General features: G+C 38.2%; 3 protein-coding genes and 1 long non-coding RNA gene across 7 annotated transcripts; 2 read left to right on the top strand and 2 right to left on the bottom strand.

Annotated features, from left to right (window-relative positions):
• Positions 1-10,870: 10,870 nt before the first annotated feature.
• Positions 10,871-13,879, bottom strand: LOC116996547. 2 transcript variants are annotated; one of them, XR_004417959.1, is made up of 2 exons: positions 13,407-13,879; positions 10,871-13,101 (listed from the first exon to the last, which is right to left on the bottom strand). It is a non-coding gene; the product is annotated as an uncharacterized LOC116996547 (long non-coding RNA). The 2 variants fall into 2 exon arrangements; XR_004417958.2 differs by having other exon boundaries at positions 10,871-13,127; positions 13,407-13,878.
• Positions 13,880-13,903: 24 nt separating this feature from the next.
• Positions 13,904-23,235, top strand: TMEM33 (transmembrane protein 33). Of its 2 annotated transcripts, XM_033060327.1 has the most exons (8): positions 13,904-13,981; positions 14,073-14,137; positions 15,437-15,531; positions 15,966-16,153; positions 17,126-17,193; positions 17,958-18,091; positions 20,000-20,083; positions 21,394-23,235. In XM_033060327.1, exons 2-8 carry the CDS (start codon positions 14,081-14,083, stop codon positions 21,521-21,523), a joined length of 756 nt encoding a protein of 251 aa, XP_032916218.1. In that variant the 5' UTR covers positions 13,904-13,981; positions 14,073-14,080; the 3' UTR covers positions 21,524-23,235. The 2 variants fall into 2 exon arrangements, with proteins under 2 accessions (XP_032916218.1, XP_032916217.1); XM_033060326.1 differs by lacking the exon at positions 13,904-13,981 and having other exon boundaries at positions 13,988-14,137.
• A 9,698-nt stretch (positions 23,236-32,933) lies between these two features.
• SLC30A9 (solute carrier family 30 member 9) lies at positions 32,934-66,557 on the top strand. The gene is made up of 18 exons (XM_033060672.2): positions 32,934-33,045; positions 34,771-34,947; positions 37,462-37,524; positions 40,244-40,343; positions 41,132-41,224; positions 41,443-41,525; positions 42,570-42,628; positions 43,167-43,234; positions 44,535-44,637; positions 46,443-46,498; positions 47,882-48,017; positions 48,437-48,476; positions 49,785-49,856; positions 50,313-50,420; positions 51,348-51,513; positions 57,138-57,267; positions 58,666-58,779; positions 60,201-66,557. The coding sequence occupies exons 1-18, from the start codon at positions 32,949-32,951 to the stop codon at positions 60,243-60,245; spliced, it is 1,710 nt and encodes a 569-aa protein (XP_032916563.1). The 5' UTR covers positions 32,934-32,948; the 3' UTR covers positions 60,246-66,557.
• Positions 66,267-102,240, bottom strand: BEND4 (BEN domain containing 4). 2 transcript variants are annotated; one of them, XM_033060673.2, is made up of 5 exons: positions 101,822-102,240; positions 93,139-93,705; positions 81,375-81,466; positions 77,921-78,161; positions 66,267-74,705 (listed from the first exon to the last, which is right to left on the bottom strand). In XM_033060673.2, exons 1-5 carry the CDS (start codon positions 102,183-102,185, stop codon positions 74,488-74,490), a joined length of 1,482 nt encoding a protein of 493 aa, XP_032916564.1. In that variant the 5' UTR covers positions 102,186-102,240; the 3' UTR covers positions 66,267-74,487. The 2 variants fall into 2 exon arrangements, with proteins under 2 accessions (XP_032916564.1, XP_032916565.1); XM_033060674.2 differs by having other exon boundaries at positions 74,619-74,705; positions 77,992-78,161.
• Between the last annotated feature and the right edge of the window lie 491 nt (positions 102,241-102,731).

Raw genomic sequence — 102,731 nt, 5'->3', positions numbered from 1 at the left:
AGCACAGAACATGCTGGATCAGCACCTCCACCACATTCCCCTAATTTCACCTCAGGATCTTTTCAGGGGTTCCACCAGAAGCAGTTAAAGACAGTAATCTAGTCACTGGTCTTCTGTAGCAGCTTTCTGGACAGAGACAGACTATACTTACTAGACTGTATACTCCCTTATTTCCAGACTAATATTCACTTAAACATCCAGGAAACAAACTTTAGTATTCAATCATTATCAATATACCAAAATAAATGGAAAAGGTGAACCATGCATATTTTTTATTAAAACACGCATGTCTCCTACCTTCCCCATCAACAGCCTTTGTCTCAGCCACCTTCAGCAATATGTTACAGACAGATTTTGGCTGGAACTACGCAAATATTTGGAATATACAACTGAAATATCCTACATTTCTTTCCAAATTTGCCATATTACATTAAGTCTGTTTCTGCTGGAACAGACTACGAATGTATTGAGCTTAATAAAATTCTTTTTGGACCCTAAATCTTGCTATACAATGCAGAAGGTTTTTTATTGAAAACAAACAACTGAAATGGCCTATTAGGACAGTTAGCCTAGAACCTTCCCTTTCCAGGTTCATTGCTTACAGTCAGGACCAGAGGTATAATGCAATTATGTGGCTGTGTATTGTGCAGCATCTCAGGAAAATATATCTGATCATAAGCCTGTTATTCTCTGGTAAAAAGAGCTTGTGGACAGCTTGATGGCAGGAGATGGCTGGTCTTTGTGTGTGGCGATAGCCAGACTGATTGCAAGAATTAAAGACAAAACACTGCAGTTGCCTGTGATTTTATTTAGTTTTGAGTAATGTTTTGAGTAATTTTTATACCTAAGGGCCTGTATATTTGCTCAGACCTATTCAATTTTTACACTGCTCATTGGCAGGTTTTTGGCCCATTCCAAGGGATGGAGGTTATTTTGGGGGGAAATATGTACATGGGACTGCTCCTAATAAGTAGTCCTGGCAAGGTATATAGGCAAGGTTTGTATATTTTATCCACAAGCCCAGAAAAAAGACCCAGGCCAATTTTATTTACTTATGCTGACAGCTATTTTCTCATAGTATATTTTATAAATAGCTGAAAAATGAAGTAATTTCTTTTTATCTGATTGTTTACTTTTGAAGGTATCTTGAAAGGCTGTTAGGTAAGTAACCCAAGACAAAGTGTTGGACCAAGTAATTCCCTACCATGCAGTTAAATTCAGGAGGAACTAATTCCATTCTGACAGAATCAGAGTTTAGAGTGTGAATAAGTTTTCATTTGGTTATAGCTTTTGTTAAAAAAAGAAAAAAATTGCAACAGAAATATCTTTAATTAGTACAGTAATTATTAACTTATCAAGAGCAATTTTGATCTTGAATAAGAATTTCCTTCGTACTGGGACATTTCTTTCGAAACATAGAGGAACTACATAGAATTGATAGTGTTCATCTTCCCAGTTAAAATGTTCCATCAATAAAGCCACTTTAGCCTCCTGCATGGTATGGACATGGAAAAAAATTATCAGAATACAGCATTTCTATTATCTCTGCAGCTTCTTAGTGTAAGTAATGGGTAAGAGCCATGGTTGCTCAGGATAAGTCAGAAGGTGCCTGTGTACCAGCATCTCAGTGACAGTTCTCACAGGAGAGGTAATCTGTACTGCTAAATTCAAAAGGGCTAGGTAGTATAAATGATTCCAAATGACCAAACAACATTTGTCCACATTGGTTGTTGTCTCCTTTACAAATTCTATTTGAAGAGAATTTATGGAAGTAATCCAAAGAAGAACGAGGACCGAAGGAGGAACTGGTAGTGTGGCAAGTCTATCACAAGCATTTAAATTCATCTTCTGAACCTTTTTTATTAAACATCTTAAATGCCCTCTGCATCATCCTGACTGCCCTGGATTGTTGGTACAATAAGAAATGATGCTATGGATTAATCACATGAATCTTTAAAAATTTGCATTTATACTTTCTAAGCTGTCCAAGGTGCCCACATTACCTTCAGCATCTTCTCATCTAGGGACTTCCAGCTGACTCTGTGGGATGGACTGCAGAGAGATGCCAGGAGTCCAAACTTTCTGAAATAAAGAGGAAAAGTATCTTTGCAGATAGGCTTGAATTAAGTCTGGCATCACATTTTGTAAGGATATCCTTCAGTAGCCTTTATATAGTTATTAGAGTAAGGCTCAGGGTTTCTGCTATTTCTCACTTAATGATTTACGATTGAACCTCCTCATACATGGGTTCTTGTGGTAGTTTAAACTGTAACCCAAATTCTATTTCATCTAGAAAAATATTTGTCTTTTCTAGTTGTTTTTGCTTTTAGATTGATAAACACACTGAATTATGTGGAGACTTATGTGGACAAAAATCTACAAGGAACAAATAAGAAACCACTAAGTTGATTTTCATTCCTGGTTTTAAAACCAGTAGATAGTCTAATCAAAGATTAAACCCAAGTAAACTGTTTGGTATTAGCCTTAGGAATTTTATTCTTCATTAAATAAAGCTCTACTTTGATACCAGGTGTTAATGCCTTTACTCAAATTGATCTCAGTTGATAGCATTACTGAAAAACCTTTCAGTAACTGATAGAAATTGAAACACTGTCTCTATTCATGTATAACTAATACATATGGTAGACATAATTTAACGTATTTCCCAGACTAGTTGGCTTGACACTCAGTATTCAAATAGGAAAGAAAAACTATTCACACTGATCTCCAGAGCAGAGCAAAATCAGATGTCTAGTGGCTGAGCAAGCTAGGTTCATGAAAACAATCTTTGAATATTATGGGTTGAATATAAAGAATGCACAGAACAGATCAAATCCAGAATGTAATACTGTATTTCTATTCACTGGATATCAATGTGCCCCTTTTATTGGTCTTGCAGAATCTGAGGAAGTCGTGATTAGATGGCATGAGTATTCCATTTTCAAAAGAATAGATAAATGGAATGAAAGTTCTCTTATGACTTTAAGAAGAAATTCCCCCCACACTATTTCTGGTTCCTAGTAAACTTTGCTGTTCTTTGAGAAATACCATTCCTACAAGATATCATGCAATTCTACATCTGCAGATGCCAGAAATACTGGGATGCCAACACCACTGAAAAAGTACTTCAATATATAAAATATGTCTCCTAACTATCTTTCTTGTAATAAATATTATTCACTATTCATTTCTAGTGACCTTTCTAGCAATGTTAGATTGTTTTATACTTTAAACAAGAAGAATCTTAGTGTGAGGATCTCCAGTGAAATTTTATGAGATAATCATACAACAAATGATGAACATACTATTTGCAGTCTTCATTGTTCTGTGTTTTATTGCTTTTGTAATCACTACCTCTAAAGACCCCAAACAAAGCTATTGAGAATTTGCTGAATGCTGAACTTGCTCAGATTAAAAGAAATCTTGGTGTTTTCTTTTTGTTCCTGGACTTTTGCAGTCTGAGGCCCTGACTGTAGTAGGTGGGGTAATATCAACCAAGGTAAGTGTACCTCTTAGTGCTTACTGAAAAAGTGCAAATGTACTGTCTACTTACTTTTCAAAAACAATGAGTAGACATAATCCAGTTTCTGGATAATTAGACTTCTGGGTTATCATAAATAACCGTACTTGAAAGTCATGGTAAGAGTTTAAGTTCACATAGAATACAAACTGTCAGATCGTAATGCTTTAAATCTCCATTAAACTGAACCCCAAGAAAACTGCAGAAACAGGAAATTCACCCATGTTCATCACTCATTTACTATGAAAGAGTTCTTACTAACTCCAGAACAACACAATGTATTTCAAAACCAAGGTTTTGAAATATCACCAATTTGCTATGTTACTAAGGTTCATTCACTGAAGTTTAGTGAAGAAGACTTGAATTGCATCTGATATGATGTTGTTATCACAACAGAATCAATTGTGAGGTTTTCCAGCACTGACAGGGACATAATGAAAACAGATCTGTCTTCTGGCCCTGCTATCTCTTGAGCAAGATGTGGCATCTTCAGAAGAGATGCGAAAACCACCTTATTCTTTTGGCATAAAATAATATATTTTACCACCGACCATGCCTTTCCCTTTAACTGCTATTTGGTTCTCCATTCTTATTTTTATTAGTTTTGCATTTCATCTTTTCTCTAAGCCATGCACTAGTACACAGGATATCACCCTGACAGGAGGATATAAAAGACATTTGTGTCCTCATGAAAGTCATGTATTTAACCAAGTAAAGAGGATAACAACCCATTTATTTTCTTACACTGATTTTTTTCATGTATCACAAGGCTATTTTAAATTATATTCTAATTGAAGGTAAAAGCAATTTTCGAATAGAAATGTAATGTACTAACCTGATGATTCACTCATGATTTTAACATTAATCAAAAGTCACAGTTAGGTCTCTAAATACTTATCTATATTATTTTTTGACTCATCCATATTTTACTTCTGAATTGCTATTTTCCAGTTCTATTGCTACATGATAAATCCTCTGGTAAGCATAAGTAAAGCCAAGACAAATATATATTTGATTGACACAAGTTTTATTTTGTTGCATGAGCTGATGCTCACAGGTGAAAATAATTGAATTTTATGGTTTATGCCCGAGGCACCTCTGGTATAAAACTGCTGTAAAATACAGATCATATTTAAAAGTTAGAAGCGTTCACTGCCACTATGGCAAAGTAAGGTCATCAGCTAGAAAATGTTATCAATATTCATATTTTTTTCTAGAAAAACATCTTTTGATGTTTCTTTTGAGCCGAGGTCCTCATAAAAACAGACACACTAGAAAACATTATTGAGGAATCAGTCAGACCTTTTGTGGTTACCATGTTTTGAACTCCAGAGTTCTGACAGTATCCTTACCTGAGTTGTGGGCAACTCCACCACGTTAATCAAATGTTTGGTGTCCTGGCCAAAAGTGTCACATCTTTGTTGTGAATTTCAAGAGGACAAGCTCTGTCACCTGTTCTCCGTCCATATTTCAGGTTGTTAGCTCATCAGGTAACTTCAGGTTAGTTCTTCAGGCCCAAAGCATCCATGTGGTACTGGGGAGAAGCTGATTTCAGGATTATAGCCGATGAATGAGGTTCTGACTTTCTTGGTGTTCAAAAGAGATCCAAAAGGAAGCCAACAACTGGAAACTCATTGAAGTTTGAGAGACTGATGTTTGGAAACTCAGATGAAAGTCAAGATTTTACCTTGTGCTTGGAGACAGCATTGACAGACTGTTCTCATGCCTTGTGACTTGGTTTTTAGACACTTCTAAGTCTAATTTTGTCTTCAGCTTGAAAGTAGGGGGCAAATTTTTAGGGACATTTTAATTGTTTGACTGTGGAATCCACCATGGCATCTCACTTTAGTCACAGAACCTCAGAGATGCTTTTTTACAGACACCTTGAAAAATTGTTTTCTCTCAGAAACTGCAGAATTGCAACATGTTTGAGATTATTAAAATACAGTCACAAAAGAATAAATATGCATGATGGAGAAACACTTGCTATGAAAAATTAAAAATTATTTTGAATTTTAGTGTGGCAGAACTAGCAGCAGCAGTTCTCAAAGGAAGCACTAACCACTGAAATCCTCTTAATTTTGTGGGTTTGTCCATAGTAACAAACTTTAAAACAAAACAGTTAAAACAATAATGTCTGATGCTGTTTCATGCCTCCCAATGAATGGGTACAACTAATTCAAAGCCTTTATGAACGATTCAGAGACTTTCTTCTTAGCTTCCCAGAAGGAATCAACTGGGTTTCCAAGATGTATAAACTTACTAAACTCCATTTTAAAAGTATTTAGATGTTATAATTCCACTGTTTTCACTGTAAGGATCTTAGAGATCCTACTTGTTTCTACTCTAAATACATGATTAGCAATTTATAGTCCTTTATTTTTATCTCAACTTCAACCTAAGTAATTGCATGCCTGTCCTGTCATTACCTAATACAGAGCAATTCTCTTCTACTGTCCTCTCATAAAATCTGCTATGCCTCTGTTTCAGTGCCTCATTTTTAAATTTATGTCACCAGCCTACACTCTCTGATACTGATATTTATTTTTTTCCTCCTGGCCATTTTAAGAGACTGAGGAAAGGATTACAGACATTCTGCTGTAGCATATATAATTTTTTCTTATCTTATTTTACTTTTACTTGAACTTCTCTGAATGGATGACCTCACTAGTAACTTAATTTATTGATGGATATTCTTGTAAAATATAAAAAGCTTAGAGAAATACCTTTTGTTTATTCAATTTATTTTCGACCATGTCCACTTGCAATTGTTTAGTCCAGTGTTATTTTCAACAAATAGTTATAATATAATTTTTTTTAATTTCCAAACCCAAGATTGGTGTAGCAACTCAGCTTTTTGATACAGTATTGATGAGGAAGTTTGTGAGCTGTAGCACTTCAGAATAGCTGCACTGTATGGATACAAATAACCTGTATTGTTGTGCCTGTATCTTAGAAATCCACACTTCTCATAATTAAACATTCATTCTATTTTTAACGTTCAGTGTTACTCATCCCTCTAATTCATATGAATCTTTAAGACTCCTTATCCTTCAGTATCTCTTAACAACATGCCTGCAACTCCACGAGGTATTTGTTATTCTGACAATAGTGGGTGTCACACCCATCACTAGTTGTTCCAGTTTCTTCATTTTTGCTGTTTAAGAGTCTCACTTTGCACAAAACCAAATGAATATTGATTGGAAGGGATCCCAGGGACTAGGTGGTCCAACTCCCCCCTTGAAGTAGGACTATAGTTGAATCTTGAAAATCTTCAAGGATACAGATTCATATCCTGCTGCATGTAAACCATTCTCTCATTTCTTATTTTTCATTTCTCATTTGTCAAGCACATTCCTGTAACTAAGCCTGCTACAGCTTTCTTCTTACAATTCAACCTTCTCCAGACTGATGTTTCTTTGGCTATTTTCATACCTCTATTTCTCTGTTTTTGGAGGATTTTTAAAAATGGTGCTAAAATTAGTGCAGAAATTAAACTTTTCCCTTTTCATCTTCTTTTCCCATTTTCCTTTTTTTTCCACACTGTCCAGTCTTAATCCTAGAATGTTGCTCAAAATCCTTATCCTGAATAACTCCTAGTGGCCAAACATCTTCCCCTCTTTCCTACCTCACTCATCATGTATTTACCTGCTGAGGATATTTTCTCAGAGCTTCTGCCTCCCCAGTGGGCTGACAGAGAGTTATACTGAGAACTGTCTGGGTTTCTTTTGCTTTGAGCATCTTTCCTGGGATATTATCCATGCAGTCATTGAATTTTGCCACATTGGGTGAATTTCCAGAACTTTTTTTCCAGCTTCTCTTAGAATTGTTTTAAATGTTACATCTGCACATTGTTTCTTGTTGCAGATAAAAGACTCTGAAGGAAACATATGATGAGCTTGCCAGAGTTTTTAATATTTCAAGATTTTTAATAAAGACCTTCTTCCTAATGTCATCCATGAAGATTAACACAAAGGTGCCGTGTGAGAATTATTTGTAGTGGTCTTGGTCCAACTGTAATGTGAAGCAAACTTAAATTTTTTTTTTTTTTAATCTCACTTTTATCTTTCGATTAGGAGAATTTGCTTACTTTTCAGAACTGTACAACAGACTGAGATTCCTATCAGGAAGAATAGATAGTATAACTCGCCAAAAGTCCCATTAAACTTCAGTGAAGAAACTAAGAGTGAGTGTACTCAATTTTTTATAGCCATACTCTGAATTCCTTGTGTTTCTCTTCCCAAGTCACTGACTGATAATACATTAACTATTAAATTTCAGAAGCTGTCATACATGTCAATAATCTTGCTCTGTGTTTAACTCTTCATTTTACTTGTGACCCTCTTTAGACTGCTTACAATTTCCCTTGTGTAAATGCCAAATATCTCCCTTGAACCCAAACCTCCCTGTATTTTACCTTCCCAATGAAGTAATTACACTGGCTCTATATAAACAAGCAAAAATTGCTAAAGAAGAAGTGTTAGACAGGTGATTTCTGCAAAAGTCACAGCACAGAATTTAATAAAAAGTTATGAGCCTTAAAGAATATCCTCCCATTACCAGTCACTGCAGTCAATATATAAATCAGAAGCTTTGTGACTGAGCAAGAAAGTTATCCTTGACTTATCAAGTAGGCTGACTAATAGGTATCCTTGAGGATTTTTATATCTCAGTAAGAACATTTTCTGGGCTATGGACAGCTTGATTTCATTCAATTTCATGCCACTTCAGCACATGATTAAATCAGATTTAAATGGATGGACTTTACCTACGAGTGTTTGGAAGGACAAATCTAATTAACCTGATTGTCTTTCCATGTATTCTTTATTTTTTCTAAGTTTTAAGCTGTTACTGATAATCAGCGGCTATAAAAAACAGTTGGATAAAAAATGTATATAACTTTTTTTGGCAATGATTATAAACTTAAATTAATCTAACTAAATTATATAGAATAAAATAAAAACTAGAGGGAATAATTTTACAAACTGGAACACTTGCCTGCTATATCTGGAATTGGATATGCTGTGAATGAATAAACACCAATGAATAAAAACGTTCCCACCTCCAAAATAAGCAATAAAATATCTGTGGAACATGTCAGTGGACATGTCAGTTGACTGTGCTTAAAATTTAATATCCAATATCCAATGTTAAAAATACTTCTACATATTCCTATCATGCAATCACCCAGCCAGTTTTCTGAGACTGAATTTCTGAATGGGATCTCACAAAGAATGCAGAAAGTTACTGATTTCTGAGTTTGTCTGTACTGCAAAGTGAATTTTTGAAAATTCGGTACTTGGAGTATGTATTAAAAGATCAAGAACAATTTATACAATATAATAAATAAGACCACTCAAACCTCCCCTGGTTAGGAAAGCATACGAGATTGTGTAAAAAAGTGACCAAAATCTAAAGCTTTTCTCTGTATGCTCCTCTAATTTTAATAAGTTCTACTATAAACACCTGTATAACTTTACTGCCTAGGACATAATGATGGTAAGAGCGCAGATGATGCAGACATGATCCAAGGTCTAAAGATGCTTGTAAACAAACCAGAGGCAGCTTTGTGGGTGCAGAGAACAAAAAATGTGCAGCCCCTGCATTTGTTGAGGTTGTGAGAAAAGTTTTATATGTGAATGGGATGGACAAACTAGCTGGCACACTTACATCAAAAGAAGTCTTTGTCTTGTGTCACCTTCAGATAAAGGCAAAAAATTTCTCCGTGGTTCATTTTTATTCAGTTTATACAGCTTGCAACTCTAATTATTTATCTGCAAACTTCTGCTTTCATTGAATGAGTGGCAGAACGTAATAATAATATCTCTGCTGAAGAAAACAGGATCACAGATCATCATGTTATTAGTTTTTAGTTATTAGTGCAGAACCATGTCAACTGTTACTGCCATCAATCTTTATGGTTTTTGAGGTTTTGCTCAGATCATGTAACAGACAGTATTTTTAAAAGCAAATATTTCCTTTCACATTTTTCTGCATACCTAGAGCTAACATTCTTGCATGGTAACATAACTTCTCCTTGGGAAAGCTCACAGGTTTGGATTTTGTCCTTTGTCCTCTTTTGATTCCCTCATTGCAGCCTGTGATCAGTATGAGATAAGGAAGCCATTTACCAGCAACCCAGTACTGAGTCCAGCATTGATCAACACACTTTCAGGTACTTCTCTGAGCTTGCAAGGCAATGCTTATCAATCTCTCCTGCTTTGGTCTTTATAATCAAGCACTACAGGTAGTCGAAAGTTTACATCTATAATTCACTATGTTCCTCCATTTGTTGATATGGTCTCTTGCTGCAGATTTCTAAACTCTTCCTAATCTTTAATTAATTAATTTTTAAAAGAACACTTGCCCGTCTTTCTTTCCATCCTTAAATTTTCAATATTTTTTCATGTCCTTAATGGGTAGGACATTGCAAATAAAATACACTGGTAAGGCTGCACTCTGATTCAATCACATGACAATCCTTGTTCCATACCTTGAATCCTACAAAAGATGTATATAAAGTTATCGTATTTCTCTATACCATCTTAAGCTTACACTTGTTCTCCTGTGTCATTTATTTTAATAACATAGGATTATAAAAAAATGCCAAGAGTCATGAAAATGCTGGCACAGAAAGCAACTAGAAAAATTTTGCACATCTATTTCACACATCTTCAAAAATTTTGTGGTTCCTCTTTTTCACTGCTTTGGCACACACCCAGTGATTAAAAGGCTAATTCTTCCAGGAAGGGTGAATAAATGGAAACTCCAGCTGCGAAGGAAGACAAAGAAGAACACATTTGATATTGTTACAGACCATCCAGCAAAAATCACAACGCAATCTGGTAGAGACAGAAGACTTCTGTTTCTTTTTCTGAAAAATGTAACAGGCATTTACCCAATGTCCTTTATTGTTTCTTGAGATTTGGATAGCCAGCTTGAGACAACCACAAACAAGAACCAAATTGTTCATTAGAACTTTGCATAAAAACTTATTTTATCTTTGCATTATACACTACTGATACAGATAATGGAGCTAGTTTGGCTATGAGGAACTGCAATCCTATCAATCTTGGAGGAATGTTCTCTCTTTTATTTGAAATAAACAAAAACTGCACACAGATGTTAGCAACAGTACCTTCTTTCAAATCAAGAAGGACAAAAGAGATAAATCATTATCTGAACCTCAAATGCCCCTTGCTGCAAGGTGGTGAACACCACCTAAACAATGCTACACCATTGTCTGTTAAAATGATTGAGAACTGATGCCACTGGAGACCACAAAATATTGCATGCTTGTGATGGTGATGTTAGTAAAAATCAAATTTAAAACAACCTTTAAATGCAAAATACTGATTCTATAGAGTATTTATTATGGTTGTCAAAATCATTGACAAAGAATTTCTGTTTATAAATTCTCTCCATAGTGTCTGTAATGAGGTTCTCAGCGATTTGAAACATCATCACAGCCTTCTTTGGATATTCAAACTGGCTTCAAATTGTCTATGGAGTTTAGCATATGTTTTCATCTGAAAACACAAAGTGACTAACAAGAAAACTGGAAATGCTGGCTTTGGAGTTACATATTCCATTTCTACCCATATGCTGCTGCTTGTGTGCCTACAAGTAAATTACTAATCTTTTTGACCTAAAGTCTTCACTGAACTTCATCTAATTAATGGTGATGTTGTGAGCCTTAGTAAACTTTCACTGCCTCTGGAGAGTCTCAGCCATTCTAAACAAAGTCTCAGTCTTGCTAAACAAATGTAAAGCATTGCATTAATATTTTCTTCCATATAATTTTAAAATGTGTGACTTATTTTGCAGACATACTAAGGTGCCTTGTTTTTTTCCCAGGAGACATCAAATGGATTAGTGGAAGTAAGTGTATACATCTGAGCATAAAAGGTCAAAATATAACCCTTTGCATCCATAACTTTTTAAATTAAGAGCAAGCTGATCCCAGGTATATTACTGTCACTAATTCTCTGACAGGTGTATAAATTTTTGCAAGGAAAACATGAAAGCGTTAGTTACAATTTCAGCAGTGTCTGAGCTGATGGTGTTGGACTGCCACAGTGGAGAAATGGGACTGTACTAACGAGGTAGGTGAGTCCTCATCAACTACAATGATACTCCTCTAAATATCTGAACAATCACCAATGAAAGCAAATGGGAGCCTTGATGGTATGGAAGAATCCTCTTACAACTGTTGGAAACAAAATCATCAGTAACAGACAGATCCATTTCTGCTTCTCCTCTCAGCTCAGTAATGTCCCAGCAGAGACAACTGTGAAAAGGTAAAGCCAATACCTGACACTTGATTTCTAAAAATATAATTTAATGTCTTCTTTCAGGTTAAACTAAACAGTAGCATGGTCTGAAGTGCTCAACAGAAGAGACTACATTAAACAAGAAGCAACAACAAGTGCAGTGGAAAGTCAGGAAAACAAGGATTGGTGTGAAGAAAAAGGCGACTAGTTGCAAAGGGTGAAGAGGGACATTTCTTACTAAATCTTCCAAAGTACGACTTTTTTATTCCATTACCTTTGCAAATAAATAATGGTTTAACATTCTATTTAAATTAAATTAAGGCAAAATTGTGAAAGATAACTCTTGCTGTTATGACCAAGAGACCAGAATCTAGAAATGAATACTTTACATAAAAATGCATTGAGTACTTCCTAAGTTATAAGTGCTAAGAAATGAAAAAGCACTCTTGTTAAAGACATGGAGTTGTCATCCTAGGTTCATTTAAGAAATACATGTAATCTTGAACACTGGGCAGGTTTTTTTCCCTTGTGACATTTCAGTTAAACATTCAGTGGTTTTCATGCTTCGGTTGCATTTAAACAAATCTCCTGGTTATATCAATATTTAATTTTGAAATATAGTGTTCTGGTAATGGTTCAACTTGAGTTTACTGGGCTATATTTGAAGTCTTTATTTTGGTTTAGCATAAATGTTTGTCAGTTTTATTACACACCTGAGAATGCCCAGTAGACACACTGAGAGTCCTAATTCTCTTACTGTTGTTTAGTAGTCTCCTCCCCCTGCAGAAAAATAATCTCAGAGAAGAAGGTAGTTCTTGTTCCCAGGTTCTGCATCTTCAATTTAAAAATGTTAACTAGCCTAAGATTGCTTAAATTATTTGTAATTGTTATGCTATTAGAATCCCTATCATCTGACACTTTTGCTACTTTCTTGTCAACATACTTCATTACACATTCTTCGGGAATGTCTTCCAATCAATCTTCTTCTTTTTTAATCACCATAAGCCAGAAATGGGGGTGATTGCGGATGTTGATTCCAATATCCTTGGTCACAGGAATAGGTCTTTCTTGCTGTTAGTAAGTAATTGAATCGAAAGCCTCTGGGAACGATTAGAACCTGGAGCAGACGGCTCGATGTCCTGGAAGCCGTGCTGCCAGGAGGGGGAACCTGCTGCACGTCGTTCGGAGAAAGCCAGAAGCACAGCTACATGGAGCCATAGCAGCCAAAAGTCACAGGTGTCTGTCACCAGGCCCGTGTTCTGTTCTCTTTTGCTTTGATGCTACTTCAGACGCGTTACAGACTTCCAGCTGAGAACAGAAACATGTTCACATAGCTATGCGGCAAAAAAAAAAAAAAAAAAAAAAAAAAAAAGGCAAGGGGAAGATTAATGAAGGGAGGATTAAACCTTCCCGAGACTGCAAATTACATATATTTCATGTCGGAGAGTGAGCAGAAGGCTGCTTCTGCTCTGTGCCGCCCTCCTGTCAGAGGCTGCTGATACACCTATACTTGAGCAAAGCTCCCTAACTTTCTGGTTTGGTGATTATTGACCAACGATTTCAGAAACTTGTTTCAAAAATCCAGCAATATCTCTGACAGTCTTTAGGCCCACCTGGTTTTGAGGAGATGCGTTTTTGTGTTTTTTCCCCTCCTCTTTTGACATTATAGGGAACCAAAGACACTAGAACACAGCCTCGCACCGTTTGTGTGACACCACCGGGCCACCGCAGCACCGGGAGCTGCGGAGCGTCCTGTGCCCCTACGATTCCCTTTACATTGCTGGTGCCCAGCACTGAGCCTCGCCAGCCTGCTGCGGAAACCCGGAGCCCCGGAAATCCAGTTAGCCACCAGTAAGCAAACACTCCCCAAACCGGGCCGAACCGAGGATTCACACTGTCGCTGCTGCTGTCACCAGACGCGAGTGCCCCTGAGCAGCCCCTGCAGACGGAGCTGAGCACCTGTGTCCGGGCTACTGCGGACAGCGGGCAAGGCAGCAGGGGCTCGGCCGGCAGCCGCCACCCCGCCGCTCATCCCCGCGCATCCCGTGAGGCCGCCAGGCGCCGCCGGGAGCATCCCAGTCACCGCCTACATTGCCCGGCAGCCCCGCGGCCCGCGGGAAGTGGCGTCCCGCCGCATCCGGGAGTGCGATCCGCCGGAGCGTGTTCCGTGCGCGGTGTGGCGCTTGCGGTGGGTCGCGGCCGGGCCGGGAGCGGGGGCTCGGGGGGCGGCGATTGCTGTCGCCCGTGTCCCACAAGCTGAGGCGCGTCTCTCCCCGCAGGTGCGGCCATGGCGGACTCCACGCAGAACGGGCCCATGGCAGGCGGGGCCGGCGGCGGGGCCGTGGTAAGGAGCTGCGGGCCTGGGGCCGGGCCGGGCGCGGTGCTGCTCCGGCGGGTCCTGCCGGAAGGGCAGCGGGCACTGCTCGCCCGGGTGCGGGCGGGGACGAGCAGCTTTCGCTTTCCAATTGAGAGCGGGCTCCTGGGGTGCCGCCGCTCTTGAAAATGGCTGAATTGGAAGTAATTCAGGGTGGTAGGATCTCTATTTCACAGAATCGTAGAATATGCTGAGTTGAAAGGCGCCCACAAGAATCCTCGAGTCCATCTCGTGGCCCTGCACAGGACACCCCAGAAGTCACACCGTGTGCCTCAGAGCACTGTCCATACGCTTGAACTCCGTCAGGCCCGGGCTGTGACTGCTTCCCTGGGGAGCCAGTGCCAGTGCCCAACCACCCTCTGGGTGAAAAACCTTTTCCTGACAATCTGACCTAGCCTTGACACAGCTTCGTGCTATGCTGTAGTTATACTGTGCAAGTGAGGTACAAAGTCATATCATGAAGATGCTTGTAGGTTTCTGGTAATTTCCATGGCGATGCACTAGGAATATAGAGGAAAATAGTAATTTTTGAAAGCTGGTCCAAATTTGGAAAAAAATGTTAACTCTTTCAGATGGAAGGAAGCTGTTGTTTTGATTCTGATGCACATATACCAAAAGCATTCTGAGTTTCATTAGCGCCTTCTGGCACTTTGGCTGTATCAAGACTGAGCAGGGCTGTGGTTAGGAAGAGCCCAACAAGAGGAGAGGTCAGGATTACTGTGAAAAGTTTTCTGCTTTTTCAAGGCCATACATATGTGAGCCAAAACGATGCCACTTTCCTTGTAATGTAGTTACGCCAGCTTAACCTCACCCTGTGTTTTTCCTCCCTCGCTAAGAATTGTGGAGATTTAGCCCCAGGTGTGTGCAGTGTATTCTAAAAGAAACCTTGAAGCAAAAGTCAGTCAGGTCCAGTGACCCTACATGATAACATTTGTGAAGCTGACTGTGTAGTGAGGCGTGTTTGGATAGAAAAAAACTATTTTTCTAGAAGGTCTTACCAGTGTATTTGATTGTAATGTACAAAGGAGCTTCTTAGTTCTGAGGAAGCCAAGCTGTTTTTGATCTGGCTAGTATCATCATATGAGCCAAGTATCACAGAACAAAAAAAACCAACTTTCTGCTTCAAGGTGTAATTTGCTTACACTGAGGTTGAGGAAAGACTTGCAATTTAACAGAATTGGGAAGAATGTTCATTGTACGCAAGTATTAAGATACCAGCTTCTGTTGGGGCTGGTCTTTTTTAAATTTTTTTTTTCTTTTCCAATGTAGCAATTTCTGATGGCTAACAAGTTGGATACAGCAATGTGGATTTCCCGTTTGTTCACGGTTTACTGCTCAGCTTTATTTGTCCTGCCTCTTCTGGGGTATGTACCATAATATTGTAAAATAGCATAAAAATTTACAAACAAACTAGATTCCCTTTGCATATAATTGTTTTTTACAAGTAAGGTAAATTGCTGTTATTCACCTTACTTGGATGCTTTTTGTCAGAATAGCTTACAGATTTTAGATTGGTTTAAAACACTTGCAGATGTGTTTGGAAAATGTATTGAACAAATGTAGAATAGTGGTAAATGCATGTTTTTGTGTGTAAATGGAGTGTTATATTGAGTTATCTTAGGCACCTGCACTAAAGTCAGTGTTAAGTTTCTGAGTTATTTTTTGAGAGTAGTGCTTATGTACAATAATAGAAATAAATATAAATACTTCAGGTATTGTTCAGTTGTGATGCAATTCTCGAGAGTAGAAGACTTCTGAGCTTGGTTCACATGGTAACATCTCCTCTGATGATTTGCAGGTTGCATGAAGCAGCAAGCTTTTATCAGCGTGCCTTGCTGGCAAATGCTCTTACCAGTGCCCTCCGACTACACCAAAGGCTACCGCACTTCCAGCTTAGCAGGGCATTTCTGGCCCAGGCTTTGCTGGAGGACAGCTGCCATTACCTGCTGTACTCCCTTATCTTTGTGAATTCCTACCCTGTTACAAGTATCCTTTTCTTGTGTCATCTTGCTAATGTTTTTAAATATATTAAAAACATGATTCTTTTCATCACCTTTGCTATGATTTGAAAAACTAGTTTGAACTAGTTTGATATGTTTGCTATTTATAGAACATACTCTATGTAAAATATGAGAGGCTTATTTTGATTGATTCATATTCAGTTTAATCAGCTCTATAATTAGTGCACTGCATTCTCTGGCTACCTAGATTTTTTTTTTTAGGCTTAAGTTTGATGGATTTTATGACCACCCTTCAGTGATATTTGGAGAAGTTGGTAATTTTCATTTTTTGCCAGTACAGGATTTATATAGTTTTTACTGTAGTAGACATTCATCATGTAGAGAGAATTATTCAGTAGTAGCTTTCTCAGGTAAATTATTGAACTGATAAAGTCTGCAAAATTTGCTCCTGTGGATTGCCAAAGGTGACATGTCAGAGCTGACATTTCTTTATGTCACACTATGTACACTTAAAGTCCTACTCTTAAAATCATTCTGAAACAGAAATGTCTACATTCTTGCTCAGAAAAATCAGAATGGCTGGCAACTGCATGTTCTTCTTGACTGCATGTTAAAAAAATTAGTTTTGCAGCATCTTTTAATAAAACATACAACAACATGTATTTAAGAGGTTTTGAGTAGTAAGCTCACATGTGCTTTCTGTATAGAGAGAAGCATTTCAGTAGAAGCACACTGGTGTCTAATGGTGTGTGTTATAATTTTGCATATTTGCAAACACTCATATTTTGAAGTTAATAAAAATGCATCGCAAAGAGGTGTAAGAAGCAAAAGAAAGAGCTATAAATCTAGGTCTTAGGCTTATACATATCTTCATCCAGTATAGGTCATTCCAGCCAAACTTTTGCAAAGAGCCATCAAGCTATGACTGGTGTAGTTTAACGTCATGGAGAAATGAGGCACTTGCACAGCCTGTAATTTTCCTTATGACTTGCTTCAGTGAGTATTTTTCCAGTTCTGCTGTTCTCTTTGCTTCATGCTGCCACATACACGAAGAAGGTTCTTGATGTAAGTGTGATATTTATATGTTACAATTAATACAATTGGTATTATTGGGGTTTATAAACAGGCTTAAGTTGCAGCTCTGGTTTGGTTTTCTTTGGCTGCACTAGAGGAATTAGAGTGAAACAGTAGTATGGAATCTCAGCACAGAGAATTTGATAAGACTTTTTTTGATTGGTTTGGTTTGGTGGTTTGTTTCTTTATTTTTTCCCCTTCTGTGGGATGATATGTTGGAGTTGACACTAGTTATTTTTTTCCAAATGCTTTTCTTTGAAGGAAACAAAATCTGTGGAATGGTTAAGTTGACGCTTAAGATGTGTATTTTTCAAACTAAATTTTATTGTTCTATTTCAGTAGTAAAGTATCAAACTACAGGGTGAGACTAGCAAGCAAAATACTTGCCAGTTGCTCTTGCTGCTCAATGCACTGCCTTGTGCATCTTAATGTAACTCCAGGCTTTGGTGTTTCTAACTGGGCTGTCTTGCTACCGTGGGCACTTCCTCTTAGTGGACTGAACAAGGCTCTGGGCAGTTGAACCTAAAATTGGTGGATGAGGGAATTGCAACATCTGATGCCTTTAATTGAACTCTGTAAATTAAGGAGTTCCAAGCCTGCAGTAGTTTTCCTTACGATGTTAATTTCAAAACTGATAAAGTCTTAAAATGTTGAAATGAGTGGTAAATAGCAATTGCTGCATTTTGTTTTCTTTGTTCTAATGAAGATAGGTGCAACTTTTATGTTTTCTGTAAATAATTTCTTCTTCTTTAAAGGCGCGAAGTTCAAACAGTGTGCCCTTTTTGAGAAACCTCTTAGAGAAACTGAATGCTAATCAACAGAATATTCTAAAATTCATTGCTTGCAATGAAATTTTCCTGATGCCAGCTACAGTTTTTATGCTCTTCAGGTAAGAATTATGGTAAATATTTAAATAATTAGAAACCGCTACACAAGACTGCTTTTTGCAAATGAGTTCTCTGTGGATCATAGTACTCCATTTGTATGGTTCTGGCTGACCAAGGCTGGAACTTCAAATAAAATTTAAGTGACTCTTAGGCTTCTTAATTTGGTGCATCCTGACATCAAAAGGCATTCACTATATATAATAGTGATATATATATAGTGAACTGAGCATCAAAAAAACCTTCCCTTTCATAGTGTGGGTGATGAGTCACATGGGAGTTTTTCAGGCTTGAAACTTGAATTCACCCACATTACTGTCAGTACATTGATCAGTAAGTTTAATTTTGGTTAGTTTAGTAGAATATTAAGATCTTCAGCTTCACTGAAAGTGAACTGTTATTTTTGGAAATTAGATTCCTGAAATTTAAATGGCAAAGTCTCATTATGCAAAAAGTGTGCAAGCAGGAGTAGTTGCATTCTCTCCTGTGCTGCTTGTGAGCTGTGACCCTTTTGAGTTTTTTTATTCCATTTGATTTTGCCTGCTGTGCAGCCTGTTGAAGTCATTTTAGGGATCTTGAACATGTTGGAATCCTACTGAAGTTGTGCAGGCGTAATGACCTTCCAGTAACAGAAGTTTGGGTCGTTGCAACCTTTGTTCTACACACGTTATAGCATGGTAGGAACATTTGTCTTGAGTGGTCTCATAAGCAGTAGAAGGGAGGCTTTACCTTCTTGGACTGGATGGATAATTTGTCTTTATCTTTTGATGTATCAGCTGAACATTTCAGTGCTTCAGCCCTCAAGGATTGCATTCCATCTGAGACCACTTACCAGCTGGCAGATACACTCTATCCAGTATCTGAAACTTTCAAGTGCTTTGAACTTAGTATAGCTTTTTGTTTTCTTATGTCTCTCTGTGGAGAATGTAGTACGTGAAATGTTGCTACTTGGTATGTCATCTGCTAGATACTGATGCTTCTAAAAGGTCATATGCCAAACTTTAAAATAATTTAATTGCTAAAACCAGCTATTGCGAAATTTTGTTCTTTAAATGTTGTAGCATATTAAATTGTTTGTCAATACTGTACCGGTTTCAAGAGTTCATCTTTCTTCCCTCCTGTAGTTCACTTCCACTTTATGTTTTTCTTCTGGGTAAAGATGCTGCTGTTACTTGATGGAGTTCTACTTGCTGGAACTACATACCATCATGTTTAAATTCAAACAGAATTTTTAAATAATGTGCTATTTAAAGTGGCTTCAGTCACTAAAACTTAGGGCATTTCTGTGCTTTGCTGTGTATGGTTTGTGTGCAGTGTTTCCACTATTTCACAGATCAAACAGCAGTTTTGTGAAATACCGAAGCTTAATTTCACTGTAACTGAAAGAAATATGTATTAGCTTGGCATTAAAGTCTCATTGTACATCTGTAATTGTCTGCAGTGTGTTCTGAGAAGTTTTGCAAAAGATAATAGAAATATGGTCCAGATATTCAAAATGCTACAATTAGATTGAAGAGGGTCAATGTAACTGGACTACTTATGTCAGCCAGTTTCTGGGCTTGACAACAAATGTTTTCTTGCTATTGAATATGTGTCCAACATCATTCCTGTGATTCTTTGCAATGAGAAATGAAGCATATAAAAACACTTCATAAATATAAAATCTATACAAGAACAGCACTTCTTTAAGTACTTCATTGAGCAGTTTTATTCTATAATGTTTATGCATTTGTAAATGTACTTTTTCTTGTCAGATCTAGATTTTCTGAACCAGTGTGACCCAAATCTAGCCTTCTTTTGTGTAGCTTTTTTGAGCAAGTAGTTTGCTTGTTTTTCTTAGAAATATTCCTGGTTTTGGTGTTTCGGTTTGGTTTTTTGTCACTAGTAAGCTCTACTGAACTGTTCTCTTTCAGTGGACAAGGGAGCCTGCTCCAGCCATTCATTTACTATAGGTTTCTTACATTACGCTACTCTTCTCGGCGAAATCCCTACTGTCGGTAAGTACTGCATTGATTTGGGAAGTTAGTGTTTAACTGCATAGTGCTTAGGCGTTCAGAAACTTTTAATTCTAAAATGAATGTAGAACTCATAATACTGCATCTGTAGAATGTGGAATACACCTGGATGCTAAATAAAACCCTGGCTGGTTAAAGGTTGGATTTGTTGTGTAAGTGATCAGAAATGTACCGCCATTCTTGAATGGGAGCTTTCAGAACATGCTTGTGTCATTAAAACTACACTTTGGGAGAGGCACATCTGAGGTTAAGCCAAAATATGAATAGGCACTTAAAAACTTGTATAATATTGAGAGAAAAGAAATCCTCTGGATGATTTTAAACATGTTCATTATCTTCTTTAGGAAAATTAATAAATAAGGCTAATTGTATTTGAAATAGAATCTTACTGATTTTGAAAGCTGGTCAAGCCAATATTATTGCTTTAGACTTTGAAATCATAAATATTCCTATGAGTGTTTTCTCAGGTGAGTGCTTTTTAGAAGTTTTTTTACAATCATTGCATAGCGTAAGATTTTGTGAACAGACTTTTCAGTATACTCAATCAAAAAATAGCTTGCTTGAGTGCCAGGAAAGTAGCTTTGGCTGCCATGATATGCAAAGACAGGTGTGAGAATCATAAGGTTAATTGTTTTCTGTTCCCTATTTGTGTAAGAAAGCAATTGTTCCATCCTGCTGCATATATTTATTTTTAACAACACCAACATCATCTATAAGTTGCTTTACTACTTCGGTATCTAAAAATAATTTAAGCTGTGTAATACTAGAATTGACATTCAGTAGAACTAGTTTATACAAAATATTCTGCTGGCATTTTTGTAGTTTTAAGGGAAATTGGTGATGAGAGTTTTATTTCTCATGTCTGTCTTCTAATAGTTGCTTCTGCAGTGCAGGATTCTTGCATATTGCTAAGAAGTAGCACAAACACAATAGCCTCCCAGCTCCTTACACTGTTTGTGATAAAGCATTATTCTTAATTCTCTTTTTTTGAAGTGTTTCTGTAGCCTCTATAGTATTTTTTAATTTTTTTTTTCCCTTGGAGTTTTTCTGCTCTCTCTAGTTCAGTAACTTCCAGCTGAGGATGGATAAAGAGTTAGTTAAAATGTTAATGTTTAAAAGTCAAGAATTCTGAAACTCTTGGAAGCAGCACTGAGTTGGTCTAAAGAATTTAACTGAAAATGTGTATGTGAGTGTGATATTGAGAAAAGAAGTGGATAAAAAAGATATGTGTAGATAATATTTCTGATAAATGCTGTAGGATTTTAAAAGTGTGTTTAAATCTGATTTTTCAGGACTCTCTTCACCGAGCTCAGGATTGTTGTTGAACACTTAATAACGAAGCCCTCGTGCCCTGTTTTTGTAAGAAGACTATGCCTCAGCGGCATTTCCTTTATAAGCAGATTGGCACCAACTGTTGCATAGCCAAATTCAGGCACTCGTGTTTTGTGAACATTATGAGCAGCTGGCACTTCTGCTGATGATTGGAAATTCCTGGTTTTACACTGATCTCACTCCAGGCTGTATAAAAATACATATATGCTTTTCTTGGAGATAATATGAAATTTAGCATATCAAAAACAAATGATAGAAACTTAAATTAACCGTGCTGTATTGTTAATTGATGAAAAAAGTAGATGCATCCTACCTAAAATATGCCCTATCATACAGGTTTGTTGTTTTGTTTTGTTTTTTAAAATCAAGAATTGTTTGAGATTGATTGAAACTTATAATAAGAGATCTGTGCTCACTAGGTTTATGTTAGTTGGAACTATAGCTACTTTTGGATGTCTCCAGTGGATAGCAGTTGATACACATACCTATGCAGTACACTTTGGACAGTATTCTTCTGCTTACTAAATGTATCTGTAGAACTGTTTTGTCCAATTTATTATACTTAGTGTATAAATATGGCCCATTTGGAAGTTAACACAAGATAGTTAAAATCTATCAAGCTGACAGAGATAACACTCCTTTCTGAAGGAGAGGCTATTTTTATTAATAATACTTAAAAAGAACTCTCTCATGCGTCTGCCTTGTGACATAATCTTGTTATGCTGTTGGAAGAAATACCAAGACTGATCACAGAAAACTCTATGCAGTTTTCTTGTCATAACAAGTTGTTTTACCAAGCCAAACTGCTGACCTGTAGGATTTTCAGACTAAGATGCAATGCTTAAACTTTTAACTATGTCGGAAATGAACTAATCAATGTTAACGACGTAACTTTTGCAGAGTCATTGCAGATTTGTTCTTGTGTCCACACAAATGTGAGACTGCAGTAATTCAAGCATGTTAGCTTTTTAAAAAATTAAACTGTAGGTAGCTCTATATAAATTGTTATTTCAGTTTCTGAGACCCTCATGATGGGAAATTTACATAAAGAATTGCACCTGTTTAGGCAGCTTCTGAAACAAATGGTGCAGGATTTCTTGGCATAAATCCATCTGATGACTGATCTGAAGCCAGTGTCATGACTACAGAATTGAATATTAAATTAAGTATATAAATTAATTACACTGATTGTGCATTCACCCAGCAGCTGAAGGGTAGGTCATGGTAAAATAATACTATCTGTCTGATCACAACTTCTTTTCAGAAATTCAAGGCAAAATATTTGTTGAATTTTCTGTAGTTGGTGTTAGTATTCTAATTGCATAAATTTAAAGGACTTTCATTGGCCTTTTGTAAACTTCTGTAGCACTGAACTTAACTATTCTTCCATGGTCAGAGAAACCTTATGAGAAAATCTTTCAAAAATAGTCTTGAAGCAAAGTATTTTCCTGTAACTATTGAGTTATCTTGTTCGTGGTATGGATATCATTCTGACTTTACAGTTGTATTAGTTTTTAGATCAGAGCCATGTATTTATAAACTTACTTCATTTTTTTGCTCAACCTCTTGGTACTGATGAACCAGTTGGTAATTGAATATGATATTCTTTGACTACTTGTCTTGCTCTCTGAACATGATTAGCTATTTATAGAATACTCGCACACTGCAGAAGCAACTGCATGCAGTTAATGCTCTACAGCTGCTAAAGACTTGGAATGAGATTGATTATGTGTGTATCCTATAATTTGAGGATTTTATAAAAACTAAAATTTCTACTGCAATAAAAGGAGTATTAAATGTAACTTGCTAGGCTCTTCAGGCTCATTTTCTCTCTAACCCAACTTACCGATGCTTGAACCTGGAAGTTGAGCAGAATGCTGTCCTGTGTGTGTGTGCATGTTCTTATATTCCCACTGCTGCTTCTGAATTGGGATATAATATCTTGTGCATTTCAAATTATTTTATAGGGAATTTTTGCCTTCTAAAGTGCAAAAATTTATGACCCTTTCCTTCAAAATCTAATCCAAAAATAAGCACTGCAACAATGGTATCTAATCAGAGAAAAGAATCCAGACATATTACTGTTTCAGTTCCTCAGCACAGTTCTAGACTGTCTGTCATGTTGCATGATGTGCTTTTGAATGGTGACATCAGATTTTCTTCAGCTCTTTGCACCACTGCAATTTAAAAATACATTTGGTCTTCTAAGTTGATCCCCCATACTGGGAGTGGAAGGCAAATAAAACTGTAATTACTGTAAGCAAAATAACATGTTACATCTGAGCAAATTTTTGCGGTCTGACTGCTGTTACGGGTGCATTCTACTGTTCCTTAATTGTATGATTAGAGACTAAATTAGTTACTAAATTAGAGACTAGCCCATCACTGAAGGATGCTAAGTAAAGATCTAACTCAATGAATGCAGGAGAAGGAGTGAATGACAATGCTGTAAGTAAAGAGCTGGAAGACTATGTGTTGGAAGTGCTATGAGGTGGAGCTTAAATGTGGATACTGAATTTATCTCTTTCTATTAAGACTTAAAAATGGACCAAGAGGAGGAAATTTCATAAAATGGATTAGATTTGGTTTAGCCAATAGCATATTCTTGGCTTTGCTTGACAAAGGAGCAGCTTGTGGCCTGGTAAAACTTACTTCTCTGATGTGTCGAGAAAACATGGAACAATGTTGTTATGATAATGTTCAAGCCAAATAAATAGGGCACCTGACCTGTGCTCTGCATCATCTTTGATTTTTTACTGTAGCCTTTCAGCTGCCTAACATCGAGTTTCTTCAATGGAAAAACATTCTATCCTTGAGCCTGCTTCCTCACTACAGTTTGTGACTGTTTCTCTTCTAATGATTAAATGTAAAATGCTGGTTGTAGCCTGATAGCTTGAGGCGTTTTTGTTTTTTTTTTTTTTTGTGAAGAGAGCTGTATATTCATGCTGCTATGCTGTCAACAGCTAGCTGTGATGCAGAGGCTGTGGCAGAAGCCTGTGATTGTAGAGAAATTTTGCAACTGACCATAAAGTGCCTGCCAATCCCAAAATGAAGCAGAAGAGTTTTTGTATTAACTGAAAGGTTTCCTACCTAATATGATAACTGTTTCCACTGGTATAAATCATACTGCTCATTGTTTTGTGTTGTCTTAGCTTTTGTAAGTCAAGTGCTGTTGCATAGATTCTGTGGGTGGACAAACCCCTTGCTCTCTACAAGCTTTCTGTAGAAGTGATGCTCCAGTTTAATACTTGTCTGTTTTCATCTGTGGATGAAGTACCAGGAGCCATTGGGTCTGTTGGAGTAGCTAATGCCAGTTAGGATTTCTTACACACAAAGTAACGCACCAATACATCCATCCTCTCCTTCCTTGCCTTTTATTTAATTTTATACATATATTGTCATTTCTGTGCTGTCAGTTTTATGTTTTGCTCCTTTCTTTGATGGGTTTAAGTGGAGCAATATCTGTTAATGTTAATGTTTAAAGGATTTAAATAAACAATATTATAATTATGAGCCTCTATTTCTTCCAATAGTTTTGGAGCTGCTAACTATGTATGTGATAGTAGTGTCCAAACAAATAACATAACCAATGATTTTATTGTTAGACACCTGTATTGCAACATTTGCTGTACGGATGCTGTGTTTATTCAGGAAGTTCTTACCCATTTTATAGACAGGAATGGAGACATGGAAGGAAAGAGCACTTGCCTGAGAGGAGTTCTGGCAGAGCAGGAAATAGAAAAAAGAGTTGGACAAGTGCCCAGATGGAACTGATTTATTTCTACTGTACATAGACTTGTTAGTCCTGCTCCTAAAATTATTGTAACTGTGGCCCTAAGTACTTTAAAAAGGACTCAGATAAAAAGTGCTGTACCTTACAGTGCTCAGTTAAGACACTGCTAGGACATGTTCTTTTAAAGTGGTGTCAAAAATCGATTTTCACTTGCAGCGCTAGGTGTGGCCCTTGTATCATCATCTCTGACAAAAAATAATGCAACAGAGTAAGATCCCAAGATGGTAGTAAGGTATACTAATTTGTTTTAATTGTCTACAATTTTTCATTGCTGTGGTACACCTATTTGTGGTTAAATTATATATATGCTGAAATCGGTTAGTGTGTCTTTGTATTGTAACTTCTATTGTGCTGTAATTTTCCTAAAGTCACAGCAACAGTCAGGACTTGCTGTTTCAAATCATGTTTTAAGTACAGAACCTTAAATAATTCTTTATTTCAAAGATGGAAAGATATCAGTATGAATAATGTAACGGAATTAATCTTGAATGTGGAGTCAGAAATCTTTTTCATAAAATCTTAGCATTACTTTTTAACTTCTCTACAGAAGCTTGCTCTGTGATAATGGCAGATGTTGTGCAGGTAAGGGAGTTTCATTGCTTAGTTCTGTGCCATCCAGATGGTACAAACTTCTAAAATTAATTGAAAAATATATCTTTTACTCGTATTCAAGGACTGAGGCACAAAATGCTAATGTAAGGGCTCAGAGGGGAAATATAGTTCTCCTGCATATTTGAGAAAATGTGAAGCCCTTTCAAGAAAATCTAATAAACATAATAATCGCAGGCTGCTGACACTAAGGAAAAAGCACCTCATTCGCTCTTTCTTTTATGCAGCGATTTACTGGTCCCTACTGATTTTCAAATTGGATCACTGCAGTAAATTATCCATACCAGTACCTGTGAAAGAAAGCACTGGGATCCATATTTGTTCAGTGCTGTGCTTAAATCAGCAAGAATGATAAATTTGATGGTATGAAATTGGAAATACCAAGGGCTTCTGTCAGTGAATGAGCAAGTATCTCCATTTGTAATTTATTGTGATCCTTTTTCACTGTATGTGCTTTGTATGTCAAGTATTTATTTTGAAACAAATTAAATAGTTTTCTCTATTGATACCTATTGTTTTGTTGATGTTCTTGAAATCAAATTGTGTGTATTTTCTGGATTTTAAATATTACCAGTGTGTGTTGCAAAACAGCACTTATTTAAGTTCAAATCTCTGAGTGAGTTTGAGTTACTGACCAACAGCTTTGTGTTAAGTGTTCCAGGCGCATGTTGGGTGTTGGTTTTTTGTGTTTGTGTTTAGAATAGTGCAGAATGCAGTGAGCTACTGCAGCACCTCATTTACATTCTCTGGAGAAAAAGGAAGATTAAGGTGTCTATCAAAAAAAAAAAAAAGCTTTAATTCATTGGAACTATTCTGCTTTGTATCTGGCATAGGTAATATCAAGTCCTGTGGAAAAAATCTATGCCTAGTTTACTGCCATGTTTTCAGTGCAGATGTTGGTAGAGAAGGTTGTCCTAAAAGTCCTGTCCTTTTAATTTTAAAATAGGTTACTTTGTGGCTGTGATTACATCCTACTGTCTAAGTAGGTGCCACTCCTGAACTGAGAATGAGTCGTGGTTACTGCTGAATTACTTGGAATTTTTATCAGGATGATAATAATTTGTTTTGCAACTACTAAGCAAAATTGTGAACCAGTGTTTTTAATAATGTGACCCTATGTGACCCCCTTCTTGTGGGCTAGCCTTAACTCATTCGTGAAGGCACAGTTAGTAGCTGCCTTGTGTTCAACCCAAGTGCCAACCAAATGGGCTTTATTCTACCACACCAGGCTACTACCATAAAACTGGGGTTTTGTAAAAGCAGTAGTGTGGATTGTATTTTAAGAAGCCACAAAAAACTTTGTTCTTACTTTGAGTTCATCTCTATCACAGCTTCCATGTGTCTGACCATGAAAACTTGCTTGTGACTTGAGTGTTGTAACAGTCCAGACTCCTGCCTGGTGTGAGGAAACTGCTTTCCTGGAACAGTGCAAATCATGGTATTTTCATTTGCTGTATGTGTGCCTATGAATATTCACTCATGTTCTTTTGCCAGTGTTAAAATCAGTGTTAAAAGTATGCTAGATGAACATGATGTATCAGTTCAGATATTTCACAGGAAAATGAAGCTGAAAATCAGAAATTGTAGAAGGTGCTGGCCTAGATTATCTGTAGGAGTTAAAGCAGTATCAACTATAGTTTTCATCAAGGTAGAAATGCAATAGAAAAAGAAGGTAGAAGAACAGGGAGAAAAATTGGGAGAATGCAGAAAATCACAGAACCACAGAATATACTGAATTGGAAGGGACCAATCAGGATCAGGAAGTCCAGCTCCTGGCCCTATGCAGGACACTCCAAGAGTCACACCAGTTCTGTGATACAAAGATGTCTGTAAATCCTGCTGGATGCTCTGTTGCTTTCACAATTCCCATTTCACCACTCATGGTTTCATGCCATCAGTATCTTCTGGATAGTACTTACATTTTCAAGCTGTAAATTATGTATAATTTATTGTCCATTAAAATACTATTAAAATAGCCACACTGTACAGGAGCTGACAGTCTAATGTTGGTTTACTTAAAATGGAAAATAGCTGCAGTGGAATTATGTTCTTCTCTATTATGTTTGAAAGTTCTGCAGTTAAAAAGTAAAGGAAGAAATAATCCGGGCTTCTTGGCTTGCTCTTTTTTCTTTTTTTTTTTTTTTTTTTTCTCTTTCTGTGTTGCTTTGTAATGTTTTTTTCTTGGCCATCTTGGGGACGACCTTGTATGTGGAACTCATGAGGTTTTGTCCTGATGCATGTTTGCATAGAACATTATAACTTAGTGTTTTAATATTTTTGGATTTATTTTTTTAATCTGGAAAATCTGACCAAGCAGATGTCTCCATACTACAATCCCTACAACTTCAGTTAGGTTCTGAGTAAAGCACAACAAAATAATTGTGAATCCTTTCAGTGATAAACTTTAAATCAAAGACATGAATGAACATTTTTTTGTAATGGTAGATGGAAATCTGAGGTTGACTTCATAAATTTTCACGTGTCTAGTGGCATTTTCAGCTATGTAACTGTACAATATAGATAAATAATTGAAGCCTTAGAAAACTACAGGTACAGCAGCAAGCATCAAGTTCACATGCATGTGTTTGAGCATTCAATGGCTCTATTCACATTTCTAATTATCTCAGATTTTTTAACATCACTCTGGGGCAGAGGCAAGATGTTCAGTTGCATTATTATGTATGTACTGTGAATGGAGGATGTGTATATATACTCATAGCAGTAGATAAATGAAATGTAATAATTTGAGGGTTTTTTCTCCTTTTTGGAAATCGTAATACACTTTGCATGTCATGATGAAACAGCCTCTTCCTGTCCTCTGGGCAGCCTTTTCTCTTTGCAGAGTGTTACACATTTGTAAGGGAAATAGTTGTTAAAGAAGATTCTTGCACTGCACAGGTCTTTCTAATGTACTGCTTTTATGCACTTCAAAAGTACTAATTGAGCTTATTTCACATTTTGTAATTTTTTTTTTCCGAGCAAAAGAATCAAGTTGCTTGTAACCTGGTCCGTGCTTGGTTCATGTAAGAAAGTTTAGGACAAGTGGAGTAGCAAGAGACTGGAGCTGGTGATGCAAGAAGCTTCCTCCAGTCCCACGTCTTAAGCAGGTCTGCATATTACTGTAGAGAATGAGTAGTTGTTTCAGTGTGTTATGTATTATGTACCTAGTGTAGTTTTTAAGAATTTTAAGCTAGCTTTCTTGCTTTGGAGGAAGGTAAGTGCTGCTAACCTTAAGAGTTCTTTTTCCTTACTCAGAGGCTGGAAATTTTATTTGACTATATGATTTTTCCATTTGAAGTGAAATTGAATTCTTCCTCCATGTGCTAATTTTGTTCCAAACCACTGACCTCTGGTGGCTGGTTTGCAACTATGAAACTAAAAATTTTAGTAATGTAATGTGCTCCTCCTGAGTCTATTGGCTACAGGAAAGTAATTTTCTATTTAAATTTCTCAGGAGAAATAAATCTCTACATGATTTATTGTCCTTTGGCAGTCACTGACTGCTGCTGGGGTTGAACCGGCTTGTTCAGGACTGCTGCCCCCAGTTTAAGAAACTGCAGATGACTGCTGATGTTCAGGTGAATGAACTGCATGTGAATAACTGAAAACACTTATCCATGTGCTGGAAATGAAAATATTTACTTTTAGTTTATGTAGATCTTTGACCCAATGACCATGAAATAGTTTTACAGAACTGCATGACTCAGAGTGGTGTTATGCAAGCTTCTGAAGATTTACCATTCTGTGATTGGGAAGAGTCATTCCCCTCATGCACCTGCCTGCCACAAAATATTGTCTCATTTTCTGTGAATTTAAATGGTTTGCCTGAAAAACTTAAAGGCTGTTTGGGATCACTGGGCACTTTATGTATTCACACTCCTTTTGTACTATTAGTATGTATAGGTATGTATTTTGTACTATTAGTATTGGCATGTAGCTGCTTTGTGTTAACTGTAGGATCATAAAAGGTACAAAATCAAAAGTCTTTTCCCTTTTCCCTTTTTTCCTCTTGCTATGCTGTATGAGAGACCCACAAGACAGGATATGATGGGAATCCTGAAGAGTAATTTAAACTATATTAAGACAATTCCATCAGCTTTTCTGGTGGATCTGGGGACATTGCAAGTCTCTCTCTACTGTTTGAAATTGAAATATTTAATGAATTTCAGATTTAAAAATATTCAAATTGGTTTTATATTACTTCATTTTTCATACAAGGAACACTAAAATCCTTCATTTCTTATTAGCCTTTGCATATCACATATTTCTTGCTAGACAGTAATACTGGAGAATTTCATCATGATGAACTGTTGTAGCTTGAGTAATACAGTCAGTTACTGAGTTATTTTAAATAAACAGGAATGCCAAAAGTTTTCAAAGGCCTATATTTCAATCCAGTCACCTGTTTTTCTTGGTCTGCAAGCAGTTCTGTGTAAATTTTCAAGTGTTTCCATAAAACAGGTTCTAAGTCTTATAAGGTCCCTGTTCTTCCTGAAGACCTGGTAAGGCAACTTAACCTTATAATTTTTTGTAGGTAAGGTAATATGCTGTATAAAAGGTTCTTGAGTTTTTGCAAAAAAAAAGGCCTGAGGAAATGAGTGATATGGTAGCAAGTTCCCCTCTCTTACGAGCAACCTACCATGATCTTCACACAATTGGTCCCTTAGACAGAGGTTCAGATGGCACAAAAACCCATGTACAAGCATGGTATATAGAAATAATATTTTTTATCAGTTTAGCATTTAGCAACTTGAATGTGAATAAGCTTTCACTTTTTTTTTTCTTTTTTTTTAACTAGCTTGATTTTATTAAATACAGGGTTGAAGTAGCCAGTTTGGATATCCTGAAACACCACATAATTTAGGATCTTTCTCTGTTCATTGCTAGTGGTTGATAACTAATGGCTGAGATGCTCATAAATAAGGTTAATAGTTTTTTCTTAGGATGCTGCAGCTACATGCCAGGAGTCTTGGTAATTCATTATCAGTATTTTTATGTACTTGGCTATCTCACACAGAATAGGCTGTTATTGATGCTCTTTTACTTGCTTTTTGTCTCCATCAGTTTTCAGTGTTTGGCAATATAAAGGGTCATGCACAGCAGCTGATTGTGTAAATCCTGCTTGACCATCGCACTGTATCTATTAATCTGTGATATTCCAGTTTTATTATTTTCCTTCCTGTTTCATATTTACAATGCCAAAACCAGACAAAACAAATTCAGTAATTCAGATGGATAAAAGATTATGAAATAGTTAGTAGTTGCATTTGGGTTTAGAGAGGAAACAATAAACTTAAACGTAGCATCTCTTCTTCAATGACTCTTCAGGCACAAATGTTTCAAGAATTTCTATATGCTTTCAAACATCTTTATGTTCCCTGAAAATAGGGAACTCTTTACATCTTCTTCCTTTTTGTTTTTGAATGTTAGGCTCTTGCCAAAATAAGCAGCCAGCAAAACATATATCAGTTGCATATTAGACTCCAACTGGAATTGGTGAATTGACCTCACCTCTGCTACTTTACAACTTGCAGTCAATTTAGTATTTAACTCCAGTGCTGTACATCTGGTACTTAATGATACAGCATCTGTTGCAATACTCCTGATTCATTTGGTATGGCTGCAGTTGTACTACTGGGAAGATGAGTGTTAATTATTCTGTGGAAGTATTTTACTTCAATTTGCATCCCCTGGGCTTCTAGGAAAACTTGTTTTGGCAATGCTGCTCGCTAGGCAGCTGGTGAAGATGTGCCAGCAAACTTTGTTTTAAAATCTAATTGTGTATGTTAAAGACAGGCACCATAACTCTCCCCAGTGATCAAGTACTTTGTGGATTATCAGGTACATTAATTATCCAAATTCCCTGTCAAGCTAACTTCTGGTGAGCTCCCATGTTCCTCCCAGTGTGCAAATGAAGACAAGGAAGCCTGAGACATTTTCTCAGTCATGCAAACCAACATCAAAGCTGTACTGAAAAAAACTCCTTTTATAAAAAAAGAGTTTAATACAGTGCCAGTGGGACTGATTACAGACATGGTCCTCAGCAGGCCAGGAGGTGTCACAGCTGGGCACAGGCAGCTCTTACAACTGCAGCACAGGATCAGCCACATGGCACTCTCCCTGGGGGAAAACATAATTTAAAATCTTATTTTATCAGCACTCATCTGTGAAGTACATTTTAGGGGATGGCTTAGGCTAGGGGAGCACATTTTCATACAGAAACTATGCAAACAGATTTAGTGTATGTGTTTCAATGTTACCTATGTCCACAGAAAAACAGTGAAACTGGTGACCCCAAGTCTTACGGGGAGTTTTTAAGGGAGCTGGGGTATTTATCCTGGAGGAAAGGACACTCAGGGGAGGCCTCATCATTCTCTACAAGAACCTGAAAGGAGGTTGTAGCCAGGTGGGGATCGGCCTCTTCTCCAGGTAACCAGTGACAGGCCGAGAAGAGAGTCTGAAGATCACCAGGGGAAGCTTGTATTGGACATCAGGAAGAATTTCTTCATATAAAGGGTCATTAGACATCGTAATGGGCTGTCCGGAGAGGCGTGCCTGGTAGTGTTCTAGAAAAAACTGGCTGTGGCTTTTCGACAAGGTGGTGTTCGCTCATAGGTGGAACTCAATGATCTCGCAGGTCTTGTCAAGTGACCCTTCTCTAATATGTTTTCACCTGTGCTAAGAAATTTAACGCGTTTGTTACACGTATCCGCACGGACTACCCCTCCACCAGGCCGAGTTACAGAGTGGGGGCTGCTCCTGGGGCGCTGCAGGCGCGGCAGCAGCTCCCGGGGCCGGGCCGCTTCCCGGGGCCGGGCCGCTTCCCGGGGCCGGGCCGCTTCCCGGGGCCGGGCCGCTTCCCGGGGCCGGGCCGCTTCCCGGGGCCGGGCCGCTTCCCGGGGCCGGGCCGGCGCAGGCGCGGCGGGCGGGGCGGGTGAGTCAGCGGCGGCCCCGCGGTGCTCCCGCACATCCGGGTGCCGCGGCGCCGCCCACCGCCGGCCTCCGGCCACCGCCGCCTGCCGCCCGGGGCCAGGGGGCTCCGCCGCAGCCGCGCCGGCCTCCGCCGATGCGAATCGCCGCCCGGCTGCCGGCCGCTGCCCAGCGGCCGCCGCCATGATGCCGGCCCTGGCCGCCCAGCGGCGGGGCTGCCGCGGCCTCTACCGCCTGTACCTGCGGTGCCAGGCGGCGCCGCGGCCCCGCGCCTGCCACGGTGAGTCCTGCGGGGCCCGGGCCGCTGCACCGCGCCGGCCGGGGCTCGTACGGAGCCGTGAGGGAGCTCCGCGTTTGCGTGGGGCGCAGCGAGTGGCGGCGCTCGCAGGCGGTGGCGGCAGCCGGCGTCCCTCCCGAGGCTGCGGCACCTGCGGGCGGGCAGCGCCGGCTTTGCTGAGGGGCGGCTGGGAAAGGAAGGAGAACGTGCAAGTGTGCGCGGTGCGGGGCCGGGGAGTCCTCGGGCGGGCTGGGCCAGCCCCGTCTGACGCAAAGCAGGCGCGTCATGCCCGTGCCGCGGCCGAAGTTTGCAGGAATTACATAAAACGTAACGCGGTCATACAGGGTTTGTGTTGGTCCGAGGAGCGAGCCCTGGCTTTTCCTTTGGGCCATAGATCTCATGGAATTTGAATTCTGAGCGGTTTTACCCCTTTTCGTGTAGTCACGGCTAAATTGCAGCAAGTGCTTTTTTGTTTCCTGTAAGGGTTTCTTGGGTGTGCATGAATCACTAGGAAAATTGCCCTCTAAATGTGCTGATTAAGTTTTCCCTTTTGAACTGCTCCAGTATCACCAAAGCTTAGGAAACAGCACTGCTCATCTTGTGCCACGTATTTATTCTAGTGTTTTATTAATTTGTTATCGGTAAGTTCAGTGAACTGAGTTGAGTGTATTATTAAGGGCTTTTGTCACATTGCGACAAAATTACTATCAGTAAGAGCTGTCCTTTTTTTTGGGAAATTTTTCCTTCAGTGAGGTTCAGGTCGGTACATATACACATGCAGGTGTGCAGAAGACTAATAAAAAAGAAAGGAATGGACAGTTCTGTAAAATTTCCTTTTTTTTGTGAGAACTGTGTTATTAATAGTTAAGTGGTCATGCTTTGTATGACTTTATTTACTGGCACCTCTTAACTATTTTTAAAAATGTATTTATCTTTTAGTGAGTGCTTTCCAAAGCAGCCGGTTTCCCTGCTGCATTTCTGGTTGGAGGTGTTATTTACCCTCTCTGCAAAAGTGCTCTCTAAAAGAAACTGATTGCTAATGCAGGTTGGTCTGTACTGCAACTCTGCTTTTGGCTAATCATTTGGAATGGAAGATTGCCTACCCAGGGTGGTTTCTCAGAGGATTTTTTTGCATTGATCTTGTAATTTGTTGTGAATGCTGCAAAATTTAAGACACTTCTCTATAAAATGTTTTGTACAATGTTGTGTGCTTCTCTACATGATTTCTGTAGCAACTGTGTATTTTGTGCACAATTCAATTTTTCTTCTTGGTAAACTGTGATTTGTACAGAGTGTGCACAGAGTGAAATGAAATGGCAACACTGGCTAATAGTGGTGGTCTGTACTTGTTCTTTTATCAATATATAGTTTTTAAAGACTTTGAGGCAGTATAACTAGAATGAGATTTAGTGTATCAGAAAGCCAGTCTTGTCAAATAGCTTTGGTTTTGTTTTTTCTTTTAACCCCTAAGATCATCCAGAGGTCTGGGAAAAATGCATACTGGAGTGTGGGAAGAACCCCCTAATGTTAGAATGAAATTTAAAAGTGAACGATTGAAGAGAGGTAGTGAGAGCATGCTATGTACTCTCATTATGTAGTTCATAAGCACAGGTCAGTACTTGCAAGCTCACTTTCCATAACTTATGCTGCCAGATCAGGACCACTTTCCCCCCGTTTTTCCTTCCAAAATGGCTGTGTGAAACAGCTTTTTTTTCTTCCCGTTGTTAGGATGGCAAGTTTCAATGAAAAGTGGGAGTCTGTCTTATATCCTGCCATGTAATCGCCTGCCTGTGCAGTTGATGAGTCAAGTGAGAGTGTATACCTCCAATGGTCAGAAGAAAGATCTTGGATCAGAAGATACAAATGGATCAACCCGTGGAGAAACCCTGCATAAAGTTGAAACAGGTAGTACTAAGCTACAATAAAGAGTATTTATGAAAATGTAGAAGCTTAATATATTTACTGATAATGGTCTTTTTTTTTCTATTGTATGATATTACAGAGTTCTTAGTATTTTTCATTGGGAGCATCTATATAGGAAATTCAAATGCATAAGCAGGGAGGAAGGAATGCTGAAATTTATTTCTTTCACTCATTCTGATACTTTAAGGGTTGAAATTTAGAGTAATCAAATTTAAAGTGGTGATGGAAAAATGTGAAAAAGGGAAAAAGTGTGGGAAAAATGTTGAAAGGGATTAAGTAAATTAAAGGCTAAGAAAGTGAATGTATTACTCATCTTTCACCACTTTGCTTGTCTATTTGAATTTTTTGGTAATATTTCTGGTGTATGTCAAAAGATTGAATGAGTCCCACGATTGGGCATTGTGGCATCTCAAGGCCAGGCTATAAATGACTGGTAAAGAAGGCTGAGCTGTTTCATCTTCTGGAGCTTTCTAATCTGACAGTTGTTAGAAGTGCAGCATTCACATTAAGCATTTGATACAGTGTGCATAACCTGACTCTCCCTGCTGTTCAGTTGTCGATCTTGTGCTCGTTAGGGGCTTGTGAAATTCCGAACTGTCTTGCTCCATTGTAACGTCCTCTATTTTTGATGCTTAGTAATTATGGGACTGCACAGATACAGGTTTGGAGGACTGTGCTTAAGAGATAACAGACACTTCTCAAAATGAAAGCTCTCTTTCTTTGTGCTTTTGTCTACAGTGGAGTGGTTTTCTGAAGGAAATTTCTTTTTCCTCCTCAGGATAGCAGATATTTGTTCCTTCTTTAGTAACTTGTAAATTCCTGGAGCTTGCAACAGTCTTTAAAAGCTAGTAACTGTAGCCAGCTAAGAGGATTACATTCTGATGTTTGGAAGTACAAAAGTGACTCTTAAACACTGTTCAGTCTTGAAAGTTACCATATCAGCCTCTACTTAGTCTGAAAAACAGTGATTGTAAATGGAAGTATTCTGTATCCTTTTTCCACAATGATGAACTGTGATTTTGTTCTGGCTCTAAGCTGAAGTAGTAAACTTTGTAAGGGTACTTGATGTACTTAGATCTCTGTACATGCATATAATTTTAGTATTTTTGTGTCTCCTCCCCACCCCCAAGTCTTGTGATGCAATCTTTTGTTCAATAGTGTTTGTGCTGTTTATTTTGATGATACAAATGGTTGTACAGGTTTTTTTGAAAAGTTTTTGCAAAGCACTCTTAGTGGGAATTTTTTATCATGAATATAATAGATCAGCTGCATGGTATTTTAAACCAGGTAAGAGGAACAACAAAGGGATTTTGTTTCTTTTACTTTCAAGTGAAAGGGATTACTGTTTAAGGAATATTTATTAGTTATGGTGGAACCTTGTTTACTGTGTAGTAAGATCAAAATAAATTTATAAGGGTTATGTTCCCAAGAAAGTATCCTTGAGTTGTTATTAGCTGTAGTTCTCAGTTGCTATTAGGGCATTAACTAATTTCCTGATTGAAACGTAGTTATGTAGTTCAAGCTTCAAGAGAATCTGATCTTTAAGTAATTTAAGTACCATGTTAGGCTAGGAGTACCTCATTACTTAACACTAACTTGCTAAAAAATTCTCCATTTCTTTAATATATCATTTTCAAGAAGGTAACTTTTGATTTTGTGAATGAATGTGAATGTGTGGCAAACCTCCAACATTATAGAGTGGTGGGGTAAAAAGAGTGGTTATGTTGGTTTGGCATGCTAGAACTATAAGATTTTTGTTCTGAAAGCTATGTTGAGATGTATGAGACAGTGCAAGGATGCAATATTTGTTTGAATTTCTAAGCAGTACTTCTGGTTTCTAAGTAGAAATCTCAGTAAAATTACTGGAATTTATAGTTTCCCAAATATTAAGATTCATTTCACTTTTGTAAATTATATTTTGTTAGTTTTTTTAACAGAATCATATCCTCAAGTTTCAAAACCAGCTGAAAGACTTTGTTTTCATTCCAACTTCAGCTTGTTGTGTATGAGCTGTGGATTTTAGTTTACATATTCTGTTTTTTAAGGAACTAACTTTTTATAAATGAAAAAGCTTCCATAGCTTAAGATTGAATCTCAATCTGGAAGCTTTGAAAGACTCTGATATATAGCAGCCATAAGCCATACAGAATTAAATATATTTACTAACCTAAAATTTTGCATCAAACTTGTTCCAAACATAAGTGCTCTGTTAAAATATATTTTTTTGAAATTTGGGGTACTTTCTGAAATATGTTGAAAATTGGTGTTCTTCTGCAAGCTACTAGTTTATTGATCAATGCTATATTAAATATTTACTTTTTGTTTGTTTGTTTCAGTCTTTTGAGAGTTTTAAATGTTGGAAATCTGGTGAATACATTTTCTAGTTGTCAGGGGTGCAATGCAATATTAAGATATATTCTAGTGTTATCTTAGTCAAACTCTTTACTAAAAAGTAGATGCTTCCATATTTACAGTGACCTTAATTTTATTTTACAGGACAAGATACAACTAATGCAGGCCAAAAGCAGTCTTCACCTAAACAACCAATCCAAGTAAAAGGTAAAGAAATACTTAGTGTATTGGAACTTTAAGGCTGTTGGCTAGTAGTTGAAAGAAAAAAAAAAGTAAGGAAACTGTGGCTTCAATTGTGCAAGCAAGTTGTGTGAATAGCATTTTAAAACACAGTTGTGTGCCAGCTTTGTTTGGTACTGTTTGTTTGAAAAACAAACATAGCAGCATTCCTTCTAATTACTCGCTGTTCTGTGTTGTTTATAATTTTCATTTAAGCTGTAGAGTTCATCAGGAAAAGACTGATATGTTTTCCCATGTCTTGTTGCAGTCTGTCCTCCTTGCATGTTTTTAGGCATGTCTATTCTGCCTCTCAGACTTACTGTGGCTAAGCTCTATACTTGATCTTCCCCATGCCTTGTTCTAAGTCTTCCTCTGTTCTTTCTTATTACTGAGTTAATCTAATCAGTCTAAATCAATCTAATTTGCTTCTAAATATATTTTGACCACATGAACTGCCTAATCTGAGTTCTGTAAAATTCCCATTTGTGTATGGTAATGTGGTGGACTTGACACTGACTGGACACCAGGTGCCCACTCAAGCTGTCTATCACTCCCCTCTTTAGTTGGATAGGGTAGAGAAAATATTGTGAAAGGCTTCTGAGTTGAGATAAGGACGGGGAGAGATCACTCACTGGTTACTGTCACGGGCAAAGCAGATTGGACTTGGGGAAAATCGGTTATTTTATTGCCAGTCAAATCAGACTACAGTACTGAGAAATAAAAACTGAATCTTAAAACACCTTCCTCTAACCCTTCACTTCTTCCAGGCTTAATCTTCTGCTTTTCTCTACCTTCTCATCCCTGATGGTGCAGGGGGATGTACATTTCTCTTAGTGTATGCATGTGGGGAGAAAATGCAAGGTAGATAGGATAAATTTCTGAGAAATAATTGTGAAAATAGATAGATGTTTCAGCAAGAGTTTTCCCCCTCAATTGAAGAAGTACAAGGAGAAACGTTTATGTTAAGGGTTTTGTTGATGTCTGGGAGGTGGAATTGTAATCTTAAATGCTGCTCTGATTTAGAAACTTACCCATGCAAGTATTACTAAGTATTACAAAGACAGTAACATTTTTAAAGGCTCACTAATATTAAAAAAATGTGCTTTTTAAAGTGTTTTATTTACGTTATCTTTTGTTGACATTGTCTTTCTCTTGGAAAAACCAAATAAGTTTTTTTTCTCCACGTTTACTATCATTTTATACAGTTACTTGAACTAGGAGTAGGATTGAGATACTGCGCTATATACAATTACAGTACAATATATACTGAATATGTACATGTATACCATGTACAATGATATGTACAATATGATCTATTTTAGTGAAATTTACCTGTATTTCTGAAAGATGAATTAGTACATGTTTGATAAATCCATAAGTTGTTTTTTAGTAAGGTTAATATGATTTGGGTGTACATTTGTTTTAAATAAAAGATGAGGAAGTTCTTGGTTGAAGATTTTTCAGCCTGTTCTAACCTTAGTAAATGGTGTACTGTTTTTAGGGAATGTCTAAAGTTTTTTTCATCGCCTTCACTCAGGAGCTTTGTGGGATGAATGTGATTATTCAGAGACTTAAAAAATTGTTGAAGTTCAAAGTGGATGAGAGAAATCAGATTCTTATGATAAATATTGATACCTGTACTGTTAGTATTTCATGGACAGTCAAGCAATATATTTTGCTATTAAGCTTCAAAACACAGAAATAAGTCAATGTAGAACTCTGAGAAAAATTGTCTCAAAGTCTTTAAAAGCATTATCTTTCTCTAAGTATTCTATGACTTGTGGAGTAGTTCTGGACCAGCTATGGAAATTATATCAGTCCTGTGATTTGCAAGAAGTTGATGTGTACTCTAAAGTCTTCTCACCAATAAAATATGAGCTTTTAATTTTGTTGCATTCTGTAATATTAGTTACATTACAGTTTTAGTTGTGTTATATCCTTCTGAATGTAGCTAGTCTTCCAATAAGTTTTTAATGCTTGTTAGTGTACAGTGATGTACATTTGAGAGTACAATAAAGTTATGTACATACAGACAAGCAGGAAATAGCATAAATTTAAAATTCTGTTTATAATTTTTTCGAATATGTGTGATAATTTTTCCTTGTGCATGAAAATCTGATGTGATAGGAGTACATCTTCCAGATATAAAAAACATAATAAATAAAAAAAGTATGGTTTTAATTGTTATAAATGCCCCATGTGAAGAGTACTAATTTTGAATGTAATAGTTGAGAAAAAGGATGTATACAGTCTGTCTCATTTCTCTGTATGCTCTGCAAAGGTTAAAAGTCTTATCTGCCGAAAGTGGACTTGATTATTGGAAAAAATAGAAATGAAGCAGTCTGTTGCTATTTCAGTTGTTAGTCCAAGAGTTTCCAAATGGCCATATTTGAATGCTATTTATGTAGCCAAGCACCATCTGACATCAAAGTTGGAGAAGTAACTGCCGCAGTTAGGTTTGAGAATCCTGAACTTAGTAAACCTTAGTAAGTAGCATTTTTGGAGGTAAATAATTCTACCCTTACTCATTTTCACAATGAAGAAGATACCTTTCTCTTTATTGTCAATTTTCTGTATCATTGACATTTGTTTTTCAGATTTCCACGAAGAGATATCACAGCATGACACTAGATTGAACTACTTTTTGAAGTTTCTGCTGTAGTCTCTATGAGTAACTTAACTTGTGTATCTGGTTTTTTTTTTTAAGTGAAAGCAGTCCTCAAAAAAAGAGAGTATGGACCAAAATACACACAGAATAACTTCATCACTGGAGTCAGAGCAATAAATGAGTTTTGTCTTAAATCCAGGTATGATGGATTTGAGTTGAGATTTAAATTCTGGATATTTGTTCGTATGTGTATGAGAAGTAATTGTGAATGTAGAGTGATTTTGCACAACAACTTTTTCTAAATGCTTTTGTGGTGTACATAATTGTAAGTGGCTGAGGTTAGTTCTTGCTTAGTTATACAGTGGACTAGGAGCTTGCACTTAATTTTTCAGTACTTGCTTCTAAAAGTAGTTTATTTGTATTTATGAGACCATAAATCTATTTGGGGGGAGACACCTCTGTTCCTCCTGTGTTTACATAATGGTGTAGATGCCCTAATGCTCAGCACAGGAAATTTTATCTGTTTCCCCAAGTAACTTTGTTATCTTCAGCCTTTTGCGGCTTGTGCTGGGAGTCTAAATTTTGGGATTAAATTTCTTAAATTTTCTTGTCACATGAGTTCTGATTTCCATTTAGGGAGGCTAATTCATGAAGCCTCTTGTTTAGCATCTGTACACATTATCAGTTACATAAAGACCATTCATTGGATGTTTTGTTATTTAGTGTTTTAATACTTTTAATACTTTGTCTTCAGTATTTCATAGTATGAAGACATGATTTGGACTTCTGGATGTGGAAAACAGTCATTTTCAATAGCCTACTAGAGATCACTTGCTTCATGTTGTCTGTCTGATCTGTTTGAAGTAGAAAACTTCACTTTTTTGTACAACAAATATCAAAATTGTGGAGCATCACCCAGACGTATAAGTCAAATGAGAACATTATGATCCTTTTGTTACAACTAAACTCTTTGTCCATTTTTCTTAGTGATTTAGACCAGCTGAGAAAAATTAAACGACGAAGTCCCCATGATGACACTGAGACTTTCACGGTGTACCTGAGGTCGGATGTAGAGGCAAAGTAAGAACATTTTAAAAGGATTGTTTGAGAGAGAGAAGGATTTTAAAAGTCAGATTTGCAATGTGAAAGGGCAATGGGGTTTCCCATTTTCTGTCTGAACACATTTTATGTCCTGATTATTATAATTACATTGTGTATATAAAATTGAGTGGTATGGTTTTATGCTTGAAAGAAAAGTTGCATGAGTAGAAACATTAAGTTACTTTTACTTCATGCAGGTCTCTTGAAGTTTGGGGTAGTCCAGAGGCTCTTGCCAGAGAAAGAAAGCGACGTAAAGAGGCAGAGATCAAGTACAGAGAAAGTGAGTATAGGATATTCAAATACCTTGAAATGTAGCAAGAAAGTAAGATTGTTAGAAATCTACACGATAGTGTTACTTTATTGAAAATATGTAAATTTGGAACTAGCAATTGCTGACTAGGTTTTATGGCATAATCTTAGGGTAAAATGTTGCTGTTTATGCAGATACAGTCTGTTATCATCTTGCAATTTATCATCTTTGTGATACGACAAGAACACACATTCAGTGGAGGTCTATAGTCATGCTCTTGGGGGTGGCTTTCAATTTTTAGATTATAATTTCCATTTTCAATGCTATTGCATTTTTTTTAATGTAGAATTTTAAAAAGAGTTAAAACTGATCCAAATCATTATATCATGCCCCTACACATTAATTTTTTCTCTGAAAAGAATTCAGCTTGCCTTTGTGTTTCAGAACGGGAAAAGTAACCCAAATAATTTTTATGGTGTAATATTATTTTTGTTATCCTTGCTGGTATTACCAATAACACGTACAACCAAATCAGTAGTTTGTAATGTATTTGGATCTATTTAGTCAGTTAAAATCACATGAGACAATGCTACTTCAAGGTACTGAGTCTAGTTGTGTACCTTAAAATGAGAGGTTATTTTTTTTTAAACACTTGTGCCACTAGAAAACCCTTCTGTCAATAATTGCTAGAACTGCAGATATCTGTTGAGGTATCTGTAAGTGTACTGAAAGTGCAGTCAGGAACCTCAAAACTTTTATTGACCTGAAGAATAATTTTTGGGTATAAATAAAATGCCTGAATTTGTAAAAGTGTATTTTGAATTTTTCCCTCTATGTATTATCATTTGTTGGTAGAAATGGTAACAATTTATAGGACAGTAACAGATTGTATTTGGCATTTTGCATAAGTGTACAACAACATGTGTTTCTGATTAACAACACCAAGAGAAGAATTCTTTCACAGATAGATCATCTAGCTCTTCTTAGGAGTTGGCTGCTGCATTAAAAAAAGACTTCAATTCCTGAAACTACTGGTTACTAGTACATATTCATTATGTGAATCTTGTACTGCAGATCTGTTTAGAAACCAAAGGCTGTTGTGGGAATACAAGGAGTTCTTTGGAAATACTAAGGTAAGGACATTTTCAAGTGTTTGGTTAGGAAAGTGTAGTGAAATGTGTTAGGATGCCTTTTTGAAGGAAAATTTGTGTAACTGGAGTTTTTTGCAGTGTAATATACCAGATCTCGATCTGATTTTTATGCAGTAGAAAATGTTATAGTGATAACTTGAATGGGTTCCTACAGTGACAGTGTAATGCAGAGGGTTTTTTTTCAGTTGCCTTCTTATCAAAATTGCAGCTGTATAACCTATTACTATGTATTGTGAATATTCAGCAGACACACATCCTAGATCCAGGTGCTTGGGTGTGTGGAATGATTCCTTAGCAGGCTCTGGGCCTTATGGCTGCAGTGGCCTCTGCTGGAGAACTTCATTGGATGTTAATCTTGGTAATAGCCAGCCATTTGTAGAAATGCATAAGACTGAACTGCAGTTTGGCTGAATATTCAGAATACAGGGCAGTGCAAAGTTTTTTATTTAATAATTTGTATGGTAGGTGTCTCATGAGATCAAGATTTAGTTAATTAAATAATTGTTATTTCTTTATGTAGCCACGCTCCAGTACAGCATCTATGTTTTTCAAGGGACCAGGGAAGGTGGTAATGGTAGCTATTTGCATGTAAGTAAAAAAAAAAAAAACAAAACTGTTTTGTTTATGCAAGTAATAAGCAATTTATCTATATTGTCCTGGAAATACGAACAGCGTGTGTATTTAAGATAAGGATACCTGTGTCTGTAACTAAAGTTAATAGATTTATCTGTTTATTGTTGATAGGAGAGAGTTTATATGAATACATTGATCAATACATAGACATCAGGTATTGGATATATCTCTGATGAGAGAAGAACAATTTTTTTTTAGTTGATCAGACTATACAGTTTCTTAAAGTAAAAACTAAAATTTTGAAGGACTTGAAGAAACACGTATTTTAAATTGTCACTTTTTCTTGCTCCTTCTTGAGAGAGAGCTTTTCATATATTTTAAAGAATGTTCCGTATAACCAACAGAATTCACTTTTCTCTTTATGCTGTTATTTATTTTCTAATTGAAAAGAGAATGTTTTTGCAGGTTTTTACCTTTCACATGTTTTACAAGTTTGAGTGAAACTAGTTAATGATCCTTATGTAAAGCAAATGATCACAGAGACTATCTGTCATTTATTTATATATTTCAAAAATTGGTAATAAATGAAACTCATGTTAAAGAAGGAGGGTATTATAATTCTCTAGTTTGATTTTCTGTGTAGTATCTTTGTAGCAGTTAACCTCCTGATTCTGATAATGTTTGAAGTGGGACTTGGACTTTGGTGTTAATAGTTACCTTTGTGCAACATAAGACAATGTGTATTCCAGTAAACCCTTAGCTGTAAAAATGTCTTCACAGTTCAAACTGAACATCTTAATGGAGAAGTTCCATAGCTAATTTTACAGTGCAATCTAGTGACAGCCTTGTCTTCCTGTCTGTGGTCTCACACTTGTGTCCTACTGAGAATGGCTCAGACTGAGGATGAAGTAGGAAACCTTGCACTGTAGTATTGGGAGAGCATGTGTAGGAGGCAAAAGATTGAAAAAAATAGAAAAGCAAGTTGTCAAGACTTGTATTCTCCTGCTGGTAGAAAATTAGTTCTGAGTAGTGAGTGTGATGGTAGTTTTCAGGAAGTGTAACTTATTTGAGAATGCTTAGAAGTTAATGATTTCTGAAAAATAAATTGTGTATCTTTATCAAGTTTAACTGAAAGGACTTTTTCACAGAAACCATGCAGAAAATCTCTATGAATTGTGTCTGTACAGCTCTCTAATTATTAAACTGATACTTGAGTTTACTCCTTTCTGGCAGATAATGTATGATTATAGAGCACTTCTGGTTTTACTGAAAATATTAAACATCAAATATTGTTATTTCTTCTCTTTATTTTCAGAAATGGATTGAATTTTTTCTTTAAGCTACTTGCTTGGGTTTACACGGGTTCTGCAAGTATGTTTTCAGAAGCCATACACTCTTTAGCAGACACGTGTAACCAGGTGAGTATTTTTTTCCATTCTGCTAAAGTTAGTACTTGCAGTAAAACTGGGAATAAAGACACATACTTCCTGCAGTTGTAGTGCAAAAAAACCAGGATGCTTCTTAATTTGTATTCATGTAAAAATGAGGAGTCAGAATGTAATTTTGAAGTTTTTTTAGAAATAAGTTGGAAGAGGGGAGTTGCAGTAAGAGCTGTACTCACCTACTTCATGGATCATGAGTGGTACTTGAAACTAAAATGATTTTGGTTAATATTTTGGTTAAATGTTAACTTGAGATGCTTCTCCTGCCAGTTATTGTAATATGATGACAGACTTTGTAACTTATTCATCTCTAGGTAGAATAATGATGAGAATTTGAGCATCTTGTTTTCTTTTTCTATTCCTAGATTACCTATCAGCCTCTCAGAGCACAAGTAGCCAAATACGTGGCACATTTACTTGGAGAAGTGAAGTGGCAGGCTCAGAATTGGACATGTAATATTAATGTGCAGGAATAAAATTAATGTTGTTTTTTTCCACTGTTTTCTATAGTGTGCTTGAAGCATATGTTATGAGACCTTGATGATATTGCAAGGTTTTGAAGGGGAAAAAATCAACCCTAAAGAAAGGGTTGAGGGAAAGGCTCCTGCAGCTGATGCAAGAGGAGTCCTTGGGTAGCTTGTAACTCATAAAATGCAACAGTCTTGTGCTCCTCCAAATTTGAGGAATCTGAGGAACCTTAAAACAGGTTAAATATCTTGAAAAGTCTATTAACATAGTTTTGGCAAACTTTTTGCTTGAGTTGGACCCAGTATGCTTCTCTGTCCAGAAAGACTGAGCTGGTGACTCACATTTTGTTTGATGGTTTCACACAACCTTTCAGCTGTTCCAGGGGTAAAGTGACGGCAGGGTGCTCCTAATTCAACTGATAATACTTAAATTTATGGGGAGGCCAGTCTTAAAGTGTAATTTTTCACTTGGCCAAGTGTGTCAATGTATAGGTGAACCAAGTTTGATAGTGGTATTATATGCATTGAAGAGCTATTCTGTTTCTTAAATATCAAAGTTGAACGTTCCACTGAAATATGGAGGGTTTGTTTTGTTTTTTCAAATAAAGTGTGTGGTTTTGGGGAAAACACAAGAGAAACCTCACTGCCTCAAAGCTGCTTGCCTGTTGCTAAGGCTAAAGTATCTGCATTTTAATACTTGTTACTGTGTTTCATTGTCATTTTACAAAACAGGCACTTTGCAAAATTCAAGTCTAGATTTGTGACTTACTGCATTGACAACTTAGTACATGCCTAATTATATCCCAGATAAGCAATTTATGTAGCAAGAGGTTATTTCTTCCTTCTCAATATGTTGAAAAGTTATGATTTAAAATATGCAGTGTAAAGTTGGTGCTTTAAATGTTGTCATCAACATACTACACCACAGTCTCAGTATAATTTCTCTTCAAAGAGGGATTTATTTAAATAACTTTGTTCCCTGAGCAACTTCATTCCTTCACACTGAAGCACAGCAACAACATTTATGATTGCATGTAATGTTCATTTTTAGTTGTGATTCTAAAATTATAATTAACAGTAATTATATATACACACACCATATAATTGCATATATATTATATATGTAGGTATATCTAACAATTTTTTGGGAGTGGTAGATTTAGATGACAAATTTTAAGGATTATATTCCAGCTCTAATAAGATACCAGTAGCAAAGCATATATGCAGTTCAACAAATGCCATCTGCCTTTAGCTTTCAAGTTGAGTTGATACAGAATGTTTCTAATATTTTTTTTAACCTCTTGTCTTAAATAGGCATTGCTAGCTTTGGGCATCAGCCAGTCTGCAAGGACACCTGACCCTAGTCATCCGTAAGCTTTTTGTGTAAATAACGATTTTGTAACTATACATAGGAGTAAGATCAGTTCTTGTTTGTGCATCATCTTGTTCTTTTTAATTTGCTGGTTTGTATAATTTCTGAAATGTATTGTTTCTGTTTTTACAACAGAAACAATAAGGGTTTTTTTTTTTTTTTTCAAGCTCTAGGAGTTGCAGTTTCAGTGGCTTGGTGCATGTGTTGAGTTTTTTTGTGGAATGCTTTTGCTATGTTTTAATCGACGCTATTTCTCTAAGTTGTTCTGGCCTCTTCTGCCTCTTCCAACTAATAGATCTCCTTTTTTAAACACTGTTCATGTGAGTCACAGGATTTTTTTAAAAATAAAAATTACTGTCCTCTTCCTTTTTTCAACAAACTGCTTTTATGGAAACTAGTTACTTGTACCATAAGGAGTTGTGTTTGACATAAACTGCTCTTTGTATCTAATAACAGGGATATTACTTGATAAGTTCTTGCAAGTTTGTGAAAGTTATAAGCTGTACTCTCAATGATATTTTCTCAGTATCAGCCTGGTTTATTCCTCATATGTTTGGACAAGTCATTCATTCTTTAAGCACTAGTTCAAAAATACATCTAATTTATGGAATTAATTCCATAATTATTAATTAATACTTTTTTCATTAACAGCATAGTTAAAATTTGAAAAACTTATATCTTAAATTTGTGCAAATATTCATTGTATCTTGTTTTTATTTCTCACTTCTTTCCCTTCTTCCTCAATATAGACAAAAGAAATGCACTATTTGTAGATGGAGTTAAAACCAAAAAAAAGGATTAACACAAATTTTTAATATTGCTTTACTTCCTCCACTACACTTAAAAACTGCAAGTGTTCAATGTCTGTAGTTAGCTGAACTACTGAGTGATGTAGAAATTTTATTCCATTTAAATTAGCTTTATGAATTGTGTAGACTGGTTGCTCACAAAACTAGAGTCCTCATTTAGAAATAACATTTCAATAAAATCCAGAAGTGACACAAATGTTGTTTATCTTGGGATTTTTTTCAGTTGCAAAATATAACCCTCATGTCATGGTATAATAAATATAAATATATATATATATATATATATATATAAAATATAGTCCTCTTGTCACGGTACAAGAGCTGATACAGCTGTTTAAAAACAAGTTAGAAAAATATTTATGCTTGATGTCTTTGCATGTATTATATATCCTTTTTCAAGTAGGTTTTTTTCCCCCTTGGATTAGATTGGATTTAGCAGCTTTATCTTAAATAGATGCCAAGTCATATGATGATAATTTGGGACAAGTAAAAATTAACGGCAAACTTTGAGATATGTTTGTAGAGATGTAGAATCTTATATTCCTGAAATAATTTTCTTTCCTTTCTTCTAGGTATGGTTTCACAAATATGCGCTATATTGCCTCCCTGATTAGTGGAGTAGGCATTTTCATGATGGGTGCAGGACTTTCTTGGTATCATGGGATCATAGGTTTACTCCACCCTCATCCTGTAGAATCTCTTCTCTGGGTAAGCTAATCTTTTTTGGTATTGTATTTAACAGCATTAACTTAATAAAAAATAGTGGCATAGTCCAAAATTAATTTCCTGAGTCTGTTTGAATACTAACACAATTGACTCAAACCACTCTTAATGAAAATGTGTTTTAAGGAAAAAAAAGGCTTTAAACTATAGTTGATTTTGCAGCAAAATGAGTTGTTCTCTAAACCCTGCATCTACCTTTCATATCCCTTCCTCCAAGAGGTCCTCCTTTCCTGTTTGGAATATATTGCATGGTTAAATTATTATTGGTTTCCTTCTGTTTAGGGACAAGGATATGGCACAGTGAGCAATGTCGTTCTGGAATGCTATGTTTGGATAGCCTGTGGTGAAGAGATCTGTAGAAATATGCATATAATATAATATCTGATTCTTTTTTTTCCAAACAGGCATACTGCATTTTAGCAGGGTCATTGGTGTCTGAAGGAGGTATGCAGTTTCAAGTTTCTATTTAAGTACTTGTAATCTCTTAAGATTATGATGTCAGTAATTACAGTAATAATAGATCCTTGTTTACACAGTGAAGTTTTGAGCTCTGTTGCAAATATTTGTAAACAAACAAATGAAATGTGAAAACTTTTCCTTTTTATATATGTATTTTGTATATTTAGATATGGAATGCCTTTTTGTTATTAAACTATCAATGAATATACAGTAATTTCATGATTATAAGCCACATCATTTTGGCTAAAATTTTGGTCCGAACCCAGAGTACGGTTTATAATCCGGTGCGGCTTATATATGGACAAAGAACGAAAAGTTGCTGTTTTAGTTTGGAGGACAGGTGTCTGCTGAGAAATGGAGAATGTAAACCCCCTCCCTCCAAATTATTATAATTTTGAAATCAAGGGACTTTCAGGCAAAAATATGGGAATTAGGAATAACAGTTCTTTTCTAGGGAAATTAAAATAGAAATACAGTACTACAAAGAAACAAACTCCAAACTCTGACAAAGTCAGAGTACAACCTGACACCCTGTCAGGCAGGGTGTTGGTAGCAGTCCCATTAAATGGTGGCTGCATCCTCCTGCAGTGACAGATGTGATTCAGTTGAAGCAGTGCTCCTGTACAAGGTGCAGTTTCCCTCCGGAGGTCCAGTGGTGATGTGGAGAAATCCGGTTTTCCTCTGGAGTCCAGTGGAGAAAGGGGCTACCTTAGTGTCTCAAAACCTCTGTTTTTATTTTGGTAAGAAATGTTGGGCTCTTCCCCCTGGCTGGAGCAACTTCCAATGGGACGCAGTAATTTTATCAGTTACACAGTGGGACTCAATGGGCCATTAGCAGAAAATGACTCTCTGGAGGAAGGATGGGTTGTGAAAAAGATCAAGAGCAATGCCCCACCTGGTTTCAGTGGATGGCCCATTAGCAGAGCATCTCCCACGGAGGTAAGGATCACTGCCCCCACCCTCAACAGATGGTGATAGGATACCTTTTATCACACTCTGTATTGTAACGTGCGGCTTATATATGGACAAAGAACGAAAAGTTGCTGACACCTGGAAGTGCGGCTTATAATCAGGTGCAGCTTATAATCGTGAAATTACTGTAACTGTTCTGATTTGTATGAGAGGCATGCATGCAGAAAATATACTTTATATATACTTTATTCAAAGTACCAATAATCAGAGCTTTCTTGATGATCTGTTGCTATGATATTATAAGGGAAAGTTACCTCTTTTCAAAATGAAAACAAGTCCTTTTGCCTATAGCAATTTTCAGTAACAACTTTGTTGTTTCAGCCACCCTGCTTGTTGCTATTAATGAAATTCGGAGGAGTGCTCGAGCCAAGGGTCTTTCGTTTTATCAGTATGGTATGTATCATTATAACAGTAAGGTATGTGGTTATTTAAAACACAATCTGTTCACTAGTGTTTACATAATGATAGAAACAATTTTCTGTTTTCCCTTTTCCTTTTCCCTTTATTGATCTGTTTTCTATTCTGCTAACAAATAACATTTTACAAATTAGGTGAGATCTGTTGATTTAAGAGTGCTACTTAAATACTTGGCTAAGTGCATGTACTTTTCATGATGAATACCCCTTTTAGTTTTTCTAATGTTTTTGAGAAGCTTCCATGATTTGACTTTTTCTGTATATGTGTAACTGCTTTCAGAAGTGTAAGCATATGCAAAAATTCAGTTTACACTTACATAATTGCACAAATTGTTCTTTTAAATTGCTGTTGTTAGTGTAGTATAAGTCATATGCATAACATAGTAAAACTAAGCTTTCAGAGCAATGTAACTTTTTTTTGTTTTATGTGAAGTTGTGCAGAGTCGTGATCCTAGTACCAATGTGGTGTTACTGGAGGATGCTGCAGCAGTTCTGAGTGTGGCTGTAGCTGCTACCTGTATGGGTCTGACTTCTGTAACAGGTAAAATTCTGCACAGAGGCAGGCAGGATGTGGATTTTTTTCCCTGTGCATGATATGAATACAGAGCATTTAGTTTGTATTGGTTGACTTAAATATGTCTCTGCTCTTCATTTCTGATACTTGTACTTTGTAAGCAGATTTTTAAACTATTTTGTCATACAAACTAAGTAATTTTTTACTAAAGGTAAGATCATCTGTATGCCAAGTGGTTCAAAGTACGTCTTTACTGGATAGTTAAATTTTCTAAAGAGGAGTGGCTACTTATTCATCCCTTTTTCAGTATTGATTTTTTTAAGATAATAAATACTGAAATTTTGTTTATTGTGGCTTCTAATGATTTCATTACAAGTTTCATTTTTTTATATAGAGGAAATTTTAAAATTTTATTTCTAGTTTATTTCATCAGCTTAAAAACACAGTACTATTTTTATAGGTTTCAACATAAGCGTTTGAAACTTAAGTACTGTATTCCAGAAATGGTTAACACCTTGCAAGCTTTTGAGTTACTGATGAAAGCATGCTGGATTTTATGCTGCTACCTATGTTTCAATGTATATGGCTTTGTGTGTAAATTTATGTTTACTAATATGGAAACACATATAGATGAGAGTTTACTCATTTATTAGTCCTGCTGGAGACAGGAGTGTCCAAGGGACAGGAGAGACTTAAGGCTTTGTTTTATTATAAATTGTTTCATTCCAGCTTCATCATATTCCTCAGTAGGAAAAAAATTTCACTGAATTAAGGAAAAAAAGCGCCAAATAGATGACCAACTTAAAAAAAGCCCTTCACCAACCAAAAAAAACTCACTAAAAAGCAAAACCCAGAAAACCCCTCAAAACTATTTATTCTTTCCAGTGTTAAATTGGAATTCTCTGCTATGTTTTAGAAATACTCTGTGAAACTAATTTGATATATCTTGTTTAGGAAACCCATATTATGACAGTGTGGGGTCTCTAGGTGTTGGAACTTTGTTAGGAACTGTGTCAGCATTTTTAATCTACACTAACACTGAAGCCCTGCTGGGACGATCCATTGAACCTGAACAACTGCAGCGGCTCACTGAGTTGCTGGAAAGTGATCCTGTAGTAAGGTAAGAACCTTTACAACTCAGTCTGTACTGGAAACAACTAAAAGCAAGAAAATAACATTTAATGAGAGAAGTCTGGCAAGATTATTTTTAGTGTGGAATATTCTGAATTGGGATTCTAAAACATTTATTATTGCTAACTTCTATTTCTCTGCTAAAGCTTTCAGTAGACGAATACTTGTACCTCTTGGGTGTTCAACAGCTAAAATAGCATTGCAAATGCATTCCAACAGTCACATTAATTACAGGAATTGATAATGACCTAATAAGAAATCCATCACAAAACTATTTTCAAATTCATGAAATGCAAGCATTTAAATGATACTGTTATGTTGCTTGAATAGTTTATTAGCACTTAAATATTTAAATTTTGTTATTGTTAATATTCAGTGTATGGAATTCTGTAGCAGTTGGCAGGATATGTTGCAGGAGCATTATGATGCGATGGATTCTTCATGTTACATAAAATTAACTAGTTTCTAATTTCTCCTTAGCAAGTCTGCAATTTGTAGTAAACTTATAGCTCATTGTAATTCTAAAAATCTTGCTTAAATGGTTTTTTGTTTTTTTTTTTCTAGCTTTACCCTATTACCGTTGATTTAGAAACAAACTTATTTTTGTTTTATTTGAAATCTTTCTTTAGGAATATATTTCTATGCAAATCAGCTGAAATATGGTGGTGCTTTTAAAATTTGTACTGATTTTTGAGCTGTGGAGGAAAAAACCCCAAGCCCATTAGTTAATACCAGAGTACTGGAAAGAAATTAAGTGCTGACATCATCGCAGTTCCAAGTAAGAGGTCTGGATGACATGCCCTTCATTCCAGAAACTAAACAAGATTCCTATTTGGAATATAATTCTCTTAGAATTTTCACATTTCAATAAATTTAGTATTTGTGGTGGCCCTGGATTAGTTTGAATGGTGAAGGATGTGTCAACAGTGCTGTGTTTAGAGTAGGGGAGTTCACATGACTTCCATACATGACTTCTGTAGTTTTTTTTTTCCTGAAGTGCACAGGTGGCTTTTGCTTGTCTCAGGCTGAAATAATAAAATTTCTCCCAGGCCAAGTACCATTTGATATTGTATTCCATTTTGTAGGTGGCTCTAACTTCTCAACAGAGCAGACTTAGTTCGTGTTCTCCTTGCTGTAGACATTTTTTTTAAACAAGAAGTACCTTAATTTTTAAAAAAGCATGAATAATAAAAGAAACTGCATGTTTTTCTCTAAGTTAGAAGCTGAAACATATTTAGTGCCTCTGTTGATTACGTTATCAGCTTTGATTTCTTTCAGTGTGCAGTTTGTCTTTGACCAAGTTCTTACAACAAGCCTATTACTCTATCTTGGTTAATGTACATCTTCTAATGAGATACCTGATCTTAACCTCAGTTCTCCACAATGTAAACTTATATTACCCTTGCTTGGGACTAGTTTTGGGGGGAAAGCTGAAAACAAACAAAACAAAGGCTGAAATAAAGAAAAAAATGATGGTGGCTGAAATGAGGAAACCTTTTAATATTAAGTATTTCTTCAAAGGGCTACCTGTATGTTTTCGTCAATAAAGCTTTGGACTTCTGGGAGTGTCAGCATTTTCTTGAAAGTTCAAACTCTTACATTTTCTTAAATGGAGATGTGTAGTAGTGTGTTGTACTCTTACATATCCTTCTGACACCAAATGTAAAAGAAAAAGCTCGTGATTACTGGTCTGCTTCTAAAGCTGCAACTAATATTTGCTTTTTTATTTCAACATTTCAGGGTTTTCAGTTCTCAATGCAATGCTTTTTGCAGTTTCTGCTCCCAGAATATTCCTCCCTTGTTCTTTCAGGCGTGGCCTGCCATGTTTATTTTCAGATATGTTGTGCCAAATCAGAAGGAGATATATTAAGGAATCATTTAGCATTCATCAGAAAGTATTTTAGATCCAAATTGACAAAAGAATCCAGAAGCTCTGATATCTACTCTCTCAGCTCGTGTCAGCACCACCAAACTTACTATTCCAGCCTGAACAATGTGATCCACTGCTAATTATGAAGTATTTGATTATCAGACAATACTAACTGCTGTTCTACTAAAATAAGTCTCTGTCATGGTGGTGATATTTTTTCAATTAAATCTTGAAACTTTAATATTTTTTAATAACAGGATTGTTTGACAAGACCTATATCCCTTAAAATCGTAATGTATACAGTAATTTCACGACCATAAGGCACACCGGACTATAAGGCGCACCCCCCGGGAGTTGGCAAAATTCGCAACTTTGTAGATCAGATAAGTCGCACTGGACTATAGGGCGCACTTTTTTTTTTTGCAGTGAGGCTCTGCCCCCAGCTCGCCCCGCACTGTTGCTGGCCGAGGCCCCGCCTCAAGCCGGCAGCCATGGGGCCCCGGGCCCGCCTCCACCCAACTACCACGGCACTGCCGGTTCCCCCCACAGCTCGTGACTCACACTTCCGGGGTGGCAAATGTCGCAACTTTGTACATCAGATAAGGCACACCGGACTATAAGGCGCACTTCCGGGTTTGGGGGGAAATTTTAGTCAAAAGGGTGCACCTTATAGTAGTGAAATTACTGTAATTCTTCTCCTACCTTTCTAACTATTTTTCCTTCAATTGTCAGGTGAAGTTGTCCTCAGTTAAATGGATGGACTTGTTTACTATTCTTAAGTTTTGATACAGTGTTGTTAATCTGATTTGTTTTTACTTTAATTCTCATCAGTATTTCAAGATGAAAAATTAATTGCCTTCATAGTTAGTTCTTTTAACTTTTGAATATAAGTTACGGAACTTATTGGATTAGAAGCATTTTTTTCCATTTATATATTCTACATCCTTCTCTGCTATTAGTAGGGAAATGTTTTATTATACTTGCAATAATCTTGCTTTTTTAGCTCAAGAAGACAATTACTGCATCTTTTTTCCTATTCTGTTTCATCAGTAACAATTTTTGATTTCTGTGTAGTAGCAAGCTTGTTTCCATGTTGTCCTTTGGCTTTGAAATTCTTAAAAAAAGTTGGTTTGTATCACATTCTGTGACTTTCTTCTGCTTCTTTCAGCTTGTTGGACTTTATAATTTCTCTTTTAGCCTCATGGCTCTTTGTTTCCCCCTTCTTTTAATTTTTCTTAATTTTTTCTAGTTGTAGCTCATCTTTAACTCATGATCCTGAATAGGCTTTCAGAGTTGTTCTCAGCTGGAAAATGATTTGATTTTATTTTTGCTATACAAACATTCAGTTCTTAACTCATTGATACCTTTGGTGCATAAATCATTCTTGTATTCAGCTTAACTGAACTGTGGGAGATTAACCTTTCATAACCGTGAAATAAGATATGTGATGTGGTACAGACTCTGTCCTGATTCTGTTCTTATGGAATTTAATGACAGATTCCTAGGCATAAGCTATTCTTAGTGACAGTTTCATCCTTAATTTTACTTCATTGTAACAGCTGTTGCGTAGTTGTATTTCTGTTGTGCTGGAAAATCTTTCATTCTGATTTAAACAAAACCCAAAAATATTACGACCAATTGCTCAAAACCAGTAACTTGGCGTTCTCTGACAAATTTTTCATTAATTTGAAACTTGCTCTTTTCCCTAGTTAGAATTGATGGTGTCTACTAACCATCCAGAAGCTTCCATAAGCAAGCTTTGTAGCTTAAGCTTTAGCGTACACATTTGTATTTTTGAATGATTAGTGGTTTTTCTCTTCCTGACTCACTGTCTTATCTTTCCCGGTCAGGTTGTATGCACTAAGACAGACTGTTTCCCTTCACATTTATAGAATATGCATAATTTCACTGAATTTTATCAGGCTACTGCTTAATGAGAATCTCAAATATCACTTGTTATCTTCTTAGTTCTGATAGGCACTTGATATGTCTTCCACATTTTTGAATCACGTGGCTCCAAATTCTCTTTATTAACCACATCTGTTATCTTAAATATCCTCTTTGGGATGAGGTAATTTGATGCCATCTAGCTTACTCCAATTAATAATGTTTTGATTTAATAACTTCCCACAGAATAGTTGTGTGAATTGGAATGGAGCTGGGAAGTCTTTATTGCTGCCGCTAAGCTGATAGTTCTTTTAATCTGCTTAAATATTTACTAAGATGTATTTTTTGGTGTGTCTATATTTAGTTTGTGTTCTATTTCTTTTTTAATGTTTATGTTCTATTTATTTTTTAATATGCTTACCTCTCTTCCACCCTGAGTATTGCAAGAAATATTCTGTGAAAGTTTCCTGTGATTTTTCATCTTAAAGTTTCTGTCTCCTGTTCTTCTTGGCTGTTAATTCTAACAGGCTCCTACCAATATACATGCCTTCTGCTTTCTTCCTGCACTGCTTGTGAAGTTATTTACTATTTATAAACATTCAGATGCAAAGAAGCATTTCTAGTTCGAAGAGTAAATTTGCTTAAGACAAAGGGCATGCTAAATTTACAGATTCTGTGAAATTGCACAATTTAGCAGACTAAATGGAGGTAAAGTTTTGTACTTTCCATCAATTGAGCTGCATTGCTGAATCAAAATTTTGTGTTAGAGTTTACCAAATAGTCAAGAATGCATTTTCTGCTAATGAAACTAAGTCTTTGAAATCTTTTATACTTGTTTTACTTTGAAAATGTCAGAAGCTAGAATTTTTAAAATTTTCTGATTTGTGTCCCATGTTTTAGTCTCAATTTATTTTTTCTGACCTTGATTAAAAAATGTAGAAACTTACTCTGCAGTGGCAATTTTGAACTTTCTTGGTCTTGAAGAGAAGCTGAGTTTTTGTTAATATAATTAGAAAAAAAATGAAATAATTTGTTTTATGTTTGTTTCACTTTCGAAATTCATCTTGGTATGTCTTGGTCCTGAGTTTTCTTCTTGTCCCAGAAAAATTAAGAGCTTGTTGTTTACTACCTATATTCACATATTAAAATTTATCCAATAAGCTGGAACAAAACTCTGCTATAGAAACCCAGAATTTTTCAAAGGAACAAAATATAAACATTAGAGCTGTTGTCTTCTGGTATTTATTAGGAACCTCTAAATAAATATGCATTTTCAGCATTTACAAACAGGTGTATCTCAATAAGCTGTGATTAATAGTTCTGAAGGATCAAAAATGAGTTCCAAACACAACATCCGTAACTTTTTCTTATATCAAATGTATTTTTAAAATTTTCCAAAAGATCATGCCTTTACCAACTTTTTAGGAAAGGACACTTCTATGATTGCAACATGTCCTTGTGTCATGTAGATGCACAAAAAATTCTCTGCAGAGGAAAATAAGTCGGATTTAAATTTTTAACACAGAATGAGGAAGTTCTCACATTTTTAATCGTGGAATTTTTTTTAATACACTGTTAGTCTAGTTCTGAATCTGTGATGCTTCTAGTTGTCTTTTATTGCAGTGATTTATAGATGTGTTTGTGTTGCAAAAACATGTGGAAATGATATAACCAGTTAAACATAAATCAATATTTAATGGAAGTGTGGGTGGGCAAAATGAGGATATTTTGTCAAAGACTGACCTATTAAAATTACAGGATTGTTTTGTGGTGACAATATTGTTAACTTGAGATGTCAAACTAGCTAGTGGTTTGTTCTATGTTGTTTACATTTTCTTCAAAAATGTATGTTTCAGAGCAATTCATGATGTTAAAGCCACAGACATGGGAATGAGCAAAGTGAGATTCAAGGCAGAAGTAGACTTTGATGGGCGTGTTGTTACTCGGTCTTACCTGGAAAAACAAGACATTGAACAGCTGCTACAAGTATGTGTAAAAAATTGCTTTTGTAACCCCCAATATTTGATATTACTTTCTAATTTCAAGTACCTTTAAACCCAAGACTTGCAAATAGATGAGATACAATTCACTTCTTCATTTGAAGGATTGCAGTCTTACTTTGTGTTAGGGTTTTAAATGTACTTAGAGATAACTGTATTATGTGCTGCTGAAAAAGACATACTTCTGGCCTGAGAAAGAGGAGGACAGGTTTTTTTTTAAACTCATTACCCTTAAGATTGGTTCAGGTGGTCAGAGCCAGGTGCTAATAGTGCCAAGCTTGTAGGTTTGCTCCCCGCATGGCCCATTCCTATAAGTATTGGAGTCAATAACCCTTGTGTCCCTTCCAACTCAGAATATTCTATGATTGTGATTGTTTTGTTAGAAAATACAGATTTGTAAAAAATAACCTATTATCCTAAACATGCAGCTGAGATAAATTACAGGACAAATGGCTTCCAGACAGCTTGGTGTGAGACCTCTAAGGAGAGCTCATGGCTTTAAACTGAAAGGTGATAGACATAAAGTAGATACAAGAGAAAAATTCTTTACTGTGGTGGCCAGGGTGGTGAGGCAGTGGAACAGGTTACCTAGAGAAATTGTGGATACCCCATCCCTTGAGGTGTTTAAAGCCAGGTTGGATGGTGCCCTGAGTAACCTGGTGTAGCAGAAAGTGTCCCTGCCCATGGCAGTGGGGAAACAACTAGATGATCTTTAAGGTCCTTTCTGACCCAAACCATTGTATGGTTCCATGGCAGCACTGTAGTAGCTGCTTTGGTGCTGCTGATGTCTGTGGTTTTTTGGAGGGTGGAGTTTAACACCGTGTCTTCCTTGATCTCATTCCTTTAGTTTCATATGCTGTTGTCTCTTAGTCTGACTTCCTGTCTTCAAGTTTGTGATATTGTGGAGGAGTCATATTTACAGCAGCATTTGTTATAATCCTTGTGGACTTTCAGATGAGTTGGTTATGTGATGCCCAGGGTAGGCAGTATAATGGAATGGCAAGCATGTAGAAGATGGAGAAAGAATACACAGGAGTACCCTGCTCTGCCTTGCTGTGAGGAATACCGCAGAAACTTGTGGAAAATGAATGAAATTCTCTAAACTTACTTAGACAGTTAAGGAGGAAATCAATTTAAGATAGAAGAAGGTTTTGTATCAAATGCAGGTGTAATGAGAGAGCCAGCTGTTTTCATCAAATAGATGCAACTCTTCTGTGTCTTTGAGAGAGAAGAACAGATGATGTTTTGAGAGTAAATGGCAAAAGCAGAAGTGTTTTGTTTAGGTTTTTTTTCCTCCCTCTTGAAATATGTCAAGACCCTCTGGAGTGTTGCTCCTTTATTTTCTCTTCCTCATCTGAATCTCTTAAATTTAATTTCTTCCTAGGAAATTCAGCAAGTGAAAACCCTTGAAGAATTAGAAGCCTTTATGCTTAAGCATGGTGAGAATATCGTTGACATGCTGGGAGCTGAAGTAGACAGACTTGAGAAGGACCTGAAGGTAAATTTAACTGTTTATTAGTGTGTGCTCATTCTGTGATATATTTTAAACAATATCACTGCATCTAATTTCTGGGATTTCATTTGTATATATGACAGAGGAAAAAAAAAAGAGTTGATATTACAAATGCAGATTTTCTTACTATAGTATTATTATCTAACTTCTGATCACCACCAAATCCTTACATTGCCACTGATCCATTTGTTACACCTTTGTTTCCATTTTATACCAACACAGAACAAATTTTCTTTCAGAAGACCTGAGAGTATCTTATTTCTCTATTCTCAGAATGTCAAACTATTTCTAGGCTGTTGAATTCTGTTTTGGCTGTAAAAAAGTAGGTTTTTTTTTTAAACTAGTTCTTAGAATTGTATTAAATATTTCTGGATGATGGGACTGCTACTTAATATATTTCACTCTTGTTGAAGCTGTACAGTGTTTATTTTACAAAAGCCTCTCAACTGTCTTTTTTTTTTCATTCTACAATTTAAATATCCTCTGGCTGATGCAAGAAAGGGTTGTTCCCATTTTTAATTTTGCAAGTGTATTTGGGCTGTCAGTCTTGCCTTCCTGGCATGAATTCAGAACTCCAAGAATACTGACCCCTAGTTAAAGAGCATGTCTGTCCTTGCTTGTTATATTTAATAAATATTCTTGTTTAAGTTTCTATGCCTAGGATTGCCCTGTTTAAGAATCAAAATGTTATTTTTGATTTTAATTCCACTGTCTGAATCAGTTCTTCATGCATGGTTTTTGAGGAGTGGGATCATGCCTAAATTTTTTATAAATGTGGATACTTTTTGGTAGAGGCATATATATAGCTACTGTGTTGGTATTGAATAAACTTTACTAAATATACTAGTCAGGTTCACATGCTGGATGTCTTTGAAGTCATAACTTTCCCATGGATTGTATAATTCATGTAATGGTGATAACATATTTCTGTAATATCAAAAATGCGTATTTCTTAATAGAAACAGTGTTGTGAATCTTTATAAATAGTTTCAGTGGCATAGAACAAATTATTTTGGCAATCTTGCCCATTATTCAGGAAAGTATTTGTTATAACTTTAAGAAAGTGAAGTGAGCATATGCCTGTGTATCTGAAGAGTTTTATATAAAACTCTACAGCCTTGTTAAAATTGAGAGCTCCTCCATACTTTATAAAGCATAAGAACTAATTTATCCACGGTGTTGAAAGGTATTAAAATATAAAGACAACTTAGCCTTCCAAAAATGGCTTATAATATGGACAATGTTTATTGAAACTCTTCTTTATTTTAAAATAGTACCTATGTTACCCAAAAAGGGGATTTGTTATCCAGTTGACAACATCACACCAGAAACACATTACTTGTAATCATGTGCAAAAATGTATTTGAATGTTTTCAGTACATTTTTTTTTTTAAATTTTGTTTCAGCAACGAAATCCTGATGTTCGTCATGTGGATTTGGAGATACTTTAGACTTGAACAGGACAAATCTTCAGGTTGCTCCCCTTGTGGAAAGAAGTCACGTAAAGGGCTGAAAAGCTTCTGAGATTGCAGTGACTCAGCACCATACCTCGCTTCCTTTGCTGTAGGCTTCCTGGACTGTTAGCACTGCTTCTGTTTCTGGAAGAGCGCTAGACTTGCGACAAAAATTTCCATGGCAAAATCAGTTTCAAAAAGCTACTTGAGTTAAATTCCACAGGAGAGTCTGTCTAAGTAGATTTACTTCGATTCAGAACTTAAAACTTGAGGTTTAGTAAGGCAAATACAGCTGCCTGAAAACTATACAACACACATAGTTTTTTCCATTTGTGTCCCTTTGCAGTCTGTTTGCACTTCTTTAGTTTCTTTCAAGATATCATTAAAGGTTCTTGGGAGATATTAAGATTAGATAGGAAGAGTTTGTTCCAGTGGAACCTGCCAACCTAAAATTGTAATATTTCAGCTATGTGATTGTTTCACAATTTTTCTTTTCTATGAGATAAATAGTTTCAAATGGGCGCTGGCCTTATCTCAAGTACCATGACCTGGAAACCTGCTTTTTGCCACCGTTACAATTACAACTGCACTTGAGGAAAACAAGGATTTTCACCATAGAGGAGCCAGCTGTATGGGTTTAGCCAGAGTACATTAAATTACTGTGAAAAATTACTGCATACAACTTTTGGTGCACTTCCTCTCTTTAAATTTCATTTGCTTTTTTTCCCTACTTTGATACTTGTTTTCTTATTTGTAAGTATCTTCAGATGTAATCTAGGAGATATTTATGGTAGTGCTTATTAAAAGTTACCTCGCATTTTTGGCTTTTTATATTTTAATAGACTCTATTGCCAGATATGGTCTTTGCTAGAAGATGTGAGAGATGTAGCTGGAATATATAATAGTAAAAAATGATCTATTTATAATTAAACAAATGAATACATTGTAATTTTAATTTATTTGCCTTTAGATATTACCTGAATTCAAAACCACTTACTCTGAATTTTTTTATAACTTGACCTTGCTTGTTTGGGAAAGTAGAGTAGTTCTACCAGTGGTCCTCAAAAATCCAGAGATTTAGATCAATTTATAACTTTGAAATGTGAAATTTTACAACTGTGTACAATTGTCTCAAGGCTTTCTGCAGTAGGTACTCAAGTTGTACCAGATCCTTTGAGACCCAGCCTTTATTAATAAGGCCATGAGTACTGAACATGCAGGTTGAAATAAGTTAAATAACCATTTTAAATAGCACTGAGGAAAATTCTTTATGCACTTTAATGTAAAATAAGATTTGCTTGTGAGTGACAGGTGGTAATAAGATCATCCTAGTAACTCAGTTGCTGAGTAATGGCTGAATTGCTGAAAGAAGAAATGTTGATATGAAACATAATTCTTCAAAAATCAATTTAAGTTTATATTAAAAGCATTGCAGCAAGTAATTGTGGAGACCAATATGTCTAGATTTAACTAAAAGCATTTTAGAATTTTTTTTTTCATATTAGGTGTCACCAGTGAGCAATGAGAATTTAAAATAACATGCCTTTTTGACAACTGCAAAGCACTTTGCATGCTGGTCATTTTAAGTAGAAAAACATTCCAGAGTTAAGTTACAGATGGGGCTTCACATACAGTAATTGTGGGTGAAAGGATCTCCTCAGTACCCTTTTCCATAATCCCTATTCACTGGTGGCTTCTTTATAGCATATTACCTAATCATATGGTTTATTCTAAAAAAGGCTTACTTTATCTGGTTTTCTCCTGTTGTAAAAATAGTATATTTAAGCCTGATGATTTAAAATGTAGTTTAGAGGTAATTTAGAAGTCTCTCATATCAAATAAATAGGGCATATTTTAGCACATTATAAATAATTTACCTTTCTCCTTGCCCTTCCATGTAAAATTCATCTCATCTCAGTATGCACTCTCCTGGTATTAGTCTTACTCATGAAGAGTACTGGAATCTGGTAATGCATAACCTGTTTTCTTCTCCCTAGAATATTTATATGAATTTTGAATTTGAATAAACACATTAATAAATCAGCTATTTCCAAAATCAAAAACCTGAAGAGAAGTTAAACTGGGGAAGTGTTCTTCCTGCAGAGGTTAGTGAAGACAGCCAGTGTGATCCAAGTGGTTTGCATGCTGAAGTTATTGATGAATGAATAGTGTCAGTGTGCACTTTGCAGGGCAAACCTTTCCCTACAAGATTAGTAAATGTTATCTCAATAACAAGTGTTCCTATATTGTTTGCAAGAGGAGGTAGGAGCTTATATTCTTACAGGATATCTGCTCCAAAAGACTATAAAATGTTTTTTTATTAATTGGAGATGTAATTCATCTGAATTCTGATCTTAGTTTTCCTTATTTGAGTCAGAAAAATATCCATCCACACCTTTGGTTTATATTCCAAGACAGAATTGAGTTCCTTGTCTCCCAGTTTCTTTACTGATTATAGCATCACAATATGTTAAATTCAAGATGCCAGGATTTGAATGATTACTGTTGACCAGTCTGAGGACCCAGTCCCTTTTTTTAAAGTGACATGGATGGTGATATAGTACAGAAAGGCAGGCAGACTGGTTTTGGCAGTACCTTGTAAGTTTACATGTCATGCAGTTGGGTGGAATTGCTGATCCTTTGAGCCTGCCAGGTTGGAAAGGAAGAGTAATTCCAAGCTGTTACATTTTAATTTGTATGTTATAATTTGCGAATTAATTTTAACAATATGACATTTTTACTGCTTTTTTTTTTCCTTTAACTGTCTTTATAGACCTTGAGGTGATGTGGGTCCACTACTTAGTTTACTTTTGTTTTATTGTTGTTGGGGAAAATAATTAACCAATGCATCTATTTTTACATGATAGAGTCCTCACCTTAAAGAATTGTACATGTGTGAAGGAGTGAATTTTTCTTTATCACAAATGCAATTACAAAATGGATTTTTTTACAGATTCTAAGGAAAAGAAGTGAGGATTTGCCTAACAATAAAGTTATATTCTAGGATTTTTTCAATTAAGGTGTGGTGTTTTAAAATAATTTATTTCTGTAGACTGGCCTTGCAGATTCTATTTTTTTCAAATTGTGTTCAAAGTATGGCTGCCCTCTCTGCTTAGTGGAAGATTTCTTACATGCTGTGCAGTGACTTATAATTCTGTAAAACTTGCAATATTTGAAAAACTTGTCTTAGTGTTTCAATATACTGAATGATCTGAATGTATTTTAAGTCCAAGTTTCTGTAGAATATTTTTTTTGGTAAAAGATAAAATTTTGAAGTGATTATCTTTCCCCCAACAAGGAACTTCAAATCTAAATTGTCTCCACTGTATACTGGAAATCAGCATTTGATGTGGTGTCCCTTTCCCCCTCCATTTTTAAACCATTTCTCAAGGATACAGTGGTAGTAGTAAATACCTCAGTGGATTACTGTGTTACAGGGACTGTTTGGTTGTTTGGGTTCTGGTCCAGAAGTAGTGGGGGGAGCACATTTTTTAAGGCAAGTTTACATCCTTTATTCCTTGTGACTCATCCTTGAACTGAAGGCATTTTTAGACTCTGTTTTTCTCCTTCCTTGAATTCCCATACAGATTTTATTGCTTTTTTAAAGTGACTCTAAGTTTTAGAGGAAGAAGCTATTATGAACATCTTATATTTTTAAAAGCAGGGCTAAATTCTGCTCTTAGTCTGTGAATTTTGTTCAGTACTTCTTGTTCATTAATAGTTGAGAATAGTGATTACTGATTTGAAAGCTACAAACCATGTTAGCCAAAACCAAGTTTTCTGCTTTTGTCAGGTGCAGCTTTTTCAGCTGTACCTGGAGACTAAGCTTTTGAGGGATTTCTGCTGCCCCCTCTTTTATCAAGAAGAGTTCAGGAATGTTTTTAGATATGTTTTGTCTAGGTTATACATTGATTGCAGTCCTGTGTCCTCTTTATTTGTAATAATTTTAACTGTTTTTTTTCTTTTTTTCTGTAATGAAAAAATATACGTTATAAAAGTACCTCTAATAGTGATGGGTACATCAAATACAGTCTTCATGCAAAGAGTTTTTATTCAAAGTGTGGCAATTTTTGAAAATTGTCAGTGACATAATCTTTTTTCTAAACTTGACTTAAATGTCTTCCTTATAAGAGGAAACCAGAGCACCAGATTGATTAAGATTTAAAAACAAAGTGTTTCCTTTTATGGTGAAATGTTCTTGAGGCATTTTAGCATGGTAGAACAATTGAAAAATATTGACTCCTGTACAGAACCTTCCCTTCTGCACATACCTAAAGGCTTACAGAAGTGAATATTAAAAAAGAGTGTGCTTTTTTCCTTCTAGCTTAAGTATTGTGCTGCTTCTATTCTTATTGTTGGCTCTGAAAAGAGAGTACCACTAACATCTCTCTTGCAGTTTACCTGCATAATGTAAATGAGAAGTTGAGATGTACCAAAAAGATTATTTTTAATTGAGCGTTTGTGTAGCTAAAGTAATTTTTCCTTTCTTGTTAGTGAGACACAAATCATTAAGATCAAAAGTAGACTATATTACATAAAAAAAGAAATAGGAATCCAGGCTCTAAAGCACAGTAGTTCAATTTTTGAAATGTATGTCCTTTGAAGAAAATAAAATGGAAACTCCAAGTGGATGTATGGCTATAGAAACTGCAGTCAGTCAGGCTTTGCTGAAACAGAAGAAATTAAACTAAAAGTATATGATAAAAAGAAAGGAATAGAAAGAAGGAAAACACCCAAGACATTGGAATAGTTTGGAAATAGGAAAGGATGAAAATAATCTAAAGAACTTGTCCAGAAATAAGAAATAATTATAGGAAAAGTAAAGAACAGTAAGAAATTATATTTTATTAGAATGCACAAAGCTAGATAGGATGACGATTTCTTTTTTTTACCAATATTCTGATAGTTGGGTAATTCCCCCAGCAAAAACTTTTTTTTTTCCTATACTGAAAATCAGAGTCTCTAACTATGTCCTGATATGGTGTTCAGCCTTGCAAGTACAAACCTGTTTGTCCACTGAAAGCTGCTAAGGGTGATGTTGAAATCTCAGTTTTTGTTGGTGAGGTATGTGTTGGTAAGTGGAGGGTGAGTAATGTTATTTGTGGAAGTCGGAGCTGGAGTGAATTAAAGAGAAAATTAATTGATTCTTTTAGACAGAAGATGACTGAAGCACCATACTGAATGTGCTGTGGAAAAAGAAGTGCTCTGTTCTAAGGTCTCCAGAATTCTTGCAGTGTACTGTAGTCATTGATGAATATGTTAGTCTGTATTTTTCAATTTGCTGAGATGTCCGTGGATAAGCAAGATTTTTAATTAAATCACATTCTGAAAAGGAGATAAAACATTCAAAATTTAATGTGAAAAGGATGTATGTTTCTTAAATATCACAGACACTATAGCCTATTATAATAGGCAGAAAATATTCTGTATTACGTAGGGTGCTTGCAGACATTTTTTCCCTGTGTAAATCAAAGTCTTCAATTAAAAGAACAGGTCATGATTACGTACTTTTTATAAGTGCTACACTAGCAGCAAGCCCAGTCAAGTTTTTGTATAGCCAGTATTCATAGTTCTGTTTTGGGGAGGAGGTGCCTGTTAAAATAGTGGAATACAGATCCATAATCTAGCATAAGTTTGTTTTTTGTAATCTGAATTTAGACTGTGTTTAAAACTTTAGAGGTTGTGATCAGGTGCTTCAAATCTGAAGTCAGAAGATTAAAAAAGCAATGATGTGTAAATGATGTAATATAAAAGGGATTTTGTAAGTTTTTCCTCAAATTAAATATGCTGAAGAGCTGTGTGAGAAGTATTTGAAAAATGCCTAGTGTTTGGAAAGAATTGTGGCTATTGCCTAGATGGCATTAAATTTGAAAGTCAACAGTGAAGATTTTTCACTCATGGTAGAACTTTCAAAGGGCAATCTCAAAGTCAAAATCCATTTTTCCATGCAGCCTTTTAGTCAGATTCACCAGCCCCCTCCCCACCCTGCACCTTGCATTTTGGCGTATTGGCTTTTCATTCTGTGTCTTGGTTACTCCATATTAGTATGCGCAAGTCATTTTGATTTGTGAGGTGTAGACATTGGAATACTTACCTGCATATGTTCTTTGTTTTGTAATTATACTTGAATTCAGTACATTCTGTATCATGTCTGGAAGTTGTAATTACTCAGTAAAGTGTTACATAGCCAGTAAGGGTTGTGTTCTGTTAATTTAAGCAATTTTATATATATTGGAAAAGTAAGCAATAATAGTGGCTTTAGGCAGCTGATGATTTGCTATGTTTCTGAATTAAAATTGCATATAACTATTTTATGGATGCAAAACAAAGGTTTTATCCATCTATCTGTACTGGTTATTCAGTCTGCCTTTGTGATGCTGCACACACTGTTCATAGCACGTGCTTGGTGAGGGAGCAACCTGCCCAGGCTGCCCAAGCTCTGTATTTGTTCTCTGAATCTTGCTGGCAACTCTGCCTTTGATCCCATTCACCCCCTGCCCTCATGTTGGTTCATTCCCCAGTACTGTGAAAGATCTTTCTGCCTGGCTCAGAGGCCCCACTGGCCCCACTCTCTCCAGTTTGGAGTACCTGTCCTGATCCAGATGCAAGGATGACATGAAGATTGTACTACAGATGGGTTGCATGTCTGTGTATAGTCAAGGGTGTGAAGAATTCCTTGAATGGATTTATATGTTAGGCTTGCATAGTAACCACAGTTTCACAATCCCAGCAAAGCTGTCCAAGCCTCTTAAGACTTGAAATTAGTCATCTTAGAAAGGATTTAATGTACTGTCTGGTACACTTAAGTGCCAGTTTTTATCACTAATACCAGTAAAACTGCTTATTTGTCCAGTTATGGGAAGAACTGCTTCTAATTGGGCTAAAAAATTTTATGTGGTTGGAAAGAAGAGTCAAAAATGTTAGAAATCTGGTTGATGGAGACACTTGAAAAACTGGAGTTTTTGTCTGTTCTGGTATCACATACCAGAAATAAAGTGGTCGAGCAACATACTGCAGGAAAGATTTTGGCTGTGCACTGTATGTCCTTTTTGCTAAAGATGTTTAATTTCATAATTAAGAGACTCCCTTTCTCAAGTGAAGATTGTTGGTTTCCTGTGGTTTGTTGTGTTAGTTTTTTTTCTCGAATCAACCAAATGGCACAAGATTCACCTGAACAGAGAAGTGACAGACTTGAGGGCCTCATCTCTTGTCTATTTGAGGTCAAGTTGAAATACTGGGCTGTCTTTGGGCTGTTGGAATAACCAAGCAAGTGGTCTCAGCCATTTTGAAAGAGGGAGAGAGCTCTGTCTTTTCACATAATATAACGTGGAATCTTCAAAATCCATTATTTATTTGCTGTCTGTGGCATTTCCAAATAATTGTGTTAAATGGGTGTAAATGGGTTGAGTGGGACCTTGCAGTCAGCTGGTAGAAGATGAACTTAAAAGTCCTGTTCAAGTTTGTCTTTGCAAATAGTTTATGAGGGACTTATTAAAAGATCATGAAAAGTAAACCTTCCTTTAGCGTTTGAATTAAACGTTTTTTGAAAACCCTAGGAAAAGGGACATAATTTCTGCTTTCACAGAAGTTTTGCCAGCTCAGCTCCCAGTAAATTACATGTATTGATTTACCCAAGCTTTTTGTGATTTAATTTTTTTTTTTTAATTTAGATTTCAATTCTGGTGCTGAATTGGGGCTTAGTAAGATTTTTTATAGGTTCTCTTTCTGACACCAGTGTTTTACAGAAGTATTTTTTTACCCCAAATACTGATTGAACAGCAGTTAATCATTAAATCAGGCTACTCGGGATACACAAAGCATTAAGTTTAAGGTTTAAATGTGGAGAGTTTATTTTTCTCTAAGACAATCACAAAGAAAATCCATCTTGAGTTTGATGTGCATAAAAATGCATTCATTTATGAACCTCTGTGCCTGTGTGTTTTAACTGTATGTAGGTGTCTTTGGCTGCAGATTTGTACCTCACTCACGTTTCTCATGAAAGACAACTTTCTCAGTATCTCAGCAAAAATAAAAATTACTGTGGAAGAAGATCCTTATGAATTTGGACAACTTGGAAACCTTGATGCAAGAAAGACTTTCCAGTGGCCTTCACTGTAGAAGCTCAGTTTGCAGATGGTTCAAAACAAGGATTTTAGGTGGAGAAGACCAATTCCAAAATCTGTGTTCCAGGTGCTCCATGTGCTGAGTAGGTAATTGGACACTTCTGGATCATTGAGGGAGATGTGCAGTGGTACTCTGGGAAGCCTTTGGTGGGTTTATGAATGTGGTCATTTGTAAGGTTAACTTTTTTCATGGAAATGTCTCAGCCTTGAACAGTCTTCCTGATGCTGTGGATGGGAAAGAGAGCTTGAGAGTCTGTCAAGAAACTGTGTTGGAATTTGCTGCTCTGCTTCTTTGGATTATCCTGTAGCAGATAAAAAAATCCCTCTTTCCATCAGTTTAATAAGTAATTCAGGTTTTGGCTTTTTGAGGTTCTCACATAATTTTGGAAGAATTTCAGCTTTACAATCACATTGCTACCAGGCATTTTTGAAAGGTTTAATTAGACTTTTTCTGCTGTACTATTTACCCTATTCCTAAATGGCAACTAAATTTAATATTAACTTTTCTAATGGGAAACTACTTTGAGTCATTAGCAAACCTGTTTCTTTCCATTTTCCTACAAAGACAATCTAAGTTGAGGCAATTATATCTGTCAGATGAGTGGGAAACTTTAAAGTGTTTTTAAGGACAAAAGGATTTTTTAGCATTTTCCCAACATTTTTGTGTAAGTTCATGTCAAACTTTTTTCTCTCAATTTAGCTAATTAATCTGTTGGTGTGGCTTTTTATTCTATTTTTTTTCCTTAATGTGATACATTTGCAGTAAAAGTTGTTTTTGTACTTCAGCCTCTGATTTAAATAGGCCTTAAGGTGTGGTCAGGTCACATCAGTGGTGTGGATTTGCTCTGTCAATAACTAAGATTTATGTGATGGTTGCCTGGAGCTGTATTCACACTTACCTTGTGCTGAAGCACTGGGGTACTGTTCATAGTTACTGATGAGCCTAAGTAAGAGTCAGGTAGGGAAAGAGGAGTTCTTTTTGAGATATGGAGTTCTTTCTGTGATAATGTGCCTGTTTCCAAACAGAAACTCACTTTGCAAGTCAGTACACATTGTATTGCTGTCCATGCTGCCTGAGCTAGTATCAGTCACTGGCTTCAGTTAGTGCCTCAGCAGAGGGAAGGAAGCAGAGAAACCTTGCCTAGCTGAACTCTTGAGGACAAGATTTTGCAACATGATTAACCTTATTAAAGTAAGATTACAAACACTTTAATAACATGAGCTTGCACAGGAGCTTGTTCAAAGCAAATGAGGTAAAAAGTAAATACCTTTATACGTATGAGGTTCAATGTGTGACTTGGACTTTTAAAATTCTCTTCAGGGACATCTTGTGCCTCAGGAGAGATATAAGTGCCAGCAGGGGCCATGTTTCTGAGGGCACCAGCACTGCTGCACAGCAGGAGCACAGTTTGGCCATTGCCTTACCTGGATGTTTAACAGGTATTTAGTGGAAGGGTGATAATATGCAGCATTATTGAATTACACTCTGCATCTGTGCTGCTTGTTCCACTGCAGTTACTTCGCAGACCTGCTTCTTCCCCATCCCAGATACTTCTTCTGTACCCCTTCTCTGCCTGCCCAGCCCCAGGCACTGCCTCTTGTGCTTATTCCCTTCCATACGCCCTGCTGTTAGACCTAATCTCTCTTCTTGAGCTTCATAAACCCAATTGCTGCCTGTGGTTACCTTCTTCTCTTCTTCCCTGCCAACTTTCCCTGCTGGGTTCCTGCCTGTACTGCTCCTTCACCCTTTTGGTTTACACAGCCCATTCCTAGTCCCTCCTGCCTCTGATCTACCCTCAGACATTTCCAGCCATTGCCCAAAAGTCTGGGAAGTCAAAGTTTTTCAAAGAGAAGCTAATGATAAATTTTTGCAGATGGATTAACACAGATTTTCTACCTCCATTGCTCAGTTACCTGAAATTATTTTGGTGGGGGGTTAGTAAACTGCTCTCACTAATTGTGATCCTCATAAAAAAAAAAAGAAGCAGTAGGCTGGAAATATGTGCTCAACCCCAGTTAATTTTGCAGCATCACAGGCACCCAGAAGCATTGTTTTATAATGGCACTATTTGATAACCATTTCAAGTGGCTGACACCAGCTTGTGGGCAGGTCCTGCCTTCACAGCCCAGCAGCAGTGGTTTGCCATGGTGAATGTTTGTCACTGTAATTCCTCTACAAATTATCTGAAGCCAGGATTTTCTAAAGCGTTTAAGAGAACAGGATGCATTCAGCCATCACTGGGTTCTGAATTAAAATGGGATTTAAACGTCACTGCTTGAAAATCCAGGTTTTAAGATTGCAGATGGGTACTTCCTTTGAATAGTCTTTCTATTTAACCAGCACATAAATCTCTGTGGTTGTACATTGAGGTAAAAATGATTTATATTATATTCATACTTGAATTCTTCATAATCTTTCACTGTGCTTTCTGGTGCTTCATACCAAACAAGCATTTAATGCAAAAGAAAATGTTCTAGCTCTTTATATAAATCTAAAACTTTTAATATATATTTCTAGTGATACCCAGGTATCATGGCTGTCACACTGACACAAGATTGCCTCTAGAGAAAGAAAGAGACAGGTTAACCAGAGACTAACTTTTATTGTGCATTTTTATGCAACAGAACAAATGGAACTGGAGGTATGTAGTAATAAAACCAATATTCAAATTAGAATTAACACCTGAAATAGTAAACTGTAGGTAACAAATGTCTTTATAATTAAAAAATATTGACTGTTTAAAAAATTCTCTAAGATTTTATATTCTTTAAAAGAAATGTGTGTTGCCACATAGAAAACAATTCACACATCCTATAGAAATTGTCACAAAAACCTTACTATTCTATATTACACTATGCACTTTTCTTTTGTACAATATCTGATAAAGGTCTATCCCTAATCTGTACTTACTCTACACAGTACAATCATCATAAGAAAGTATTCATAGAATTAACTACACCATAACAATAAAAATATCAGGATTAATGTTTTTTTTTAATCACAGTTTCTCCACAAATATTTGTCATAGAAAATATAGCGAAGGCATGTTGGCACAGATGGGCGTGCGGTGCTGCTACACAAGGTTTGAGAGAAGGCAGATACATAAATGACAGTAAGATTAAAGCCTATGGAAGGATAAGACAAGAATCTCTGTCCTCCTGGGACTTTCTGGAGTGACATGATAGATAGCAGTTTCCTTCTGTTGCTGGGAAGGGATGTGCTGGCTTATAAAGCACACTGCCTAAATATGGATATCTCCCTCTGCAAGGGCTTATGTGCTATCTATTATTTCAGGTCCCATATCTAACATATTGCAGATATTTAGATGCTTCAATATGTCTGAATTTGTAACACCTAATGAACAAATTAACTGGAATAAGTTGTTGTGCAAGGTTTGGGATTTTAAAAATGAAATGAGTGGGTCAAGTGGCCATTTATGGCAATTAAAAACAGACAACTGACAAAAGTTTTTATACTCTGTTGTTTTAAAACCAAACATGAACAAAAATATGAGCTGGTGTGTGTTAATGCCTGTCTGTGACCATGATTCATGTCACTGGCCAGTGCATATAAGCAATTGAGGACAAAATTTTGTTCATAAAGAAAGGTCCAAACCTGCAAAGCCATTTCTACTACCAAAGTGGCTTTCAGGATGAAATTATACTTTTGGTTATTTTGCACAATGAGAGTAGAGGATTGTGAGTGGTTCCAGGATGCTGGCTATGCTTTTTACACTAAAAATAAAGCTAGGCTTACTAGTTATTTCAGCAAATCTTCCAGTTATTAAGTGAAAGGTCTGTCCAGTTCAATAATTCTGTTCTGTGACTGTTAAAAAGTGGTTATATCTTAAACATCATACAACAAAGCATCTGAAAGGAAACCATCACAATGTTTACAAAAATACAGCATGATACATACCGCTGTGGACAAATTTACAGTATAATGTTGACTCACACATTCTGACATGTTTTACCAAATAGTTCTGGCATGTGTCACCACATTAAACATAGACCAGCAAGACTTACACCATCTGAGCAATGTAACATCTTCTATTATAGTTCTTTTTAAAAAAGTGTAAGTTCAACACTGAAAAACTACTATAGGATATCTGTACTGTGACATTTCTATACACTGAATTTCTCCTCCAGAGGCCACCACATGGTGTGACCATTCCAAGAAAGTCACCTCCTGCCTGTGATGAAGGAATGCTGTTCTAAACCCATTGGTCTAGTAAGGTTCTGTGTGACTAAACTGCTAATTGACCTTTAGAAAATAAATTAACTATTTTGGGGCCAGTGAGTACCTTTCAACCCCCTTCCAAAAAAAATCACCAAAATGAAAGTGAGTTAAAGTGAGAGGTATTGGACATTTGAGGGCCTAAAGCATATGGGGACAGAGCAAAGTCCTCTCTATGGCAGTGCAGGGTGAGCCCATGTCCCGAGATTCCCCAGGGGTCAGGAGAGAGCAGTCACAGGGAACCCACAGGCACAGGGGAGGCAAGAGGGCAGGAAGGAGCTCCCGTGTGGGTGGGCAGGACTTGGGGACTCTGCCTCAGCCCTGCAGCCAGGCTGGGCCTCGAGGAGTGCTGCACCCCAGAGAGCCCCTCCTGGTCTCTGGGGAAGGGTCCAGTGCCTCCTGCCTTGCCTGGTGCGTGGGCAGAAGGTGGGGAAGGGGAGGAGAAGGGTAAAAGGACCATTAGTAGCTACACTTGTGGCTCACACAAGGCGGTGAGGAAGGCTGGGGAGTATGAGAGACGCGTTCAGGAGAGCCAACACTGATGAGGTAGCACTAAGGATGGACAAAAGTGGAGTGAGCTTCCTTTCCAGAAACACCTCCCTGTACCTGCCAGTAGGGAAATGTTGCCTCAGGAAGTGCTGGTTCAGGCTGTGGAGGATGCCAACACTGGCCTGAGTGAGCACACGAAGGTAAGGAAATGGAAACACCCTGACGTGGAAAGGAAAGGGCATCGTTTCTTTGGCATTGCATATTTCTGGCATGGATCAATTTAGAGGGACAATGGACTCCTAAACATTTAAAATTAAACTCTTTTTGTGGATTGACATTTGTTTTTAAAGCTAGTATCTGCTTCCAGTGTTGTGCACCATTGTGAATTCTGCTCCAACAGCTCCTTTTTTACAGCTCTCAGTCTGGATCCCATGTCTACTTACTGCAGAACAATAAACCAGGTTCTCCTTGCCCAGCCCCTCCCTGAATGCAACACTGAGCAAAACCAGCACATTGCCTCACCTCTTTCAAGGAATGGATATAAAACACAAATTAGAGTGAAAACAAGAAAAGGCAATTTAAAACCTCTAAAGCTACGTAATATGGCTGCAGAATAGGAACAGACAAAGGAAAATCTGTCTTCTGAAATGGCAATTTGTTTTTAGCAATCTTGTTTTAATGAAAACTGTCATGATCAACTCTAATCCTCTAGAAATCTAGATAAATATACTGTCCATCTGATATACAATGCAATTTTTATCTGTTAGAAGTGCCTGTTATTGTTCTGGGTCTTTGAAGGATTCTGCTGTTGATGAGTACTGCTGTTTTACTTGAGAAGCTTAATTTCCTGACAGATTTGGCTAAGAAAGTCCCTGGATTTTCTATTTTGTGTGGTATTTTAAGGTAGCATTTACAATTATGTTCTTTTCTGTTAGCAAATGGGAAATCACTTCTTTTTTTTTTTTTGTTGTAAGTGTGCAGACTTGTACTTAAATCTTCTAGTCAGGGAAAGCAAATAGCACCCAGCTGTTCTGAGTCCAGGCCTGGGATTGTTATCAATAGGCTGAAGAGATAGTAGCTGCTGTTTCTTTTGACATTTTTATAGTTTTTAAATGACCTTTCCTCTACAACTGGATGAAATGAACTGCACGTTCCCTTTGAGTGCTATGAAGGGTTTGGAAATAATAGGCACTGAGAAGTCCCATAAAGCAGGTCTTGAAATGGATTTCTTTCTGCTAACTGGGATATGGTAGGATGGAGAAGCTGAAATGTATGCAGTATGTGTTCAAACATGCTTTGGACTCCTAAATGACAGCAGGGTTAAGTATGTTTAACAAACAGTCTCTCCTAAATTGTCTGCTACTGTTGTATGAGGTGGTTCTCACTGCCATCAATCTGCAGATCCATCTTGCATACCTCTGTTGAAGACTTCATCCTGTGCTCCTGGGTGGTCAGTCCCCTCGTAGTAGGAGTGGCCGTTGTGAAGGAAAGTCCCCACGGCGCGGCCCTGGCGCGCGTGTCCCACAGCGTCACTGAACACCTTGTTGATCTGCTCCTCAGATGGCATCCACCAGTCGGGGTTGGAGGTGCAGTGCATCCTAATGAACTCTGCAGGAAAACAGGCAGGGATAAAATGCAACTTGTCTTTGCAGCATCTGCTACTGCCCAGGTGTCAAAAGCTCATGGGAAGTAAGAAAGGAGGTAATTGCTGCTCTACTTAAGCAGAAGTAAAGCCTTATGGGGGATGCCATGAAAATGCCACTTGGACCCATTTCATTTCTGTACAAGTGTGTTTCTCCACATGCAGTGTATGTTGTTATTCCTGAGCTGCCTATGTGATTTGCGGGACCTGGATGTAAAATCCCTTCTTGTGGAAATACAAAGAACTAATCTGAAGTGAAGGCTGTGATTCAGCATGTGCAACACGTGTGGAAGCTAACATGAGCCAGGATATAATTCATGAGAAAGCTGTTGGTATCTATACCTCAAGGTGATTGCTGTTGGATCTTTCTGACCTCCCTCTGCTGGCTCCTTCAGCACCTGCAACCTGCAGGGGCCCCCAAGACTGCTGGAAAATGTCACTGCCATTATTTCAGATTGGTGCCCTTGTCTGTTTGGGATATCTTTCCTTTTAAGTTCTGCTATTTTCATCTCCCTGTATTTTACACCTATTTTTTCAGAGACTAACTTGGCATTAGAAACAGCTAAATGAGATCAGAGGACTGATTTGGGGAGCCTTGCAATACTTTTCAATGCAGGAGAAAATGAATTGTACTGCATGTATTTTAGCTATTTAAATATCTGGTGCTGCCACATACAGCTATTTGTATGTGATGATTACATTTTTTATAATTTATTTTTCTGATTCTTTGACGTGCTGTATGCTAGACTTGCAGAAGGTGCCCTGCCAATTCTGGAGTTGTAACTGCTAGACATAGCTCAAATAGGTGTATTTGGACTTTGAAACATCCAAATATGATTTTAAATGTGAGGGCATCTTATTAGAGATATTGGATACACTGTACTGATATAGAAACTGAGCTGCTTATTTATTCTGTAACATTAGTTATTCCCTCATGCAGAATTGTGTGTCCCAGGATATTTTTAAATTCTATTTTCTATTGTTGACAAGCCAGCAGCACAATAAGTGTTGTAAGGTAACTTCATTACTGTCACCACATCTCCAGACAGGGAATGCTGTGCTTTTACATGAGTTTCTGTGCCTGCAAGGTATCTCATCTGTTGGACAATTAGGATGTGATTTTTGCATAGCTCCTCCAGCAGTGTGTCTGCAAAAGAGATAGCAATCTCCGTTTTAAATTCATTTCCCTGGAAATCCACACAGGCAACAGTAATTCCTACCTAGTTATGTTCACATGTGCCCCCACACACTTGTCTTTTTCTCAGAGAAATGGTTACCACGTAAAGAAGTAATTCTAAAATTTAAGCATGCCAGAATGTTTTAAAATTGGTTCCATACACCAGTCAGTTGTAGGAGTATATTAAAAATGTTTATTTATATATATTTAAACTCAGAGTGCAGACAGAGAACCAATTTGCACTCCCTGCTATGGTGGAAAGGCATAATTAGCTGTGTTGAGAATTAGTCAGACACTTGTTACCTTGGCTTGTAAATGAGTAGGAGTAGTGGCCAACTTTCAGCACTGGAGAAAGTTGTCAAGTTCCCACCTACGCATGAAAGCCCAAAGGGAGAGCTGTCTCCTCTGCTTTCTTAGCTGGTCATTACATACTGCATGTTTTGACTTCCTCCTCAAGCTTCTGAAAATTAAAGAAACTGCCCTTTCTCTTTCTCCCAAGGAGTGCTCCCCACATTCTGTGTGTCCAGGACCTCAGAAAAGAGAGTGTCCACAAGCAAAATTCCATGTACAGGTGAATCTCTTATTAGTCTTGAGAGGCAGGCGAGAGAAAGGGGAAGAAAAGGTATAAACACTGTGCTTGTGCATAAATTATTAGATGATACTCAAAGTAACTTAGTAAATGCTAAAGTACTTGTACCCAGCCTTCATTTTTCAGGAGAATGTCTGGGTCCCCGAATCTCTCTAGACCACTGCAGCATGGTGTGAGATGGACTTGCCCTTCCAGTTAGCTCAGAGAGAGTTCTGGTAGTCTCATACAGCAGCTTAAAAGATTATTTTGTAGTACAAAAAGAGCTTGTTTTCCTAATTTGTCTACATGTAAAATCTGAATTAATTACCTGGTTACATCAATGTACCCTAAACACAAGTCCTATCTACTTAGCCTTGTTGGATTCTTCTACCCTAAATGGGAAGAGCCCTATATATCTGATGTGTATATCCACTTTGGACTCCAGTTGAATGTGTGAAGATATTTTTATCACTGACTGACCACAAGACAGCTTTTTACATTGCATTGATTAGTAAAACATTCTTGAGGTTAGTTCAACCAAAATTCCATGTATGTGCTAAAATAATACTATAAAGTTAACTATGAGTTAATTAAAGAAATAATAAGCATATGCATTTATACAATGTGGATGTTGAAACTAAAAACATATTTTTACTTTGGCTTTAAAAAGTCTTGTTTTGTATGTTTTATTACAAAGCTTGCTACTAGCCTTTTCAAACAATTTTAGGAAACCAAAGTACACAACATTCTTTTCAATTCGTACCCTTTCTGTGCAATATCCTCACTCTCTGACATTGTGAAATGCTTGCAAAGCTCCCCTTTCTTTTCAGGCTAAACATGGGGAAAAGTTGTTCCCTAACATTTTCAGGCAATGTTGCATCAGTATGCTAAAAAATAAGTTAAATTCTTGACAACACGCTTATGTAGACTTTGTAATTAACTTGGAGATGTTCTTGACCCTAGAAAATATTTTCAAACCTACTCTGAAACTCAGCTTCTAACCCCAATGATGCACTGTGTTATTGTGCATCACATTCTTACTAGACATTAGACTAACTAGTCCTTTGGTTAGTTTACTGCGTATTGGTGTTAACAAATGTCCTGAGTTTATTATCAAAGAGTGTAATGACGAATGTCTGGTTTTGCTTCACTGCTTTTTAAAGCATATTAGTGTCATGTGTCCTTGCATTTGGGGTCCCCTCTTCAAAAAGAGGCCTTGTTTTTTCCCATCAAGAACACCCAAAACACATAAATTATACATACATACATACTAGTATGTATGTATGAAAAGAAAGTGGAGGGTTTCTGGGTGCTTGTCACCTGCCTGTGAAACCCCTTCTAGTTGTGCAACTGTCAGCCAAATGCTTCTACTGAGCAGAGCCAATGTGGTGAAATGAGATCACATATGGTGGACACTGAGCGAAAAGATGCAGTACCTCTGAGACATGTTACTTTAACTGGATCCAGAGGACGTCTTTCAGGACCTGTCTCTCCTGACTGCACTGACCTTTTCCTTTTTCCAAGGCCGCATGAGTACTTAAGCTCATCGGTTGTGAAAACAAATCTGATGAGATAGCGAAGGAGCCGTCGTCCATCTTTCTTGGAAGAATTTACAGCCTCATCCCACTGTTTACTAGTGATGTAGACAGGGTAGTTGTTCAGCAACTGCTTACTCCCCTGAAAAAGTGAAATATTTCTGTTGCTTATTTTTACAAGGCAAATAAGTGAAGATGTCAGTTGCAATAAAAGATACGTTTCTAACTATCCATGATACCGACAGTGAAACACAACCCAAAGTGAACACACAATTGCTCTCACAGAGAGCGAGTGCTTCTAAAATTACATTTCCATTTTCTAGAACTCGGATTGGGTGAGGTACAATGAATATGGTTTTTGAGTGGTGTAGCTACTGATAATTTCCACTTTCACAAGCAGGCTAAAAAGAGTTAAGAATCAGCAACTGGGCATACTATTTAAGTGTAATGTTTCTTCTCAATATGGTAAAATGCATAAAAAGGGTCTTTGAAGAGCATGATCAAATGGATCACATCATCACAGCTGATAGTTCCCTTCAGAGGTGACTCTTTTGGTCTATTTTTATAATAAATTTATTACTTCTGTAGAACACACCTGAAACTTGACAGCAATTATGTTACTGTGGGAAATGTAAAGAAAATAAATAAAGGAACTATGAAAACTAAAAGCTTCATTATTATTAATGAATGCTGTATTAACTCAAATTATAGCTTTAAAGAAATGCCACTGTGTCAGCTGGAAAGAAATTTTGCATTTAACCTTCATAATTTGTGTGCTTCAAAATTCCAACATTAAATGAATGCTGTGGGACTAATTATGGGGATTCCTGTAATCCACACACATTTATAAGCCCTCTTAAGTCAATTGTACCTAAATTGTATTTAATTCTTGTTGCCCATAAAATGCTATAGTTCAGGATTACCCAATTAATGTAAGATGGTACTGTTAATACACTTGAAATAATTGAAGTACACAGTAAAAACCCAACCCAAACCCTCCTACAGACTCATTCACTTTTACAGCTGCACCTCTTTATCAAGACACATAAATCTGAATCCCAACGAGTGAACTCTGTGGAGCTCAGGTTCCACAGGAGTCTGCACTGAGCAAGAGAAACACAAGTTGGATGCTCAGCCAAAGTTCTCACTTCCAGGCCTCTGATATCCGAAAACTACAATAAAGACTACACTTGCCTTCTTTGATACATTTATTATAGCATCTTGGGAGACAGCCTGAGAGCATCTTTTAATTTTTTTGCAGGTTTGATAAATATACGGAAGATTGAATTTAGTGAAGACTGTGCTAGATTATCATTAGAATAATCTGTGTGATCTGGAGTCACACCACCTCGCACTGGGGTTAGCATCACTGGGAGCTCAGCCTGTGTGACTGTCTGTTACTTTTTTGCCTTGCTACAAGCTGCTGGCAAGGATAGCTACAGACAAACCCAAAATGCTGCAAAGGAAGCCAAAGTGTAAGGGAAGAGATGGCTTTTGTCTGTCTGAAGGGCCACTCCCCCCGAACACCCCCACTCACTCCCCTGTACCTGTAAATTCAAGCTTGTAACCCCTAAGAGAAAAACCCTTCACCTATAGCCTAGCCCTGTTACAGTTTGGGGCTTTCTCTTTGCACTTCATTATCTCCTCAGTGCAAACAGGTCAGGGTCAATTCCTGCCCCTCCATTCATGACACAGGCAGCTGCTTTAGTTTTTGCCCGGTACATGAACCCCTGGGAAGGCAGTGATAAACCTGAAGAGCTCTGCCGTGGAAGAACATTACAGTCCAGCTCCTTGTCCTCTTCCAAAACTGAAGGAGCTGGGGAAGGAAGAAGAGCAGAGGGGGAGCATGGAAAGCTCTTTGGCCGTAATACACTCTTATGCTGAAGTAATTGTGACCATTCTGTCCCAGGGGGAGCTGGCATGAGTACTCCCTTGGCTTGTCCCACTACATCAGTACAAAGGACCATGTGATACTCATGCTGGTACTTAATTTTTTTTTCAGCAGCTAGCTTCACATCCCTTTTATATAAAGTCAATTATTTCCCTACTTTGGATTTCTGAAACCCTTTTTTCTCCTATTTAAGAAACCCTTTAGTGAAGAAGCAATGACCATTCTTACTGATACCACAGCAAAGCATAAGCTGCAGGTAACTGTAGGTACTGTCTGGCTTTTAAGCCCTGCCAGGCCTGACTTATACAATTCAAGCCCATAATGGCACAGGGTAAGGCTCCAGGCTTGCTCATATGCATTAAGGACAGATGCTCATGTGAGCTTTGCTAAGCAGCAAGCTACCCTAGAAGCTATTTTGTTTATATATATAGCACTGATCAAAAGAGGGTGCAGAAAGGCCCAACATCTAGATTTCATGAGAGCTCACTTTGCTATTAACTGAGGAGAGGGTAATAAATTTTGCCTAAGTCCTCAGCCTCAATTTCATCACACTTCTCTCTTGCTCCCCCTGAAATGTAGAATATTTTTCCTCATTCTTCTCCAAGGCATGATATAGTGTTATGCTACTCTGTTAAACAATTACTGGATTCCTGCTACAAATACACTTTCATTGTTTCCTCAGAAAGTAAAGCACTTCTGGGCAAAACATTCTCAGTAAATAAATGATGTGGTTTGGTGTGTCCAGCAGACATTAAACTAAAACAAACATAAAACCTCCCAGAAATGAAATAAGCAGACTCTGAAGGAAAAACCAAAATACAAACGTATCTCTGCTTGTATTTGTACATGATAAAATTTATAAATAAAAGATTAATACCTGTGTGTTTAATTGAATAAAAAATGCTCTCACACTATGACAAGCTATTTCTTGTGAGACATTACAGAACAGCCTCCGTTTTTGCAGTACTTGAAAATTTTAGTTAAGCAAAAGAGCATTAAAAAAAGGAAAATTAATCCTTGGAATATACTTGAATGATAACAGCTAGTGATAAATATAAATATGTATATATCAATTTGTACAGGATAAAACTGGATGGAGGAGCAAAGTGATACACACCCTGAGCTGCTGCACACCACATGCAGCCACTCACAGTCACCCAGCTCCAGCTGTCACCAGGCTAGCCCCAGCCGAAATTCTACCCACAAATGTGGTGTTTCTGAAGAGAGAGAGAAAAACTGCACAAAGCAAGGCAAGCACACCTGGTGCTGATGGAAGGAGTTAGGTGCTGCTCAGTAAAGCAATTCTAGATTATAATAATGATGTGTTTCCTCCATTTGGGGATTACTGTACTTAAGGACAGTTTTAAACCTATTTTTCACTACTAAATGCCTCCTGCTTTATTTACATGTCTGTAATGAATTATCAAGCCTAAAGAGATGTAGCTTGTTTTCACTGTACACTACCTCGGTTGGATGGTCTGTTGGCTGTGGTACCATAAGCTGGTTGTGATGCTGAAGTACAGTCTTCAAATAATCTAAAACCGTCTGGCAGGGCACTGCAGGAAACAAATTGCAATTACTGTATATTAGCTATAAAGAACAAAAATAGAACAACAATATTAATTTAAGCAGTTAAGTTAGTATCTATTTTCTATTTCTGTGAGATTTATTTCAAATAGGAAATACTTCTCATTTTGATTTGTGCAGGTATTTCATTTAATGAATGTACATGTATTGTATTTCCTACACTGAGATCTCTGAAACTACTTTTATTTTCTACCCACTAGTTTTCAAAGGGTTTTTTCCCCAGCTTGAAATTATAATTACTGCAAATACAAACTAGGTCAGCAGTAATGATAATAAGAAAAAAAATCTGTAAATACGGTAATTTCACGACCATAATGTGCACCGGACTATAAGGCGCACCCCCCGGGAGTCGGCAAAATTCGCAACTTTGTAGATCAGATAACGCGCACCGGACTATAAGGCGCACTTGTTTTTTTGCAGCGAGGCTCCGCCCCCAACTCCCCCCGTGCGGTTGCTGGCCGAGGCCCCGCCTTTACCTGGCAGCCATGGGCCCCTGGGCCCGCCTGGACCCGGGAAGGGGGATGCCGTGGGCCCCCTGGCCCGCCTTCACCTGACAGGGGCGGTGCCGCGGGCCTCTGGGCCCGCCCCCAGCCGGCTGCCGTGGCACTTCCGGCTCCCCACACGGCTCACAGCTCACACTTCCGGTTTGGCAAATTTCGCAACTTTGTCCATCAGATAAGGCGCACCAGACTATAAGGCGCACTTCTGGGTTCGAGGGAAAATTTTAGTCAAAAGGGTGCGCCTTATAGTCGTGAAATTACTGTACTGTAAAAATCCCAAACCATACAAAGGAGAAAACATTTCTTGGGCCTAAATAATGCATTGATTAACATGAAAATATGCTCAAATGTTTTTCAAACTACAGTCTGATTAAATATACTAAAGAGATTCAATGACTCGTATACTTTAATTTCTACTCTCTGCCTCCTCCCAAATTTGTTGTAAAACTAGGTGTTAGCAAATTGCTTTACTTCTATTTGCCCTCATCCTCCCCCTCTTCCATTCCCATCACCCTCATCCATTTCAGTAGTGGTACCAACATTCTATTCCCTTCTGTTGAGGTGATAGGTTAATTAGGGATGATTCAATTATGGGTCTCTCTTAAGCAGATGCTGCCACATCCCTGATTAACTCTGGAGTATTTTTGAAATACAGCTCTTTTCTCCTGAGCCTGAAACACCATAGGAGAATTAAACAGATATTAATCCAACATTACAACTGACTTGTACACGACTAAATAAGCATAGTTTTTAAGGTACATTATGACTCTCACATTTTGTATGGGTTGTTTTTGTGAAGTATTCAGATTTAATCACTTCAGCTCAAAACCCAGAGGAAATATTTGCATTCTTGTTTTTTTTTTAAATTACTATTTCTTGACATTTTATTGTTTCTTTACACCTGAAAAAATGTGGTGTTTTGAGCTTTGTCTTAAGCTGGCAATCTGAAAGCAAGCACTGAAATACCTGAGAATGTCTGAGAGTATGATGTATGGATTTGCCCTCTTTCCTTGGCATTCACACTAAACAGCTACTATGCCCCTGTCCAGCAGACAGGGTGCAGAACAACATTACTCTGTGTGAAACAGACCCTTCACTGTGGGATAGGAGTTACATCAGCAGTCTGCATACAGAAATCATGCAAAGTGCCTGATATGATCAATAAATTCCTATGTTATTGCACCCCACATTGACTTCTCTGTAAAAACAACCCATCAGTGTATTTACTCCTGCTTCTGTTTTTTCACATAGTAAGTAATCTCACTGCAGGCTATCCAAGGAAGTGTTTACCTGTGTTCTTCCAAGGGGATGGGGCTCAAGGGAGAAGACAACAGGAAATTACTTTAACCTGTTGTGTCCCCAGCAGATGAAGTACAGCTCTACTTTAACTGCATGCTGCTGCTAAAATGCCTTCTCATTACCAGTGAGAAACATGAAAGTACTGACCAAAGCTTATAAAAAATGCTATACTCATAAAAGCAGTAGTGTTTTGAGCACAATGTTGTATGATTTTTTAAATCACACTGGACTGTGACTGGAGGATGCTGATCACTTCTGACTTTTAAGCCATGACAGAGAGTTTGCTGTTGGTACAAATAACCTCAGCCTTTCAAACACCAGGTGCTATCTGTAAATCCAGATTTCTTGGACTGCCACATTAACTGAAGCCTAGAAGAAACCACAAAGAGGGCACCACCAGGCAAAGTTTGGTGCAGATGTTCTCTCTGCTGAGAACTGTTTCCTACAAACCCATCAGGATATGTAACTTTTTAAGAGCCTGGGGGTCCTAGCTGAGAAGATGAATAATCATTTAAATCTACTAGTTTATTTATTTTGTTTATCTTTGACGTGGTCTCTACAGTGTTAACAAGATCATAACCTCAAGGACTGATACTCTGCATACTTATGCAGGTATCCACTATCAGGACATCACCAAGAGGGATTTGTTCCTACTGTAAGTAGTGGGAGAGATATCAACATGGAGATAACACTTGTTAGGATTTAGTAGAAAGCCTGTGGGGAGGCAGTAGTTTTCCGGCCCATTAGGGAAGACGTTTCTGAAGCCTTTACTTTCTGAAAGTGCCAGCATCTCAGAATGGACACTGGAGATGGCAAAGTAGCCTGGCCTGCAGAGAATGAAAGGGCAAGATCTTTGCAGGAGCTAAAGGGCAAGGAGGAGGAGAGAACAGGGAACCTGGTGTGCCAGGGAAGGCTGGTCTGGCTAGGATGTTAACAAGGACACATGTAGGAGGCGGCAGGTATTAGCTGTTATCGATCCAAGTTGAGGACTTTGTTGTTATTCTAGGTACCTGTATGTTGTAACAAGTGCTTATTCAGCACAGCTTTCTCTGCAGAGAATCATGATCTCTAATAAACAGTTGAACAGTGACTCTGGTGGTCATGCACTGTGCCAATGACAAAATCCTGGCTATGATCTCTCAGCCTGAGCTGCAGCACATCACAGTGACTCCCTGGACCAAATCTTCCTTGCAACAGATAGCATCAGTGGGTAAAACACAGTAGAACTCAAGTAGTTATCTCCCAGTGATGCAGTTTTTATCCACAGGAACATAAACCTTATTTCAAGTCAGCATTTTGTTTTCCTTCAAACTGGAGTTTACAAAATTTTTGGAAAAGAAATGGAAAATGACACTTACTTGTTACATACTTAATGGTAAAGTAATGTCTCCCTCTTCTCTTTGTTACGCCCAACACTGACCTTCCAGAGGTGCTGGGCTCCCTCTGAAAGCAGAGTCCCTACACCTACTTACATGTCTGTACAGCTGAGGCCCACGAGTCTGTTGGCCACACTGTGCATCAACACCCAGGCAGAAAGTCACAGTGTCTTCCAAAAGCCTTTCTCTGTGCACATTTCCCAGGGGCTGAAACCAAGCACAGTGATGTTCTCTGTGCCCCAACACACGGAGATCAGCCAGGTCTGTCACATCTCATCTCCCTCTCTCACCTCAGAGCTACCTGCTTGCAAGCTATGACTGTATGCTTTTCCTCATGGATTAAAGTAATAAAAACATGGGCTGTGAACAGTTTCACAGAAAAAAAAATCCTTCCAGAAATTCAACTACATCATGGCAGTTTTTCTGAATTTCCTGACAGAAATATATTTGTATTTTTAAATAATGTTTTGTAATATGATGTTATGTAACACCCTGAATATCTGCAATACTCATCAAGCAAACTTTTCATCTCATCAATACCATAATTTGGCAAGACGTTGCCTGGTACTAATGCCATTATTCTGGCTTAGCACTCTATTAATTGAAGCTGGCATCAGCTGTGCAATTAGTTTGTCTGGGCTCAAGATCAGGCCAAAGAAACCACCACCATCCAGGACATCTCATGTGCTTTAAAAAAAAAATCAGTTACTATTTCCATCTTTCAGTCTTCTGAAGCATCCAAAATATCACAAAGCGTGAAGAAAATTTATGCTCAGAATTGTCTTTTTCATGTTTAGTTTAGCTCCTGAAGTGAGTTGTCCAGGCCTCATGGTTTTGAAAATGTAACACTTTGGTGGTAGCTGCCTAGTGCCTTTGGTAATAAGTTGATGTGCACTTAGGGATGAAAAGCTGGGGTGCCCAAGCAGCTACTGCTCTTCAGCTGTTCCAGCCTTGTTCAGCTGGGACAGGCAGCTGAGGCTGCAGTTCCACATGAAGCTGCTGATGAATGTGTGGTAACACCCAGAGATGCAATGGAAATGGAAAATATTTCCACTAATATTTTACCATCATCATTATATTGGACTGACTGCATCATGTTACCCTTCACAAGTACTAGAACAGAAATATTCAATGAACAGTCCATATTATTGATAAAATCTATTTCCATCTGATAATGGCCCAATACTGTTGTTAGAATATCATATTTTTCCTTTATTTTGCCAAGGAAAGGAAACCTTCTCTAGACACTGCTCCAGATTTAATTTTAATTATTAATTTACCACTGATCTAACTGCTTTTTACACATTACCATTAACTTGGCATCTAATCTATTTCTTATGTTTCTAACTGTTTCTTTACTTCCCCTCTAAACTGGTTGGTTTTGTAACCAACATTATACTTTTCCTCCTAGATAGTCTTTTGGGGCCTTCAGTATCATGGCTTTAATGTTTCCCAATTACCACCCTCTCAATTTTTTTTTATTTTTAAACTTTTGCCTCCAATAATGGTTTGCAAATTTCTATGAAGAACCAAAACCATCTCCATTATTGGTTTGAGCTGGAGTTTTGCTCATTATAAATATTACTGGGACACAAAAATGCAGCCTCCAGTGTAACACATTCCAGGGCTGTTTATGTTGCCAAAGCACAGCACTCTGAAGAGATGCTTTGGTTTGCTGTAAATACGGCACATCTCCAAGGTAAATAAAGTGAATCTCCAACCTCTCCTGCAGCATCAGACAGTCCCAGTGAGAAGGGATGGCTCACCCCCAGTTTGGCTGCCTGTCTCTGCAGTGGCCTCAGCCCCATAAACAGGCAGTAAGAAATCTGGTTATTCTATTCATTAATAACATTTCGTGCTCTGTAGCTGACACTGGCCAGCACTCCTCTTGGTGCTCTGTAGAAGATGGATCCCTTGGCACTCAAGACCATTCAGCTCTGACTCACCAGTGAGGAAGACAATTGGGAAGGGTGTACATCTACACCCACCCTGCTCAGGCCAGCAGCTCTTAGCTAAGACTGGCTCAGCACTGCACTGTGTCCTCCTTCACCTGACCTTGAGCGACGCCTGCCTCCGAGTTCATTGCAGGGCATTTCTAAATTGATGCTCGACTGTCAAAAAGATGTAACAAATGATAGGGAACGTGCTGACGAACCACAAGGCTGTGTGAATTTCTTATAACATTAATGGAGATGCCTTTGCTGCCTGAGATTTGGACAAGTGTGCATGGCTTGGATTATTTTAGCTCATACGGTCATTTATTTCAATAGTCAGCCGAAAGCCAGCAAAAGCTGCATGGATGGTCCACGAAGTCAAGTTGTTTGGGTGTGATGAACTGGAAAAACAGCAATGGGCAAGGAGAGATGGGGGAGGAACTGATCTCAGTGCTCAAGAGTCTGCAGAATTGGATATTTGTGACTGGATGGTAAAATAAAAGCGGCACTCATTTGTAGTGAAAGCATACAGCAGAAATCAAAAGAATTGACACAATGTGTAGGAGGGTGTTAAAGATTTCCTAAACTGACCTACATGCCAGCCGAAAACAGGGAAGGGAGAAAAATTAAAGCAAATATCCCATTACTTTAAAAATCCCTCTCAGCTGTGTTTTCCAGGCAAATAATTCAATTTCTATAAATCTGCATCTGAAAAGCCATTGTACTTTTAATTTTCTTTTGCAATAGATTTCTTCCAGAAAAAAGAACGTTCCCCTCCCATATGCCCCTGGGATGTACACCTCTACATAAACAACAGATTAAAAGAGGTAAAACAAGACAGCTGTGCATCTCATTTAAGTGATGCTGCCACATGCTCCTGTGGCTTTTATTTTTGTCTGTGCTCTCTCACTTTCCTTCAACTCATTAGAAAGAGCCTCTTCTTATCATCCTGTTCAGCAGTGAAGTCTTCCCTTTGGAAGGGACATCCTCTGTAAACCCCTCTACTACACATTTCTACTGCTGGTAACTAACAGGGAAACCAAGAAATCCCCTGTGAGAAGGGACAGCAGTTTGTGTCACTAAAAACCAAATGGTTACTTGCAAAGGCCAAACCAAAGTTGAGACCTGGGAGCTCATCCTTGACAGGCTGAACTGCAGCTCTCCAAAAAACTCCCACAAGCTCCAGTTTCTCAAGTAGACTGAGAAACCTGATCTCCCAAATTCTTGTGGGTTTGTATCCAGAAACACAGAGAAAGCAGATAAAGCAAGGCCCGGTCTGCTGCAATTACATGTTTCAATAAGTTTTTGTACTCAGGTTGGTTTAGCAAAGCTGTCACCCCCAGCAGCAAGCAAAGCTGTGCTACAAATTCAAAGGGGTTCTTGTGCCAAACACTGGCTGACCGTGCTCAAGGCTCTCTCTTCTCACAGTAACTTCACACTTTGAAGCTGAACAGCAGAACGAGGCTACAGATCAGACCAAAACATCCAGAACATCAAGGGAAACCAAAGAAGTGGTTAAATGTGAACATCAAGAAAAAGGACAAAAAAAAAAAAAAGGACATGAAAAAGTGTTCATCATAACCCTTGATGGCTGGCTTTATCTGTACTGTGGCTGTGGTAGGCTCTTTGGAAACATGAGGCTCTGAAAGTATAAAGGAGACAGGATTTGTAGGGAAAAGTAGTATCTTTTATTAGATCATCCAATAGTCAGGAAGAAGAGTCAAGCCTTGGGCATACAAAACCTCCTGGAAAACTTGTCTGAATTTTTCAGTTACATTGATATAAACTCTACCTGCAAATCCCACTTTGCTTTGGCTACCTCCAGCCACCATGAATGCAGTCTCTATAGGTCACCAGGACTCAACATTTGAGGGGGTTTTCCTTCCCCATCCCTCTGCTATTTGCTGGAGTTTTTTTTGCTGCTGGGGTAACAAAGTAAGAATAATCATTGTATTTATCACACATTGCTTCATTTACTTACTAATTTATACCTTTTCACTACTTTCAGACTGGTTTATCCAAAACCATGCAGCAAAGCTGGGAGCACCAGGAGGCAAATCCTAACTCACGATTACAGACCTTTGCTTTAATCACCTGGAAATATTTTCTCCCTTTCAGGTAAAAACGTGTGAGAAAATTATCCTGATAATAATGAAGAACTGTTTAGTATATCTTCATGGTTAAAATCCACATCTTGTATGCAACTCCACAAATATGTCTTTAAATTCACTACTAGGAAAGCATCACACCACAGTAATTTCTATACAGAGGTAAGAAACTAGGAGACACCTTTCTTTTCAAGTGGATAGAACACTTTGTTTTGTTCTCAATGCTCTCAAAACCTTAAAGAGCCAATGATAAGTCTGCCAAACTCCTTCCAGGAATTACCTAAACTTTAATTATTTTTCAAAAGAAGACAAGATAACACACTGAATGAAAATGTTTCTCTTCTGTTCAGTTGAATTGAAAACTGAAAATGTTTGGTTAATATTTTGCCCTAAAAAAAAATAAACTGGGGAAACTGGACAAGTTGAAAGAAGTTACACTGCTTTAAACCCCAAGCACCGATAAATGAATTTTTCTTCATTTATTCTACAGCTGGAACAATTAAGATTTCACACAAATGTAAGTATTGTTTCAGTCAAATCAAAGGGGTTTTTTTGAGAAAAAAATCTACCCATCCAGCAACGAAAATATATGGGATATTTTATCCGTGTAATTGTTTCTCTCCAGTGGTGATCTGCCAAAGAGTGATGCTAGACTATAGGCAAAAAGATCCTCCAGAACTGAAGGGCTTCTACAGCAACAGGGCAGAGTCCTGAAAACTGAAAAATCTTATTTTCTGTGTCCAAAAACTACAGGAGGATATGTCTTCTGTAATATTTGCTAAAAAAGAAAAATGTGTCATTGCCTTTACATCCGCAGAAGAAACACTCTTTTTTGTGGTAAGCCTTGCTTTGCAAAGCTAGAGGCAGAGATGTATAGCAGCAACTATTTTTAGATTGCAAACTCTCATGGATTTTAAAAGGGCTTTTGCATATGGAAAGTAAAAAAAAGAAATGCAAAGTATTTCAAGGGGAAGGATAAAATGATTCATATAATACAGCAGAAAGGAGGGCTTGGTGCTTTCATATTCTGCTGGTAGAGCTGCTAGTGGGAACCTCAGCGACTGTGTGGAGGGCATGGTGCACGCTGCCACCACCCCACAGGGTCCCCTCCCAGCCTCATCCAGGAACTCTGGAATAGCTGCATCCCACAAGGATGGCAAGAGAAAACACCACACAGAACAATCCTGCTCTTTCAGGGGCTCGATGGAGACAGTATGGCAACCTTCATGCTCATCTAGCTGCCGCCTTGGCTGCCTCTCCACCACGCTCATCGCCTTCCCTGCCCCACCGGACGGCCTGCATGAGGTGGATGAACAGCGAAGAAAGTTTGTGCTCTGAGACTACTTTGATGTGATAGATGGTGGCAGACAACACTGACACTCTGCAGAGGGCTTTCTGTCTCCCTCCTGAGGTGTGCAACATCTTGATGGGCAAAAAATAAAAGACACAGACATACAGAGCTGGGTATTTCAAGTCACAGAAAAACTTCCGCCAGCTTTTTCGGTAGTAGAAGCAGACAGGAGCAAAATGAACACTAGAGACAAAAAAAATTAGATATTGCCTTTAGTTGATTTTTGATTAACTTTGCTCAGTGGTAGCTGTGTGACTGCCTGAGGATCTCTGTCCTACATGCAGCAAAATCTGAGGGACCTTCTGTGGCTCTTAACACTTCTGCAAACACATGGGTCACTTCAGATCTACTTGGATACGTCACCAAAAAGCAGCAGATGTATCTGATGATGATTTTATATGGCAGATGTAGTCCTACCTCCTTGTACATTTCTAATGTTTGTCAGCTTCCTTTGGTACACTGTTAACAAGGAGTTTCATGACTCCTGGGTGGGGTAAAATGACTATGATTATGCATGTTTATCACCTTTAAAGGGAGATTAAGGGTAAGCATGATGACCCAGGTAAATACTTGCTGCTTAACCCAGCATTAATCCTAGAAAAATACAGGCAATCACAATGGTATTCAAATGACAAAGAACTAAAGAATATGAATATAATTAATTCCAGTCAAAATGGTCTTATGGAAAGCAGATCTTGCCAGACTAACCTGACTGCCATTCTTTGATAAGTGTATAGATTTGCCATACAAGATACTACTTGAACTATACAAGATACCTACACTCCTGAAGGGCAAGTAACTTACTACTATGAGTTAGCTGATGGCAAAAGTAGCAACACTCAACACCAGCAGACTAGACCATAAATATATATTAGGAACCTGCCACTGACATCTCAAGTATTTGTCATTGCAGGAATCAGGTTTCTAGAAAGTCCCAACAAGGACACCTTCAATACCATTCAACATTTCCAACCAGTACCACGAAGTTAATTTAAAAACAATTAGAAAAATTCTGGATGATATGGACAATGACAAATCAGCAAACAGTGGGCAAGCAGAACAGTCAGAGCAATCAACACTTAGTACATAAACACAGACAAATACAAAGTGTGTACTTCTAGGAAGAAATGTGCACAGAATGAGAAGCACAGCTGCACAACCCACCAGGGAAACCATGGGTGCAAGAGAAGAGTCTATTCACCTTTGATCAGGCTCATAGGAACATATTGCATGCTTTCCTAGTGCCCAGATTTTAAAGAAGTTAGCAGAAGGGGAGAAAAAAACTGCAAAGAAGGATTCAAGTAATTTCAGGAGTTTCAAACACTACTGTTTGCTTCGTTTATTTAAAATGGAAATTAAGTCAGCTTTCAGTCTGTAAGTACCCTCAATGAGAAAAAGTACCAAGACCTATGGAGCACTTAACCTAGTGGAGTAAAGCAGAAAAGTCAATGGCTAAAAGCTGATTACAGGTAGTCAGGCAGGGAACAAGGCACATATTTTCACTTGGTTCTAGTGTAATCAAGCACTGGAACCAAGTGTCAGGTAAGAGATACAGCCACTGCTCACCAGAGACTGGAGGCCTTCTGAAATACTACTTGAGTCAAACACAAGTTATGCATTAGTGAAAGTCAAAAAAAGTCACTGTGTTCAGCTCAAGTGACTGAATGAAAGCTGCCAGTCATATTACAGACCTTACAGGATCATCTCTGGTCTTACACCAGAAGGTAAGACTCAACAGGAGTTGAAGCCCACACAATTCCCTTTGTCACACAGTACCAGATGATGTACTAACCACTGCTGAAACCAGTGAGAGTGTGTGAGTTATAATAACTCTGTATTTTTGGGAGGGGTGAGGGAGTTACTCTAAATTTTGGGGTTTTTTTGCACTGAACAATGCTGCTTACGGGATTTGCCAGTATCCCTACGGACCAATACACAAAAGAAAAACATGATGTGATATAAATAATGCATAATACATCTCTGATAGCTGGGGAGAAGAATTATGAAGACTACACTGCATTTTGCTCAGATTTTGCAACTGCCTCTACATGATGGGCAGTAGTTGGTTACTGCCTTCTTCTTTTCTGCATAGTTAGCATCTTTGAAGTATTTTCTCTCTTGCAGCTCATGTGGTAAAATACATGCTTTTCTGCCATTCAGACACCAGTGCAATTAGATTTTCATGGATCTACCCTAAGCACCTCAAATTCAGATAGAAAAAGTGCAGCTCCCTAGTGTTTATACATGTCAAAAGCATATTGTATGCTTCTTTCTTTGCTAAATTCCAATTTGCTTTTAGTATTACTATTTGAGATGTATTTTTGCCTGTGTTGAAAGTTTAGAAAATACAGGTGCAAGATACTCTGTTCTTATCCCATACCACTCTTCAAGTATCTTGGCTCACCTGAACAGTGAGAAATCCTGGTTTAAAGAGCAGGAGAAGCTTTTCACAGAAGAGGTTCCTATTTGATTTCTTTCTCCCAGTGGCTTCTAGGTATTGCTGAACTGGTAAAGCTTTTGTCTGCTTGTTTGGGTTTTTGGTTTTTTTCAGATTTATTTGAAGATGAATGGGAAGAGATGTATTAATGCTTCTCACTAAGCTAGCAGCAATTTAAGAGAAACTGTTCAAGGTAAAAGCCAAAATTATTTCAGGTAAAACTACAGATGTAACTTTGAATAGTTTCCTTAAGTAACCAAAAGAAGGAGGTCCAAAAGGGAATTAGGTTCATAAGCTGCAATGTCACTTAAAGAACAAGACAGATGAAGAGTAATGAAAGCATATGTTTAAAATTACTATGACAAACTACCTGATACTTGAAATTTGGTATTACAAATACACAAGTACATCCCCACCTGAACACACCTTACTAGTGTACGATTCAATATTCACAGAGATGAGTATCAGCAGGTCATTTTCCACTGGGCACAGCAATAGGAATTTTGGCTGGAGACAAATTCCAGTGTTTAATTAATATGACTGAAACCTTTAAAAATTACTAGAACTTGAAATAAACTATTACCCACACTATTTTTATCACTGAATGGCAACATTACATGGCAGGATATTATTTACCTGGAATGCTCTCCAACTTTCTACGAAGCTCTTCATTTTCTTGTTGCAATGAAATTACCTCCTGCTCTAGCTCTTGACACCGAGGGCAGTAACCTTCTTCCTCTTCCTCCTCTTCCTCCTCTGGAAGTGTAGAAGATGATGGATGACCATGAGATTCCGACGTTGCTGGAGATGTCCATCCACCTAAAGTGTGTACTGGAGAGGCTGAAAGTGGATCCACATCTGCCAAATGGCTAAAATCATTTATTGATGAGGTGTTCTGAGAAGGGAAGCTCCCAGAAAGCAAATAGTTCTGAAGGGAATCAGTAAAAACTCTCAGAAAGGCTGAGGTTTGTTGTTTCTTTTGCATATACTGCATCTCTATGTCTAAAATGTCTGATGTCTGACTATGGACCATTTTCCCGAGCTGACATTGCTCTTGTCTTTCACTATAATTTGGGTTTTCCTGCTTTATACAAGAAATCATGGACTGAGAGTGATTGTTGTCCAGTAGTTTTCCACCACAATTTAAGAGACTTAGAACCCGGCTGCATTGTTGAGCAAAGGCATCCAGAATCATTCGACTCTCTGCAACAAAAGAAAAGATGAATCACAGAAACCTAATGCAAAAGGTTATGGCAGGCAGTAGCAGCTAGATGAATGTACACAACTGCTTACAGTAGCATGCATTTTATTTCTGAACACATTAAAATTATGGCTTCTGCTTTAATACTTCTGCAACACTGTGATTTAAAACAATCCTGACTCTGTTTCTATTTTGAGAGTGCCCTTATGCCCTTGCTGTTAATCAGAAATGCATTGTGATGATAGACACTGCTTACTGACATCTTCTTTCAGAGGGATTAAGTCAGGAAAATGGGGAAGAAAATACAAATTACATCCAATTTGTTACAAGTTCAAGTAACTACTGCCCTGAAAGCCTATTTCAAGCTGCTGGAGGGCATTATCTGTACGTATTTGTAGGGCATGGCAGCACACCTTTGTCCTATGCCCAGTTCCTCTCCAACAAGTCTTCCAAGCTTTGTTTTTTCTTCTTTTTGTCTTTGATGCACTTGTTTCACATTGGACACAGAACACTCCACACAACTGACCCTCAATTCTATGGACTTTGCTTCTGTTCCTGTTGCTCTAGGTTCCAGATACGTTCAGAAACGACTCAGAGTGATAAGCACAAACTCCTTAAATAAAGCAAAGGCATCCTACAGGTTTGTGGGCAGGCCAGTATGGCACAGTGGAGAGCAGAGTTCCCCAAGATGCTCTGCATACAATCTACAAGGGGCTGTGCAGCAGTTCCTGGAGACAGCAGCTCAGCTCTGGAAGGAGGAGAGGGATGCCATGCTGCACCTAGTCAGCTCTGCCTCTCATGACAGGAGGTGTCATGTCTCAGGGAGCAATAGCAGCTACAAGCTAAACCTACAGAGCAGGATGGCTCATTTCTGCAATGTCTACATGTAGAGCTCAAGCTGCTACAATACTTCCTGGACCCAGACAGAATATGACCAAAACATTTATTATACGACCTGTTAGGCTCCCCAGTAAAAATAGTGCCTTTTAATTTTTTTTTTACCTTGTTCAAAGCTAAGTTCCTCTAGGTATCTAAACAGATGTAACTAACATTTTGCATAAGAAAAAAAGACTGGTGGGTTAAAGCGCTGCCAGTTTTGGAGAGCACTTCTCAGGCAGGCTTGACTTTTAGAAAGTGACAAACGCATTTACTTTTGAAAAGGCAACCTGCTACAGATACATGAGACTAAGCGTCCCAGACCCTCATTTACCATAGCTTCATCAGTAGCCTCATCACACTCACAATACATAAAGAACAGAAATGTTCAGAATTCAGGCCTTTAAGAGGTGACACTTTTCACAGAATTTCTTCGAGATCCAGGAGATACACTGTCTGGTGGAAAATCTACTTTGCACTGAGGTCAGTACAGCTGGCCTGAAGAATATTTGAAACAACACTCATTTGCATTTGTACAATCCTCCAGGTATCTGCAAAGAGGGCAGGGCTGAAGCAGCATACAAATATTTCCAGTCTCAATGCAGCCAGAGACCTCCCCGGCACAAAACCCAAGGATATGATCTCCTGAGGACTTAATTTTAAAAACAGGAACCTGAGGTGGGCAGAGCAAGCCCAAGCCCAAGTGCTGGGTCATGAGGCTGCCTGGGGCCACGAAGGGATTGCCCATGGGAAGGACTGGAGTGGTCCTAAGATCACTTCAAGCATCCTCACCATCAGCTCTGTGTTCATGAGCCATCTCACACTCCTGTAGACAAGTTCAGACTAAGGAGGGCAGATTTCTACAACACATCTTTGATCCAAAGCATTATGCAATACCCTGTGTCCACTACAAACTCCAAAGGGCAGAAATGCACAGGCACTGCCACCCTCTTTGCAAGGTGCTCTGTAGAATCCATTACCCACTGCCTCTCCCCTTTTTCTACACCAGCCTAAGGCCAGCTGTCTTTAACCCTTACAAATAATGCAACTGCAAAATAACACAGCAGATGTAATATGAATTAAAAGAACAGAATCCTGGTGACATGGCAGCTTTCCAGCTAGACCTGATAAACCAAAAGGAAATCAGGAAATTCAGGCATCACTAACAACCCCAAGATGTGCTTCCTTTGCCTTCTTTTCACATTTCCTCTTTAAAATTATTACAGGATGGTATTGACTGTAATTTTGCAATCCTACCACAGAATGTTTTTTTCATTCATTTTAATCCTATAATCTGATTCCAGACCTGAAGTCATCTATACTGTTTGTATTTTAATCATTATTGTCCCTGTTCACAAAACAGTTACGTATTCTTTGCATATCCTTGTTGCATGGGGACAAGATATGAATGAAACAATTGAAAAGGGATTAGACTCTTACAAAAGATGTTACTCTAATATTATGGTTTATTTTAAAAACAGCAAAAAGTAACCTGACATTCAAACTACTAGTTTTGAAGAAAACCAAAATAAACATTAACATCAGTAAAGATTAAATTAATTATTAGTTTTAAAATTTAATGCATTAGGAACATTCACTGTGATAATGGTTTAAAATGTAACTGAAATTTTATACAGAAATGACATTATTGATTTAATTTTCAGCATCAGATCTACTACAAAGGCACAACAGCAGCAATTACTGTTTTTTTTCTTAACTTCAACCCATACTCAAAGATACAAAAATGAGCCATGACAAAGCAGGGTTTGTGTGAAAGGCTAACCCAGAGATGCACAAATGCTTTTTATCTGGGTACTGCTGGACAGCAATAGTCAGAGATACTCTCAGCTCATATTCTGGATGTATCTGTCTCTGTGCTCAAGTAGGTTCTGCTTTGAAGAGACCTCTACGCTAGTAATGATGCACACACCCACAGTCTGAACAACCCTAAATGAGAATGATAACTGAAGAAAAAATAAAATCTTACCCATTTAGCACATATTGTAGAAATTGTGATTTCAGCTTTTACAGACTGACTATAATTAGAAATGCAAGCACTGTGCAATGTCTAATCACTTAAGAAATGACAAAAAATTATGTTTTTATGTGATTACTACTGAATAAACACCAATCTATGGTTCTTAATTGATTTAATATAATGTATGTATTTTCTATTAAAGTAGGATTCTATGGAAATCACTGCACTGGACTAAAACAGTGTAAGCAGTTTATTAAAGTCTTATTGTAATATTCCTTTTCCTTATTACCTTGCTCACCAACCATGTAATTCTAATGTCTCAGACCCCAGAATCCTTAGTCTTACAGAACTTCTATTGACTTTAACTAGACATTTGTCTGGAGGTGGACTTGCTGGATAAGACCCATAAAGTGCTAAGAGAACAGGATTAAATAGCTAAAAGCATAAATATTCCTAACTAGATGGTCTGAGACTGCAAGCAACCAGAAGATACTATCATATGGCAAATCAGGTACCAGCTCCCAGATACAGCATTCATCTTTACATCTTTTTCTCACTGATGCTGGACTAGGGGAGGCTCTTAGCTATTCAACTGCCAGACTGAAAACAGGGTTTAGTATGAGCAAACGTCTGAAGCTGAATCTGATAACTTACACTAATGCATCAGACAAGATGTCTGGAAAATTTGGCAGGTATAACTTCAGCTTTTCCCACACCTAAGGATCTTTTCAATACTTAGATCAGACAGCTTTATTAATAAGCATTGTGTTAGGTCTCAGCGGCTCTGGATTCAGGTTGTGGCTTTTCCATAGCTTCCTTTGTATTCTTGGGCAGCTGGTTTAAAAAGTCATCTTTATAAGTATTGAGTGGGTCTGAATACCATACCTTCTCCCCTGCAGGGAATGTATTCATTGGTATTTAATTTTCAGCAAGATTGTGACATTCAGGTTCCTTAGCAATTTCAATCATCTCACTCTTCACCTTGCAGTGACTCAGCCCTCTCACCTGATTATTTGTATTTCTTGATTTGTTTATTGTAATATCTTTATTAATATTACAGAGATCGTGGGGCAGCAGCCTTGTACCCCTCAAACTGGCCTTTATCCAAGAATTCATAATTGTATTTTTATATATGACCACTGCTGTAAATATCTGTGTTTAGGTCACAAAACTGAGAGCATCTGACACCTCCTACGACTACTGGTTTTTTGGGCATTTTTCATGAAGATCATTAAGACAGTCCAGTGGATTAAGACTACAAGTGTCTGGCCATCTCAGAACTCATCTGAGATCAACTTCCAGATGACGGCTTGCAATTTCTAAGGTAAGGACAAAACACTGATCTTCACCTTTGCTGTTCATGGAACAAACTGTTTTTCTCTCTGGGCATAACAGAGCTTTATTAACTGGTCATTTCAAATACGCCACGCTTTTGGCACTGCTAACAGGTGTTACCAGCTCTGCTCTTCTTCCTCTGCTTTCCATGAAAGCTCACTCTAAATTTTAAGCTGCACTGTGAGGTCTACATCATGCTTTCCTGAGGAAAAGGGCTTTCTTTGGTGGATTATGTTCAATGCACATACTACCACAGACACATTGTTTCCATACCAGGAAAATAATCTGGATAGGTTAATAAAGAACTGATGTTTTGCAGAAGAAAATGGGTATCTGCTGGTGCTTTGAATGAATCCATCTGTGTGGCTCACAGCAGCAACAGCAGTCAGAGTAACCTCTGGAAGAGAGAGAAGGACTGTGTTGCAGTGCAGCTTCGCATTTCTCATTGTAAGATGACATTTCTTATGCAGGATCTTTCCCTGCATGATGGGATCTCGAGCTAGATTTTTCTTCACCATGGCACTGGGTGGAGAATTCCTGCTTTTCCTCCTTTCCCTACTCCCTCTTCCTGCAATTCTGCTCAAGTCTGGAGGTGAGAGTGGTCTCTTAGACAGCAACTGAGGGAAAATCTGGTTACTCTTGGGAAGATTTCCAACCATTACAAAAAGCTGCAAAAATATGGAAGCATTTTTAGTCATGACTGTATTTAAAGTGCCCAGTTTGAAAAACAAACTTGGAACTGTGAATCCCAAGGGGCCAGAAATGTCATGCCTGAAGTTTAAGAATCAACTGCATTTAAGTGTTTAAGTTGCTGGCACTGAGTTAGGCATCCCAGGAATGGTGTTTTATTAACTGTTTGCTCAGTGTGGCCTGCACAAGTGAAAAGATATCAGCAAAAAGAGGGGTATCTCTGAAACTGAACTTAGGAAGTGGGTGTCCCTAGAAAACTGCCCTACAGCACTCCAAGCCTTTATTCAAGTAAGCACCTGCCACGTGCTGAGGATAAACCAAGTGGGAAAACTGTACACATCATGGATGGTGAGAGCATTGTGGAGAATGCAGATGGACACCTACTAAGGGGTTGTTCTGTCCCTCCCTACAACACCCACCACTTGAGATGAACCTCTGCCTAAGAGGTGTGCTGGGTCTGTTCCCCTTGTTGCTGTGGGGAGCCCAGAGACCCCACAGGTGTCAGCCAAAGTACAGGGGAGTTGTGCATGGAACATGCAGATGTTCTCAGCGTCCAGGGGCAAGCCCCAACTCCACTTCCCCAGAGGCAGCCTGTGCTATTAAAGTGGCTCACACATCAGTTAAAAGGACCCTCAAGCCTCTGGACAATGGGACTTCTTCACATACAGCACTGGGGTCCCAACTAGCTTCGTGCTCATCTTAGTGGTGCTACAGCTCCCAAGAACAAGGTGCACTCCATCACCAAGCAGGAAGAACGGGCACATACCTCAGCAAAGCATCGCTACCTCTGGGATTAAGATGCCCAGGAGATCTAAATGTTGCCTATTGCTTTATAGATTCACAGAATGTTTTGGGTTTGAAAGGGACCTTAAAGTTCCAAACCCCTTGCTGTGGGTAGAAATACCTTCCACTAGACCAGGTTACTCAAAGACCCATCCAACCTGGCCTTAAACACCGACACGGACGGGGCATCCACAGTTTCTCTGGGCAACCTGTTCCAGTGCCTCACCAACCTCACAGGAAAAAAAAATTCTGAATATCTAAGCTAAACATCCCATCTTTCAGTTTGAACCCACTACTCCTTGTCCTGTCACTTCAGTTCCTCTTGAAGAGTCCCCCTACAGCTTCCCCGTGGGCCCTCCTAAGCCATTGGAAGGCTGCTATGAGGTCTCCACTCAGCCTTCTCTCATCCAGGCTGAACAGCCCCCACTTTCTCAGCCTGGCTTCATAGGGAGGTGCTCCAGTCCCCTTACCAACTTCCTGGGCCACCTCCGATAACAACTTAGGCAAAATACCACTTGTACACCTGTAGCAAGTTTCTAGTTTGTTTTCTCCTGTTCTGTTTCTCTTGACATTTAAACCTGAGCAAAGGGTAAGTTGGGACCCACACTGGAACCTAAAGTAAAGCCTGAATGTGCAGTTGAGGGCACAGGGACTTCAAAGAACTTTGGTGCACAAATGGCAGCTCCTTCACGATCTCTTTAGCATAGAACTAAATCAAAGACAAGTTCTGAAGCCTGCTCTAGCGCCTGGTTAGCACAATCTGCTCAGGAAAAAGAAAGTCCAAACTTCTGCTCATCAAAGCCCAGAGGGCTCTGCTGTGAATATGGCCTCATACATCATCTACTAGACAGCTGAATGTTTTCCATGGCATAATCTGCTTCTGTAAAGAAATGCAGGTGTCACATTTATCATCAGTGTTTTGATTGTGGGCCACAAGAATACTTAAATACCACCATGCGAGCATTTCATATAGGAAGCAATTTCATGAAGAAAGATGACCTTCCGCCACAGATCAGAGAACGATGCCCCAGAGATGTGAATTCTCTGGCTAATCTATTCAAGTGTTAAACTTTTTTGGTAAAGTACTTTAATTATTTGTAACAAGACATGCTAAATTTATCCAGTACAAGACTACTTCTGAGCAAAAACAGGCGTTAAAACACAGCCATATATCCTATTAACTAGCGTATCTCCCTGTTTAGTAAGGAAATGTCATCACATTTGTTACAAAGGCAAACAGCAACATACCAAAACAGGATCCAATTTTTCTAAATAAATAAATCAATGACGTGTCAAAAATTAACAGATGAGTTAATATACCCGATGTTATCAAAACCAGATGGTGCTTCATAATATTCATCCTGTTCAGTCAAACCCTGAATATATTCTGGACCATCAGTATATAAAATAGGATGCTGCTATTTGTGATGGCAAACAAAAGCAATCATGCCTGCCAAGCACATACTATAACAGGCAGCATTTCAGCTCTGCTAGACAGAAAGTAATTAGAATGCTTTTAATGTCCAAAAGAATGATGCTGATAGGCTGCCACAGATGTGTAGATTTATGAATATTTATATGGTGGTTTATAGCTGACACTTTTATCAGTTGAAGAAGATAAAATATCTGCCTGACTCAAAAGCTTGACAGTCAGGTTAATAAAATCTCATTAAAGAGAATGACCTATGCAATTATATAGGATTTATTGTAATTCATTTTTGATTGTACTCTGCTTAAAGATGCAATTTCCCATTTCCTGATGCCAAATTTAGGTTGCATATCAAGATCTACGTGGTTTTTAACTCCAAGCCATCAGCAGAGGAAAGATACGCGTTCAGCATCTCGGTATCTTAAACCTTTAAAGAAAAAAAAAAATAAATTTGATCTCCTGTTCGTGACTGCATCTTATGAAAACGGTGCAGGCAAGCGGCCGATCTATTTTCTTTCTGTTAAAATCACCACCTCTCTATCAGCAGCCTCTCCATTACCAGCAGCTCCTCCGGTAGCCGGCCCCAGCCTGCCGCCCTCCCCGGCGGAGCGGAGCGGGGCTGAGCGGAGCGGAGCGCCCGGCCCCGCCGGCGCGGCAGCAGCAGCAGCTCCCTCCTCCCCGCCTCCCTCCCGCAGGTGCGCACCGGCCGAGTCCTGCCCGGCCGATCCTGCCCGGCACAGCCCCTACCCACCGCGACCCCTGCCCACCGCCCCGGGGCGACGCCGGCCGGGCAGCGGCCCCGCCCGCCGCGGGAACTTCAGCGGTGCCCGAGCGCCGGACGGAGCCGCCCGCCCCGTCCCCGAGCGGGGGGACCCGCGGCCGCCGCGCCTCCGCCAGCCGCCCGGAGAGGGGTGCGCGTGTCGGGGGCAGCCCGCAGCCCACGCCGCTCCCGCAGCCCCACGCCGCTCCCGCCCGCTGCAAAGTGCCCCGCGAAGTTGCGCGGAGGAGAGACTGGAGTTGCGGGTACCTGCGCTCAGCTCCGCGCCGCCGCCCCCCGCCACGGCCGGGCAGGGGCCGTAGCGGCCCGAGGAGCTCGGGGCCGGCGGCGGCGGGCGGGGGTGGCCCTGGGCAGCGCCGGGGGCAGCGCCGGGCCGGGCGGGCCCGTTGGGGAAGGGGCCGTGCGGAGCGTAGGGCAGCGGCTCGGCGGCGTGCGGGAAGGGCTGCCCCGCTCCGCGCCCGCGGGGCACCTCCACCATGGTGGGTCTCTCGTAGCGCTTGGCCAGCGCCGCCCGCTTCCCGGGGAAGGTCTTCAGCACGCTGTAGGGACCCCGCTGCTTGTAGATTTTGGGGGTGCTGGGCCCCTCCTCCGCCGGCTGCATCTCCTCCTCCATCCTCCGCCGCCTCCCCCGGCGCGGCGCGGCCCCGCTCCGGGGCTGTGTCTGCCGCCGCCGCGGCTCGTCTCTGTGGCACGGCGGAGCCCCGGCGCGGCGGGGCGCCGGCCTGATTGACAGGCGGCCGCGCCAATGCCTGGAGGGAGACGGGCGGCGACCGGCAAGTGTTTAGGGTAATCTCTGCTAATGGCAGCGGGGCGGGGAGGCGGGCGCTGCCGGGCCGCCGCCGCCCCCGGCTCCCCCCGCGGGGGCAGGTGAGCTGCGGGCGGGGGGCGAGCGGCCGCGGGGCGCCCCGGCTCCACCCGGCCCCGCCCGGCCCGAGGGGGCCGCGGGCAGCGAGACCGCCCCGCCCCGCCCCGCCGAGCCGCGGCCGCTGCAAAAACTTTGTGTCCCCTCGGCCGGGCGCGGAGCCCCGCCGGCCACCCCTCCCTGCCTCCCTCTCTCCTCCTTCCCTCCCTTCCTCTCCCCGCCTCCCCGGTTATTAGGGGTGAGATAAATAATGCCATAAATAAAAGTATTTGGGAGTCCAGGACCTGTCAGAGTTGA

The sequence above is a fragment of the Catharus ustulatus genome, chromosome 5 (genome assembly GCF_009819885.2).
Source record: "Catharus ustulatus isolate bCatUst1 chromosome 5, bCatUst1.pri.v2, whole genome shotgun sequence".
NCBI lineage: Eukaryota > Metazoa > Chordata > Aves > Passeriformes > Turdidae > Catharus > Catharus ustulatus.
Note: the sequence above shows the minus strand (reverse complement) of the source record. Positions and strands in the feature narration are given on the sequence as shown.

Excerpts from the sequence above, each read along its gene's own strand:
- SLC30A9 (XM_033060672.2), top strand. The coding sequence starts at position 32,949 with ATGATGCCGGCCCTGGCCGCCCAGCGGCGGGGCTGCCGCGGCCTCTAC. Across the intron at positions 51,514-57,137 it reads GAAAGTGATCCTGTAGTAAG|AGCAATTCATGATGTTAAAG; the intron begins GTAAGAACCTTT and ends TGTATGTTTCAG. Across the intron at positions 58,780-60,200 it reads GACTTGAGAAGGACCTGAAG|CAACGAAATCCTGATGTTCG; the intron begins GTAAATTTAACT and ends ATTTTGTTTCAG.
- BEND4 (XM_033060673.2), bottom strand. The coding sequence starts at position 102,185 with ATGGAGGAGGAGATGCAGCCGGCGGAGGAGGGGCCCAGCACCCCCAAA. Across the intron at positions 81,467-93,138 it reads AAAGTTGGAGAGCATTCCAG|TGCCCTGCCAGACGGTTTTA; the intron begins GTAAATAATATC and ends TGTTTCCTGCAG. Across the intron at positions 78,162-81,374 it reads CAACAGACCATCCAACCGAG|GGGAGTAAGCAGTTGCTGAA; the intron begins GTAGTGTACAGT and ends TCACTTTTTCAG.
- TMEM33 (XM_033060327.1), top strand. The coding sequence starts at position 14,081 with ATGGCGGACTCCACGCAGAACGGGCCCATGGCAGGCGGGGCCGGCGGC. Across the intron at positions 15,532-15,965 it reads TTTGTCCTGCCTCTTCTGGG|GTTGCATGAAGCAGCAAGCT; the intron begins GTATGTACCATA and ends GATGATTTGCAG. Across the intron at positions 16,154-17,125 it reads GAATTCCTACCCTGTTACAA|TGAGTATTTTTCCAGTTCTG; the intron begins GTATCCTTTTCT and ends GACTTGCTTCAG.